General features: G+C 37.1%; 2 protein-coding genes and 1 long non-coding RNA gene across 5 annotated transcripts; 2 read left to right on the top strand and 1 right to left on the bottom strand.

The window, feature by feature from the left end:
* The first annotated feature begins 562 nt into the window (after positions 1–562).
* On the top strand, positions 563–61,624 carry LOC109051697 (signal peptide, CUB and EGF-like domain-containing protein 1). Of its 2 annotated transcripts, XM_042738916.1 has the most exons (23): positions 563–773; positions 2,342–2,464; positions 10,735–10,860; positions 21,050–21,184; positions 31,393–31,518; positions 32,616–32,732; positions 38,537–38,626; positions 43,047–43,163; positions 49,374–49,496; positions 50,911–51,027; positions 51,127–51,249; positions 51,334–51,453; positions 53,523–53,633; positions 55,828–55,944; positions 56,639–56,800; positions 56,911–57,114; positions 57,222–57,383; positions 57,992–58,159; positions 58,246–58,407; positions 58,487–58,684; positions 58,773–58,925; positions 59,038–59,117; positions 59,207–61,624. In XM_042738916.1, the coding sequence occupies exons 1-23, from the start codon at positions 686–688 to the stop codon at positions 59,357–59,359; spliced, it is 3,075 nt and encodes a 1,024-aa protein (XP_042594850.1). In that variant the 5' UTR covers positions 563–685; the 3' UTR covers positions 59,360–61,624. The 2 variants fall into 2 exon arrangements, with proteins under 2 accessions (XP_042594850.1, XP_042594842.1); XM_042738908.1 differs by lacking the exon at positions 38,537–38,626 and having other exon boundaries at positions 588–773.
* Positions 61,625–62,125: 501 nt separating this feature from the next.
* LOC109051685 (metallophosphoesterase domain-containing protein 1) lies at positions 62,126–96,337 on the top strand. Of its 2 annotated transcripts, XM_042738926.1 has the most exons (8): positions 62,126–62,622; positions 63,532–63,916; positions 64,817–64,998; positions 73,092–73,317; positions 84,712–84,741; positions 92,549–92,664; positions 93,842–93,955; positions 94,515–96,337. In XM_042738926.1, exons 2-8 carry the CDS (start codon positions 63,750–63,752, stop codon positions 94,631–94,633), a joined length of 954 nt encoding a protein of 317 aa, XP_042594860.1. In that variant the 5' UTR covers positions 62,126–62,622; positions 63,532–63,749; the 3' UTR covers positions 94,634–96,337. The 2 variants fall into 2 exon arrangements, with proteins under 2 accessions (XP_042594860.1, XP_042594867.1); XM_042738933.1 differs by lacking the exon at positions 84,712–84,741 and having other exon boundaries at positions 62,129–62,622.
* Positions 68,905–81,796, bottom strand: LOC122139766. The gene is made up of 4 exons (XR_006156520.1): positions 81,658–81,796; positions 81,366–81,487; positions 78,367–78,475; positions 68,905–69,007 (listed from the first exon to the last, which is right to left on the bottom strand). It is a non-coding gene; the product is annotated as an uncharacterized LOC122139766 (long non-coding RNA).
* Positions 96,338–121,896: the final 25,559 nt, after the last annotated feature.

Here is a 121,896-nt window from a genome sequence, read left to right as displayed (position 1 = left end):
TTCAGAAGCAAAGTTGGGAGAATCTTTCTTGTTGAACTAAAAACTATAACCTTTATCATGATTAGGTTAATCCAAACTGAGAAGTACTTTCAGTAGGCCTATTTTTAAATGTCAATTTAACATTTAATAGCAAATGGTTTCTGGGAAAATGATATAGATATCAGGAACAGAATTGATTCACTCAGTTTGACAGCAAGCTGTCAGTCACAGATGCGCAATTTAAACAATTTTACTCTTGTTAGGAATAGAACGCACCAAAGCAGAACTGTGAATTATTTGCAAAGTCTAAAATTTAGATTCAATCTAGATTTTATATAATGACACCATGTTTGTGTTGCCTTAGATTATTAATTTATCTCCTTTTTTAACCTTTTTTATTGCTTAATGATTATTGTACATTTTCATACTGATTCTATCTATCTATCTATCTATCTATCTATCTATCTATCTATCTATCTATCTATCTATCTATCTATCTATCTATCTATCTATCTATCTATCCAAGCTCTCCCTCTTTCTCTGGCCCCTTCCTTCCACCTCCCATCTCCTCCTCAAATGTGCGCAAACCAATCAGCAGGCGTCTCGAGGCTCGAGCTCTCCTGCTCTTTCTGCCAGCAGCAGCAGAAACGCTTCTTATCAAAGAAACGCACAACTGGAGAAGTCCATTCACTCACAGCCTCTAACCATGGGTCCTGCCTGCTTCTCCTGGGACGTCTGTTTGTTTCTCCTCCTTACAAACACTTTAGATGTCATGGGAAACGTTGGAGACGCAGGTAAGTGTTCCTCTGTCCTTTTCTGTATCTTTCACATCATTTATTTGGTGGAACCTTTAACACCTGAGATGCATGTTTTTTGCACATGATTTCATTGTAATTGCAATACATGATTATGTAGCCATTATTAAGCCTGACATTGCATTTATCTAGAATAATAATTTAGTCATACTTTATTTAAACATTTTCCCTCTCATTACTCGCATAAGTGGAAATGCATACAGATTAAGGTATATGCGTCTTGCCGTTGGCGCGCAGTTTTACGCGCGGTGTTTCTTAAGGAGAGCTTTTGCCGGGGTCTCTTCGGAATCCCATGGGGTCTATAGGGACATGAGCCGCCCTGATGGGGTCGGTTTGGGGGGCTTATCGACCCCTCGCTCCTCCACTACCATCAATACGCATTGTGTCTCTCCATAATGAATGCCTGGAAAGTCAATAATGAGACGAACAATAAAAACAGATTGTCTGTTCTTTTTAACCACGACACCACTGAAGAATTTATGGTAATTTATACTTTCATGTGTGTATTTTAGGTCGAATACATGCTTCTGAAAAAAAAAAAAAAAAAAACGGAGATGTGAATAGCCTAACTCATCTCCAAATGTTTTGACGATTGCGCACAGTCGACTTTTGGCTTTTTGTGTTTTGAAGCTTTTCAAATAGGCATTATATTATGAGATTAATTTATGAAATGCACAAACAGAACTCTGTTTTTTCTGTATCCATGTGTATTTATGGTTTGGATGTTGGATAAAAGCGCACCGTTGCGCAAAAGGAGCTCAGTTTGCGTGAAGTTTCAAGAAACACTCGATTTAGAAATTACAAATGACGAAAAGCCAAAGTTGAGGGTTGTGTGGCACTGGTGAGGCTAAACATCAATATCCAACCAAATCACCTCATTTACCTCCTCAAAAAGACACTTTTTTTTAGATGAGGTTTCCAGCTGTCTTCTCATTCATTCATTCATTCATTCACTTCTGTATTTGGAGCATGAGTGAGCATAATTTCTGCTTTTTAGGCCAATCAATATATCACTTTATTGGACACTCTATTGGTTTTTCTTGGCGGAAAAAGCTAAATGTCTTCATTCCAGATTGTTCCAGATTTGTTCATTTTGTTATTTTCTTTTCTGTTCAGCTTCACCAGAAAAAGCAATCTGCTCTCTGATCAGTGACAGAGAGTAACCTTTACCACACCACCGAGACACATAAAGACATTGATTTTTGTAAAACACAATGTTTATTTAATTCAGTTTGACTAGTTTTTCTTTGGGTAGATTAATGTGCACTGATGTGCTACACTTTCTGGAACTCATTCTTGCTCTTCTGTTTGAATGTGTTTGGTTTGTAAAATATATGGATGAACAAATATTTAAAAGATTATCTCATTTAAATAGAAAGGTTGTAATGTTTTTAGAAACTGACGTTTAGCTCATATCTTTCTAGCTGCCTGAAAATGTTATCTATTAAACCAAAAAAGTGGCACTTTCTGTGACACTATAATCTTTTCAGATCTGGGATGTGTAACAAGCATTTAGCTAAATCTTGTCCCATGTGATTACTCCACAGATGCTGATGAGTGCTCCGAATCCACAGATGACTGTCACATCGACGCTCTCTGCCAAAACACTCCAAAGTCCTTCAAGTGCATCTGCAAGACTGGTTACAATGGAGATGGCAAGCACTGCGAAGGTGAGGAAGACAGATCTCTCTCCCTCTGTTTCACTCATTCCGTCCCTGTCCGCCTGTCTCTCGCTGTTTCTCACACACACTCTTTGTCCGGTCATCCAGCTGTTCTCTAGCTCCTGCTGTGGGTCTTAATTAGTGAGGAGGAAGTGCAGTGTGAGGGTGAGAGGTGCTGGAAGGGCAAAACCTGCTCCAGCCTTTACACCTCGCTCTCCCGTTCTGCTTGAGAGCACAGCACAGCTGGAGCCAACACATACACACTCACTGAAACACTCATAGACAAATGATCATCACGTCACTTCTGTATGCACTCACGTAGATCTATTAAGCAGGTAATGGACATGCATACTCAGATAAATGTTGGAAGAAAGTTTTGAAAAGATCTCAACCTGTGCTCATATTTGCAAAGATGCTAATCTCAGAGATCTCGGTTACATTTCATTTATGTATGAGCATTGTCTCAAATGCTAAAACACCTTAATTGCTTAACTATATTGACTATAAATTAGAAAAGAAAAATCACAAATAAGATCTCCTTAAAGTAATTATTCACCCAAAAAGTACTAACATTTTTTTTCAAGTACAGATTGCCATTATATTACAAAAATTTACATTATATTACAAAAAAATATTTTTCTTTAAAAATTATTGGTTAATAAGTTAATATTTTTTCATTCAATTATAGATTGGCATGGTATTACAACATATACACACACACACACACACACACATATTTCTCAAAGGAAATAATAGATGGTATGTTACAAAAGTTCATGTACAGTATGCATTTGTGTCTTTTTCATTCAAAATAAAATATTGGCGTTCTATTAAAAATTATATAAATATGCATTTTTCTAAAGCAATATATGTTTTCATTTCAAAATATATTACCAGCATAACAATTTAAATGAAAGGTAATTCTATTTAAACTTTATTTTAAAATTATTATTATTATTATTATTGTTATAATTATTGTTATTTTCTATATTTTAAACTCTATTATACAATATATGTGACCATGGACCACAAAACCAGTCTTAAGTATCCATTTTTCAAAATTGAGATTTATAAGCTTTTTTGAATAAATAAGCTTTCCATTGATGTGGTTTGTTATGACAGGACAATATTTGGCTGAGATACAACTTTTTGAAAATCTGGAATTTGAAGGTGCAAAAAAATCTAAATATTGAGAAAATCATCTCTAAACTTGTCCAAATGAAGTTCTAAGCAATGCATATTATTAATCAGAAATAAACTTTGATATATTTACAGTAGGAAATTTGCAAAATATCTTCATGGAACATGATCTTTACTTAACATCCTAATGATCTTTGGCGTAAAAGAAAAATCGATCATTTTGACCAATGGCTATTGCTACAAATATACCCCAGCGACTGAAGACTGGTTTTGTGGTCCAGGGTCACATATTATACAATATAAATAATTAGATTTTATACTTTATTTCATAATTTAGTGCTCATGATTTCACAGTTTTGTTTCCTGGCTGAGCAGGTACATGGATAACAATGATTGATATTGCAAGAAAAATTGCATCAGTGGTGTAATTTTGCTGTTTCAAGAATATTTCATAACCCAAATCAGAATCCAAACCAGACCCAGGTTAAGTGAACCCAGGAAGAATTTCTATTCAAAGACGTGTTCTTGAATTCATCCAGTTGTCCAAACGTGCACACACTGAAACTTCTCTGACTTACAGCTGGTGCCATTGAGGGTTCGAGCTACATCATCGTAAATGAGTTTCAAAAATCCCTTTCAAAAATCCCTTTATAAATCTCAGTCAGGGGAAGATGTGCGTAAGTGCATCTCCACCCCGACTCCTCCCCGAAATCACCTTATATGGAGCTTACAATGCCTAGTTTTACTATGCATAACCTCATCTGGACATCATTTCCATGAATATTGCCATCCACGTGGCACCATATTTAACACCATTAAAGGTCCAAGAAATTTGAGATATGGGGTATAAATGCCATTTGTGCCATACACAATTTTTATTGCTAAAAATCATCCAGTATTCTTATGTTTTAGCATAAATATATCAAAATCCATAAAAACAAAACTGTTTACAATAGTTCTCAGATAAATATTTTAGAATAGAGTTTATCCAGTTCTTTTCCACTGTCCAAATAGTATTTCAATTGTTTTAACAATTCAAATCAAATTTAATTTATGCAGTTTTGCTGATAAGGTGAACTTTTTTTTAGCGTATATTTATTACAGTTTAAATAGAATTGTCTGACTCACTGACAAAGTAGCCTATTTTAAAAACAAAAAATGCAAATTACCATTTTCTTCAAGTTGTATTCTTCAAATACAGTGGCATTTTTTATAATGTTGTGGAGATGCCTTCACACGGCATCAACACTTCCGTGCAGCTGTGCTTGTACAGTAAGATATTATCACTGGACCTATTCAAACGGGTTCGACCGAATCCAGCAGTGTCCACCACAATATCAAAGTGCACATCATTGAGCATTGTTCTCACTAAAATATTTTCTCATAACATGAGATATGCAGTTTAGTTATATGAATTATTATGCACCTATAGCGCTCCTCGCTGTCATTAAAACAGCATACCACAGGAAAAGTGATCAAGCGCATCCACTAAACATGCCTCATATTCGTATAATTTTTAACTTCTGTGTAATGACTTTATGTAATTTTAGTGATTATCTCCATTAATGAGAGTGGAATAGTTCATGTAAATGCGTATATCGAAATGAAAACAGATTTTTAAATCGTTGTTTTCATCATTACTTTTCTTACTCCAGGAAAAAGAGTGCATACGCATGGTCTAGAATTTCCTTATGTTGCGTACATATTTACTCCAAGTTTATTTTTTATAAATCCCGATATGTGCATGTAAAATTGTGTACACATTTTCTATGCCCATTTTGTGCATATGCAACTTAATAAATGAGACCCCTGGTCTCTTCTAGATTGTTCGTTTTGCGTCACTCTCACCGTTTCAGCCACATGTGTGGAGCTTGTGTTTCAGGAAAAGCATGAAATGTGCTCTACCTATTATGACACTCGACACCCATCTCAATTGCATTAATGAATTAGGTGGATGTGAAACGGCATTGCACCAGACTACTCCTCAGTTAGCGCTTGATATTCCTGTCTGAGGCCAGACAGCGTGGGCTAGAACAACTTCTTTTTATTTCTCTAAGGAAACACAGGGAATGTTCTGGACTTTACAGAAGCTTTATCCTTCCACCTTTAAACCTCAGTCTATGGTTGCAGGGCAATGAGACTGTCAGTTACACTGAATCCAACCAGGCTTCTTTGCTCTTAGCATGTTAACTATGCATGCATGTATGTGTCTCCTTTGTTTTTGGCTCTTATACAGTCTGAGCGGACATTCCGTCTAAAGTGTAATGTGGTGTATTGTGGGAAGTGGTGGGGGGGGGTTGTTTTGTCTGAAGAAAAAGCCCATTAACACCCCCTATAACCACCCTTTAATTAAAGCCCTTTATGTTTGGCTTTGAAGAAAATTAAGAAAACACTTGCTGACACTCTAATGCAGTCATTTTGTCTGTCTATGCATCAATGCATTTGTAGCCAGTAACATGTTGGTTATGTTTGTTGTGAAGTGATTAGTTTCATATCTCTTTAATATCTAAGTTTCTTGTTTACAACAAAGAGGCTAAATGGAGACTTTTAGCTGAAATCTCTTAAATAGATGTTTCTCCTGCGAAAAGATGTGTTGCAGAAAAGCCTTCAACCTGTGCACATATTTACCAAGATGCCAATCCAGAGTAAATTTGTATTGCTCAGAGGTTGCTCTTTTAAATCTCAGGCAATCTCCACTATGTTTCATTTATGTATGATGCTTGTATCAGATGTTACTCCTTAAAAACCCTACAGATTATTCATTAGAAATGAAAAATCACAAATAAGATCTCATTAAAGGAATAGTTCACTCAAAAATGAAATTTGGGTGAAAACATCATCCTCAGGCCATCCAGGATATACAGTAGATGAGTTTGTTTCTTTGACAGTTTGAAATCAAAAACGGTTTAAAGGTGGAAGTGTTTCTTAGAAACACACACATTATTGCTGCACAAGATGTTAATTGATGGACTGGAGTCGTGTGGATTACTTGTGGATTATTGTGATGTTTTTATCAGCTGTTAGGACTCTCAGCACCTGCAAAGCATCCATTGGTGAGCAAGTGATGTAATGCAAAATTTCTCCAAATCTGTTCTGATGAAGAAACACATTCATCTACATCATAGATGACCTGAAGGTGTGTAAATTTTCAGGTGTTTTTCATATGAACTATTCCTTTGTCTTAGTTGTTTCTCCTTTACACTAGTGAGATTCATTGGAGATCAGATGGAGTCTCCTGATTGCCAATAAGATCAATCTTTAACATGGTTTTTAGTAATTATAAATAAACATTCCTTTTGATGGAGAGAGGTTTTTGAGGTGTTTTGAGGTTCATCTGCTTGTAATTGTGAGGTTGTAACTGTTACTTCCCTGTATTTTCATGAATGATGCCATGAATGTCAGCGATGAAAGATTTGGATTCTGATTGTTCCAGAAACAAAGCCAATAAAACAGGAACAGAAGAATTTGTATTTGCTCGTTTCCATCAGCGTAAAGTCAAGTGATATGTAAGCTGTGATTTGTAAACCTGCTTTACTTTATGTAGCTTATGTTTTTTTGAGGGCTGGTGGACATCATTTAAACTCACACGTTAAAATACATCTGATGGTATTTCATACATAAGATGCCTAATGCAATTAAAATGCTCTTACAGCAGAAGTGTGTCTTTTTCCAGTGTCAAAATACGTTTTGCTATCCAGCTTAATATTCAGAGACAACTATAAGTAAGCCATTTGTAGGTTGATAGTATGATAGATGTGAAAACTGTGGCTCTGTTGTGGTTTATTAACTTTGATATGTTTGTTTTGTCATCCCGACCAGCATGACACAGCAACATTGGCTCAAAAATAGGCATGAGTTGGGGGCGGGACTATCAGAAATTACACACATTACATGGTTTGGAGTCAAAAGGGAGAATTATATAACATGCAATGATGTAGTTGTGAAATAGTGCTTCCTTCCTGACCCTTTTGGGGTTTGATGATTATGCAAATTGATTAATTGATGAGATTCATCAGTGGGTGGAGCTCACAAGGGAATCCGCACAGATCACAAATCCACCATGATGCCAGGGTTTATTTGCTTTAACATGACTCAGCATTAGGTCAGTGAGTTTACCTGGGAGAGAATTGTCTCATCTGCCTCGTTCTTTTTCTCTTTCTTTCCATTCTTTTTTTATCTCTGTCTGTGAAAGAGGTCAGGTAATTGTCACAGCTGAAGAAGCGCCCTAGTCTGTGAGTCGGAGTGTGTGTGTAGTTGTGTGATTCAATGAGAAAATGATAGAAAAGGGGATGGGGGGTGATGAGGAGTAGACAGATAAATGGAATGAGAGATGGAGGTGTCGGCCCATTACTAGGCCATTGTCTGCCTGGTGTCTGCCGACTCGTCACGGAGCTGTCGATGCTCTGATTGGCTGTCTGAGTGTGCACACCCTTCATCCCTGACCCTCCCCTCACAGGACACTTCAGTCTCTTTGCTGCTTTATGTGCCACCATACACACACACACACACACACACACACACACACACACACACCTAAAAAGCTTAAAATAATTAATTGAAAACTTTTTGAAATGCTTTTTAAACAGCATTTTAAATTATTTTGTAAGTATTATTATACTCTACTATTTGGTCAGTAATATTTTTTTAAGAAATTAATACTTTTATTCAGCAAGGATTCATTAAATTATTAAATTCATTAAATTATTTAAAAAATGCTCTTCTTTTGAACTTTATGTTCATAAAATAATCCTGAAAGAAATTTATATCATAGTTGCCATAAAAATAGTAAGCAGCACAACTATTTTCAACATTGATAATAATAAGAGTATGAGTATGAATATGAGTTTCTTGAGCAGCAAATCAGCATATTAGAATGATTTCTGGTGAATCAAGGATCATGTGACACTGAAGACTGGAGTAACCATGCTGAAAATTCAGCTTTGCCTCACAGGAATAAATTAAATATAAAAAATGTATTAAAATAGAAAAAAATTGGAATAATTTCTCAATATTACATTTTTTACTATATTTTTGAGCAAGACTTCTTTCAAAAACATTAAATATATTAACAAACACAAGCTTTTGATTAGTAGTGTACGTGCACTTTTTAATGTATTAATTGAGAGACTACATGCAACATTTGTACTTTAAGAAAATACTTTGCATCGTAGGACCTTTGAAAATGAAGTAGTGATTAAAAATGATCAGTTACAGGACCTGAGAGATACACTTCCTCTTATGCAGTACATATGTAAAGTTAAACCTTAAATAAGTAGAGTTAAATCTAAATGTTGACAAAAGTAGATCTAGATGATCAACTCTCAAATGAATTGACTGAACGAGTGATTTCTGAATTAAGACCACCATTTTTTGTTTGTTTTTTTGTTTATAATGACGTGCATATTATGAAACTATGAAACGTGGTTCCAAACGCTAAGGGGGCACATGCTTCAGTTTATATAAGTTGTACGCTTTTTTACAGCTTTCTGCTTGCTCAACTGTACTAAACACCAGGAGTGGGAAACTTTACAGAGAAACAGATTAGCAAGGCGTCATCGTTTGTCTCTGTCCTATTCAGTCAAAAAGTTTTTTTGTAGGGCCCCCTCATTCTTTGCTTTCTGCATGGCACGTTTTTCAGCAGTTTGGAGTTGGACGTGTTATGTTGGACCATAGGGGTGTTGAGGTGTTGCCTCCTGTGGGCTCCATCCCTGCTGAGGTGCTTGCGGAGGTGCTTAATCTGCTTGATGGGATGTTGAGCTTAAACACTTCTCCTTCGATTAGAGATCTGCACACGTCGACAGTGGAAACCGCAGCAAGCATCAGCCCGAGCTGTCGGCTCGCTGTAGGCTCATATCAACAACAGCTCTGAGGCAGGAAGTATGTCAGCTGGAAGCTAACTGGCCGTTCGCCTCTTTAACAACCCCGTCCCCCTCACACCTTCGCTGGCACCTTGTTAGCCTTGCGAACGGCCGCAACACACACACAGACACCTAAAAACATTATCACCTTGAATCACACTTGTTGGATGTTTTGCCTTTATAATGCAACTGATGGATGCAGTCAATCACTCAACTGTGTGGATTATTCCATGAAAATGTTTGTATGAGACTCACTGTTATTTTAAAGTGGTCTTTATATATGGTGATATCTAAACTTTAACCTTTGAATCTGTCATGTTTCCATCTCATTTACCTTCAGGGGTCTCCCTCCATCCATCTCTGGTTTCTCTCGTTTTTCCCTTCCTTCCTGTAGTACTCTTCGGGAACATGTTCACTAGATAAAACGGTAGTGTAACATGAACTTTTTGTTTGCTCTGGAGTGTTTATGGATGTTTTTGTGATGAGATGGCTCTGCGTTTGTCTACTGTGATGGCCCTTTTCTTCACAATAAGCCAAAACAGACACTCTTTGATTGACATAAGAAACAAACAACGAATAAAATACTAGTGAAGTATTTATGCCTCCATAATTTTGGTGTATATCTGCATGTGTGTGTGATTTGTGTTTGTGGCATGAGTATGTGTTACTGTACACTCAATATTTTACTGTCTGGATAGATTTTCGGTTTTGAGTAGATGTTTTTGCGAAGAAAAGAAAAACAAAACATTCTTAAACGCAGTTCTCACTGTCCCCATAGCCGCAGTTGCACAATGTTGGTTGTGAGTGTTTTTTTTTGTGGGAAATAACATGGATATTTTTAGTTTGTTCCGTATGTCCTCAAGAGCACAAGCCAGGTTTATTAATCACACGCTCTGAGGTAGCGCAAAACACAAAGCAGATACCCGCGATCATCGTCTGGCAGAGAACAGACACTTGCTGTCTATCTGATTTCAGCGTTCTCAAGTGTATGTGAGTGAAAGAGAGAGAAATATTGTGTTTATTTTAGCGTCTCCATTTACGTGTGTCTGCTGTACAAACTCATAGCAGCAATGAAAGCTTGTTTCATAAGCCAGCTCTTCTTAAACCTCCTTATTTAACTTCTGCTTTGTATCAAAGGTAGATTTGACTTTGAAGCAGTCTTAACCTATGAAACTTCAGTGTGCATCAAAAAACAATCTCATATTGCCGGGTTTCAAATGTGTATTTGGGTATATTTGTCTGATCTGTAGGTTCATTTTGTGTGTGTGCTGTCTTTTTCAGATATGGATGAGTGTGAAAATGACTACAATGGAGGATGTGTTCATGACTGCATCAACATCCCTGGGAACTACAGGTGCACATGCTATGATGGATTCATGCTGGCAGATGACGGGCACAACTGTCTTGGTAAGATGCTAGAAAGAAATATACACACTCAGTTGCCTCTCCTGATAGACTTACAGATGAGCTTTCTTTGCCCGGCTAACGACCTCTGTAATGACCGCCTTCGCAAACATAAACAAATCTGCCTCAGTGATCTCCATGCAGCGCCGCGGAAAAGGCCAGCGGAGCCACATCTAGCGCCAGTATTCCTTCCCCGTTGTGACAGGAGCATGCCAACAGGAACCTCGCGATTATTTTCATCTCTTAAAAATATCACCCAAATGTCACCAGTGGCGCAATCGCGTCCAATTCCCAGAAATCGGCAGTCAGATCCAATGTTTATGTAAATGGTTAAAAATGGAAGTAGGGAAGAAAAGTTAATTAATAACTTGACATCTCGTATTTATTGAAATAGTTCAAAGATGAAATTCCATGACCCGGAGAGTTAGGGCCGGGTCTCATGGTTTTTCTGGATTGCTGTGGGGATTCAGGAATTCGTTAAAAAGTGAGAGTGTTTTTGTAGTAAGTCTGTCTGCGTTACCCCTTTAAGTGAGTGAAGATGTGACTTTAGTTGAAAGTGACTTATCAACCTGAAGTGCGGTGGCTTTATGGTGACATGGTGACTACATATTACAGTCCAAACAACAATGTCGCAAGAGGTAAAGAGAGAGAGGACAGCACTGATGTGTCTCTGAGCAGCTGGATGAAGAACTTGAGCCGCTCTCATCTCCTCTCTGCTCTCATAATCCAAAGCAAATATGTGTGGCGAGCTGAGTTTCAGGATGCTGAGGTCATAATTTTTCATTAGATGCTGTAATGATAATGGATCCCAGAGCAGGACACCAGGGCTCAGACCTTCAGAGACCTTTAGCACCTCCTCCGCCTTGCTACATCAACTTGCATGACTCCTTTAGATGGTTTTTCCCTAATTTGTGTCTCTTTCAAAACAACTGTGGTGGTACAGTGGTGACATCAGATAATAGTAATACCATGGTAATTAGATATCACAAAGAACTTAAACATGAAGTGAGAATTTGTAAGCATTGTACGATCTGATTGGTACAAAAACGTATGATTTAAAACGTCACCATAAAGGTCCACCCCTAGTTGGCAGTTTTGTATGTATTTGTGCAATCTTATTGGTATGAAAATGTTAGATTTGTAGGTAAACCATGACCCCACCCCTAGCTGGAGATTTCATAATGATTTGTGCGTTCCAACTGGTATAAAAAAGCATGATTTGTAGATAAAACGTCACAAGATGGTCCACCCCTAACCCTACACCTCGGGTCGGAGATTTCGTATGAATTTGTACAATCTACAATGAATTTGTACAATTTATATGATCTGACTGGCACAAAAACATACAATTAGTAGGCTAAACGTCACCATAAAGGTCCACCCCAATCCCAACCCTAATTGGCAATATCATATACATCTGTACGATCCGGCTGGTATGAAAATGTACAATTTGTAGGTAAAACGTCACCATGAATGTCCACCTCAATCCCACCCCAGTTGGTGATTTTGTATGAATTCGTACAATCTGACTAGTATGAAAATGTATGATTTGGAGCTAGAATGTCAGTGAAATGTCAAATGAAGGTCCTCCTGAAACTCCTTTAGGGGGATGAGAGTAGATATCATATGTAACATTTGAATGAGATTGTACAAATGTATAATATGCAACCAGTTTACTGAAATACTTATGAATTGTCATAAAACTGTTGGTCATTTTTTTCGCCACTAGAAGAACCAAACAACTGAGAAATTAAATGTTTGCACTCCCTCCGTCCTCCATTGTTAGACCAAATAAACAGTCCTTCCCCTAAATCACGCAGTTGGTTGAGACAATGTTGCGAACATTTGCACTTAATTTTATTGCAGTAGCGCTAATAAAGTCTGTCTTTGTTGGACAGTCCAATGCATTCATGTTATTCTGATAAAAATCACTTGTTGTAGCTATATGATTTCACAGGTAGAAACTTCTCACTATTGAACTATTGGCCGTAAAACAAGCAAGGTGTTCTTAAGTTATTTCTTTGAATACTATAGTACAACCATGGAACCATGACCATAAAACCAAGGTGTTACCATAATACAGTGCATAAAAACTGTATGCACCTCCTTACTTCTTTCCTTCAAAATCAGCCCTTCATTCTTGACTTTCTCTAACTTTTCTTTTTATCCTCCTCCTTAAAATCTCTCTCTCTTTCTCCCGTCCTGTCTTTGCACTCAACCTCTCTCTGTATTTTCTTGGTTATCTTGGCTGTGGGTCTCTTTGGAGTAACTCCAGGCTGTTTCCCTAGAGGCGATAGACTTGCCTTCTATTTGACATCTTTATTGTGGAATGTCTCAAATACAAGTCTAAATGATGGCTCTGGGAACTAAGACAAGGCCGTAGAGGGCCATCAGCAGTGCTGAGGGGGCTCTCCTGTTCGAACCTCCATCCCTCTGCTGCTCTTATTATGTCTTTCCCTCTGCTTCCAGTTTTGTGCGCATGACTCGCTACATTTCTCTTCATTTCTTTCCGTCTCGTCCTCTCTACTGGATTTAATCTGGTTCTGTCTGTCTTTGTCTCTGCCCTCTCCTCCACCTCTACCTAGAAATAGATTGACACAGAAAAAGTCAAACATTTAGAGAATTTTCTCTCCCTGTCCTATTCTTTGCCTTGCATGCTGTCTCTTTTTTGAGTCACTTTAATTTTCATTTGAGAGGTTCAATAAAGCATTTGTGGCATAAAGTTTATTACGACACAAAATGATTTCAATAAGTCTCTGTTTTAATAAAATGGCTAAAAAAATTGTCTCTCGGTAGAGCTTAATTCATATCGAACACGAAACATTCAATAAAACACTTGGTCAAAGAGTCACAGTCGTTTGGTCAAAGAGATGTTGTCATATGGTGCTTCGTCATGTTTCCTGTTACTCTCTCCTGTCTGCTTAATGCTGATGCTTCTCATTCACACATCATCTGTGTGTGTGTTTGTTTGCTCTTTCGAAACCTTTAATGTCATATGACGTGTTCTCATAGCACCCCTCATGTTTCTCATTGGCATCTGTGTGCATTATGGCAAGTTCAGATGGAAGTGAAACCACCAGAACTATCGACTTTCTCGAAAGGTTAAATGAATCATGTTTATGATGGCCTTTTCCTGTAATCTCTTTTTTGTGCTTTTGACATTCTCCTTCTATTTCATTTTCTCCCAGTATGCATTTCTTAACCTTTTCCGAGATAATTAATGACGACTTTTAACTTAATTTCTACATTTTTGATGGAAATGTGATAGGTTTAACAAAACTCACATGGATTTTGTGGGCGGTTGCCAAAGTCGAACAAGCATGTTAATAAGCATTATTAACATAAATTGTCTTCTATAAATCTTATCTATTTAAAATGAAATTGTTTGAAGGGCGAAGCATCATATTTTAGCAACTTGTATTCACTGTTCTTTATGTTCTCAGTTTTTCCAATAAAAGTAGTATTCAGCTCAGTTTTAAATCTATGTTTAAACCCATTTCACAGATACCCAACCCACCCAAGCAAGAGTAAAGCACATGGGATGAGGAATAGCAATAGTGATGCTTGCCTTAGTGCGGCTTGTGCCACTGATTATGTTCTGCATAAACACACATGCACACACTCACAGAGTGTGTTCAAACAAACCTACTGAGTGCTAACCAAACCGCGAGCTCTTTGAAACAGTATGGAAATCAGTGCTGTGGCTTTTTTGCCTGGCTGATCATGTGTAGGAAGTCGTTTCAGATCTCCACATGTTAACAAGTTAAAGCTTTAATTGATTTAAGATTGGCTAATGGGGAGCTGATTAAAGAGCAATTTACTGCAGCTCCTCTGTCTTTTTCATTTCCGTTCTTATTTGTTTTTTCTCTCCGTGTAGACAGCTGGACTCAATGTGTTGATCATTTGGCTCTTTTTTTTTATGAATGTCTGCGCTGCCACTGCTGTTTATTTATCTTTTGGCTGCTTTTCCCTTCTCGTTCCAACATCAGAATGGGAGGAGAAAACTGCAACAGGGGTGATGTTGTAACTGAGGTCACTTTAACGAGAGAATTTTCAGTACCATTCTGTTGTGTTTACTTCAGGGCATCTCGTCTCTTGTAGTATTATATTGTATTATGTTTTCTTCTCTTCTCTTCTCTTCTCTTCTACGTCTCTTCTTCTCTCTTCTCTTCTCTTCTCTTCTCTTCTCTTCTCTTCTCTTCTCTTCTCTTCTTGTCAAATTAATTTCACTTCTGTTTTGTTATATTCTGTTTGCTTGACTTTGCTTCACTTCTGTTCGCTTCTGTTGAGTTAATTTTTCTTCACTTCTGTTTTGTTTGTCACTTTGTTTCTGTTCACTTCACATGATTTTGCTCTGTTCTGTTTGTGTTGCTTTGCTTTGCTTCTGTTCTTCACTTCTCTTCTGTTCCGTTCATTTCACTTCTGTTTTGTTCTGTTCGCATCACTTCACTTTCATACACTTCTGTTGACTTCATTTCACTTCTGATTTATTCTGTTCTGTTTGTGTCACTTCACTTTGTTTCTGTTCTTCAGGGGGAAGTCGTGGGCTAGTGGTTAGAGAGTTTGACTCCTAACCCTAAGGTTGTGGGTTCGAGTCTCAGGCCGGCAAAACCACGACTGAGGTGCCCTTGAGAAAGGCACTGAACCCCCAACTGCTCCTCGGGCGCCGCAGCATAAATGGCTGCCCACTGCTCCGGGTGTGTGTTCACGGTGTGTGTGTGTTCACTGCTGTGTGAGTGCACTTTGGATGGGTTCAATGCAGAGCAGGAATTCTGAGTATGGGTCACCATACTTGGCTGTATGTCATGTCACTTCTTCATTTCAATTCTCTTTTCTTCTAGTCACTTCTTTTGAGGTCCTTCCACTTTGTTTTGTTCCCTTTACTTTGCTTCACTTCTGTTCTGTTCACTTTTGTTCTTTTCTATTTTCACATCAATTTTGTTCTGTTTGCTTCGTTTCACTACTGTTTACTTCACATTGCTTAATTTCTCTTCAGTTTCTGTTCACTTCTGTTTACATTTGTTGAGTTCTTTTCATTTCAATTCACTTCACTCCTGTCCAGTTCTTTTCGGTTCTGTTCACATGTCAATTCACATTTGTCTTATTTTTCCCCTCTTCATTTCAGTTCACTTCTGCTCTCTTTAGTTCTGTTCACTTCACTTTAGCCCATTTCACACAGCGCTTTGATCCCAGAAGATTGCCTTCTGTGTGAACACAAACACATCCCGGAATTGATCCTGGGATGGGGACCTAGTAACATTGCCTCCTTACTATCCATGCTGAAGCTGAGAATGTTAGCCAGCTTAGTGGAATGGTACGCGATGCGCTAGTGAATGAACATTACATGTCACATCCTGATCTCATGTGTCTTGAGACCTTTACGGGATGTGTGTAAATGCACGCACAGATTCCAGAAAATCACTAGCAGTGTAAATGAACCAAAATCAAATGGTCCAGGGACATATTATCAGTGTATTTTCCGGAATCTCTGTGTGAAAGGGGTCTTATTGTCCTCTGTAGCTTTGCTCTATTCACTTTACTTTTTTTTTGTCCCGTTTTGTGTAGTCCTGATTGCTGCTGAACATTATTGTTCTGTTTTGTTCCATTCAGTTTATTTCTCTTCAACTCACTTCTGTTCTGTTTAGTCCTTTCCTCTTACTTTGATTCTTGTGCTTTCTCTTTATTCTACACTGAATTTCTCTCTCAGTTTCCTCCTCCCTCATCTTCTTTCTCTCCCATTCTTTTTCTTCCTGTTGTGTCATGTCATCTTAGATCTCCTCCAAATTAAAGTTTACACAAGAGCAATCAAACAAAACAAAAGCATTCTAGTTTAAACTCGCAGACCGAGATGCCAGGGCTCTTGTTTAAATTTTGGCAGAGAGGGCCTTAATTGAGAGATGACAGCTGAAATGTTATTTTTTCCCCTCCTTTTAAAGCAAGAGAGTGCTGTCAAACTGATGATATCTGTTTCCATTCCCACATTAAACACAGTGCACAACACGCTCGCAGCTATAAAGTCACTCGAGACAGAGGCAGCCAGCATGTTTTCTCCAAACCCTCCTGTCAAATATTACTCTCGTCCGTGAACTGACAAATAAGAAGCAAGCCACCACGACTGGATCGTTACATGTGGCATTAAAGAGATAAAAGCTTGTGATCTGGGTGGCCTCATATTCTCAGGAGAAGAAATGCATTTCAGGGAGGAAAGAAGAGTAGTAAAAGGAAAGTGGAAAGAAGAGGTGGCAATCTACAATATAGCATAATGCCATGTCTTTTGGAAGGGTCAAAATATCAACCACAAAGTTTCATTAATTCTTTAAACACTTGTAAATAAAGATCACAAAGGATTTATAATGTGCTTGGGGATAAAATGTAATTAAGAAAAGCCTGTGTATTTAGGGTGTTACATGGCAACACTTTCCCAAAGGAATTTTTTTTTTTGCTCAGAGTTGGGGCTTTTATAACAGAGTTATTTGGTTATGTTTCATTTTAATTTTTTTGTCTTTTCTTTATTATTATTTGTATATCAGCTTTTTCCCACATATTTCTCCCAAAATATGCATTGAATTGACTAAAATTGACAGTAAAGACATATATAATGTTGCAAAAGATTTCTGTTTCTATTCCTCAAAAATCATGAAAATGAAAAAGATTTCCACAAAAATATTTGAGCTTTCTATGGCTTTTCAACTGTTTTCAACATTGATGATGATAATACATTTTTCTTGATCATCAAGTCAGCATTTTAGAATGTTTTCTTAAGTATAAGACTGAAGTAGTGGTTAAATTAAATGTTTAAATATATTACAATAGAAAACAGCTATTTTAAATAGTAATATTTCACACTATTACTGTTTTTACTGTACTTTTGATCAAATAAATGCAGCATTGATGAGATTAAAAATCTTACTGACTCTAAACTTTTGAATGGCAGTGTATGTTGTAATATTATAAAATTACTGTGCATTATATACTTTGAATTCCATGAATAGAAGAATTTGATGACAAATATTTCAATCTCTGACTTTGAGATTCTTTTCAAACTTTTATATTAAATCAATGTCTCACAGAAGCATTTTCACAAGTAATCACAGACTTTTAAACCCTACCGCATAGTACAAAAAGCTTTCGGTTCCTGGTGCAGACAGCGATCCCTCTGTGGACAAGGGCATAAAGACCCCCTCTCTCGATGGTTACAGTAGTTAATAGGACAGTAAAGGCCTTGCTGTCTTGGCTGTGTTAACGAGACGCCCCACAGATGCTAAAATAAGAGTTATGTCACCAGGCAAAGCCAGGAGCCACATAATAAACGACTGTGACCAAATTAAACTGTGGTTGTGTCTGCATGTTGTGGATGAGATTACGTGTATGTGTGTCCTGCATTCATACATGTGTTTCAGCTGATGCGCATTTTCATAATTTATTAGAAAAAAAAAAGAACGAATAGCATGTCCAGACTGTAGCAATGATGTTAGCTCAAATAAAGTATACAAACCAATGAAATCCACTCAGGACACAAAAGCCTCAGTTCATTAGACAGTTAGTCTCCTTTAGCTCAGTAGTCTTAACTTGTAAGCTACACGGGAGATGGTGAAGTCAGTGGGCCGAAGAGCATGCTTTTGTGCCACCGTGCACATGCGCTAACAGCTATAAAGGTCTTTATGCACACATATAAAGAGCTTGTAATACTTGCTGCCTCTCAACGCACTCCAAACAGACAGGGCTGTAAACACAAACACATTTCCACATTAGCTGTCACACACTGCCGTTATCAAAAGACATGTCAATGTGACACGGCGTGGAAACAGTCACTGTAGTCTCTATCTGCATATCAGTGAATTTAAACATATTTGTGAGTGCAGCGCTGATAATTCACCTATGACAGTGGAGGAAACTTGCATGTTGTTTCCACGCCTCATTTACAGAAGCTTTGATGCTCATTCAGCCTTCCAGTGTATAACATTCAGTGCGAGTTTTATAAGGAGCTTGTAAACAATAGAACATGAATACAAGATGTATGGAAACATACCTTCACAGGCTGACAGCACATACTCATACACACACACACACACACACACACACACACACACACACACAGACACACACACACACACACAAGATGTAGGGAAGTAAAGTTAAATGGATTCTCTAGTTATAGACATATAAGCTTAATTTGGGCTGTTTTGAAGTAATTCTGTAGAGAATCATAAGCCAGAGGAAAAAAAAAACTATATAAACTTCAACTTCATATAGTTGACTTCTCTGGTTAAGTCGTTGTCTTTCTGACGTAACGTCGGACTCCCAATCGAAGGGTTGTGAGTTCGAGTCTCAGGCCGGCAGGAATTGTAGGTGGGGGGAGTGAATGTACAGCGCTCTCTCCACCTTCAATACCATGACTGAGGTGCCCTTGAGCAAGGCACCAAACCCCCAACTGCTCCCCGGGCGCCGCAGCATAAAATGGCTGCCCACTGCTCCGGGTGTGTGTTCACAGTGTGTGTGTGTGTTCACTGCTCTGTGTGTGTGCACTTCGGATGGGTTAAATGCAGAGCACAAATTCTGAGTATGGGTCACCATACTTGGCTGAATGTCACGTCACTTTTTACTTTGTTGATTATAAAAATAAAAAAAAACAAATTGCCATGTATCTATTCATAAATGTCACACAATTATTCTCTCTATTCTTTCTAAATGTAAATTTCACAGAAGCTTTTACATTGTGTTTTTTTTTTCTACAATGCATTTTATAAGAATATGCAGAAAATGTCTTTGTTCTTCAGTTTTTGTTCAGTCGTATCATTCCCCCTCTTAAAGTATGATTTAGGGCATGCATCTTTTATGAAATTGGCATTATTAAAGTCTGTGTGACCACATGGAAGCTCAATAGTTTAAAAATCATAGTTATAGGTATTTTTATTTAAGCATTTTTGGTACAAATAATGTTGTGTTGCGATATTTACTAATAATTGTAATTTTATGAGAATTTACTTATGTTGTCTATTCAAATCATGTATATAAATTAAATGTTTTTTTGTTTAGTTTTTTTTGGTTTTGCTTGTTTTTTGTTCGGGTTTCTTTTACCTTGTTTTTGTTTTGTTTCATTTGGTTTTGTTTGATTTTATTTTTTTTTTTTTTTTTTTTTTGGGTTTTGTTATTTTATTAGTTTTTTTTTTGTGTGTGTGTGTTTGGTTTGGTTTCATTTGGTCTGTTTTTATTATTATTATTTGTTTTCTTTGTTTGGGGCTTTGTTGTTTGTTTGGTGTATTTTTTTTTTTTTTTTTTATTTTTTTTTTGCTTTGCTTTTTGTTTTGTTTTAACAAAATTCTAGAGTTATATGACCAGCATTTGCATCTTGTCTATTCAAATTACAGCTAAGTGAATTCCAGACGTGTTCCCCTTTAGTGGTTTTCAAGTATAAATGGTGAATACAGACCTGTAACCTCTAGCCTGATGTGGGGAAATATGTTATATTGAACATTCTGCAGTAACATTTTCAAATAAAATAATAAAAAATAAATTTTCAGGCACAAATAGCCTTTGAGAAAGATATGCCACAATAGTGGCATGACAGAAGAGTGGTTACTCTGAGACATAATAGCACCCCGAGAGAGAGTTATGGGCTGCAGACTCCACAGAGGCAGGTTGCTGTGTTAAGGCTGCATAAAAGTCACTCATGTGTGTTACTGGTCTTCAGTGTCATGCTGTTACTTAAACCAAAATGCCATTTTTAGAGCTGTCAAAGACACAGCAATGGGCAAATACACATACAGCTTGGACACTAGGTTTATTTATAAGATACTCCAAACAGCTTTAAAAAGTTTATGCTGTGTTTTTAACAAGTTAGCCAAAACTACTGAAGGTTTGGATGATTGATATTGTTTTAATTTTCTTATTTTAGTTGAAATATTTTTTTTTTTTACCCGGACGTCTGCTTACTGGTTTATTAGTCTGGTAGATGTGTTTGAAAACTGGAACATCAAACTACTTATTTAATCAACATTCTTCAGTAGCCTCAGATTGTCTGAGTTATCAAGGAAAATCAGCTCCGGATAAACAAACACTGTTGCAAATACCTGAGCTGAGCCGGCTTTGGTTACGCAGAGAGATGAAGCTTGATGGTTTTGCCCAGATCCTTGTGCTTGAATGGCTGTGTTTGTGTGCTTTGTAATGACCATGTGTGTTTGCGTCTCTCTAGATGTGGATGAATGTCTGGATAACAACGGCGGCTGTCAGCAGATCTGCGTGAACAACATGGGCAGTTATGAGTGCCAGTGCAAAGATGGGTTCTTTCTGAGTGACAACCAGCACACCTGTATCCACCGATCGGATGGTGAGTCTCTTTTGCAGTGAAATCTCATTGGTCTAAAAGCCCTCTCAGTTACTGTATGTGATTTAAATTTGTGTCATAATTATTGAATGTAACTTTTCAAGGTATGAACTAAATATAATTTGTTAGGGAATAAAGAAACTTTAAAAAATACTTAAAACTTTATATATTAGTTTAGTTTCTGATTATTATATTATATTATATTATATTATATTATTTATATTATATTATATTATATTATATTATATTATATTATATTATATTATTATATTATATTATATTATATTATAATTATTTGTATTAAAATAATTTTAAAATAATTTGAATTATTTAAAACATTATTAATTAAAATTAAGTTATTATAAAAAAATTAATTCTAAATGGTTTTTAAGATGCAATTAAGGTTAGAATGTCTACAAATATAGAACTCCATAATATTATATAAACTTTTTCAAGGTGTATTGTAGATGTATCCTATCATCATGCATTTAAAGATGTGTATTTACATTTTTTAATTGTTATTATAATAAATATTATTTTTTGGACGGTTTGAGACATCTTTATGGAACGTGATGTCCAATTCTTGTGGCACAAATCTAATTCCATGCTGAACATCAGAGTTCAGCAGCAACTCACTTCTGTACTTGTCTTGAACCCTGGACAGAGCTGAAGTTCAGAGGTCGAAGTTGAAAGCATCAACGCGCAGGCGGCCAGTGGGCATGTCTTTGTGTGTGCATGGTGCATTCGGTTCAAAAGCTTGGTAAAGTCAGTTGTGACGTGTGACTTCATGACGTGTGTGTGCGCAGATCATGCGACCCTCTTGTGCTTTCTCATTCCGCCTGTCAGATTTAACTAATGATGCTTCTCCACGTTGAGGCGGATGCATTCCCACACACTAAGCAAATCTAAACGATTCATACACATAGGCATGAATGAGAGTGGGTTGCTTCGTAATCGCATCTTTGATGTCTCTCGCAATCTTGTGTGGAATGTGTAGAGGAGTGTACAACCCCCTCTTTTTCAACCCCTCCTACTTTTTAAGGTTGTGTTCAGAGTTTTATATATATGTATGTGTGTGTGAGAGAGAGAGAGAGAGTGAGAGAATGAGAGAATATTGGACAGGGAGGAGAATGGCTGAGCCAGACAGGAGCTGGACAGAAAAATATAGAATATAAAAAGTTGGATACAGAAACAGAAATGCTCCATATTTGCTTTTTGGGAAGCCCATAACTCTTTTGGTAATTCTCTGCTCCTGCATGTAGTATTTTTACTTCAAAAGCAAAACTTTGGAAAATACTGTAGTAGTGTGTGTGTGTGTGTGTGTGTGTGTGTGTGTGTGTGTGTGTGTGTGTGTGTGTGTGTGTGTGTGTGTGTGTGTGTGTGTTTTTATGTGAGTGTGTGGTATATTTGTGTACTTGTCTGTAAACAAGCTAAAGGGTTGTTTTGTGGATGGCTAACTGATGTGCTGTGGCAGTCTTGGATGGCTCTTCACGCTACACACGCACACTACTCTATATATCCACTGTAAACAGAAGAGGAATCAGAAACTCTCCCCTGGAAAGACTGGGTATCTTTTTCATTTACTAATTTCATGAGGAATACAAGAACGTGTAAAAAAAAAAAAAAAAAAAAAAAAGATTAAATATAATATAAAATAAAATAAAAAAAGAGCCAGTGATTATCATTGAAATTCTTGTCTTTTTTAGTACTTTTTACTCAGGATTTCATTTTATTTTTTCATTTTATTTATTATTTTCATTTTATTTAGTTATTTTTAGTACTATTTAAATTAAACTAGTTGACATACACGTCTTTAAATAATTTACATAAGACAATAATCCTTCAATAATAAACATTTGAGGTACTTGTACATAATCACAAAAGACTGTAAAAAAGTAAAGGTGTAAAGTCAGCCAATCAGATTAGAGTTTATCAGATCACGAAAATATGCAGACAGTATCCAGGTTTCCACCTACATATTGTTAGGCAAATTTTGGGAAATCATAGAAAAAAAATATTATTATTATTCAGAGTCATATTATTATTATTATTATTATTAATTGTGTAATTTGTTTATAATTTATATAATTTAAAATCAATATAAAATGATACAAATTATTATTTAAATTGCATAATAGAAATTGTTGAATTCTATAATAATTTGAAATTGAGTTTATAAATAGGATAGAAAAATCAGCTTCCATCCATCGTTTGCAGTTTTGTTTGATGCTGTTAGTGGTGCAGAAATGACACACTGCACCTTTAAGTCTGTGTACAGTTTTCCTCATCTGCCTTGGTCTCACAGTCAGACATACTGATTACAAACAGGCAAGCTTTCACACGTTTAATCTCACCCTAAATGAACCTCTCACCTTCCTTCATCACCCTCACTCATCAATAGTGTGTGTTGGGGAATCTGTGTGTGTGAGCGTGTGCATGTTTCTTGTTTACAGTTCGTCTGTCACCAGTATGGCCCATTGGCTCGTGTCTAAGACTTATGTATACGTGTGTGAGAGAGATGTGTGGTGTTGTGTGTTTACAATTCTTCACTCACCAGTGCGTCCTAGTGGCCTGAGTCTAGCGCAGTGTTATATGAGTGTGTGTGTGTGTGTGTGTGTGTGACATTGGCGCCGTCTGTCTGCTGTGGAAAACTAGAGCTCTATAAGAGGCCATGTTCTTTTGACTAAGGCTTCTGTCAGTCCTGTTGACCTGTGTGTGGGTCACTGTTTTACTGTTTGTCCACTTCTGCAACACCTCATACAGTTCTTGAAAGAATGTGGTTTACAGCAGTTGTCATACTCTATTTATGAATATGCATAAAGGAATAAGCATATGCATTCTGTCTGTCTGTCTGAATAGATAGATGGATAGACAAGGCTGAGTGACAAATAGACAGATGGATAGACAGGCGGATGGAAAGATAGACAGTTTCTCTATCTATCTATCTATCTATCTATCTATCTATCTATCTATCTATCTTATCTATCTATCTATCTATCTATCTGTCTGTCTGTCTGTCTGTCTGTCTGTCTGTCTGAATAGATAGATGGATAGACAAGACTGAGTGATAAATAGACAGATGGATAGACAGGCGGATGGAAAGATAGACAGTTTCTCTATCTATCTATCTATCTATCTATCTATCTATCTATCTATCTATCTATCTATCTGTCTGTCTGTCTGTCTGTCTGTCTGTCTGTCTGTCTGTCTGTCTGTCTGTGGATAGATGGATAAACAGGTTGAGTGATAAATAGACAGGCGGATAGACAGGCGGATGGAAAGATAGACAGTTTCTCTATCTATCTATCTATCTATCTATCTATCTATCTATCTGTCTGTCTGTCTGTCTGTCTGAATAGATAGTCAAGTCCGTACCGTTTCTCGTCTATCTCCGTCCGTCCGTCCGTCCGTCCGTCCGTCCGTCTATCTATCTATCTATCCGTCTGTCTGTCTGTTTGAATAGATAGATGGTTAAACAGGCAGAGTGATAAATAGACAGATGGATAGACAGGTGGATGGAAAGATAGACAGATTCTCTGTCTGTCTATCCATCTGTCTATCCATCCCTCAATCTGTCAATCTCTCTGTCTCTCCATCCCACAATTTGTACACCTATCTGGATAAACAGACTGAGGGATGGGTAGATTAATGGGGTATATTAATGTGTATAGAGATGTATAGGGATTTATAGGTATTTATAGATATATAAACGGATAAGACGAACCGAGGGATGAATAGACAGACGTATAGATTGAGGGATAGACAAGACGGGTGGATAGATTTATGAACGATAGATACACAGACGGTCTATCCATTTCAATCTATTCATCCATCAATCTTTCAATCCATCCATCTGTGTATCGCAGTGTGAGTTGAAATAGTAAAGCATATGAGTATATGAGTGTATGTATGTATATGTATATATATATATATATATATTCTGATCATAGTGCTGTTGCGTGTTCTGCTGGCCTGAGCAGTCCAGTTTGAAAATGAAGCCCTGGGTCCTAATGGGATTTTAAATATGGCACAAGATGTCACCACATGTTGTGAAAATAATAACCTTGTAAATTCTTCTCAACCGCTAAAATCCTGGCACTCTTGGTGGGTTGTAAATTAGGACTTAACTTTTTTTGTGCCCTGCCAACAGCACCTCGGCTTCTTCAGACTCGGAATGGCAGAAGTAACCATTAGGTTTGGCAGTGTAGTGTAAATGAATCAGAACCTTACCTAAATATTTAAAGCAGTATTTCACCTAAAAATGAAAATCCTGGCATTATTTACTCCGCCTCATGTTATTCCAAACCTGTATGCTATTATTTTTCCTGTGAAACAAGAGGAGAATTTTTGAAATTGACCTGAACATAGTGACCACATCTGTCAAGCAAGCTCCCAAATGACAAAAAAGCAATTTTAAAATAACACACGTGTCTGTCTAAATGATGTTCCTACCAATTCTGTGTGCCGTGACGGACTTTAGGTCTATCTACCTGTCTCTCATTTTCTCTCTGCTGGGAGAAAATCATTAATGTGTTGGCTCACCCCAGCGCCACCCCTACTGTTCAGACTCTGGCGGAGAAATGCAGGCTGATGATTTATGAGCATGTGAGAGGAATACGACCCAAACACACACACCACAGTCCTTTTCACACCTTCCGTACACTCTGATAGAGACACATTATCACATGTGCACATGAGCATTAGTTTATTGTAAGATCTTTCTTAAAGCAGACATTCCTCCTCTTATCCTACATCAAACTGGAAGCCGTCTCATATAGATGAGCATTGGAAGGTGCTGGAGTTAAAAAAAACACATGCAAGCTGCAAACCTGTGCAAATACAATATATTTCAGATGTTTGCGGTCAGTAAAATGTATGTTTTTTTTATTATCTTTTTTTCAGTAAGAATGCATTAAATTGATCAAAAGTGACCGTAAAAAACATTTTATAATGTTACAAAAGAATAACATTTTAAGCAAATGCTGTTCTTTTGAACTTTCTCTTCATCAAAGAATCCTAAAAATAGAAATGTTTTACAGTTTTTCAACATAAAATAACGTGTTATATTAAAATAGAAAACAGTTATTTTAAATTGTAATTATTTTTCACAAAATTGCTGTATTTTGAATCAAATAATCGTGGTGAGCCATATGGAGAACATTTAAAACACTTTAAAATCTGTCACCTCTATAACAAAAAATCGCTCTTTTCCTTGTATTCTCTCACTTTCTTATTCTCAGTCCTGAGGAGGATAATATCAGAAAAGGTAGAATGAAGAGTGGGAGGAAACACTAGGATAAACATTAAAAGGCAAATGTTTATTTGGAGTGTGTGATGAGAGGAAGTGGGCAAAACTAAGCCACTGTTGACACACAGACACAGACACACACACACACAGTGTTCAGTAATAATTACAGATTCTATGTTGTTTTCATTGAAATAACTGCATAAAACTGTAATGATCTCTGGTAGAAAGCCACTGCATGTGTGTGTGCATGTAAGTGTCTCAAACCTTTTCACTATTACACTGTGACCCGCTCTTGTCCTGAGTCGCCAGCAAACATCCTGCTCTGATGGTGGAATCCTGCAGGGTCACGGCAGAGGTCAAAGGGCACGAGCATAGTTGTGCTTGTAGTCCTAGTGATGCGTTTTTTTTTTACATGAAAATGCTTAATGATTTAGGACTCTAAAAGTAAAGTGTTTTGTGTGGTGTGTTGAGAAAACTATTTCAGTCCTCTCATGGTCAAAACTTGTTCTGGGCCAGTTTTAGGGTGGAAGAACTTTGATTGAACTGTACCAAACACATACACTCACTTACAAACACATGCACATATACTCTGAGGTGCTGACAGCGAGTGGGCACTGAAGGTCTTCCGCTGGTTATAAATACTGCGATTAAATATTAGCTTTTGAGGTGAAGTAACCTTCATAAGCTTCTGCGTTTCCTCTTTTGGTCTGTTTTTATAGTTTTCTCTCTGTCTTTTCCCCTAACAGTTTTTTTTTCAGAGCAATGTAGTTTGACTGTTGCAGGTGGAGTCATGTTGGTAGGCGGGATGGACTGGCTATAAGGAGCATCGGAACTTTTCCCTTGACTTGAGGGCCAGCTGTTGAAACCTGTTTAAATATACAAAGCAAATATACTTAGATTTAAAGGGGAAAAAAATTTCTTAGGCTGGTTCATTTAAAGGGACTTTTCACCCCAAAGGAAGAATTCTGTCAGAATTTTTGTCTTTAAAAAGAGTGCAAAAGTACCATAAAAGTAGCATAAAAATGTCCATTGTGATATACTCTGTATTATAAAGTCACATGATAGCTTTGTGTATAGACTCAAATTTAAGTCTAACCTAACCTATACATACTGTAGTTAGTTACTGTAGTGTGGAATTATCTGCTATGGGTTGCAATTGCAGATACAGATCATAGGCTGTATTTTTAGCTTCAGTCCATCGCTGTTTGGTAGAGGTGTTCAGGATTAGAGGTGTTCTGATCCAGGTCCAGCTGAGGTGTTTTTTTTTTCTTTTTCAGATTCTCTCTCTCCCATTTTTGCTATCTGACTCTTTCCTCACTGAAGAAAACAGCTGCACTGTGTCAGGATAGAGATTTAAAGTGTGTGTGTTAGTGTATGAACACACTAAAGTCACCAGGTCTTTGTAAATCTTCATGTTCAGGAAAAGACATAAGTAGAGAGAGAACAGAATCAAACATAGACCCCACAGTGCTGTCTCTTTCTCCAGTCACTGTGACATCATTAAGGGTCACCAGGAAACGTTCCAGAAAAAGGGCCACTTTAATGTTAACCGTAATTAATAAGCTTGTGTGTGTGTGTGTGGTAGAGAGAGAGAGAGAGAGAACTTGTGACGAGCTGTTAAGAAAGCTTGTGTTTGAAGAAGAGATTGGGGAAGGTTTTTGGAAAAGGCTGTTTTCAGTTGAAGGACATCAATGCTTGCTGGTGAAAAAAGAGCCTCATTGAAATTCATGGCTTAGTACCTATAGCATTGTGCATTTGAGGGAGAGATTGAAAGTCTGATAGATTTCAATTAAAATGGCATTTACAAGAGATAGGAAAAACGGGGGCCTGTGGATATGTTTGTGCATTTTAAAAGTTTGTTTGTTTCTTAAAATGACAGAAAAGATTTATCTCTTCAAACTTGATCACACGTGCTTTTACTATTACTGTGGAAAATGGTTCACTTCCTGTTAGCCAAGGGGGTCATATCATAATTTTTATAATAAGTAATATTAGTCACAGTTGTTTTGTCCAAAACAGTCATAATTTAGTTTTTATTGAACCTTTTAACCCTTTCTCTGATCTTTAGAATTTAATGGATTCTTTAGAATTAAACATGCTACTGTGCCTTTAAGATAAAAAATTCATTTTTTTAAATGAATAAGAGTGCTTTTCTGCTCCAGTTTACTTCAAAATGTGCCAAACAAACCATTTAGATAGATTGAAATGATCTGTAAGATAAAAAAAATAAAAAATTCAGATGTTTCAGAAGAAACTGCAGAGCTGTAGGTGCTACACACAGCCAGAAACAGCACAAAGTATAGCAGAGTTTCACTTTGTACTTTGTCAGAAAGTTTTTAACTCTTATTTCAAACAGCTAACAATTTTACACATCAGAAGCACTCTAGATCGTGTTTTAAACAACTGGGCTCCTCCTAAATATTCCTGTGTTAACCTCACCTGCTAAAACAAAAGTTTTCCACCCTTATAAAGAGTTGTTGGATGTGGAGGCCATCTTCAGAGGTCTTTTATTTCAAATTTATCCACATTACGCTGACTTTCAGAGTTACAAAGACAGATTCCATCCTATTCTCTCCATCTATGGACATCTGAGACTGTTTTGTTGGGCCAGAAGTAAAGCCGGGTTAAGCTGCACTGTAATTGGTGTATAAATTATTATACATTAGACTTTAAAAGGTGGCTTCCCTTTTGACATCGCATTTGGGGCTTTTAGAGCACTTATTTTAAGTGGTGGGTTTATGGGTAACAGAGCGCATGGGCACACAGAGTGTATGCTGATATTAAACACAGGCACATGCACGTATGTGCATGAGCCTGCTGTTTTTTTCTCTCACACCCACTTAAGATTTCCCATAATTGCAATTTTTTTCTCACATTTTCTTAAGTGCTGCTGTGGATATACACAGATGGAGGAATGACGAATGAGTTATGGTGAAAGGGGTCAAAATTTAGTTTTCCTTCCTGTCTATGTTCTTGTGACAGCCGTGTGGCATGTTTAAAACTTTAGCCGGGGCGAAGGTCTCATTTCATCTCAAACACTTCCAGTTAAAACACCACATATGCGGCCTAATGAAGTCACATAGTAGTATTAGTCTGCCAGTCACAGACCTAGAGTAATGGTTCATAGTACAAATGCTTCATAGTAGCACACATTCACACTCTCTTACTGTTGGGTGAGAAATGTGGCAGATCTTTTTGTCATTTAAAGGTCTGACAACCTCTCCAGAGTCCATGTTAATTGGGCACATCAAGGTGTCTTCCAGGACGCCGACAGAAAAGCAGCCCACTTTAGGCTCTGTCCTGAGAGCACTTAGCGCTTCTGAAGAGGCTACAGAGGGGGCAGAGATGCAAGAACCCGCCATGTTTCCACGGAGACTTGCTTTTGTTTACACACACATTCTTTTCTCATTGTTTGGCCTGAAGATGACGAGGATGTCCATTAGAGAAGCTCAACAGTTCCTCTTTGTCATCCCTTGTCTGTGTCTTTTATTCAAGGCTTTTATGTTATCGCTTTGTTTAGGAAACTAGGAGGATTCGCTAAGGACGGTGAGATGCTATGGAAGATAACAGCACTATACTCTACATACAAGATCAGACAAAAGGGAAAATGCAAATTGAAATTACTGACATTTTCTGAATTGAAAATGGTCAATTTATACAACATCATGTCACATATATATATTTATATATACATACATGCATATATATTGTCATATATACTGATAATATATGTCATATAGTACACATATATATTATATATACAAAATATACTGGTTGTATTTCAGTGCAATTGCAATTTGAGTTTACAAATCAGAGTCTCAAGCTTGAAAGTGGAAAAAAGTGAAAACTTTTGAACAAAAATAATTTAATGACAAGATTAGTTCATGCTGCAAAAATCTATTTATGAGAGTAATGACTTACATTTTGGTCTATTTTTCACAAAAACAGTCATAAGGGTCAATTTTCCAAAATTGAGATTTATACTTCATCTGTAAGCTGAATAAATAAGCTTTCCGTTGATGTATGGTTTGTTATGATTGGACAATATTTGGCCGAGATACAAGTATTTGAAAATCTGGAATCTGAGGGTGCAGGAAAATCTAAATATTGAGAAAATCGCCTTTAAAGTTGTCCAAATGAAGTTCTTAGGAATGCATATTACTAATTAATAATTAAGTTTTAATATTTTTACAGTAGGAAATTTACAAAATATCTTCATGGAACATGATCTTTACTTAATATCCTAATGATTTTTGGCATAAAAGAAAAATCAATAGTTTTGACCCATTCAATGTATTTTTGGCTATTGCTACAAATATACCCCAGCGACTTAAGATTGGTTTTCTGCCCCAGGGTCACATATAGTAAACACATATGTCAGAAGATTTGGAATATAGTGCATCACATGATACTTATGATGCTTTTATGGTCTTATTTAAAGCTTTAAAGCTCTAGTTTAATAATTAATATAATTAGAAAAATTGTAATTGTTTGGAAAAAAATCAACCAGTATGTTCTTCATAATTTCTCTTTTTGTCTTTTCTGGAAGAAATTAAGTCATACGAGTTTGGAACGATATGAGGGTGAGTAAGTGATGACAGAATTTTCATTCGTGGGTGAATTATTCCTGTGGGTGAAACAGGAGGAGCGATGTTGCAATTTCAGAAGAAAATGGGGAAAAATGAAAGGGGAAAAAGAAAATGTTATGTTTGCTGAGCATGTTGTCCGTGGAGAGAGTCTTTGTGTGTGCTTCCACAGGTCAGCCGGTGTCAGTGTTGTTCTATGTGTGAAAAAAGGTCCTGTGGCAGAAACATTAAACTAATTTACACCACTCATAAAAATCACACGCTCATCTCCAGGAGCCTGTCAGAGGAGTGTTTGTAATGGGAAGATCACACGACTGTAACTCAGGTTTCTCTCTCTCTCTCTCTCTGTGTGTTTTTCACTGTCTTTCTTTCGGCAGATGGGATGAACTGTATGAATAAGAACCATGGCTGTGCCCATATCTGCAGAGAGACTCCCAAAGGCGGTGTGGCGTGTGAGTGCCGCCCAGGTTTTGAGCTAGCCGAAAATCAGCATGACTGCAAATGTATGTATCAACTTTCTGAAATTACTGAACTTACAAATTTCATTCTGTTCCCTCTCTCATAATCCTAAAATTGTCATAAATAAATTATGTAATCCCTGGCCAGAATATATATTATTTAAAATAAAAAATATATATTAAAATGATAGACAGACAGACAGACAGATAGATAGATAGATAGATAGATAGATAGATAGATAGATTTTATTATAATTAATTAGGATTTATTTTATAATATAATATAAATTTAATTTATTAATTTAATAAATGTGGATCTCAACAAGGCAACCTCTTTATTGAACCTCATGACATGACTGACATGACTGGATGTGTACATCATTTTTAACATATCTGTCAGAAATGCTATTTATGTCTTCAGGTGTAAAACCTTTAATGAAAGGAAAGAAATACTTGATGTACACTTAAAATGACTACATAATTACAATTGATGTACCTACAAATTATAATGTCATCATGTAAGTATTGATCTCATCCAAGTTAAAGACACTTGTTTAGATTCTTTTCAAGTGGTATGAAAAATCCCTTAGTTTTTCCTTTCGGCCACAAGTTGGCTTCTCAATATGCATTTCAAAGGAAAACGGCTGGTTGGCATCAAAGCTAAACAACAGGTTTACAGATTGATTTTAGTCTGTCCTCTAATACTGATCTCTCCTTAAACAAACCACCTCAGCCGCCAATCTGTCAAGGACGTATTAGTTATAATGCTGTGCCTCTGGCCTGAACATCTGGGGAACTTTCATCTACAATTCGTCATTCTTCTATTTTTAATACTAGTGGGAAAACCGTGGACTAAAGTCCTTAAAACTCCTGTTCATCCAAGTATTGCACAATGTATTGGATGTGAAATATCTGGTCAGTCTCTTTGTCCAGCCAAAGCCCTTTGACATCAGCCAAAGATATTGGACACATTTTGTCTTGCTTTGATAAGTTTATTTTGCTATCCTAAACATACAAGATTATATTTTTATATAGTATTTTTCTCCATCTGTTAATGAATAAATATGTGCCTTGATTAAAAGGGTGTCCATGGCGGTACACTATTCTTTTTAGCCCTCTTCACAGTTCTTGTGTGTTGCCAGTGACATGTAACTATGGAAACGGTGGTTGCCAACACACATGCGATGACACCGACGTGGGGCCCGTGTGTGGATGTCATCAGAAATATGCCCTGCATTCGGACAGCAAGACCTGCATTGGTAAGTCGCTCTCTCTCATACACACACACTGCGTTTAGCTCTTCTTCATGGAAACCTTGGCCTCGTCGTGTTTACACAATGAGCCAAGGGAGAGAGTGAGGTGAGTGAGCTTTACCAGGGTTATAAGTGCAAGGCTGTTTCTGACAGATTGGGCAGAAAGTTTGTTGAAGGAGTTTCTGTAGGCCGGCTGAATGGTCCGTATCACCGTTTCAGCACTGAGGGTCCCGGTACACTGCGGTGAAGAGAGTGCATTGGGTTCTGGCATGGCTAACCCCAAAGATTGTAGCGTCTTTCAGTCATGAAGCAAAATGACTTTTTGTCTCCTGTGGAAAATGGAAGGAGATTTGAACGTCTCTTTCCATAGAGTGAAAATGAATGGAGGCTGTTGAGCTACAAAAATAATAGAAAAACACTATAAATATTGTCTCAAATCTCATTTTTGTTCACAAATAAAGATGGTGTGGGTCTAATGTGCACAAAGGCAAATGATATTTGCATAAAACAAATGTTATAGTGATTTTTTGTAGGAATGCATGATAAATTGGATATATTGCTTATTATATTTAATTGTTCATGCTCATTTCTGCCTGTTTTACATTTAGATTGCCTAAAACTCAAAATTAAATAAAAAACATGAATAGTTTAATAACACTATTAAATATAATCTTTATCTCAGAATGACTTTTCATTTTTTTTTTGTACTTTAGATTATAATGTTGTAATGGCTAAATTTAAAAAAAACTAAATTGGCTTATCAGTATTAGACAGAATTGTAATATCAGAGCATCTGTACCTTTTTTGTAGTTTCTCAGCCCGTCTTCATTCAGTTTTATTAGATGTCCAGTGGAGCTACTGGATTTATCAAAAACACTAAAAATCCAATAAAATACTCTCTAATCTTATTTGCATACATTCAAATATGACGCAACAGGTTTGTCATTAGTAACAATCACAAGAAGAGAAGATTCAGAGATTGAACTCATGTTTCATATATTATCTACAAATCCCAACCCATGTGGCATTCATGAAAGTATCAAATCTGGATGGCAACGCTTGCTTTAGCAGTTAGCGGCTAATTCAATGATGGAAAAGGCCATTAGTTTTGACACTCAGGTAGCGACACAGCTAATTTGGTCATTCATCTTCTCGTCTGGCTTTCATGCTCTTATTGTCTCACACACATAGCTCCATGTGACTATTAGAGCAGAAAATTAGACTTCTGGTGTATCTTTGCTCTAGTAAAAACTACGTAAGGATGGGTTGGGTGAAAGAGATGTGTGTACTTGTGTCAGTTTGGGAAGATGTGCTTGATGATGGAAATTTCATCGCTGAACTCTCAGTGTGCAAAACACATTCATCATCCTGATAATGGTGGAAAAGCCAACCAGTCAGTCCATGAAGTTCTGCCATATTTGCAAGAAGGGAAAACTTAATACGCCATGTGGGTATGGCTGCATCCAGGGGCAATACTTCAGAAATGAAGAGGAAAAGTTTTTTTTTTTTCTCTCTCGGTTCTCTCTTTCTTTAGAAATTCGGCAAGACAAATGACCCACTGCAGGTAAGTTTAATTTTTATGATTGTTTTCTTAGGGTGAACCTCGTGTCCTCTGCCATGTTTGACCGGCTTTTATGACTTCTTGTGCCAACGTGTGTGCATGAGCTCAAAAGAGCATCTTTTATGTCATTTGGCTCTCACAAGTCTTTGCTGTCTCCTCAATGAACTTGCTGAGACTGAAGGCCAACTACCACATCAATAGCTGATGAAAGTTTCTTCCTGTTACAAGGCTACATACACTCCAAGTTTAACATTTAGATCAGTCAATATCATAGTTTTATGTGTGTTTTATGTGTGTAAACATAAAACCTTCCAGACAGTGTGTGTGCACATGAGCTGGGACTAAAAAATTGTAATGAGGAGATCGAGACTTACAGTAGTAGTTAGCAGGTGGGTTTAGTGGGCTCAAATGGGATTGTGAGCAAGTGAAGGGTCATCAGTCAACAGAAGCACACAGGAAACACATTTACACTCTGTTATATAATTTTTACCTCACCGCAATGTGACCAATCAGATCCTCATGCTTAGTCCAAGATACTCCAGGATCTTAGTAACATTAGAGGTGTGTTAAAAGGAGCATTTTGTTTATGTTGTCCTAGTATGTCAGTCGTCTTGAACTTAGTGGTATGGATGCAAATGCCTTATTTATAATCAGGCATGATTGATTTTTTCACAAACTAAATTGTCCAGTAGCAGGATGGTTACAGAGATAACATAAATACTATTTGGCTGGTCATGTCATCTCAAAATGGTTAAACAGCTTTTATTATGCTACTGTTTTGTCTTAATCTCATGTGGTTGTACAGAAATTCAAATAATTTTTCTAATGATTTTGTTGTGCAAAACATTTTAATGAAAGGAATAATGTGCACCGTTAAAGGGATAGTTGGTCTCAATGGTCGCAATTTTCTGTCATTGCAAACCTGTATGATTTTCTTTGTTCTATGAAATAATAAAAGAACGTAAATAGGGTCAACTGCTGTTTTGGACCCATTAAAGGAACGTATTAATAGCTAAATGATACATATTAATACCATTTACAAGGGTATTGCCTCCGTGACAGCTTTTGTACCTTTTTTTCTGAGAGTGTGTGGAAAAAAATACACTGTAATTTTCTCAATATTTCTTCTTTAGCTTCCTGAAGAAAGTAAGTCAGTTATACAGGTTTGGAACAACATGAAGGTGAGAAAATGACAGAAAATTGATTTTTGAGTGAACTATGGCTTTAAATAGCATAATTTAAATGAATTTGAATGTTATTTTTTTATGGTTGTATACACACACATTTCCATTGGCCACGGGATCATAAGCACACAATTGTGTTTTGTTGTACCTGCTGATTGCCGTACACTGGATTGGTTTGTCTCTCTCTGGCAGGTTAGAGCCCGGAGCAAATTCTCTCCCATCAAACTCAATCAATTCTTCCTTTCCAGCCTCCATGGAGTGACACCAAACGGCTGCAGGGACCAGAAGAGGAGTGTAGAGACTGCTCCCAACCCATCCCTGTCTCCCCTCTCCTCCTTTCTTCCTCCTCCTCTACCTCTCTCTGTCTCTCTGGACCCTTGCTGTGGTCTGTGTGTTTAGCTGTGCTGTGTGGGTCTGGTCTTTCCCTGTGTTTAGCGCTCCTTTAGGATCCTCCTTTCGCTCCCGTGTGTGCCGTGTCTCATGGGCTCCCTGCTCTTCCTCCTGCCTCTCTGGTGAAAGTTACTGATTGCCTGTCTTGTCTGCAATTTAAAGGGTGATTCTGACTGGAATAAAGAGGTTTATAAGCAAATCTACTAACGAATGCAAGAAAGAAAGGGTAAAACGGGTTAAACACAACTCTCAATTGCAGCCTGATCAACGGTAGCGCCCCCACCAATCAGAAAACAACATCCCTTCTGACCAGCCAATCTGTACACCAGTCCCGCCCCCCGACCTGATCCTCTGAAATCAGCCAGCCAATGGCATCTCCTCATCCTTGACCCCTCCCACAACAAGCATGAACCAACCCCATCTGCAACCTTGAATAAAAAGTGTCACTAAACAATGCAAAACTGGCCTCTACTCCACTTTAATCTGTCACTCTTTTTTCATTTAGAGCGTCCCTCACTCCTCCTCATGCCAATTGCATGTTTTCCTTCTCCCTGCATTCTTGCTTTCTTCTTATTGGCTCACTTTCTGTCCTCTCACACTAACGCATGAGTTGTCATTCGCCTGCATGGTTTTTGTCTCTGTGAATTTCTTTCTATTCCATTGTTTTCCCTTCTTTATTGGTAAAAAAAACACATTAATAGTAACTCCTCTGTACTTTTTTTTGGTTACTGTAGTCACGTTAGAGGTAGTGGATAATTGATAATTTTGTCTTTTGCTTATCTATTTAATTTTTCTGTGATATCGCACTCACTCCAACCTCTGATTGGTGGAGTCCTCTAAATGTGGCCAGTCAGAGACAAGTCTGTATACACTCAAATCATGAACACACAAATAGTACAGACCAATTTCTGAAGACATGCGCACCCAATGTTATTCTAGTGTCCTCCAGTCTGTGACTGAAGACGGGAGGACAAGCAGATTTTCAATGCCTGTTCTTAAAGGAAGGGTTCACCTAAAGCTATTTACTCTTCCTCATGTTGTTCCAAACCTGTATGACTAACTTTCTTCTGTCAAAACCAAAAGATGGTTGAGTAATGAGAGTAAATAGGACAAATGCTGTCAAGCGCCAAAAACAACAAAAAAGCACGATAAAACTAGTCATCGGTCTCAATTTTGACCTTGTACGTTTAAATATGGCATATGAGGACATGTTGCGGCAAACTTGTGCCATTTTGAATTTATGCAAATAAGATGATTTTCAGCAAATAAAGACTTAACATTTGGTCTGTTCCTCACATAAAGTTATCATATGTCATCAAAAATTTTGAAGTCATATATTCAAATATTCCACATCAGGACATATTGATTATTTTTGACATTAAACTTGGCATGATGCATCTTGATGTACCATATTTGAATCTATGCAAACAAAAATAAGATGATTTTCAGCAAAACAAAGACATGAATTTTGGTGTTATTCTCAAACAGCTTATATATCTTCAGAAGCCTACAAATATTGTCCGACGGGATACGTTTAAGGTGCTTTTTTTAATGTAATTTTTAGAGCTTGACCGCCTCTGTCCCCTTTCATTTAACAGAAAAGTGCAGTGTTTACATTCTGTTTATAGTATCTGCTTATAGTATTTACTATTGGGTTCTACCAAAGATTGAAAGTCAGACTGGTTTGGAACATAGAAATAATGAAAGAACTGTCATATTGGGGTGAACTGTCCCTTTAAGGCAGACGTCCACATCCTGATTGGCCCTTCTTGCCTCCACCCATGCAGGATTGGCTCCCTTACCCCACCCCAGAACCCCACCCCGTTACACTCTAACACCAATTCTGTGCTTGTATCTGCATGCTCGGAAGCCATTACCGTCGGCACGCGGCCATTCCTTACACTCGGAAAGCGGTTTTCTGCATCGACTCGACTGTCAAAGCCAGTTGTAATATGTGTTCCATAGACAAACAGGCAACCAGCGCTGCCCCAGACTCTGTCATTCATCCACCTCTCAGCATGCCCCACCTTCCTCTCATGGAACCCACCATGAGACCTCCATCCTTCTCATGTCATCCTCCTTTCAGCTCCTCCTCTGTCACTGAGTGTCTACAGTGTCCTTTCTGTGTCCTGTTTTGTCATCATCTCATGATCATGCAGTTTGTCTTTTGACTTGTATCCATCCTGCCCCTTCTTTTTCTGTATCTCCGTCTCTCTCTCTCCCACCTCCACTGCTCGTCCTCTCTGTTGCTGAGGTAAACAAGTGGCCGTTTGATATGGAAGACGAACTACAACGGAAACAGCGTCTCAATCTCAGCCCCTCCCGTCCAAATCCTGTCCCCCTTTTTGTTAAGCTCCTCCCACATTCCCATGTTCGTTTTCCCCCTCATTTTGGGAGATCTTGATGTTCTTTTATTTAGCTCTTATTTGTTCATGTGATTAACACTCTAACAGGGTTATTTGTGCTTCTTCATGGCTTTATACCTCTTGGCTTTGGTTTGGGCTCAAACGCCAAGATGGTCAGGCAGCCCGTGTCCCGGCGTCTACGTCCACGTCAGCGGGGGCGTGTCGCCAGAGGCGGGTCGGCCTGTAGCAGGGCTGTCTGTGCGGGCAATGGACATTGGGCTTCTCATTAACCTACTCCTCCCTGTTTGTCCCCTGTCACTTGTGTTTTAGAGAATGATGAGGCTGCAATTGAGAGCTCTGAATTCAATACCACGTCAGTAGCTGATGTGGACAAGCGGGTGAAACGTCGTCTACTTATGGGTAACTCTTTTCTTCCTCTTTCTATGTGTTGCCATGGCGCTTGTGCTTCTACCCCCTCGTTTCTTTCTGTCCTTTAGTTTGTTTGAGTTGCTTTGCTTTCCTTCCCCCTTCCCCCGAGGTCACTCGTTCAATATTTCTGTCTGACCCTACTACAAATTAGAGAAATGTCCCTTCAAACATGACACGGTTCCTTTTGCACTCTCCTCAAACTGTCTTCAACGCCGTCGCCTCTTCTCTTTGATAAAACAACACAACAACTAACAACTGACTGCTTCGATCCACTCCCATTTCCAAAGACGGCAACAAAATCAACACTGGATTGCTCTACACTGGATAGTAAACAATCCTCGCTTGTCCAGTTGAACATTTCACTGTATGACATTAGTTAACATTAGTTGCAATTGGACAGTTTTAGACAGTGATTAGTTGAACTGGATGAACATTTGTGGGCTGAATACTGAACAAATAATGGCAGGATCATTTTATGGAAGAAGAATGACATGAGGGTTGGTTCAGACCGTTCCACATCATAGGATGCTGTGGGCTGTGGTGAACCTCAGCGGAAGATGCCTGACTTCATTTTTTACGCTCTGTTAATAGTATGTGTTCTTAAAAATTAAACATTGGCATTTATCATCTGACCGCATATCCTCTGTCATCTGCGCTCCATAAACTTAGTGTCTGAAAATTTGCTCACCATTAGAAATGTTTCTATTCTCCATGCTCTCCCTATTTTAAAGTCAACATGAAATGCAAAACCCATTTTACTTTCAAAATGATCGTTTTTTAATTGAAACTAGCTTCAATTACAAAAATGTACGATTTGATTTTATCAATTGGGCATTGATTGGTCATGAAAAATGGTTGCTAAATACCAAAATGGACCAATAAATGGTGATTTTTTTTGTCATTTATATGAAGAAAAAAAATTGTAATACAGACTGACTGCCAACGGAAAAATAATTCTTACCTGTGTAATGGTTTATTTCATAACCCCTTGACAGAAAAAGAAAGTAGAGCCAAAGCAAGTTATGCTATTGGATGCTTTTTTCTAACAGTTACACTGTGCATTGATGAACTGTTCACATTAAGATCAAGAACGTATTAAGAAAGTAAATAGGTCAACTTTGGTTTCATGTTGACTGTAATGTGTCTTTAACAGAGGAATGATTGTTTCCAGGGTGCCAACAGAAATGCAGAATAAAGTTTGAGTTTCCAGTCCATCTGCTACAGTTAGTTCTCCTAAGAGAGAGAAGATAACTCACACAGACTCAAACCTCAGAAATATATCAGCCATTTAGCCATTTGTCCTTGAATTCATGAACCAAGGCCAAGATGTTGTCAGCCAGACAACAGATCTGCCTTTGTATGGCAGAAAAACTGTTTGTAAAGTATTTGGGAGGACAGACACTTTTTTGAACTATGAGGTAGTAGAGGACTCATTTGAATTATTTTATTATTATTATTAGTATTATTATTATTATGTGACTAAAGAATATAACTATTGATTCATCATATAAGTGGCACGTTTTTATTAAGATGTAATAATAAGTTATGTTTGTTAAAAAAAAAAAAATACATATTTGAATTACTTCTGTCAGGTTAAAAAAAGGTTTAACCAAATTGCAATTTTAGGTACACCCAGGAACCTGACTACGCAGAAATGTCTGTCTTTCACCCTTCACCTATCACCATCCTACTTTCTTTGATAATTTCTGGAATAGTGTCTTTGGTTTATGACATTACTTTCTCCTCCCTGTAGAACTGTAGCTACATTGAAGAAAGACAAAAGGTTAACCCTCCTTTGCTTCTCCCCCATTTTAGTTTGAGTTTGATGTCTCCCTTGAGCTGATATTTAATTATTTTCTTCCCTATAATGTGTTTGTTTCTTTTCAAAATCCTATTAGGCCTAGGAATGTTTTATGGATGGGCTGGAGCTTTTTAAATTCTAAATTATTTTCTTGTCATTATATATATATATATATATATATATATATATATATATATATATATATATATATATATATATATATATATATGTGTATATATATATATATATATATATATATATATATATATATATATATATTATTAATTATAATATAATGATATTTTTAAATATATATAATTATATTATAATATATTTTAAATCAACTTTATATACATATAGATCATATATAGATCATGCCATGAACTGTTTGGAGAGGCTGTGAAGACTTTTGAGAACTTGTCGACAAGTCACATGTGATGTCACCACCGTCTAACTCACTGACCTCATTATTTCACCAGTCTAAGATCATGTTCCAAGTTTCATGATACACAAATGGGCCCATTATGACAGATTCACACGAATGGCTTGACATTGCATGTGAGTGTTTGTGCAAGTGTGTGTGTTCTATCACACAGGAGAATGCTAGATTTGACACTCGCCGTTCCTGCTTCATCCTGCCCTCCTGTCACAGCTGGGGCCAACAGCACCAGGATGTGACCGATCCTGACAAATTAAACTGGAAAATCGGTGTCCGAAAGAAAGCTCCTATTGTACACAGGCATGATGGGAAACCCAGAGACTGGAGAGGAGGAGAACAAGAAGAGAAAGTGAGACCCCGAACACAAAGAGGTGTTTTTAAAAGGTGGTCACTTAGCAGCAGGGGGGAATTGAAGGAATTTGATCTAAATAAACTGCCATGTGTCTGGCACATGTGGAAAGGGGCTGATTCTGATGCGTTGCCGTTGACCTCCAGAGCATGATCCAAATAAATGTCACACACCTCTGGGCAGCTGTCTCTCGGCACCGACCGTTGAAGATGGTGTGCAGCCCGGATTTATCACCTCATCTGAAAGTTGTTGTATGCAGTGAAGCCCTCAATCTGTGGTTTCCTCCACCTCCCCAAGAAGGGCTGCTTTTGAGCAGTGGGACGTTCAGTCTCTCTTCAATTCTCTCCAGTCGTCTGTGAGCTTCTAGTTTTATCTGGCCATTCGCCAACAGGAGCCGATGAACACGAACATGATGGCTGCCGAATCTTCATCTTTTGTCTTGGAGAGATATATAAACATACAAATCTATCAGTCAGAAGACCACTCCCATTTATAGTTAGCCACACCCCCTTTTGAGAATATTTGGTGCAGACATTAACAGCTAACTGAATCAAACTTTGTTTGCATGTCCCATGTACATGTCCCTGGGCAAAAGATGGTCCAGCTGTTCTTGGAGCAGTTGAATTGCCCATAGCATTAGACTCTAATAACAGGGTCTTTTGACATGCTTAATAAATCATTAACAGAAAGCTCCTTCACCCACTCCAACATCTTGCAGAAAAAAAGTCCTGTTTTGGTTGGAGATCTTCTACGCCTTGACTCTTTTGTATCCTCAACCAAATTCCCTGTGGGTCTTTGTCTTGGACTGTGTGGTCAACAAAATCAAACATGATGGCTTATAGCAAAGATCCCAAATGGACATGTTCACTCCCAACTTGATTGTAAATCTGACCATGAAAATCAGACTTCGTAGGAGTTAACCTTGCGATGTGCTGACCAGGTGTGATTATGGGCATATAATCTGGTCCAATCAGAACATATCTGATGTTTAATATAGATTAATGTTTTGACCAGTGAGATTTCACAGTGGGTGGAGCTACTGGCAAATCTCAAACAAAATGTGGCTGTTTTTTGCATAAAATGATTATGTTTCATATGAACATGATTGTGTGATGACATCACATGTAAGACAAGTTAGCAGCTAGAACCCTGAGTATTCTAAGTTGCATATTGTTTCATATGTTATATTTCATATATAAAGTTTTAATGGGTAAAACAGTTTCATATGCATCCAAATGCAAGTAAAACAATGTTTTTGTTTTGTTTTGTTTTCCAATTTAACTGCTTATTTTGACTTTCTCTCCACAGTCATTCATGTGACAAGACTAACCATCTCACCCTCTGGTTCAACTCTCCACATTCAGAAACACTGTCCTTTTTCTGATTTCCCTTTCGTTCACTTTAACCTCAGGAAAAAGCACAACTCTCTCCTTTTGTTTGTTTTTTATTTCACATTTTGATTGACAAAGCTGCCAAGGAAGTCTTTATCATTGGCTTTAGGAGGGTTGAAGGATGGTCCTGATTTTATGCAGTATGTTTTATGTCTGTCACGAACCTTGTCATCTTCTAGGTTAAGTGCTGTATTAGTTTTGTTTTTCCTAATAAACTACCAGCTGCACCCATTGGGATTCATTTTTTACTTGCACCCTTCCAAAAAAAATAGTTGCGGTCAAGCCTAAATCTCGAAACAACTGCACATCCTCACTTAGTTCTTAGTTAACTGTGTCTAATGCTGTCAACAACTGTTGAAAAATGCTTTCTAATTGTGCTTACTCTCCCTTACTTCCTCTGTCTGTCCCATGCTGTGTGTTTGTTTACCCAGAGACCTGTGCAGTGAACAACGGCGGTTGCGATCGCACCTGCAAGGACACGGCCACCGGGGTGCGCTGCAGTTGTCCAGTGGGCTTCACCCTTCAACCCGATGGCAAGACCTGCAAAGGTCAGTGTAGATGTGTGGTGTTTGTGTGACTTGTGTTTAAAGTTGCAAGGAGCATGTCCTGATTTCCTCCCTCCGTGTGCTTTAGAATGTCAGGGAACAATTTGAGATTTCCTGTATTTAGACTGCAAGGCTCGGATTAAATTGGAGACGCGTTATTAAATGAATTCTTTCGCTCAAAATGGTCAGGTATTGGCAGATGTGTGGGGGTGTGTGATCCCAAGCCAAGACCAACTTGCCTTATGTCCATTTGTCCTGTCGTGTGGAATGGGTCGGTGATGACCGTGTTGTTGTTGCTTTGGCTGCGAAGCATTTCTTCTTCCGAAATTCCAGCATTGACGTCAATGACCAGGGGTTTCAAAGTAAAACTACTGTGGAGCGATCTTGGCACAGGGTGATGGTGGGTTCTCTCTAAACAAACACACTCAAGAACTCACTGACCATATGATGATCCAAGAGACCAGCACACTTCAAAATGAACCGCTTCCTGTTCTACCTAAATTGGTAATGGTGAACAAGTATCTCTGTAAGGGCACCTGTGGGTCGCTTCAGGAGAATGTGTCTGAAATTGGCTGCTTTTTCTATTCATTTTCCTGAGTGGTTGCTGTAGTGATGAGGCATGGTCATGTGACTGTTTCTTCAAGAAGGAAGAGAATGTAGCACGAATGTGCATAAAACAGCCCCGTCTGCACCATACAGCAAGACGCCTCTGCAAACCAGCCACTGTTTGATTAGTGAGGCTGTCATACAAAACCACACACATATAAACACACAAACATAGCACCATCCTGAAGTTAGAAGGACTTTATAGACCTTTCTTTTCTGTGCTGATGTATTTCCTGTTGAAACAGGAAGTTTGGGCGAAATCCTTTTTTTTTTTTTTTTATAATCAAGAGGCTTTCGTTTGCATCATGGCCAATAGAATGATTTGCTACTGAAAAACAAAATTGCAAATGCAAGTTTGCAATTGCAAGATGAGTCATCAATATTTACTGTACAGTAGAAATACTGTAAATTTATCTAGAAAAATAAATGTAAAGAAGTAAAGCTGGTTTAGAATGGTGTCCCAATGTGGACAAGCTGTTAAGTGGCTGAAAGCTTTTTAAAGACCAGCCAACCATTTAAGGCTGGTTTAAATTCTTTTTAGCAGCATTGAAAGTTTAATTTTGTTGACTTTTTATGAGTTTGGCAGCTTTAAAGCTCATAGAAATGAACTTAAATTCAATTTTACAAGATCTTTAAAATTTTACCACTTTTTTATCTTGTGCTTTTTTGTGAGTTTTAATATGATGGCATTGAGGGGGGTGTATTGTGTTAGCATGAGGTGTTTTGTGTATCTCTGTGTTTGTACTGTAAGATGGATGTTGGTCTGGTTCGGCTGTGACCCGCCCTAATAATTAGACCCGCCTGAGGGTCTGCCTTAATAAATCCAGCACAAGGCCTTAGATCTGTTCACTGACACACCATTTATCACACACTCACACACACACACACACACACACACACACACACACTCATGCACTCACACACATACTTTCAGGTCAGTTATCACAGGTGTGCTGTGCCAGTGACCGCTTATTACTGCCTGTTAGTGAACTCTGTAAAATAGCATGTAATCAAGCTCTGTAGTAAAAGAACAAGGGTGCAAAAACAGGGCCGAGCATCCACCTAAAGATGTTACATTGTACTCTAAATGTGAATGTTAAATCTGACACTCTAGACCAGGGGTCCTCAACTCTGGACCTTGAGATCCACTTCCCTGAAGAGTTTAGCTCCAACCCTCATCACACACACCTGAACAAGCTTCAGGTAGGTGTGTTTAATCCAGGTTAGAGCTAATCTCTGTAGGAAAGTGGATCTTGAGGTCCAGAGTGTAAGTAGACAGTGTTTCTCAAGCTTCCTTTTGATTGTCCATATCAACATATTAGTTGATGCTCTGATGCCTCTGACTTAAAGCTGAATAGCTTGAGGTAGGACACGCCCCTAACAGGCTTAGAGTTTAATAATGATTGCCCAATTTTATTTATTTATTTATTTATTTTTTAATCTAGAGTGAATCAAGCTGTGTTTATTGCCTAAATATATTTATGCAGGAATATACAATCATGTATTACATAATAATAATAATAATAATAATAATACAATTTTAAAATATAAAATAATGTTTTTATTTATTTAAATTGAATTCTTTAAAATATTGACTTTTTTATAATAAATTTTGAATAATTATTTGGGTTGGGTTAGATTTTAGTTTGTGGAGGCTGGGATAGATGAAAGCACAGTAATGATAGGTGTTCATCCTTCGTATGTAATTGGGATGTTAATGTTGCACATAACAGAAAAGACACAAGTGCCACTTATGTCATAACCCAGGTGACTCTGCACTTATGCCAACATTAACCACAGACTAAATAGAAAAGTGCATCTCGTACTGATCACACTGCTATAATGTGTGTGTGGGTGCGTGTAAATGTCTAAGAATGATCTTTCCTTATTTTTCCACTGTCGTCTTCACTTTATTTTTCTCACACTTTCTTTCCCTTCCTCACTGAGTGGTCCCGCAGGGAGCTGCCCCATCTTGTCTCTGTAACATAATCATTTCAATATAAACTATTTAGGGCATGTTTAAATGCCTGAATTTGATAAAAGGCCCTTCGTCTGCGATGACAGACAGGAGAACCCGGCCAGCGCGCTGACAGACGCAAACTTGACAATCGCATGCGGGAAGATATCGAGCGAGAGGGAGAGGAAGGGAGGATAGAGAGAGTGATTGAAATGACTGCGAACAGTTTCCAGATGTTTGATTAGTAGGTGTGTGTGTAAAGTGTCATGGGGGGAAATGAATTATGGGAACGAACAGTTTATCTTGTGTGCATTTGCTCATATCCCTGTGTGTGTGTGTGTTTCTTCGGTCCGGCTGATGGTACCCCAGGCACGTCTCCACTGGCCTGCATATTTGCATGTTTGGGGCTGAAATGGTTTGAAAGGAGAGTTTAGCATTTGTCAACCATGCTGGTTACTGCTGTTCTGCTGCTAGTGTAGCTGACTAGCAATAACCATGCTGGTCTGTATGAATCTATCATTGCCAATTATCAGTCTCATTTAATTACTCTATTTCACCCTTTAGAATAATGTGCACTGATTTGTGCGCAATTAAACAAATTGAGTTAAATTAAATATATTAGTTTATGAATGGCATTGTATATTATTATTAATTGTAAAATAATAATGCTAATAATAATAATAAAATATAAATAAGTCTAATAATAATTAATATAGTAATAACAATAATTATAAAAACTCTTCTTCTTATAATTATTATTCCATATTTGTTATACATATTCATAAAGACAAAATGATTAATAATAATAATAATAATAATTTGTGAGTATCAAAATATGTATATGTATAATAATTGACATAGTATTGATAATAACAATAATAATTATTTATTATGAACTACTGCTACCACAGTACCACTACTAATTATTATTAATATTTTAAAACATAAATTAATAAATTAACAATTTAATAATTTATTTAATTTTATATAAATATATATAAAAAAGTTTTTTGAAAATATATCAAATATGTTTTTTGCTATAATTACTTAATTTTAAATTGTTCAGGTAAGTAGAATTTAAATCTTAAAGGTATTCATTTTTTTGAGGAACTTATTAACTAAGATACAGCAAAACTTTATATTCTGCTTTGTTTTTCTGAATTTAGGTTTACTTTTGAATTGTTTAATTGAATTGTAAAATATATATATTTTTAATTTAATTTATTATTATTTATTTGATTTATTTTTTGCTATTTTTCTGTATTGTCTGTATGGCTTTTGCAAAGATGTTGGTCTGTTGTTATGATCTGTGATTGTCTGATCTCCACCTGCCTAAGTGGGTGATTCTTGATAAATATGCAGTGTTGTTCTGACCAGATCTTATGCTGTTAGGGTCTTTTCAGAAAGCTCACCTGTCCTCACAATTACCAGTCAGCACTGTGTAAAGTCTAGAGCTGGTAAGGGCTACAGCAGGCCTGTTTTCTCCATCAGTTCTCCAGTTCTCTCTCTAATCGGGACAGTGAGCTTTGGCACAGAGGATCCATTTGTATTAATACATGCCGAGCCCAGTAATCTGCACAATAGCAGCCAGTCGGCATCACCTCGGATGACACCGAGATGCCTCGACGGACCCCTGCGCGCTCCGAAGAGTTTTAGTGTCGGGGCCGAAATCATGCTGGTTTTTCCTGGCGGCTCTGGACATGCAGCGCCTGTGTTATTTCATGGCAAAATCCCTTTATGAACAAAGCAAATAAAACAGGCCATTTAAATCTCCAAAAAATACACTGGCGCGTTCAACGGTGCATTTCTCAGAGATTAGCTAGCCTGAGGTGAGCAGCCTGAAAACGATCTGCAAAAATGCTCCTTTTGTTGAAACCTCTGTCCCAACTTATTTGTAGAGGTTCATGTTTCCACAAATGTATTAATTTTAATTGCTTTTTTCTCTAAATATTTGGTAAGGCTACACACATCCCTGAGTACAGCCGTTCGCTCTGGAGCTCATGTATCTTATTATTTTTTATCGCTCCCCCCCCCCCCCCCCCCCCCCCCCCCCCCCCATCCCCCCCCCACCCCCCCTACACACATCCCTGAGTACAGCCGTTCGCTCTGGAGCTCATGGGGTCAGGTTAGCTTAGCACTTTTTTTTAAAAGATGTTTCTGACTGCTGTGTGTGTTTACTCTCCTCGTTTCCAATCGAAAATCGATGTAGATGAATCCTCTCAGCCTCTCACCGTCCCTGCAGTTGTTTATCATTTACAGATGTGAAAAATGTCCAATGTTTGCTTAAACTCAAAGCTTATTTAGTCCCATTAAACTTCATTATGTGGAATATCATTAGCCCCCTGCCTGTGCTAAGGAGCCATTGGGATAAAGTGCATGTTTGTGTGTGAGTGTTTTAGGGAAGTGTGAATGCTAAATCACTGTTAAATATTCCATTATGTCATTTGTGCTAAAAGGTTTTTACTCTGTTAATGAATCAGCATGATGTCATACTAGTGATCAAGCTCCTAGACAACATCTTTTCAATGCAGAGATTCTGATGATTTATTAATATAATGGGCATTGTCAACTATGACTGTAGAGTGTCTTAACCTGAACAGGTAGACAGAAAATAGACTAATAAATTCCTGGTTAATATTTGATTCTATTCTATTCAAGCTGTGTGTGTTGCCTAAAGGTTTTTACACAAAAATATATTCAACCATATATCATGTGTAATGTCCATGTATTTCCATGTCTGTGCTCTCCAGCAATTTTATAATGGAAATGTAAAGCAAATGACTAAACTTTAAATATTTAACTAACAGGTAGACATTTATTTATATTTATATCAGACATTTATTAGATATTTATATCAGTATCAGCTTTATCTATTGATCAAAAATACAGAAACACTAATAGAAACAGTAATATTGTGAAATATTATTATGCAATTCAAAATAATTGTTCTAATTTAAATATAAAAATAATTATTTATTTCTGTGATTTCAAAGCTGAATTTTTAGTATCATTACTCCATGCTTCATTCTCATGATCCTTCAGAAATCATTCTAATATTCTGATCTGTTATTTAAGAAACATTTTATTATTATTATTAATATCAATGCATATCATGTTTTCAGTGTCAATTAAATGCATGCCTGCTGAAAGTGTTAATTTATTTAAAAGAATGTTTTTCATTTAAACGTGATTATTTAATATTAAAATATGAATCGGAATAAAATGAAGCCATTGATTTGTGTAAATTGGTGCATGTTACCTGCCTCGTGTAATGGTGCCGCCCCATGTTCAGATAGCATGTGTATCTGTGTTCTTAAGCTTAGTGGAAACTTTCTGTCCCACCTCAGTTCAGTTAATATTAGTGCAAACCTGAGCCAACGTGTGTTTGCTACAGCTACTGAAATAACTGCAGAGGAAACCCCAAAATCCACACACACACAGTTTCCTACACACTTGTTGACGGGATTATCTTTTATTGGGTTTGTGGATGGCATGCCAGGGTTGGCTGATATATTTAAGATGACGTTGTGAAGCTGTGTATGTGGCTGTCTGTTTAGTATAACCATTTATGAGAATACTTGTACTGGTTTTACACCCCCGCATCAGTGTTTTTCACCATCATTATCATTATCTCTCCCTCTTCTCTGCAGACATCGATGAATGTTTGGAGAATAACGGAGGATGTGATCATTTCTGCCGGAACACGGTGGGCAGTTTTGAGTGCAGCTGTCAGAAAGGACACAAACTCCTGACTAACGAACGCACCTGTCAAGGTAAGTCACCTTTCACACTACATATAGTTTCTGCTTTCTGGGTGGATTTACAAATGAATGTTTTAGATGTGCATGGGTCTTTTACTATTACAGTACACTTTAAGATTTGCCTAAAAATAAAGGGAATAAAAATTCTGCCATATGGCTTGCTTTCTTCTATGGAACAAAAAGGGAGATATTTAGCAAAATGTTCAGGCAGCTCTTATATTTATACAACTTCAAGGTCAGTATCAATCAAAAGTATCAGAATGGACCTAAATGTTGTTTTTTATTGAGTATAAATCTTCCTCTCCACTGTAGTTTTCTTCTGTTGAAGAAAAAAAGGAGATGCTTAGCTAAATGTTCAGGCTGCTCTTGTACATACAACAATGTAAAGCTTTAAAACTAACAATAAAAGGATTAAAGTAACATACATAACTGAAAATTATATTATATATTTATGTTTTATTCATAAATTAAGGTAGGTTTTAAAAATCTTCCTCTCTGCTGTAGCTCTCAAATTGCAATCATACTTGCACTACAACAGCTTGACATTTTTCTTAATAACAACTGTCTATGAATCTTTCTGAATATCTGTCTGTTTATCGCACAAAGCCATCCTACAGCTTAAAAAGATTTGGAAAATAGTGCAAGTATTTTTTTGAAGCTTGACGCTCATTGTTTACCGCCTGCTGTTTTGTATGGAAAAGAGCAGCATTAACATTCTGCAAAACATTTTCATTTGAAGGATTTAAATTTTGGGTGGACTAATGTTTAAAACCAATGATGCCTATATGGGGTGACTTGTGGACAGAGAAGCTGTCTTCACACACTGTCCCAAACCTCCTCATCAAAAGCACCTCATGGACTGGCTGTTGTTTGGTTGGGATGCTTTTGTGTCGTATGAGGTGTGTGTGTTTAGTTGAGTTTACTGGAGGTGAATGGTGGCAGATTCCTGAAAGCATGTTGGAGCACGAGTGGGAGTACAAGCAGAAATTATTTTATTAAGCTAAACCAAAACACCACACCACCCTATTCCTGACTATCAATGTGTGGGGTGTGTAAGTGTGTTTTTATTGAGGGGTGTGTTGGTGACGCGCTATGTTTTGGCTGTACCAGCTCTGCTAAGATGATCTATCCAATGGTAATTTTGTCATTCTTATCTTTTTTTGTGTATTATCCCTCGCTTTATTTTTATAGCTACACTTTTATTTTTTAATTATTTATTTGCATTTTTATTGTCTTGATGACAGACGATCTGTCAGGGGGAAAATAGTGTCCAGTCTGGTGTGGGTGTAACAGTAAAGTTAACTTTTTTTAAACATTTTGACAGCAGTGATGCCAGGGAGTTGTGGACAGTTGCCAGGCTGTTGTAATTATGACACACAGCTGAATTGCTTTAATGGAATTGTGTGCTTTGTTTTGTCTTCTGCAGATATTGACGAGTGCTCCTTTGAGAGGACATGTGACCACATCTGCATCAACTACCCGGGAAGCTTTGAGTGTGTGTGTCACAAAGGTCACAGTCTCTATGGCCTCACACACTGCGGCGGTGAGTTCAAAATCTCGGAACCAGCCAATGGTTCTCACTCTTTTTTTTAAATATAAAAAGTCACATTCTGATGGACGAACTGACATCTGTGTGTGACAGATATTGACGAGTGCAGCATTAATAACGGGAGCTGTGAATACGGCTGTGTGAACACACTGGGCAGTTACGAGTGTGTGTGTCCTCCTGGACAAAAGCTCCACTGGAACAAGAAAGACTGTTTTGGTAAGTCCTCCCTTCATTCCTCGTCATGAAATATCCCATAATGTTTGCTGTTTCCATGGTAACCGTACCTCAATTCTCCCTCAGAGGCAGTAAAATGCCTCCCGAATGGAAAGCCAGCACCTCGCGCTCAGCTCAGCTGCACCAAGACAGGTGGAGGGGAGGTGTGCTCGCTGTCCTGTCCGTCAAACGCCCTTTTCCTGGCAGGTTAGTACCTCACTTTTTGGGATTTCTGTGGAACTTTGTTGGACAGCATGTGATTCTGTGTTGTTTTCGGATACGTTAAGTGCAGTTTGATTTGTTAAACTTGAAAAATGCACATTCTATATTATAAATGTCATACATCTAAAAGGAAATCATTTAAGCAGATTAAGCACATCATTTATGGTTACTGGCGCAAACAGTCATTGCCCTCTGATGCCCTCTAGTGTTTCAAACCTTATATCACATGTGCCATAGGGTAAATCTTGGTTTCAGCCATGGATGCATATTTATGAGAATGCATATGTATGAGAATTAAGCTTGCTACAACTCACAGTCCTTCTAAAGACGTTAAATTGTCATAACTATAGATGTTAGATGACCAAACAAACCATAAAAGAAAAAAAATGTGGCTTGATCAGAAGACTGAGAATGTGATTTTTGACATTCTGTGAGAAAGTGACTAGAAAGGAATGTTGCAACAGTGTTTCATAAGTAAATCTATCATCTCTGTGGACTGATTTGGTAAAGGAATTAAGGTGTTTAGGTGCCCAAAACTGGTCTGCAAGGACCATCGGCTTAGAGGAATGTGCATAAACATATTAACACCCAGAAGTAACTTTCCTTCCTGATTCAATAAACTGTGGTTCATCCACACAGCTCTTACACAAGGGCCACATTCTCACCCACTAAAATCTAAAAAACATGTACATGAGTCTAGTTTGCATTTCAAAAATGCAAAATATCCAGATATCCTTAAAGTAAATTAGTTTCAGAAAAATGTTTTCTTACTTGTTTAAAGCATAAATCTACTAGAATACAGTGAACTAAAACAAGAAAAAAAGAAAAGAAAAAAACTATTTTGCCAATGGAAAAAATTAATTGAATTTAAATTATGTTCTAATAAGTTTTTAAGGAATTTTGACCCTTTTTAGTAGAAAACAAGAAAGAATTGTGTGCATTATAACAGCTAACTTAGAAATCTGTTATGCACTACAGAAAAATAAGTATTCAAAATAGCTTCTTTAAAATAAATTTAAATGTAAAAAAAATGTATATATAATAAATAAAAAAAATAATTTACAGAGAATGTAATCTGTACGTGGCAGTCGAAGGTTGCGGGTTTGAGTTTTAGGTCTGGCAGGAATTGTCAGTGGGGGGAGTGAATGACCACGATTGAGGTGAGACCCTTGAGCAAGACACCGAGCCCCCAACTGCTTTCCGGGTGCCACAGCAATATGGCTTGCCCACTGCTCCGGGTGTGTGTTCACAGTGTGTGTGTGTTCACTACTGTGTCTGTGTGCACTTGGATGGGTTAAATGCAGAGCACATATTCCGAGTTCCGGGTTATCATACTTGGCCACACTTCACATTCACATAATTTAAGTCCTAACCCCATTGGTAAATTGTGTTTTTCTTGCTATAGGCATAAAATTACTAAAAATAAAATTATATGTATAATTATATGATTTAAATTTATGTTGAAAACAATAAAAAAAAGTTGCCAATGCTGTACCTGTATACAGAAAGTAGTGTGCATTATAAAAGCTAATATGCACTATAAAATCTATTATGCAGCACAAAAATAATTATGCACTTATCGTAAGTGCATCTTAATAGTAAGTACGAGAATTCATAAAATGAATAAAATCACATTTTCATCTGTAATTAAGATCCATGTGAATCTGGTTATATGAGAATTTATCTTTGTGAGTGTGTGTGTGTGTTTATGACTTTTGGATTCTCTGTACGTGTGTGTGTTAATGGTCTCCTCGGGTTCACACAGTGAGCACTAAAGCTGTATAAAACCTCTTTTAATCCTGTTCAACCGGGGTCTGTAGCCTCACGCCAACAGAAATATTCAGCCTGCCATTGGACGATTTGTGGTAAGGCCGAAGTTAGGCCAATGACTCTCCAGACAGCTTCCCAGTACTCTGTCATCCTGACAGCCAAACCTCTCCACTCACACACACACATACATCCTACACACACACTACAAAACATTACTCAGGTGCATGCAGCACCTGGATCTGGAACATCTGTTTAAACGCTTTCTCTGTGTGTGTGTGATTTAGACTCTGAGAACAGTTACACTCTGAGCTGCGGTGTACCTGTCCAGGCAGGTAAAGTTCCAGTGAAGAGGAACATTACTACTTCCGGCAGTAGCTCCATGCAAACCTGCACAGGTACATCTTACATCTGTCTACATCCTGTACTGAACAGTCAAGTATGCACTACAGACAGTAGTCTAGCATGCATTACAAAGCTAGCATGCACTATAAAGTATAGTATGCACTGCAAAATATAGTGCACTACATCACTCGATTCACATAGGCTCTCATAAGACCAAACACTTGCTTTTCCATTCCATTCCTTCCATTCCTTTTTCTCTTCTATTTCCTTTTCTTTCTCTTATTTAGTTTACAATTTCAGTTCTTCCCAATTCTTGTTTCATTGTCCTTTCCTTTTTACCTTGTTTCTTTCCTTTCTGTTTTTGTTCCCTTTCCTCGTTTTCTTCTTCTACTGCTTCTTGTTTCCTATATTTTCTATTCCTTTCCCTTTTATCGTTTCTTTAAACTCTGTCTTCTTTTTTTGTTTCCTTTCCAAATGTTTCTGTTTTCTTTACTTGCTTTTATTTTTTTATTTTTTTCTTGTATTGTTTTCCTTTTCTTTTCCAGTTTCAGTTTTTTCCTTTATTTTTCTTCCCCTTTCTTAAATTTTTCTTTTGATCCTTTTCTGTTTCAGTACATCCATCTCCTTTTTCTTCTATTTCATTTTTTCCTCTTCACTATTTTCTTGTTACCTTTTCCTATTTCTTTTCTTTTCCTTTGTTTCCTTTCCTCTCCCCTTTTCTCATTTCTTTTTTTACTTTTTTCTTTCCTTTCCTTTCTCCTCTACTTTTTCCAGTTTCTTCTCCTTTTCTTTATCTCTTCTCCCATTTTATGTACCCTTTCTTTAATCTTTTCTTTTTCCTATTTCCTTTTCTTTCTTGTCTTGTCCTGTCCTGTTTCTCTTTCTTTCCTTTCTTTTTCTTTATCTCTTTTCTAGTTTCCTATTCTCATTCCTTTATCACTTTTCCTTTCCTTCCTTCTTTTCCGTTTCTTTTCTTTTTTTCTTCTTTTTCTATTTTCCAATGTCCTTGACTTTTTCCCTTTTCCTTTCTCCTCAGCTTTTTCCTGTTTCCTTTCCTTTTCTTTATCTCTTCTCCCATTTCCTATTCCCTTTCCTTTATCTCTTCTTTTTCCTAATCCCTTTCCTTTCCTTTCCTGTCCTGTTTCCTTTTCATTTCCTTTTTCTAATAGGCTCAGGTGTATCTCTTTTCTTTTTCTTTTCTCCTTTTTTCTGTTTGCTTTCCATTATCTCCTCTCATTTTCTTGTTTCCTTTCCGTTCCCTTCATTTCCATGCACCATAAGTCTAGTATGTCTTACATCTCAGACTCTCGGTTCACTAAGGGTGCAGACATTCAGATGCCCTTGCCTTTGTCCCAGAATGCCTCTCTGGCTTTTTTGCCTCTCCAGCAGAGATCAGACAGGACAACTGTAAACGACTCATGTAGCATGACCTGTTCGACTCCATTACATTGCATGACAGACACTGGATCACTAAAAAAGGGCTCAGAGAATTAGTACAGGTCCCATCATTCAACCCTGCTGAGGTCAGAAACACGCTACTATTATCCCCAGTACTCTCTCTTTCCCAGCTCTCAGAATTCAACATTCCCCATGTGGTTCGTTGTGTAGATTTTGGACAGCAAAGCAAGACTCAGACAGACAGACAGCCTGCTTAGAAATGCTCTCGCACACACACACACACACACACACACACACACATCGCTTCTTGTTTTGGACGGCATACATAGGAACGCTGTGAACCTGAGTAAATGACTCTGTGCTGGCTGCACATCTACATGCTGACAGATTTGAAATACACAGACGAGATTCTACCACAGCGGCACCTGAGGGCCTCTACACAGGGCCCGGAGAGAATCAGTAAACAGACAGTTCGCGCTCGATTCACACATTCTGAAGTAAGAAAAAAAAAACATTGCTGAAAGGTTCATTACCAAACTTCTACTGCCAGTTCCAAAACTGCCACACGCTCGATATGGTTCTAGAAGACCAGCTGAAGTCCTCAACCACGGTGTGTTCTCACTTCAACTCCTGGCCCTTCGTCTCCCGTCATTCTCTCACTGACTTTGGACTTATTGTGCTAAACTAAATACTCACATTTTTAATACTTTGGAATGGCTCAGCCCACAGGACAGATTTAGTGTGTTTGAATGTTGGATTTCTAAAAGGTCTTATATTTTGTTGTTTTCCATGATTATTATCCAAACCATGCAAGTGAAAGTGAGACTTTGCCGATTTCCTGTCCATCAGAGACGCTGGCCCAGCCTGTGAAGCAGAAAGCACGCTTTAGGATCAAAGACGCCAAGTGCCACCTGAGACCCCGCAATAAAGAGAAACACAGGGAAATGGGAAAACAGGGCCTTCAGGGTGAGAAATAACACACCAACACTGCACATTCAAAAGTATGTTTTCATAAAATGATGAAATGTGTATAGTCTAACTCATTTCTTTTACCTTTTCTCTTCTTCTTTGTCCTGTTTCCTTTCCTTTCCTTTCTCTTGTTTAATTTCTTATTTTCCCTTTCATTTAATTTCCTTTTAACTTTTCCTTTTCTTTTATCATTTTACTTTTACTTTTTTTCTGATTCCTGTTTTTTTCTCCATTTTCCTGCTTCTTCTTCTCTTCTCCTTTAATCTTTTTTGTTTTCTTGTTTTTATTTACTGTTTCCTGTTTTCTTCCTTTTTTCACTACTTATTTTTCTTGTTCTCTTTACATTTTCTGCCTTCCCCGGTTTCTTTTCCTATTTCCTCTTTTTCTCCTTTCCTTTTTTCTTTTTGCATTCCCCTTCATGTTTTCTTCCAATTATTTTCTCTTCTCCTTTTCACTTTTTCTTTTTCTCTACTTTTTTCCATTTCCATTTTCTGTTCCCTATCATTTTTTTCACCCTTTCCATTTTCTTTCTTATTTCCTTTTTCTCGTTTATTTAATCTTTTTACCCATTTCCATTTCTTTTCTGTATCCGTTCTTTCTTCTTATTGTTTCCTGTTTCACTTACTTTTTCTCTTCTCCTTTCCTTATTACATTCATTTTTCTTTCCCATTTATCTTTCCTTTTCTTTCAGGAGCTGGTCAGTTGCCCTGCACAGACGACTGTGAGGTGACATTTGTGAATCTGAAGTGTGACTCTTCCAAAAAGCGCCGTCGTGGTCGCAAGTCTCCATCCAAAGAAGTCTCCCACATCACAGCGGAGTTTGAGATGGAAATGAAAGAAGAGGAAGCCTCAGGTAACATTGCCTTAATGCGTGTACATTAGTTCTCTCTGTGTTCACAGTGTCATGCCATCTGTGACTTTAGAATACAAATGTGATTGTTTTCATATTTATATATGTGTCAGAATCATGTAATGTGGACTGTGTGCGTGAGAAGACCAAACAGAGGATGCAGAATGCCATGCGCCAACTAAGGAAGTCCATCAGTAAGCAGCAGTTCTACATTCAGTTCTCTGGCACGGCGTACGAGGTGGCCCAGCGTGGCGTGCGCCAGACAGAGGGAGATGAGACCTGCAGTATAGGACAGGTCCTCACCGACGGGAAGTGTGGTGAGCATTCTGGGAAACGCTTTTGTTTTCTGATCTGGTGTATTGAAGACAGTTTCATAAGTCTGTGTGTGTCTGGGTGCGTTTCTGTGTGTTCATGTGTCTCCCAGTCAGCTGCGGTGTGGGAACGTTCTACAGCGGAGAACAGGAACAGTGTGTGATATGTCCGCCAGGAACCTATCAGGACAGAGAGGGCCAGCTGTCCTGCGAGCCCTGCCCCAGCACCGAGGGACAGGGCATCGCAGGGGCCAAGAATGTCTCCGAGTGTGGAGGTGTGTGTGGATACAATCAATGAATAGCTTTGTGATGGTAATGCAACACCTATTGATTATTGGAACTGATTGATGCAAGACCATCCCCTTTTTTTAAATGAATCAATACATTTTGAAATTCTGGGTCAATATTGCCCGAAAATCCCAGAATTGCCCATTATCATGCAAATGAAGGACTGAGCAAAGTCTGGATCAATTGGTAGAAGCTCAATTTGACCATTAGAGCAGCTCAAGCGCAACCACACCTCAATACTTACCCATTTTTAAGCGATTCTCGTGCGTGTTGCAGTGCACACAATGCTCATAATACTTCAATACTTAAGTTTAGCTGACTGTTGATTGAGGCCTCTTTGCTTTTAGCTCTCCCTTGTGGAATGAAAAATAAATCATGATACATAACTGATGAACGTTGAGACACTTTTCTGTTTATAGTTATTTAGTTAAATGTTCATGTTGCGCATTTCTCTGCAGTGGTAGTGTAATATAACACAATATGTTTTACTTAACCACAGATTTGAACAACCCCAAACTTTGTAACCATATTGTGTAAGTTCCATTTTTAGTTATTAAATGTTGAAAATGTTACTTAATTCATTCTCTGGTTGTAGGCCAGTGTCCTGCTGGTCAGTTCTCTGCTGATGGTTTCCGTCCGTGTCAGCCTTGCCCACTGGGCACCTTCCAGCCTGAGCCGGGCCGTGTGTTGTGTTTCCCTTGTGGAGGAGGACTCATGACTAAACACACGGGCAGCACATCCTTTAGAGACTGTGAAGCCAAAGGTATGCTGGGAAACACTGCAACTCCTGGATAGCACTTTTTCTTATGTGCTTATATAATTTGCATTCTCTCTTCCCCTTATTTCCAGTTCACTGTGCTCTCGGGCATTATTATAATGCCACCACACACCGGTGCATCCGTTGTCCGGCTGGTACCTACCAGTCTGAGTCAGGACAGAACTACTGCATCACCTGCCCTGGAAACACCACTACAGATTTTGACGGCGCTAACAATGTATCTCACTGCAAAAGTAAGTGCAATTCTTGCAAATCCACTCACAGATCACATAATAAGCAGTGAATTCAAGGGTCTGTCTGTTTTATGTGTAGATCAGTTATGTGGTGGTGAGCTGGGAGATTTCATGGGCTACATTGAATCTCCCAACTATCCTGGCGACTATCCGTCTAATGTGAACTGCGTCTGGAGTATTAACCCTCCGAACAAGAGGCGCATCCTTATTGTTGTACCAGAGATCTTCCTCCCTATTGAGGATGAGTGTGGGGATGTTCTTGTCATGAGGAAAAGTGGTATGGTATACCTGTTGTTTTGGATGCTGGTTAATTATTGCAAGCAAGAAACCAAGTTATTAAGCTCCTCCCCTCTTTTTTTTTCTAGCCCAGCCCACTTCCATTACAACTTATGAGACATGCCAAACTTATGAGCGACCAATCGCCTTCACCTCCCGTTCACGCAAGCTGTGGATCCAGTTCAAATCTAATGAGGGAAACAGTGGAAAGGGATTTCAGGTTCCATATGTCACTTACGATGGTAAGATAAAGTCTGAATACAACCATATACATTTAGGCACCCACATTCACATACAAATCACATACACATACAAATTGAATTGTTGTTGAAAGCAATGTGTTTGTCATTACAGAAGACTACCAGCAACTCATAGAGGACATTGTTCGAGACGGTCGACTTTATGCCTCAGAAAACCACCAGGAGATATTAAAAGTGAGCATATATATTTTCACTACAGCAAGTAACTGTAGTCAAACGTGACTTCATCTACCACTTTTAATTGTCTCTTTCTGTGTTTTCAGGATAAGAACCTGATTAAAGCTCTGTTTGATGTGCTGGCTCACCCTCATAACTACTTTAAATACACCGTGCAGGAATCAAAGGAGATGTTCCCACGATCCTTTATCAAACTGCTACGTTCCAAAGTGTCCAGGTTTCTACGGCCGTATAAATAGAAACCCCGAACATTGCTTCCACGACCCCGGCTCTATCCCCCTCTTTTCTCCACTAGCTCCCAGAAGGCCTCACTACTGCAAGAAGATAAAGACGTTTGGCCTTCATCCTGTCTGAGATTTGTCCATTTGTCCCTTTTTGTCTTTGTTTGTTTGCTAATATTTATGTGCTTGATTTTGCAAAAGCCCTCTTTGGATGTTTGATGTCTACAGTATATATTTGTATATGGATGTATGTATATATATGTGTGTGTGTGTGTGTGTGCGCGTACAAAAAAATTATGTGCAAACTTATGGCATATTAGGACACATACAGATGCACACAGATATATATTCTTGTTTTGAAAAGGTTATTTTCATGCCCCTAATGTGCACAAGGGGTTTTAATATCCTAGTGCACTTAAAGTTTTCTTTTCAAACTGTATGAAAAAAGGAATGGCTTTCCACAACTTAAAAGACCAAGGCAGACAAATGAAAGAAAGAAAAAAAAACTAGATACAAGGCAAAGACTACCTGTCCGTATGAGAGTTAGTGTTACGTGTACGTTGTTTAACTAGTATTTGGAGCTTCAATTGCACTTGAATTTTATATTGTAGAGAGAATAAGGAATCTAAGTTACTTTTTTCTTAATGTTTTTGTTGTGTAGATATGTTTTACTTTGGGTGTAGAAACATGAAATGTCCAAACTTCCCCTCTACAGGATACAGAAAGATATTCTCACCTATCCCTCTCCTGTAAACACAAACAGATTTCAAAATAATCATCTCATAATAAGGTTTTTTGCAGTTTAATATAAAACAAGTGTTGAAGTACCATAATGTTCACTGGGTTTGCTTATAATGTTGCTTACAGTATATCATGTTTTTTAATTTCACATGTTGCAGTTGGTTTGTCATTAATCTGGTTGTTATCGTGCATGGGACATTTGGAGAAATTGTAAATATGGTGATTTTTGGCAAGTCAGATTTTTATTTGAGCTGGTTGTGTCATAAACTCATGGAAATGGACTAGTTTTGATTCAGAACAACAACAAAAAAATCCATTTGGATAAGAGTCTTATGGTCTATTACATAGTTCTAACACATATATTGCACAACATATCACCTTTGTGCTGGGCACAAAGAGACATATTTTGCTCTTCTTGTTGAACTGTGGATGAAAGTCAGAGGCTGTTTGTTAAACAGATGACATAACTGAAGTATGTGAATGTTAACTGGCTAAAAAAAAAAAAAATAAGAGATCAGGTAATTTCCCCTCACAAATCAGCAGAATGCGCTTTTAGGAAGACAAAAAAAAAGATAGTGTGAGTGTCTGTATGTAGTTCGGGTACAGTTTATTTAATATTATTGGCCCATTTTGTTTAAACTGATTTAGTGATCTTTTTTGCAAGTCTATGGACTGTATAGTAGTGCGAAAAAAGTAAAAAAAAAAACAAAAACAACTAAACTAAATGTGCCATAAAGTCACAGAAAGTCATTTGACAGTATTCTGCATACTTTTGCATATATTCCAGTTTGAGAGGGACTGAGGGACGGACTGATCATTCTAAAGCTGCTTTGGTATATAAGCACTTAATCATGCTTGTATTTCTAACATCCACATATGGACAAGGAAACACATTCACTCTTGCATTTAACATAAATAAACGTACCTTCATGCATTACCTAATTACACACAAATGCATTACCTAATCCGTATTAATTATGCGAGCACATAAATTTATGATTTGTGACATAACCACAAAATATCGTTGATCTCTGTGTGTGTGTCTGTTAATCACGTTAATCATAGTCTCATCTGATTACTAAAACAAAGACATGTGACTGCTTGAGGAACTGTTACCATTACAAAAGCAGACGACAAATGTTTGAGATGTAAAATCAACTAATACACACACCTGGATGGCTTCACACACAGATATAAGTAGCTACTTTTACCTTCAGATGGACTGAGTGACTCAAGACTGCTGCTGGTATGATTTGTAAGCTTTATGAATACAGATGTGTAAATTATGTACAAATGTTAATTTTTAATTAGTTAATATTTGCAGTAGAAGGAGACAATATGCTGGGCAAGGTGACAGTCTAACATGTGCAGGACTGTTCTGGAAGGCTAGTGATAGTTTGGAAGGCTTTGATAGTATGCTTCCCATCATCATAAATGACCTCTTTACAAAAGAACTAACAAAATCAACCCAATGAAGGTGTGTAGAAGAGAATGGGAATTATTGTTAAGACCTCACTTTATTAATAAATCATTCAAATCTCATGCTGTGTGTGTGTGTATGTGTGTTGTGCTGACCCTTTGGGTTTCATTTAAAACATTTGTTGCTTTTTATTATATTAGTTAAATTGGTTAAAACTAAATTGAGGTTAAGAAAATTAGAGAAAATGACCCTAATGTAACCCAACCTCATTATGAATGATTTGTCGCCCTCTTGTGGTCATGTTAATATATCCCAAACTATTATGCTGCTGTCTCCCCACAAAGGGGCAGTGTGCAACAAGATTTCGCAAGCAAATTCTTATTGATTAGTTTTTGTGTGCTTTTGCAGAATATTTGATCTCATTTATAAACTAAAAAGGTTGATATTCGTATTTTCATACCTACCAGACAGGTCAAGATTGATATGCGTTTAGTATAAATTCGAGCGAATTAACAAATCCTACTACGGGAAAGGCTTGTCTCATGAATATTAATTACGTACGTGACGTTATCCAGTAGACGCCTAACTGATTGGTTGAAAGAAAGACGTTGATTCTGATTTCGCGGTGGAACGTTTGCGTTTGAGTGCTTCAGCCGGCGTTTAAGAAGGTGTAACGTATACAACGATATAAACCGTCCAAACGTATTTTGAAATGTGTACAAAAGTAGCAAACAGCATGGTAACATTGATTTGGTGAAATTAATATCGATTATTATCGAATATAATATTATAATACGTCGCGAACGGTGCAAATTTTTTGAATAATTTTTCTGTGAACAGCAAAACCGGTTCTTTTAACAACAGCGATGAAGTTACCGTTACATGACGAAAAGCTCTTGGCCATAGTAGGATTCGCAAGAGGAGGAGAGAAAGATCCAGAGCAGCGCGAGGTGGGAGTGTCTCGGACCGAGAGACACACATACCGGGGCACCACGAGACTTCAGTTCAAACAAACCAGCGGGAGCCGCTGCGTTTTCACGCTCTTACCGTTTATCTATCAGGCGTCTTTACCAGCGCGTCTCAGAAAACGTATCGGCGTCAGACGCTTGAGTTTGAATAGGTAAGTTAAGTATATTTCTAGTATGTAAATCAGCACTGCATACTTTTGAATATGCATGAATATATAAATAAGGGTGTGTTTTTATAAACGATGCTCTTCTGTTTGGAAAGCGGATACGGTTACCATAGATACATTCCATTCCAGAACGCTTGTTAAACAGGCGTGATTCATTTTTGGCATTGATATTCTGTGTTGGTTTTATTTCTTGTTATCTAATGGCTTACAATGTTTATCTGGCAGAGGACACATTGTGGTATTCATTTTTGTACATGATGCCATGAGAGTGATGTTTTTGACATGTCGCATTTAGTAGTATTCTGTAGTTACTTAAAGTACAATGCAAAATATTTTGTTGATATGTTATATATATTAGTATGATAATCGTTCAGTCCCATGGTATATGTTTAGTGTGGTACCAACACAGTGGTTTATTGTAAGAGTAAATTATGATATTTTTGTTTAGTTTTCATTTGATCATCTTGTACCACGTAGTTTTACTTAGTTTGCTTAGTCATCATCTATCTTTATGAATTGTTATTCCTTTCATTCTACATATCTCACAGTTTTTTTTTTAGGTGTTTCTAAATGGTTTGAGCGCTCGTGTATTTCTCAAGAAATTTTTGCTCCCCTTTCTTTCAGAGGGCTTTTGTGTCCTCATTTTTTCCCAGACAATTGTCTCTGTTGTGTCGCATCTTTTTTTCTGCCGTCTTGAAAGTGCAGGGAACTCTATTGTTAGAAATGGAAATTGTGGCAGAATGGTTACCATGGCTGTAAGATCTCAGCCGCTAACACACAGTAGAGTGGGACATACCGCCATCAACCGCACGTCTGATTGTGGGTTTTGATAATATGCCGCTGTCACCACTCACATCTCCCTTTATCTTGTATCTCATGCCTTTTTTTCCTCAGGTGTATTGTGGCCACTGGTGTATTGTGATTGAGGGGAAGCATGCAGGCACACTATTCCAACAGCGGAGCTGTACGGTGGGCCAACCACTGAATATGGTTCTGGACCGTCCCAAAGACTTGCACAAGAGCATCTGAGCCCATCTGAAGTGGAAATCCTTTAACTGAGCACCACAGACAAGTGCACGTGAGAGAGAGAAAGTGATAGTGCGTGTTTTGCCATGGCTTTCACACTTTCCGAAATCATGGCAGCCCGACGACAGCAGCAGCAGTCTCAGAGAGGAGGAAGAGGAGTTGTAGAGGTGGACGAATACAGCTCCAACCCGACTCAAGCCTTCACCTTCTACAACATCAACCAGGGTCGCTTCCAGCCGCCACATGTCCATATGTAAGAAACTCACATTTGGTATGGGTCACTATGGTCGACTAGTTGTCCAAAAAGTGTCTTTTTTTTTTTTTTTTTAGATTTTAAGCAGCAGCACTTTAGTTTGCCTTCTGGCGGCATGCTTTGCTTTATCTGTCAGTTAGCATGTCAAACCTCTCTCATGGGGATGTTCAACACCTTTAAAGCACTATTGCTACAGCCATGGACATAGTGCATAAAAAATTATGCTGTTTTTTTAAGCATCTTGCGCCATGAGCGTTGCATTTTTAAAATACCGAAAGCTCCCTATGAAATCACCCAATTGAGTTCAGGTGAGCTAAAGATTTTTAATAATTGTGGGCTTCTTGAAGAGAGAATTTTTTTTTTTTTTTTTACTTATGACTATAGCTGAATAATGCCACTGTTGTGTTTTGTAGAGCGGCTTTACAACATAATTTAAATTTGTCTCATATTTGAAGAAATATGCATCGTTTCTTTTGTATTTTGTAAAGTGCTGTATAAATAAAAGTGACCTGACTTGACCAATCGTTCAGGGAACTAACTAGCTAATTGCTTTAGAAAATTTGTGGTTTTGCACATGCTGTTGTCCATGAGTGGATTTTTTCCACCTAATTGGCCATGTTTCATTGTTTCTCTTATTTATTTTTATTCATGCTAATTTACAAAGGAAAACAGGTCACAACTATATATTTGCAAATGTGTATGAATGTCTGCGTGTGTGTTGTCGGTAGAGTCTGTGTGGTCGACCCAGTAGGAGATGCTCTAAAGTGGGCCATTCTTATTCAAAACTCTGCTTTGTCCCTCAGAGACCCGTTTCTGCAAATACAACTGTGAAGCCGCAAGAGAATGATATATAACCTTATGTATTACCACACCTCTCTCTCCCCCTCTGTCTTTCCACAGGGTAGATCCGTTACCCCACGACAGCCCCAAGCCCCCGGGGTACACGCGGTTTGTCTGTATCTCCGACACACACTCGCGCACTGACACTATTCAGATGCCGTACGGTGACGTCTTACTGCATGCTGGAGACTTCACAGAGCTCGGCCTGCCCAGCGAAGTCAAGAAGTTCAACGACTGGCTTGGTGAGATTTTTTTTCTCTTCTTTTAGAAACCTTTTGTCAGCGACTTAAATTAAAATCAGATCAAAATTTTTACCCAATACTTTTATAGGATCTCTGACTAAATCTGCATACTCTTTAAAGCATTTTCTGCACTGATTTTGTGGCTTTAAATATGATAAAATATATTAAATAGAGCTGAGAGCGCTGCAGTCTTATTCTTAGCAAAAAGGCATTTTCTGATTAAATAATAAATGAACATGCAAGATATGTGGGATGTGTGTAGATCTGTGAATAATCTGCAGAAGCCTAGTTGATGTACTATGAAAACAAAGTACCAGTCCAAAAAGACTATTTATTGAAACTCAGATGGAAAACAGCTCATTCTAAACATTAATAGCTTTGTGATGTCAGCTACAGTAGATATATTTGCATGTCAACAAAATGGAAATTGAGTTCATAAACTCAAAAGCTTTTTTATTTAATATAGATTGTTATTTTCATATCCCTATAGACAATAAAGCACAGAGAACTTTAAACATGGATGATATCAGAAATCCTGAAAATATATATTTTTGAATAAACAGCCTTTGATAAAATACTTTTGAATGCAAAACCTCTAAAGTCCTTTTATCACAAGGAGAATATGTTTATGGAGGTTTAAGATGTTTATCTTATAGACCATCAGAAGCATGTAGAGGTTATTGTCATGATACTTTTTTTATTCATAACTGCTCTGTACACGTGTCCAAAAAGATGGGAATGGCTCCGTAATAAAGAGAATCAGAAGGATGACTGGTGTTGTTTCAGGAGAGAGAATAGAAAGCAGGAGATCTGGATGGATGGATGGAGGTTAGTCAGCGGGGTGCAGGAGACACCAGTAAGATTATGACTCCCGCTCGTGTTTCTCATCTTCTTTCCCGCTATTGATTCTGCGCTGTCCTGCCTCTCTCTTTCTTTCTGTCACGCCGTCCCTGTGCCAAAAAGGAAATTCTCATGTTTGTTCTCGCGTTTTGTCTCTGTATAAATATTTATAACGTGGTTCTTTTTCTCGTCTCTGTATCTTTGCACCTGTGTATCTGAGAGAACTCGCAGTGCACATGCTTCCTTTCTTTATCCAGCAACAATCCTCAGAGATATGATTTACTTTTTACCTCACAATACTTTAAAGTGTGTGCAAATACACACTCAGGCACACACAGTCTCACATGGACTTCCTCAGATGGTGATGCTCTTAACTCTAACCTAGTCTCATGGCCTTTTTCCTTATCAGTTATATATATTTTTTCCTTTTTGTTTCAACACTCTGATGTTTCTGCGAAATCTGTTTCCTCTCTTTTTGTCTGGGCTCTTCGAGACTGCTTGAATTGTCAGCTTTAATATTTCAGCCAGTTTGGGAACTTTAATAATGGAGCATCACCTTAGACCTCAGAGTTGGCATGGTGAATGACGATGCACTGTATAAAAGCAACTCAGAAGAGGTCTGGCAGTGCATGAATTTGTTTATTAATTTATTTATTTTTATAGTGGATAATTTGAATCTAAACTCTAGTTATCAGGTATAACAGAAATTTGCGTAATAGCTCATTAATCTTGTGTTATAGTTGTTACTATATTGTGTGTTTCAGCACATCTGGAACGCTATAATAAAATGGTGCTCATGGTGTGAGATACTGGAAATAAACAGTAAGATGTGTCACAGCAATCAAAGATGTCTGTCTTGTGTGTGTTTACATACACAAAAACATTGCAAAATGGATTGCTGTGGACTAGACTGATAGAGTTATGATCACTGATATGGAAACACATAATTAGTTGTCTTCTAAAGCCACTTTTTGTAATGTCTATGTAATAATTTACTAATCTGCCATAATAATGTGGTTCCTTTATCTTCATTTATAGGCTTTCCGCAGTAAAAAATCATATATATGATCAATTAGATTTATTAATTGACACTACTGTTCAAAAGTTTGGTCGGTAAGGCTTTTGACCATTTGACCACCCTTGTGAACTGTAGATGTCCATTCTGAACTGTTATTGCCCATTTAGTACCTTTTTAAATAATGTACTTTTAAATTTTTTTACTCTTTGTGAAAAGAGCTTTTTTGTCTTTTGATTGGTGACAAAAATGCAAATTTTTCACTCATGTGAGAAATGATAACAGCACTGTCTCATTTGCCGGTTTGTCTGCCCAACCAATTAATTTGAATTAGAATGAAGAAACCTTTAGGAAGTACAGATGTTCATGAATTAACAGTGCTAATATATGAATGTGTAGCAGAAGTGTCGGAGCGCAGTTAAAGCTGTGTGGTTTTAAGCAAATCTGTATCTTCGCAGGTCTCCGTGTATGTTTATCAGTCTTGAATCATTTGCCTGCTGAACGACTGTACTAGCGGGAGAAACCGTGTTGGTATCTTCCCTTTGTATACTTCGGGCTTACACCGACTTGGAGAGCATGCTTCAGGATCATTTCTTGGCTCTTTCAAGAACTGTGCAAAAGGATATATCTGACATGAATTCCCAGTAATCACAAGTGATACTACAACCTTTCTGGAGATCATAGACGTGGCTGAAATCTGCTGCACTGGCTGGGTGTTTTGCTGAAGAATACAATAAATAGTATTTTTTTTTTTTTAAGTTATGTCAGTGCAGACTGTCAGTGCAAATCTGAGATGAAGTTTGCTTGTTTGAGCTCTTGAAAGTTTTTCCCTGTTGTTTTCTGTACGTTTAAGACAATTTGCGTGTAGCCAAGGCTGAATATTTGAGTATGAATTTGTCCTTGAATTGTTTCTCATAAACTTTTTCTAAGTCATTATGTGCAGACCAGGGTTAGAGAAGCAGGTTGAAATGGATAATAGCCTATACTTCTCTTTCTCTCAGGTCAGGAAGGTTCGGCAGTTTCCCCATCTTGTTCTGTCCTGTCCACATTATGAATAATAGATTAGCCCAATGGTGATGTGACAGCTGTGTGGGCTGTGCGAGATGTGTGTGGGGTGGAAGAATCTTGGGAGAAAAGTTTACACCTTTCTAACTCCTTTTCTTTTTTCCTCTCTCTCCTCTCAACTTTGGAGTTTTCCCTCCATTCTCCCTTCTCTGGTCTGTATCTGGAGAGAAAACCATCATGAAACTTTAATGTGCTCTCTCTTTTTCTCCCTTCAAGCTCAACAGCCCTTTTTTTCACCCTGCCATGGGTTTACTCAGCTGAAGGTTTAGCTATGGATTATAAACGAGGAAGCTTGACACTCCTCACATTAAATCTTTGTGTAGTTTTGTGGTTGAATAATTTGTGTCTGTGGATCTTTGTGTGTATGGCATATTGTTTGTTTAGTACTGTAACATCTTAGCTTTTTCATAAATGCTTTTCTTGCAAATTAAAGAAGATTGGTGCAGATTTTACATGGAATATTCATTTAAAAAGTAATAGAATTGCTAGCCCAAAAATTAGGTTTCTGTCATTATTTAACTGTATGCTTTTATTTTTCAATGGAAAACAAAAGGAGAAATTTTGAAAAATGTATTTCTCTTTTCCATTAAATGACGATTCATAGTGACTATGACCGGTCAGGATTTAAAATTGAAATAAAAGCACAACAAATGCAACCAATATAACTCATGCTTCAGATATTTTGTAGTATGATTAAGAGTAGACTGACATTTTCTAATGTAAAAACAAGAATAGAGAAATGAAAAAAAAATGAGTACATAATGAAAAATTTCACCATCATTTCAGTTCTCTATCTGTTGTTTTGTACAGCTATATCTAGACATGCAGTTTTATGTAGAGATTCAGTCTATGTTCTCACCTTGTGCCCTGCCACCTGTGTGTGAGTTTGTGTTTCTTATCCATGGGTGGATGCTGTGTGTGTGTTCCTCTCATAATACTGTGTTTACATTTCACATGGGCACATGAAGAAACACAAAGAACACCTACACTGTTTGTGTGTTTGTGCACGTTGGCAGAAAGATTCTTCTCTCCACTTCTTCAAAGCGTCACTGTTTTCTGTTGAGCTGGGATTATGCACTGAAAAAAGATCTGAAAAGAGGGAAGAGGGCGAACCGAAGGGTTGAAACAAGTGAGAAGTATGTATCAAATAAATCAAATGTCACAAATATGCATTAAAGGGGTCATATCATGCAAAATCAAATCTTCCTTGATCTTTTAAAATAAAAGCATTTGATGCTCTGTCCAAAAAAAAAAAAAAAAAAAAAAAAACAATTTGTTAACTTCAGATAGATAAACACATGGCCACCCACATTTGAACTTTACACTTGGATCAACTCGGATTGATTTATGAATCTGTTGCAGTGTAATCCAGTATTGGATGCTGCAAATTATTTTAGACTAGACCAACAACCCACAGCTCACACATCATAGCATTGCTTCCATTTTACATGCGAAGAGGGCATTTATATAGACATCTTAAAAGCAAAGTTCTGTTTAAAAAATATGCATAATATTACTTCTTTAATAGGATCGAATAGGTAATTTGTAACCCAAATACAAAGGGGAATTCTTAACAATTTGTTCTTAAAATAAAAAAAAACTGTTATGATGAACAAAATAAACATTTAATCAGTCGGCACCATTATCTACACTTGATGTATGTATCGGAAGTTTCAGTTAAAAAAAAAATCAAGAAAAAAAATAAGATAAGATCTCAAAATATGAATATTGAATGCTAAATGCTGAACGCTGTGAAACAGAGAGAAAGGCAGGAATATTCAGATTTTCTTTTTGATGTATTGTGGTGACAAATTATTTATCTGTCTGCTAATGCAACATGACAGTTTTAAACTGAAAATGAAATTTTTGCCTAAACATGACAAAATCTTTCAATATCTTTCAGTGTCCATTTATATTTCACAATACGCCATGATTCAATTTTATTTGAGGCATATGTGTTAAATCTACAGTTATGTTGTTGGCTGATATTTTCTCAGTCAGCCAACTTACAAGAAAGTGCACATATCAAGTAGGTGGCAAACGTCTCACAGAATGTCTGCAGCATCACATGCACAGCGTGAGACAGCGCGGTAATCCTCTTGAATGAGCTCTGAATTTTGGAGGTTGGAGGATTTGCTCCATCAAAGTCCAAAGACCACCCACCAGAACAGAAATGACAATAGCACTCAAATCTGGACACTTCCTCTGGGCTTATGCACCTCTAAATCCCTGACTCTAATGGTCCACACACAACACATGCACACAAATATGTCAATGGTGCAGCTCACAAGACATGTTTAAGGGTGAGACGTTTTGTATGACAAGTGCTTGTGTGTGTGTCTGAGTTGTTGAACATGCTATTTTCGCTGCACGTATGTATCTGTGTGAACACGCACGGGCCTGCATTCATCTGCTTTAATTGCGTTCTTTTTGAAGTGAATGGAACAGAAGCTGTCTGTTAGATTCACAGTGAAATTTAAGCTACTGCTGCCTTGAAAGTGCTTTTGAAATCAAAGACAAAGGGCCCAAGAAGATAGAAACTAATAACAACAAGCAGCACACACTCGTCCATGTGTCTGAAATAGACGTTTTGGGCTGAAATCAGCATGCTTTTTTCTTTCCCGTTTCCCGCTCCTTCCCATCACAAAAGCTTTGGGCTCGTCTTTTCCGTGCTCCCTCTTGCTGGCATTTTGTATTTGTGTGATTGATTGCTTCCAAAGACTTTTTTTTTTTTGCTTTGTGTTTTTAAGAGAATGACTCCATTGTAAAATGGTGATTCTCTCTGTAATTCTGCCTTTGAAGGAGTCTGGCCGTTTGTGGAATCTATATGAGAGAGAAAGGGAATGCGAGAAGGAAAGAAAAGAAAGGCAATGAGTACACGGAGATGAACATATGCACCGGGAGATTTTCACACTTTTGCAGTGCCTACACATGTATGTGAAACCGATGTTGCACAACATAAACACAATATGGAATAGTTATCTTTTTTTGGATGCGAGGATGCACGTTAGCAAATGACTTTATGTGGTGAGAATATAAATGAGCAGAAGGAGAACTGGTGGGTCGTGATCTCAAAAAACAGGATTGTGGATGGCAGGGGGGAAAATGCTAAATTAAAACATTACAAAGCAACTAAACATATAATTGTGCATAATTAGGATAGTTAAATAAACAGGCTTATTGACTTTTAAAATCCCATCCCTGTATCTTGACAGGCTGTGCATCTAATTGAGCACTATGGCATTTTCCCACTACTGTATTTTTTATTTTATTTTATTTTATTTTTTATTTTATTTTATTTTTTAAAGCGTTTATTTCATTTGCATGCTAAATCAGTTTGAATACAAAGACCAGTTAAGAACCATTGTAGTAAATGACAATGTATAGTTGACAGGGTGATCGAGACCCTGAAGTGAAGCAGAGGGATCTGATGTGACTCTGAAAGGATTTATTTTGTGATGAACAGCTAACTGTACATTGTTCCACTTTTTACATGGATATTTACATAATGAATATCTATTATATGAGCAGAAACAGACATAGCGATTACAAGAAATGTGAAGAAATCTGTTGCCTGGTACAACAAAATCAGACTGGAGTATTCCATAGAGGCGTGCAATATAGAGGGTGTATTGACAGCTGTCTGAGAAATTGATGTTGAATTATGGATTTTACATGCATTAGATTTAGAAGATATGAACTCTCTTAAATCTGCTTGGAAATCAAATCATGTCATGGTAAAGAAAACAATTGAGCTGGAAGGTAGTTCTTTATTACGTGTATTACAAAAGTGTTGAGCAACCATAAAAGATATCAGAGCTTTGCCTCTGGAAGGATGCTTTAAATCTCCAAAACTCCTGTGCTGATCCTTGTGAAGCATCTGCCACACACACACACAAAACTCTCAAATTTTGCCCACGTCTTACTTTTACGATCAGCTCTCAGTGATGGTAAAATTGTGCCTATGGCCGCAGATTTTTTAGAGGTGCTATGGAGTATTGTGTGTGTGTTAAGTGTCAGGCAAATTGCTGTTAAGTCACACGTTTTGAACATAAGCATGTGTGAGAGACTGTGTGTGTGTGTGCGCGCTCTGTCATTTTTATTTTATTTTTTTTGTAGGTCCTCAAAACCAGCACCCCCCACATCCTTCCCGCCCACAATTTAATTGCTGCTTTTCAGGGACGCGCTTGGCTGCGTATTTGTCAAAACACAGGCTGACTGAACTCTCCGTCACACCTCAAGCCTTACACTTTCTGACGTGTCTCATCTCTTTTATGACACTTTTCAAATAAAGGGAACATTTCCAGATGTTTGGCGTAATTTCGCCTCGGATCGGCAGGGCTGCGGGGAGAGCGATTTGGAGAGAGGAGATTTGTGGGGACAGACTGTCTTTGTGTTTGTCAGGCGTGGACAGGTTCGCTCCCCGGTGCGGTGAAAATTTTATAGAACCGTGAAAAATGTAGACGGAGACGGAATGGGGAATAATAATATTTGTGCTTTTATTGATGTCAGAATTATGAAGTGCTACATTAATTTCCATTGTTCCAGAGAAAAGCCGAAAACAAGTTTTTTTATAAGAGTTCTGCATCATTTTCTGATTTATTGCAAGCTGAAAAACATAAAAATACCCATATCTACCAACTTAATACCTCAAGGAGAATGGTGTAGCCCACCTTATTGGCAGGCCCACTCGGCATCTGTGCCTCCAGAAAGCAGCGCAGATTTCCACACAGTATTCGTCCGCCTGCCACTCACAGCACTACACATTCCCCTTCCATGTGTTCATTTATTAAATATTTTGGTTAATTCAATTATGATTTCAGCTACCAATAAAATAACAGAGTCTCTAAGCTCTGTTTAACACTTTTGCATGTTTGAACCATATAAGGAATTATAAAGTCATGGTGATAGCTATAGCGATATTGATTTTCTAGTTATTCTTAGGTCAGATCAGATAGAAATAGCTTTTTTGAGTGCATTGTCTATCAAATGATTCATAAAAGTCCTTGTAACCACAAATGAATTGGAAAGAATTTACTAGTAAAAAGTGTTGGGAGACCTGCATTTACTTAACATGGCAACATTGCATGAATTAATGATGAATAAAAAAATAAATAATGATACTCATTTAAAGAAGGCACTTCATCATGATGGCTCTTTTCTCTTTCCTCAGGCACTCTGCCATACGAGATAAAAATTGTTATAGCCGGGAATCATGAGCTGACGTTCGATCAGGAGTTTATGGCGGACCTGATAAAGCAGGATTTCTACTACTTTCCTTCGGCCTCCAAACTCAAGCCGGAGAACTATGAGAACGTTCAGTCCCTGCTCACCAACTGCATCTACCTGCAGGACTCTGATGTTACCGTCAGGGGCTTCCGCATCTACGGCTCACCGTGGTAAGTCTCTCTATCGCAAGCGCGCACTTTCTCAAGTCTTCCTGTCACTGTGTTTGTCACCATATGTTGTTGTGTTGTCCCTTCCCCCTCAAGTCTTCCTCATTTTTTGCTCCTTCTTCCCTCATTCTGTCTATCTCTCTTGTTAACACTTCTTTTGCCAACCTTACATGTCCTGCAATTTACCTCTGTGCCAGTGTGTGAGAATAAGTAGGTGTGTTTGTGTGACTTTTAGGTGCTGTGTTTTTTGTTTAGTAGGTGATGTATTGTAACTGCATGCCAGGTAATAGTTTTTTTTAAATGAATTTGTCCTGCACAACAGTGTGTGTGGATGTATTTTCTAAACTTGTAGGAGCAAAAATGTCCTTACGAGAATAGTAAAACACAATGAAACGACATGGAGGTGTCGCTAAAACGAAAAACAAATTCGTAAAGGGGCTAAATGATGTTTTCTTTTATAACTAAAAGGTGTCTCTAGTAATTATAGGTTTAATATGTTTATATTAAAACCAATAAATGTGAAAGATAATTAATCAGAAATAGATATTTCAATAATAATTATAAAGAATAATTATTATTGTTAGAATAAAATAAAGAATTTATTTTTATTATAGTTTATAAGTTTCAATAATTACTGTTTAATACTACTGCTCCTCCTACTACTACTATTATTATTATTATTTACAATATTATATGTTTATTAATATTATTATATATTTATTAATACGTTGGGCATTTTGAATAAATAAATTAATAGTATTTATTTTATTTTATGTATGTATGTTTTTTTTTAGGTAGGGCAGTATTTCAAATGATGATGATGATGATTATTATTTTTATTATTATTATGATCAAATTTATAACTATTTTATAATTTATTTTCTAAACAATTATTATTAAATAAATAGTATTTATTTTTATTTATTGAAAAAAAGTTTTCATTTAGGAGTTAGGGCTTGGTTTGGTAGTGAACAACCAACAATAGAAGTGCATGCTATTTTAATTTTTATAGCTATGTGTGAGGGGTGTAAAGTGTGTGTGTGTGTGTGTGTGTGTGTGTGTGTGTGTGTGTGTGTGTGTGTGTGTGTGTGTGTGGCCCATCTAAGGTGTGTTCATTGACAGGCGGCTTCTGCAAATATCACAGTAAGCCCTTATAACATCAGAGTTGATAAATAAGCATTTATTTGTGTGTGTGTGGCTTGTCAAGTTGATGGTGTTTACAACAGTCATGAACTTGTGAGCTAGATTAAAACCATCTAGTACTAATCCACTCCGATATGTCCTGACAGAAATCCTCATCTTGTGCCAGCATGCTTGTGTGTATGCGTGTTTACACCATGCAGACCTAATAAAACCACTGAGATCTGGTAATAGCGTTCCACCATAGGGGAAGACAGACAGAAAGTGTGTCTGCGAGCTTCTGTCTGTCTTTTATCATCATCTCCCTCTGTGTCTGTCCATCTTTATCGGCTTCTTCATCTACTGCTCTGTTCCTAAAGCTGTCTATTGAGACTGTATTTTAAGATACATTAAGTGTGAATGTTGTTCCAAATGGTAGGCAACTTATTTGGTACCTTGTTTTAGCCAGATTCTTATCAGTGCATGTATCCTTTACAGAGAAAACAATCCCAGAATGATCCCAGGATGAATTGGGGAAAAATGTATTCCAAATCAATCACTTATGAGGTTTCATTTCATTTAAGACGTGCCTTAGAAGGCGGCTGCCTAGTCAGAAGTTAGAAGGCAGTAGGTTTTTGAGCTGAGTTTATGTTGTCCATCCAACTACTCAGAAGTTTAGTGGAGACCACAGCAACATCAATTCACTTCTCTTTATCTCTCTCTTATCAAGTTCTTTTTTGCCTTTCACTTTATCTGCATTGTCAGAATTTTTTTTTACATTTGAACCTTCAGGAGTACAAAAGCTAGTCACTTGTACAGGACACCTTTTGTGCCTTATCTACCACTAAAGGGTGCATATTGGTATTAATATACATCCTTTAGCGGTATATCAAATGTTTACATTTTCACAGTACTGCCTCAGTTATAATCTTTTGTACCCCTAAATGTACAATATTTGTACTTTTTTTTCTAACAGTGCAAGTACATTTTTACATTTTGTCAGTGAGAGCAGTTCAAACACAGTTTAGTCATTTTTGACACATTCTTGTGTTCAAGAACACCTTCAGCACAGCTGAATGAAACAAAATGTAGAGGTCTTGAGTAGAAGCATCAGGACCATTTGTACCTGCTCTGATTTATTAAGCAAAGTGGAAATTGTGGTTATTGATTTTCTTTTTTAAATAATTTGGCCTGCACAACAGTGTGTGTTGGTGTAATTTCTAAACTTGTAGGAGCAAAAAAGAATAGTAAAATGCAATGAAATTACATGGAGATAATGCTAAAAAAGAGAGATTTGTCTTAAGAGATTTGTTATAGGATTTGTCTCTTGTATTTGTAATTTGTTCATATTAAAATGACATAGTACATAATAAATGTAAAAGACCAAGTAACAGTAATTAATAATTGTTATAAATAAAAAATTTAAATAGCAGTAATTGTTATAGTAATTTTATTTATTTTATTTTTATTTTATTAAAAAAATGAGTTTTTGGCTCACATTTAACAAAAACCCACCAATTCACTATCTCAACAAAATTTGGATTATTTATTTGAAAAGTATATAATTAATTAGATTAATTTTTTTATTTGGGTGGTGTGTTTAATTTTAATGTTTATGTACTCACTACTTGGTAGGGGCTCCTTTTGCTTTAATTACTGCCTCAGTTCGGCGTGGCCCAGGTTTCTTTGACAGTGGCCTTCAGCTCATCTGCATTGTTTGGTCTCTTGTTTCTCATTTTCCTCTTGACAATACCCCATGGATTCTCTATGGGCTTCAGGTCTGGTGAGTTTGCTGGCCAGTCAAGCGCACCAACACCATGGTCATTTAACCAACTTTTGGTGCTTTTGGCAGTGTGGGCAGGTGCCAAATCCTGCTGGAAAATGAAATCAGCGTCTTCAAAAAGCTGGTCAGTAGAAGGAAGCATGAAGTGCTCCAAGATTTCTTGGTAAACAGGTGCAGTGACTTTGGTTTTCAAAAAAACACTATGGACCAACACCAGCAGATGACATTGCACCCCAAATCATCACAGACTGTGGAAACTTAACACTCGACTTCAAGCAACTTGGGCTATGAGCTTCTCCAACCTTCCTCCAGACTCTAGGACATTGGTTTCCAAATAAAATACAAAACTTGCTCTCATCTTAAAAGAGGACTTTGGACCACTGGGCAACAGTCCAGTTCTTCTTCTCCTTAGCCCAGGTAAGACGCCTCAGGAGTGGCTTAACAAGAGGAATACAACCACTGTAGCCAAATTCATTGACACGTCTGTGTGTGGTGGCTCTTGATGCCTTGACCCCAGCCTCAGTCCATTCCTTGTGAAGTTCACTCAAGTTCTTGAATCAATTTTGCTTGACAATAATCAGGCTGCGGTTCTCTCGGTTGGTTGTGCATCTTTTTCTTCCACACTTTTTCCTTCCACTCAACTTTCTGTTAACATGCTTGGATACAGCACTCTATGAACAGCCAGCTTCTTTGGCAATGAATGTTGGTGGCTTTCCCTCCTTGTGAAGGGTGTCAATGATTGTCTTCTGGACAACTGTCAGATCAGCAGTCTTCCCCATGATTGTGTAGCCTAGTGAACCAAACTGAGAGATCATTTTAAAGGCTCAGGAAACCTTTGCAGGTGTTTTGAGTTGATTAGCTGATTGGCATGTCATCATATTCTAATTTGTTGAGAATATAGTTTCAGGAAATTTTTGTATTATTATTTTGTGAATTTGTTTTTTTTTTTTTTTTTTGATTCAAAATCATCACAATTAAAAGAACCAATGACTTAAACTACTTTAGTCTGTGTGCACTGAATTTATTTAATACACGAGTTTCACAATTTGAGTTGAATTACTGAAATAAATGAACTTTTCCATGACATTCTAATTTATTGAAATGCACCCGTATATATTTATTTATTTATTTATTTATTTATTTTATTGGGAAAAGTTTATTATAGAGGTAGGGAAATATTAATATCATTATTATTATTATCATCATCATCATTTTAGTTGTAGTCATTTTATTTATAATAAATAAATGAATTAATTTATTAATTACTTATTTTTTTATTTGGCTTTTAAAAGTGAGGTTTAAAAACAACAAACAAAAAACTGCTAATAGACTATCTTGCCATACACTTGTATAAAAAAAACAACAACAGCTAAGCAGTTTAAAAAAAAGGTGTTGTTTTTCATTTGATCATGTCTTATCTCATCTAGTATACAAAGTGACCAGGAGAGCCATTCGTTGGTTTTTAAAAAAATATATAAATAACTTGAAACATGACACTATCACAGCGCTCATTGCGCAAGATGATAAAAAACAGCATGAGTCTTGATGGCCAATGACATCCATCTGCATGTATGCGGCTGTAGCTGCCATGCATTAAATCCTCTAAGAGGGTTGTACTGTGCAGATCAAATGCTAAATTAAATACCTCTACTACAATAGAAATGAAATAATAATAGTCTAGTCGACCTCTTTGATCAACTATCCGGTTGTTGGACCCCTCCCTACTTGTAATATGCGTGCTTTCACGCACACAACTAAATGAGATCTTGGCACGTTGCATTATTTCCTAAATCCTGACTATTTGTCATGTGGTGATTCTGGAATGAAAAGAACTGTATGGGGGAAACATGTGGCTTGTTTTTCTGTTCTGCTGACGCTAATGCAAGTTTACAAGTCATTTGTCATCCGCAGATCTGCAAATGCAGAGACACGTGGTGCATTTGTGTCTATTTGTGTGTGTGTGTGTTTGTGTGAGCTGGTGTGGGTGGATAAGGTATTAAGGATGGCTGTCCCTTTCAGAGAGCGTGAAGCAAAAAACAATGTGTAGGACCCACAGCACATATCGCTCTGAGCTAAACACACTCACATGCACACATAGCCTAAACTTTCCCACATCTCCTGAGTATGCGCTCATATGGACAGTTACTCACAGACACGGTGACAAGTCACGATGATGCTTGGTGAACACAAACACATCCTGTGTGCCCTGCAGGGGGTTACCGTCAGTGGAAAGCTGCTAGCTGAATGTTTATGCACCAGCTGTAAAAGAGCAGGTAGAAGGTAATTGAGAAAAGTGCATTTAAACTCAGGAGATGAAAATGAAGTTGCAATGAAATCAAAAGTCTTTTGGTGGTAAATAAGATTGTGGTGGATTGGAAAATTCCAAAAAAAAGTGTCATTTTTGGACTTTTTGCTCTATTATTTGGGTAGTTGACCTGACGTCAGGCAGTGTCCTGCAGTGAGGCATGCTGTACTATTTTGAAAAACATTTATTGTTGATGATTTTTTTATTATTCATATTCATTTAGAAATGTGCATTTATTCATTTAGCAGACATTTTTATCAAAGTGATTCATCTTCAGGAGGCAAGAGCATGAGAAGTTATAGCAATACAATGTTTCAAACATCGTCCAGAATAGTGCAAGCTAGAACAAGGAGGGAATGGAATGTAATTTGTACTGTAAAATTAATTTGTAATACTGCAGAAATTCCCACAGGGGGAAAAAAACTGTAAATGAGCTTGCTTTAAGATTGTGAGTGTAAAACTTACTTATTTTTCTCCTTAGAAAAAAGACCTTAGTAATGTCATTTCTCCTCTAGAGTTCAAACTGATATCTAAACCATGTCAAAAAACCTGTGTACAATACTGATTTTGGCACAAATATATATATATATATATATATATATATATATATATATATATATATATATATATATATATATATATAAAAACCTGGTTGCCAACATATATGTGTGTAGGTTTACATGTTATTGTAAACATGTTTCAGTCTTTAGAAATTTTGTTATTGCGTTTATGGATTACAAAAATTTTTAAAGTAGTTTTAGTATTTGGATTATATATATATATATATATATATATATATATATATATATATATATATTGTAATATAATGTGAATTTTGTAGTATGTAAACTGTTTATAGTTTTATTTTATTTTTTATTTTTTTTATAAAAGATAGCAAAGATTTCAGGATGACATCATCATGTGGAGTTATTTTAGTCATACTGCTCACCCCGTATGTGTGTATGTATGTGGGATTTAAGCATTTTTAATTATGTTGTTTAAAATCAGTGACCGCTATTAAAACGTGTGTCCTGAGAAAGATGCAGAGAGGAGGAGAAGAGAACGAAAAGAGGAGGGGATAAAGCGTAAAGAAAGCAGACTTTTTTCCCTAGTAAAAGTGAGATGAAAATAGAAGAAATGTTCGCTATCCATTGACTCCACGAGGAATAATTAATGCCAGAGATGCAAAAGACTCCGTAATTAGATTTTTTAATTATTGAGGATTTGCTTCTCCTCTGTAGTGCCCAATTAAAGAAGCTCATCAAAACAAAAAGAAAGTAAAGTGAAAGACAGAGAGGATGTGTGTTTTCTCCTCGTCTTTTCTGGTGTACCTGTCTCCCTTGTGTTTGATGACTCCTCTTCACTGATGAAGGGGACACGGCACGAGATGCTAATGAACGGCCCTTCATTTGGATGAAGCAAATGATTAAAAAGGAATAGAGGAGGAACTGAGCCTAATGATGGAGAGGTAGAGGCCAGTGTGGTGGTGGATGTATATAAAACAGCTCGTTTAACTGCTTGACCTTGTCGGCGCAGCTGTGTGAATTAATTAAAGTGGCGGCTGATGTGGAGAGTGATTTGAAAAAAGAGGAGAGATTAGTACAGTATCAGTCGTGTCTCCCCATGGGGAAAAGAGCTCACTGCTTCGGCTATGTAGGGCTGGCCACAGGAGGACCTCCTCAATTAACATCTGAGATGCCTGAGGGAGAGGGGGGTGTTGGATCGGCCTAGTCCTGTCATGTAGACCCCTCATGCTCACACACTTGAATTAGCCGCTATAAACACAGAGAAGTAATTCAACCATGTCTCTTTCCAGCTGGTTGGTAAGATCTTGTTTTTGTTTTGTTTTTTTACATGCTTTTTCACGTGATTCATGTCTTGGGCTTCAACTACCAGGCATGCATTATAGGCTTTTATGAGACTGTTTAGTAGCAAGATAGTAAAGTATAAGAATAGGAAAAAGGTTAGAAGAGACAAATAGTCTTATTTTATTTTCATGACAAAAATGCAAATGTAAGTGTATCTGTAAACTTTCATATATTACTATTTTTTAAACCCAGTTTGTTGTCCAGTTATCCGTTATTCAATTGAATTAATTAAAATGGGCACTTTAGTCCTGTTTTTTAATTAATTAATTAATTAATTTTAAACCACCATTTTTTGCTTATTAAAAAAAAATAGACCATTTTATTGTTACGCAGAACAGTCTGAACAGATTGTTGTCGTTGTCCAAATTTTAAAGAATTTAAATTAACACTATGGTCCAGTTTTGTTTTGTTTTTCTTTTGTATTTATCAATTAATTCATTTAAAAAATTTTTTTTAACTATATAGGCCTAAAATAAAATTATATAATATACTGTAATAACTTTATATTTTGTTATATCAATAATATATTGATACAGTATATGGATCACAGATAAACATAGTTACATGTTTTGATCCATATTTTAAATATCTAGTGGAATTTTTAGCACTGTGCCATTCGTTCCTCAAAACCTTTTTAATATCTAACTCTGATAACTGCAAATTATATGCATAATCACTGGCTATACTTTGAAACATCAGCAACAAACTGTTTTTTGCAAATAATTAAATAAACGTTGAGCATTGGTCCAAGGGTTATCCTCTAATGCTTTACTCCGTAGAGTTAAATGCATTAGGGAATGTTGACATGAATTGGGGGGATTTGAGGTTTGGTCATTATTGTGATGATTTTAGTTTTTGGGTGTTTTCAGTCTGATTTCTATGTGTCAGTCATTCTGCTGGCAACACGATAGAAACAAGAAACGTTTTTTATTTAAAGCGACTGACTGTGGGGCTTCATGTCTTGGTTAGATGTTACCTGTAAATTGGTCTCCAAGGCAAAACTCCTCGCTCATACTGTGCTTGTGTCTTCGCACATATGTGAGTGTGCGCAGCTTTGGGGACTTTCTTTACATTCTCATAAACGCTGAATTTGTTTACCTGCAAAACAGACAAGATAATTCAGTTTATCTCTGTCCTTCTACATAACATCACCCACTTTATCAGTCGTGTTCTGCATCCAACTGTGACATGAATTGAAAAAAAAAATGATCAAGAGAATAAATTATACACCTTATTAAGCAAAAGATGGACCATACAATGGTTCATACCCATCCTGCATTCATCTTGTCCTCCCTCTCTTGTGTCTTTTTCCGGCTGCTGCCTCTTCAGTGCTGGTTGTGGCGTGTGGTCGGGTGTCAGAATTAGCTGCCCCACAGCGATGGCTAATCAACACACTTTCACAGTTCCTGAGGAGGAGGATATGTAACCCTCTCCCTCCCTTTTCCTCTTTTTCTCTCCTTCCCTCACAACTCCTTTCTTTTCCGCGCTCCTCTTTTCTTCTCCGTCTCCCTCCTCCTGGAGAACTTGGAAATAATTTGAGTCTCCTGGGTTTTTACACATTCTAATTTCCAACTAAATGGGACATCTGTTTGAGAAAAGGATGATTTGCCACGGTTGCTACGGCAACTATAACTCTGTGGGAAAGAGAGGGAAGAGGGAGGAAAAAATGTCCAGCAGTTACACAGGCGGAATTAGCCGCTGATTTTTAGCAGCATCGTCACAATCCCAGACAAGCACTTCTGCGCTTCATCTGCTACGCTACCTCACTTTCTACATGTTAACTCTCTCTCCTGATCATTACACCACTCTTGCTCTCTATTCTGAACTGGATATTTATTTTCTTCGCACAGCTGTGGAGGAATGAAATGTGGTACCATGTTGGCAAAACTTGTGTGGCTAGTATTTTTGCCACCAATTAGAGCTGGAGACATTTTATTCCCTTACACTGATGCAAATTCACACAAATATGATTATCTGGGGTATAAGGGTTCCTACAAAACCATTCATTTTTTTAAGATCCTCATTTAAAAACTTAATGCATTGCTGTTGTATGAGAAAAAATCTAAATCTTTGGTAAAAGTAATGGTATTGTTCAGTGTCAGAAATGTTTTTTTCTTTTAGCTTTTTTTCTACAAAACAGTTTTTTGTCCATTTGTGTTTATCGAATAAATTATATGAATTAATAAATTAAAATGGTCACTATGTATTGGCCAGTGTCCGTTTTATTTTTAACCTTTTATTTATTTATTTATTTAGACTTTTAATAAGGGCATTTTTCTTCAATAAACACATCTATTTATTAATTCATATAAATTAAAAAATTCAAGTTATATGCTATACTATACTACACTTTAGATATGCCTAAAATACAGTATTTTAATATATTATAATTTTAGATATTGTTATGTCCATAATATATTATGTATATGGATTAAATATAATTACATTTTTTATCCACATTCTAAATATCTAGGGCAATTTGTGTTGCTGAATTTGTATGATTTTTGTTAAATACATTTTTATAAATAACATTTAAAATGCCTTGCATTTGTACTGAAACAATATAAATGGCTCCTCATGACACTAAGATGTCACTGAAAGTTTCAGGCAAGCTGAGACACAAAAATCGAGTTGAAATTGTATCAAACTGCGTCTCTCAGCTGAACCGAAAGGCCGTGCTGGTAAGCCAACACAAAGCACATTAACACAGCAGGAGTAAGTTTCTATGACCTGACCGGTTAACCTTGTGTGTGTGTGTTTGTGTCTTCATTACCCAGAAGGCAATAGCTTTGCGTTGCTCCAAGCCACTCCATAAGACAGTCTCATCTCTAACACACATGGTCATTGATACACGTTCACACTCATTTACAAACACACACACATATACACACACACTGGTGCTGCTGTCCTGCACCTGCTCCTCACAGTTCAGACTAGAGGGGCCTGGCGACAGCTCATCTTTCTCTCACAAACACACACACACACCTCAGTATTTTCCTTATTAACTTCATTCCACCTTTTTTAAACTCTCTCCATTTCTGTCCTGTTCTCTTCTCTCTGTCCACTCCAGCACCATATACAAACTGCTAACACACAACCTAACATATTGCCAACGCAATTATAACGTATGACATGAGTGTTATGTGAAATGAGTGTTTGAGGGCTTCCAGAGGGAGCTCATTAGCGCTGCATGTGCGGTGTCTGTTTGAGTCGCACATATCTCTCAGCACTCCTAAAATCCTCCCGGAAGAAGGGCGAGAGACAAAGCCAAGGGACCTGATGGAAGAAACAGAAGTAATCATTCAGTGAAGTATCTCCAGACACCATGTGCTTTGTAGTTTAAAGTCACACTCCGCAAATAATCTGAATTGTTTTTTTTTTTTTTTTTTTTTTGCTCTAGGATACTGCACATATCTTTAGTTTTATTAAAAGATTCAATAAAAATATTTGTAATGCTTTTAAAAAGGTTATAGTGTGTAATAATGATTTTTAAAAGAATATTCCGGGTTATTATATTATATTATAATGTCTGTTTTCTCTTTTCTGTTTCTGTTCTCTCTTTTCTGTTTTCTGTATGAGCCTTTGTTTTTGTGTTTAAGAGAAAAATTGCTATTGAAAGAACTTTATGAAAACTTAAAACTTATCTCTTATTCTTCTTTGCTCTTCTTCCAATCGATTTATATTCGTAATCTCTTCTACTCCTCATTTTTATGTCTCTCATTCCTATTCTGCTCTTCTTCATCGTTGTGAAGGGCCATGGATTCTTTCAGGAAGTTTGAGACCTCTTGCTTGTCTTTTATGGTATTAATGAGAAGTTTAATTTAGTATTGCTCACGACTGTTGAGCATCTCCGTCTCTTCTGCGGACACACATATCCCTACATGCAGTAGCAATACGAGAACTTCTCTACAGATGTTGTCCATTGAGGCTTTTTTTTTTTTTTTGCAGTAAGCATTTATTAAGCTTGATTTTTCAAAAGGAATGCTGAATGTAGCTTTGCAGACGCAGAGGTCTTTATTCATGCAACCATGGACATTTAAGAACTGCTTTTAAGAATGCATGGATTGACTTTAAAGGGCTTTTTCTTTGTGCATTCTGTCATTATTTATTCACCCCAGTGTATTTCACAAACTGTATGAGTTTCTTTCTTCCGTGGGAGACAAAGGGAATTTGCACATATATTTAAATTTGGCACATACGTGTCAGATTTGACGTGAGTAATTTCAAACTCCATTGGTTCTCGTTGTGTGTCTCGTAGCCAATTGCACCACGCCAAATCTGAATATGCTAATGTGCTAATGAGATTCTCCTTTTATATTCAGCATACTATACGGGTTTGGAATGACACGAGGGTAAGTAAATAAAGGCAGAATTTTCGTTTTTGCACGAGCCGTTCCTTTAAAGCCCAGCATCAGCTATCAAACACTTCTGTGTGTCCCTGCTCTTGGCTCGTTATGTTAATCAGTGCTGTGAATGTTCCTGTTGATGAGTGTGAGTCCACACAGCTGTTCTGAAGTCTGCTGTGTGCCCAGGCCAGTACGTGTGTGTGTGTGTGCGTGTATATAAGTTTGAGAGACGTGTCAGGCTGTGTGGGCAGATGTCTCATTGCACAGATGGATTTGTTACTGCTGGTTTTCGGACTGTCCAGATCAGATTCGGTGGAGCAGAAACATTCACCTAGGGTCCAAATTCATTATCCACCCCTCAATTTATACTTAAGACTATCATGTGGTTAACACCATAGACTGTATAAAAACAGTGTCCGTGATGTCACCAGTAGATTTCCGAAGAGCATTTTTGAAGCTCAAAGTGGGCGGAGCAGGCCGTCGCCATCTTGAAGCGTGTTACTGTGGGTCACTCCCGGATAATCAAAAATTTGCAAAGAGGTGGGAGCTGGTTGCTGAAACCATGCCCACCTAGCTCGACAGCGGTGACAGCAGCAATAAAACCACCTGTCACTCAAGTGGCCACACCCTTAATTATGCAGAACTTTAAGGCTTAATATAATTTAAATGGATGTGTTATAAAAAAAAATCACCCCCCTCACAGTCGTCATGAAGGGCAAAATTAGCTATATAGAACAAAATAATTTTTGAACCAGGCTGTAAACATTTTTTTTTCTGCTGTAAAGTTGGGCATTTTAACATGGGGGAGTCTATGGGACTGACTCCCTTTTGGAGCCAGCCTCTAGCGGCCAGTCGAAGAATTGCAGTTTTAGTCACTTCTGTGTTGGTTTCACGAGAGACCGGCAGGTTGCCACTCGGTTAACACATATGCTCCGACACTTTGAGCTATGATGCTCATTCATGTCAGTTTGAATTTCCAGTCCAGTTTTTCTTATTTCGTGCTCTTTCTCTACTTTCAATAATATTATTATAATTCTATCATTTATTATTATTAAGTTCTTTAAAATCTTTAACGTCGGCATGACATTTAAAATTGACTGTTTATTTTCTAATGCAAGTGAACTGTCTTATTTTAAATAATTTATTCATGCATTTATTATTATTTTTTTTATGCCAATCAACAACTGATCTACATTTTTTTTATGTGTGGGATTATATTTCTTTTTTTTTTTTCTCTATGATAAAATAAAAACAAACTAATCTGTAATACATTTTTTTTTCTTTTTATCAACAGCCTACCTTCATTGTTTTTCTTATAATATGTTATATTTTTTTTATAATAATCTTTAATACATTTTTTTTTCTTTTTATCATATATATATATATATATATATGAAAAACAATAAAGGTATATATATATAATTTACTTATTTATTTATTTAGCAAATTCTGCATTATTAATTACTAAACATGCTCCAGTGTGTTGTGTGTAACAGTTAGTGCATATGTTTTTGTGAACTTGTGTATGTGTTGTGGCTAGTAGTCTTGGTTTCACTTTTACATGCTGAGTGTTGCATAAGTCATGCTGGGGACCAAATGTCCCCTATTTACCACGTTTTAACCCAGAGACAGTGTGGGGGATAAGTTGTGCAAAGCATGTGCAGCTATGTCTGACAGAAACATTAACAGACCCACACACTCCTATCGGCTCAAGCCTGGTCTAATCCCTTTATTGTCAGAGACTGATATACTCTGCCTTCCAGGGTTTCTCTTTCTCTCTTTCTCTGGTTTCGTGCAGTGTGTCTCTCCTGCTGTGCTGCTCGGACTGGAGCCCTGTGTGAATGGACTGCTTGCTTCTCTCAGATTAAACATCAAAGTCCAGCCGGCCCTGCAGTTCAGCACAATATGACGCAGCACACTGTGCTAAATATACAACACGGCCTGAAAATAAAGCTACACCATGCTAAATATGCAACACTGCCTGAATATACATTTATAAAACAGCACACAGCAATATATATACAACACTGGCTTAAAACTTAAGAATGGATCACGATGATCAACTAGTAATTTAGTTGATAGTTGATTAGTGAGGTTAGCTAGTTTCAAATATTTCCTTGTGTTTTTTGTTTAATATGTGTACGTGTCGACAGTTTGCTGTGCTTTAAAGGGGACATAACACAAACAGTTTCTAGCAATCTCATGTTAAAGGTCCCCTGAAGTGCCTTGAAACACACAGCATTATTCTATGTGGTGACGTAATTTCAACTGAAACAGGAAGAGAGGGCGGGACATATCGAGCAGCACCGCCCCTTTTTAAAATAGCATGTATTATTTATATCTGCTTGGGCCAGAGTTGTGAGCTCGGTAAAGCCACATTTAACAGCCACAGTCTAATAGATTACCCCTAGATTCAAAGGTAAAACAAAATAGTGGTCATAATCATGCTGAGGCTGTGTAGTTGTAAAAGTTTTTTATATATTGCGACTAGCGCATATGATCTGCTCCGTGCAATCGCGTCTCTGGACCGGAGCCAAAGTCTGGATCATACTGTGTGCTCTGCCACAGTTCGCGAGAAACAACAAGAAACCAGACCTCATTTGCCCCAATTGAAAGCATTTTTATACTGTCTGAATCATTTCCTATTACCTACATTGTGCGCTATGAGCCATTCACTGTACAGGGATACTACAACAAGTGAGTGATCTCAGCCGTCGCTTCAACATCTATCTATAGTGCAGGGGCGAGTGCTTCGGATTCTAGACAGCATTTGATTGGTCAGAAGATTTGATGAGAAGATGAAGTATGATGTGATGTCAAAAAAATAATTGAGCCGTTTTGGCGGAAGTGAGGAACTGCAAGCTTTGAATGCTTATACCTTCTAAATGCAATTTTGTCACTGTTTTGGAGCGCACTGCCTTATAGATAACCTTAAGACTAACATATTGATACTAACACCCAAAAAACTTTAATTTAGATTCCATAGGTTCTTTAATCATGAGTACCTACAGTGTAGAGTAGTATTGCATCCTTAATATCTCCAAAGAGTCTTTAGATTTATCAGATTTATAAAATAAATATACAGCTTTACGTGAGCACGTGCACAACTCCATTTGCTGCATCCACTGTTCACGTGACGCTGGGTTCTTTGGGAAGCCGAACAAGGTTATCTTTCCCTCACAACCAAAAAAAAAAAAAAACACTTCTTTGAAGACATTCTTCTTGAGCAAGTCCTGTGCAGTGCTGCCGATGACTTCCGTAACCCGAATAAAGCATGTTGATGGGTGGGATTGCTGTCGCTCTGGTTGCTGTGTGCGCACGCTCTTCCAGGAGAAGTGCCCATACAAGGAATTCCGTCCTTTCTGACGTCATGAAGGGCCGTACTCAATCATACATGGCCGAACATACATGGCCGAAAAAAACTTTCAGAAACTTATATGAACCCTGAAGGACTCTTTTTGCAACTCGTTTTTTTTTTTAACTTTGGCCATGTTTAGCATGAGATTTAAAATTCACTGTTTATTTTCAAATGTTTGTGACTTGTCTTACTTTCAACAGTTCATACATTCATATATATTATATAATTTTATTGACTTATTTAATTTTGATTTTCCATGATACAATCATTTGAATTACTTATTTTATTTTGTCTTATTTTATTAAACAACTGACTTACATTTAATTTATATTTATTTTTTTCATTCTCTATGATAAAATAAAATAAATTAAACACATTAACTGGTAATAATTTTAGTATTTTATTTTAATATTAATTTTATTTTACTTAACAACCAAAGGATAAAATCAAGTCCCAACCTACATAGTTTTTTGTGTGAATTTATATTTCTTTGTTTTTTATTCTCTATGATATAGTAATTTGAGTTATTACCAATTAATGTGTTTTTGTTTTGATTTTATTTACTTTTACTTGTTTAACAAGCAATTTCATTCAGAAATGTTTTCATTTCATGAAAAGTTTTATTATAGTTCATTCATAGTACAAGTGTGTAAGTGAGCGCTTGTGTGATGTTGACAGCACTTCTTATGTGCTGGTAAATCTCAGTGGATTGTTGTGACCCGCAAGCTATTAATTGAAACAGGCTCTCTTAATGAGGTTATGTGTGTGTGCACAGTAAAGAGGCTGTCTGATATTGCCTCTTAACTCTTCAGAGATGTAACGGCTTATCCCTGTAGATTCCCAACCTCTTCTTCTCCATGCACACATCTGGGTCAGTGTCAGAAACGTCACATTACTAATTATTCACTTACATACCTGCATCTGTGCCATGCACATACAATCTCTTTAATATGCGCACACACAGAATAATGCGTACACCTCCTCTGTAATTAGGGTCAAGATACCACCAACATCTGTAATTACAGCAGCCAGGTGAGGATGTTGAACAAAAGCTCTCTTCATTTGCAGATAGCTTGTGTGTGTTTGTGTGTATATGTGTTGGTATGCATTGCTTTGCTCTAAAATATAGTGAGCTACTTATGAAGGCAGCATTTTAAGGCATAGTGAAAACTGTTTCACAGAGTGGGCATCTTAAAGGGATACTTCACCCAAAAGTGAAAATTCTGTCATCATTTACTCACCTTCATGTTGTCTTTCTTCTGTGGATCATAAAATATGTTTTGAAGAATGTTGGTAACCAAACAGTTGCTAGTCCCCAGTGACTTCCACAGTATTTTTTCCATACTATGGAAGTCACTGGGGACCATCTATATATATATATATATATATATATATATATATATATATATATATATATATAATATAATATATATATATATATATATATATATATATATATATATATATATATATATATATATTTAGGAAGTCTGGAAAAGTCGTTGAAAAATTCAAATTAGTAAGAATGTGTGAGAACACAGTAGAGCATTTCAAATCCATGACAGTCAGGATGAAGGGAGCTGCTTTGTAGGCTGCAGGGAGGTTTTGAAATGGAGCATGTGTGCATGCTCTTAATGTAAACAGGTCTGTTAGCACAAACTTTACTGATATGTGAATGACACTTTTAATATTTCTTCTCCATTTTCTCCATTTATTTCTCCCCAATTTTCATAAATTTTATCTTTCCACTCAAAGTTCACCAGCTTACCAGCAGCAAGAATTGAATTAGATTTCCCATTTCTGTGAATCATTAATGCATTCTTTTGAGATTTTCTAATAAGGCCCATCTTTTCTTCCTTTAAAATCCTTGAAGTTAACCAATGGGATGAAATATTGAAGCACAGTCGCCCCACAGCCTTTTCCCCACCAGCCATTCGTTTAAAGATTTATGGCAAAATTACACCGATATCATTTGGCCAAGAGAGGTTTTGCACTCGCACACACTCACTGATTCGACCCAAACCCTACTTCACCCCAAGACTGTTTTAAAGCCAGTGGTGACAAACAGACATCCGATTAGGTTTGTTTTTTATTAGCGGTTCCTAATAAAACAAGATGAATAATTTAATTGGCAACACCCTAGCAATACACTAGCAACCACTCTGAACACCTTAGCGTTGTGGTGATGAGTTTTGTGTGGGCAATTACCCTTTACATTTGCTTCAGAAATTGGAAAATGTCGTTTGCAAAGTATTTCTTCTGCTTTTGCGCTGATGTGGCATCATGGGAGTAAAGGCATGACAGCAAACAGCTGTCTTTGCTTTCTATTCACCTTGACAAATGAAAAAACATCTGAACTGATAAATACACAGATGGTTTAGTACATCAAGTATACTAGTCGTTCCTTGTCCCATTTGAAGGAATTGCACGTTCGTCTGATCTTTTGGCTTGATAAAATCTCCATTAAACTAAATCAGAATTTCTGAATTACATAATTGCTTGTATTTTAAAGACATTTTAATGCTGTTTTTCTCCCTCTCTCATTTTTTTTTCTGTTTATTAACCTCTCTCTGCTCAGTTAGAAAAATCTGTTTGGGACACCAATAATGAGTCCTTTCTCGATCTAGTGTAATTGAGACGTCCGTGTAAAAATGAAAATGAATATTTAAATAGCACCATCAATATGCAAAGGCCATTTTAAATGTTTTAAGATTTGAGATGTGAATTAATCAGACTGCGTCCGTGGGCCTTCGGATGTTTGATCATAAATGTTTAGACTCTGATGATAGAAGTGATTTGAATATTAATCAGATGAAATCAAATGAAAATAGCAATGTCCTTTCCCACGAGCCCCTTCTTTCCTCTTTTCCTCTTGACCTTCTAGAGATGATGGAACCCATGGTCGATCTGGATCACTCCTCAAAGGCTCTGTGTGTGTGTGTGTGTGTGTGTGTGTGTGTGTGTGTGTGTGTGTGTGTGTGTGTGTGTGTGTGTGTGTGTGTGTGTTTGCAGTGTGGGACACTGATGCATCAGCCAGCTATAAAAGTAAACGTTTCAAGTGACTACTCTCTATAAATTACAAAATCCACGTAGAGGCAAGGGAACCTTCATGTGTGAACTGACACACACACACACACACACACACACACACACACACACTAAGAGTCTTTCAACATACTCGCACACATTAATGTGCAAATCCGCCACAGGAGAGGAAGATGGATCTGGGGACAGATTGTTAGTGACATGTTAATTTCTATACCGTCACTCAAGCTTGGTGCATCTGCAATCAAAGTGATGGGGCATAGGCAAAAACATCAACCCCCCTCTCTATCCTTACATACTGTCTGTCTCTACCTGTTTCTTTCTCTTTCTTCTTGTTTTTCTGTTCCTCCCCCATTTCTCTTTTTTCTATCCATCTTCCATATACTGTATAAATTTAATAAAAAATTTAATAAAATGTAACGGTTACACTTTAAAATCAGGGAACACATTCACTATTAAGTAAGAGTTTTCCCTCAATAAATCCTATTTTGCTGCTTATTGATTGTAGGTAAGGTAATTGTTATAGAAGTTATGTTTAGGTATTGGGTTGGGTTAAGGGATCTAGAATATGGTCATGCATTAATATGTGCTTTATAAGTACTAATAAACTTCCAATATGCAAGTAATTTGCATGCTAATAAGCAACTAGTTAATAGTGAATAGTGTTCCCTGATCTAAAGTGTTACCATTTTAACAATATAAAATATATTTATATATATAAAATCATTCTACAATATTTATTTGAAAATATATTTATATATATAAAATCATTCTACAATATTTATTTGAATGAATTTATTATTTTATATTAAAATTTGTAATATTTTAAGATGTTCATACTAATTAATAACTCTGCCAATCGATTCCATTTGCTGTGGGCTGAACAAATGGTAATTCTTCTATGTGTTGCGCCTACTTACCAGCCTTTGCGCACAGTTTGGACTACTGGTCAAACGTTACATCACCTAATTAATATTCATGAACCAAGCTTTTCAAATCATCCCTACTCTCCTCCTTTTTTAGAGTGTGATGGTAGAGAGATGACAGTGGGCGAAAGAAAAAGATTGGGATTCAATCTGAGCTGGCCTGAAACCTGTGACTTTTTCACTCCTGTTTAAATTCTTTTTTTCACTTACATTTAGCAAAAGATGTGAGGAAGATGCCAGATCAAAGTGATTGCTATTTGTGATTTGGGTTTTTTTCTGTTATTTTATCATCATAGACCCAAGATCTTTCACAGATCCTCCATATACAGATCCTAATGGAAATGTCATCTTGTTTCATCAGCTGTAGAGCAGTCTGGGTAAAAGATCAGTGAAGCACAGGGGAAGATATTGGCAGTAATGTTCACGGTCACATCAGTAGGCCTTAACTGTTTTTTTTTTTCTTCTTCTTTATGTATATTTTCAGGCAGCCATGGTACTACGGCTGGGGTTTTAATCTACCACGAGGACAAGCACTGCTGGACAAGTGGAATCAGATCCCAGATTCCACGGATATTCTTCTCACACACTGCCCTCCTCTGGGTAAGACCTACATCACACACAAATGCACACACACAAAGCATGCAGTAATGGTTATTCCCCATGATGTTGTCTTCATCCTCGCACACGCACACTCTTTTGCTCTGAGGCTTTGGCAGATGGAGTTGCTACAGCAGGCTGCTAAAGCATGCAACACTGAGACGGTGTTCGCAGTGCAGCAAATCCCTTCGCACATAATAAAACCTTCACACACACAGTCATATGTACTGAGAACGGAAGTTTGTGCATAAAGACAGCTGCAGTTTAAAACACTAAGCTTTTGGGCTTTGAGATTTGACAATGTGTAATTCTCATGGTAAAGACTTGTCTCACTATACATTTGTGCAAATGTGGGTGTTTATCATAGTGTTGCAAATTAGCCCCAAATGACATCTCTGAATATTCACAGCAAGTCTGTGCATTATGTATGTGTAGACATCAGACTACAGTTGTAAAATCAAGTCTGTAATGATCATTTTAGAGTCAGTTCATTCATATATAAGAGTAAGTCTCTTCTCAAATTAATTTTCATTTTAGTATGAAAACAATTAAAAACAGTGCAGATGGATGTAAGAATCATTTTGGAGTCAGTTCATTCATATATTAAATTGATGTCTTGTTCTATATATATTGTTGGTTTGGGTTTGGAGATCTGGTTTTGGTTTTGGATCTGGACATAATGATGATGTTGGTTTTGGTTTTGTATGTGTTTTTGTTTTTGTGCAATTAACTGTGAAACGAAAATCAAAATTCAAGATGTGAATTATTAATCCTACTATGGCTAAGGCTTAGCTCATGAATATTTATTAGTTCACGCATAAGTTGCTTGGTAACCTTCCTAGAGCGTCCAGTCATATCATCTAGTTAAAATTCAGTGCAAGATGTCAAGATGTTGTGTTATGGTGACTTTGTAAAAAAAAAAAAAAAAAAAAAAAAAATCCATTACTTCTTTCTTAAAATTGCCAACCCATCAGTAAGAATATGAAACACTAAGTGGAATCAGAACTACAGTTTTTAAATTCATTATGATTCTCATTCCTAACTTGGTACATCTGGCATTTGTTCAGCTTGTAACTCCAAAAGCGTAAATTAACCAAATTGTCTGTTCTAACATCATATATTTCTGGCTTTTTCTTTGCCTCTTGATGTTCATATTAATCATTATACTACCTTTTTGTAGGTTTTTTGGACTGGGTGCCCAGGAAGATGCAGCGTGTTGGCTGTATGGAGCTGTTGAATACTGTCCAGAGGAGAGTTCAGCCCAAACTACATGTATTTGGACACATTCATGAAGGTAATCACATGAGATGATAAGAGTCACAACTGTCTATACATCACATGCATGAAATCCACACAGCCCTGTGATCTCAAACATATTTGTTCATGTTGCCACGTCAATCTGCCTGTTTTGGGGTTAGCAGGGCAGAGTCTGTCCCATGCTGCTTTGCCTTCTGACAGCTCCATAGCAAAAACTAGATCACATTCATATTCACAGTAAATTTAGCACACACACTCAGAATGCTTTTAATAAAGGATTCTCATCTTAGTCTGCAATACGATTGCATTTTACATGCATGTAAGCTTGTTTTGTGCTTTGTATGTCTGTGTTTGACTCATGGCACAGACATGTGCATTTTTTGCTTTGTATTTGTGTGTTTAATTGCAGCTGTTTGCTAGCTGTTATGTGTCGTTTTTGCTGTTTGCAATTTACTTGGTTTCAAACTATTCCTTTAATATCATTTTGTATCAGTGTTCACCTTTAAATGTGTGTTAACATATTTTCACAAAAACAACACATGCATGACATTCTTCAACTTAACGAATCGGAATATCTTTGTGTTTGTGCGAGCTAGGTTACGGTATGATGGCGGATGGAACCACCACGTTCATTAATGCCTCAGCGTGCACAGTGAACTTCCAGCCTATGAACCTGCCCATCGTTTTCGACTTGCCCAATCCCAGGAGCTCATGATTGAACTGGGACCTGCCCCCCCCACCCCCTTCTTTCAATCAGGGTCCCATTTTGAGCGTTTACGGATGCTGCGTAGTGTATATAGAGTGGACGAGAGACACTAATTTGGATATTCCCTAGGATATTTCCATCCATTCTTGTGACGTATGCCACGCTCAGACACAAGATAGTGGTGTTTTGTCTCCCTGACGTGGATGTTTGAACTGTTTTCTGAATTTGACTCTTGCGTTGCACTTGAATCGGCGTGACAATCGCGTGTACTTAAAGTCATGGAAGCCAATCAGTGCTTGAGATGATGGGAAGCCAAGCTTTCTTCTCATTGGCTGGCACTTATTTAAGGAACTTTGTAACCTTGTAGCCTCAATGGACATCTGACTTGGAAAAACTTTTTTCTTTTTCTCTGGATCCACTCTTGAAAGTTACAGGATGTGCCCAGAGGAAACACTGCGCTATGGTGCAAACAAGTTTGTTCAGGGTCTTTACCATTTCTATCTTCCTCTCTCTCTCTTTTTCTTGAGTCTCAGTCTCTCATCCTACTTTTTCCTATCTGCTCTGTTGTTATATGTTGCTCTTTTGAACTTGGGGCCATGTTGGGTTTCACTGGGAGTTAAAACAGCCCTAAACAGGAATGTAACATTTAAAATATTGATGGTGAAAAAGAAACAAAAAAGTGTCTGAATATTTTCAAGTGTTCTCCACATTTTCATGCCTTCTTTGTTGTTCGATTTACTGTAAACATGTAAACTGTGAGTGTGTTTCAAGCAAACGGTCCCTTACTAAAGCAGTGTGGACTTTTACAGTAGTTTGAAGTGTTTGTTTAAAGTCAAATATTTAAAAGTTCTTCTAAAGCGCTAACATTAACGTCCCTCCTCCGAATATCAAAGAGTCGTCATGCACGCAAAGTGCGCTTTTGCATAACAAGAATATGTTTCACTTTGATCCACATGCTCCCCACTATAATTTATTAACATTCCTCCTGGCGATAATTTATTCCCATGTGTTTTACAGCTCTTCAGCATTTACTGTGTGTGGCATTAGGCCTAATATGACGGTTCTGTTAGATATGCAGAGGGTTTTCATCTCCTTCATATAAATGGATGAATAAAAATGAACAAATCGAACGAATTATAGCTCTGTGTGCGTGTGATGGTGTGTGCGTGCGTCTGTGGGCTCCTGTGTGGACGAACGCAATCAATTGCTACTCTTTCATAGCCTGAGGAAAAGAATGAATCAGAGCACTGAGAGATCGAAGAGATAAAAAGAAAATTATTGGAAACGGCAACTAGGAAGGATGAGTTGATGTCTGGGAGACGGATTTCTGTCTCATCTTTATTTATTTATTTTTTAAAGGGTTTTTCTTGCTGTTTGTACACTTGTTTGCATTCGGTCAGAAGTGCTTCACACTCTCTTGTGGCTCTCCTCTTCTTTTTTTTTCTTTCTCCATTTATTCTTGCCCGTATGAGGCCTATTCTTTCAAGACGTCGTCGTCAGGTTTACTGCTGTGCTTCAGTTATTTTTTTCCCAGCATGCTGTTCTGAATTTCCAAACAGATTCTGTGCGTTGTTAATTCATTGTGTTGTGAAACTTCAGTGATAAAAATACAATTTGGGAGATTCTTTTGTTTTTCGTCACTTAATTTTATGCCTCCTAAAGAGTTATGGTGTTGAATAAATTCTAGCAGAGATGAATTCTCTGTGAAAACTGCTTCTTTTTGTTCTGGAAAAGATCATTTAAAGAGTAAATGTCTACACACTAATATTAATGCTTCAAAATTGTATTAAACAATCTTCAATGTGAAATAAACCCATAGATAAAAAATCAACATATATATATATATCTATATATATATATATATATATATAATATATATATATATATACATATATATATATATATATATATACATATATATATATATATATATATATGTATATATATACATATATATATATATATATATATATATACATATATATATATATTGTTTTATATATTCTGAGAATATTAGAACACTGATATTATTATTTTTTAATTTTGACCATATGCTCTTTTTTTTTCAGCGTTTTTGGTAATTATTAGTAAGCTGATCATTTTTATTGTCAGGGCCAATAACTTATAAATGGCTAATAATGAAATTCTGTAATATTTAGTATTTATATATTTTTAAATTAAAACACTTATTGTTGTCCTTAAATTTATTTTACTGTGGTGTATAAAACAGGGGGGGGATATTCTAGAGCTGAAAACATTGCTGTTTTCTGTGTTCAGTTTAGAGCATTAGAATAATACTTGTTTCATTTTTCTGGATTGTGTCCTTCATCTGTACCTAACAAGTTGGATGTGCACACTTTTTTCTGGAGTTTCTCCAAAGATCATTCACACAAACAAAATTCAAACACATCACTATCACCAAGATATAACCAATTTCTCCATCAATCTCTCGTTGTGTCTCTTAAATTAAAACTTATCCCCATCCCTGGGGTATATCCTTATTCTTCTTCAATCTCCCTTTCGTTTCTGTTATTTTTTTTTTCCCCTATTTGCATTCGACATGAGTCGATTTCACATTATTACACTCACTTTTTAGTCCTAGTCAAAGGACTCTGACTTTCATATAAATTATCTGCACGTGCCTAAAACTTAATTTATGTAGGTAAAAATTGTCCTCACTCTTGTATCACTTCGGCCTTCCTTCTTCCACACCTCTGCACATCCTAATGAAATCCCTCATTCAAGTAATAACATGAGTAATCCTTCGGGATGGAAGATAATTTATTCCAGGCTGGCTTTTACTATGCCATTAAAGACTGTGTTCTCTATTATCCTTCCCATCTCTAGCCACTTTTTACCTACATGTTCCCTATTACTCTCCTTACGTGCCCACCTCCATTTTCTTAGATCTCATTGCATCCTCTTTAGTACACACCATCAACATCTGTCTCTCTGTTGACTTGTGTGCTTTACACAACAATGTCCTCTACTGTCTGTCTCTCTCCCTGTGTCCCTTATAAACTCGCAAATACATCTTCGACATGTTCTTGTCAGCTGTTTCAGGCTCTTAAAGCTGAACAAAAGCCTGGTGTAGTGCATTTTAGCGCTGTTAAACATCCCGGGGCGTGCCGTCTGGCTCGCGCTGAAACTACTTTACGGGTGGAACAAATGCGTATGCAACTGCCGCTGGAAAAAACTAAACACAAAACAATTAGCCGGAACAATGCATGCTGATTACTGTCATATGCTGCTTATTTATGAACAATGTTTGTTGTGACAAAGGTGTTTAATTTTTAGCGTCTTTGAATTGCTCGTATCCTGAAGCAGAAGTTGGTTGACTTATTCTATAAAGAAACCTTTTAAAATTTGGAAACTGAAAGCTGTTATTTGCTACGGTGTCATCCTTAATGACTACAAAATGTCCTCCGGGGGACCTGAATAGATTTCACTACTTATTACAGTTAAGTAAATGCAGGAGAATATACTGCTTTAATGGGGCTTTTATATACTTTTTATTGCATATGGTCCATGTCCACTTTTGGGCTGCTGTGCTATAGTCTATATCAAATAATCTTAAAATATTAATAAATTAAAAAATATATTTTATCACATTCGCACAGCAGGACTATTTAAAAGAACTTGTGATGGCAAAAAGGTGAAAAACATATTGCTTCAAACAAATGCAGTCTTTCCCTTGAAGTAAGACTGTAGGAAACTATCCGTTGTGTAATGAATATTTATATGTGTATATTCAATATTTAGATCCAGCACTACACTGGCTCATAAATGTAATGCAATATGAAGTATGCGGCACCTTTCTAAAGTGATGGATTCCCTTAGTTCCATTACACTTGAAACACACTCTTTCCAAAATTTGAGAGATGAAACTCTGCTGCTTTGATCTCAGCTGGATTGGGTTAAACATGAAAAAAAATCTCTGTACAGGCTTCTTATATGTTTAACTATATAAATCTGACCATAATTTTAAGCTTCATTGAGCTTCATGATTTTTTTTTTCTTTTGAAAGGAATGAATAATAATAAAATTTATTCAGCAAGGATGCATTAAATTGATCAAAAGTACCAGTGAAGGCATTTATAATATTACAAAAGATTTCTATTGAACAAACATGCAGTATTCATCAAAGAATCCTTGAAAAAAAATTATCACCATTTATGCAATATATTAAGCAGCAGAAATGTTTTCAACTTTTAATAATGAGAAATTGTTCTTGAGCACCAAATCAGCATATTAGAACTTAACCATCACGGGAAAATAACATGTTAAATTTATTTTAAATTGTAATATTATTTCACAACATTGTTGTTTTTAGTGTATTTTAGATCAAATAAAAGCAGACCCCAATCTTTGAACATTTTTAACTATAACCTACATGAAAAACTATAAGTCATGATGTTTATTATTTTCAAGGTCAAGATGCATTGTCCTAGCTGGCTTCATTAACATATGAAACATCATCACCACAAATGCCTTAGGGGGCATTGATACGGACGAAGAACAATAGCAGCGATCTTATTGCATGCAGAATACAAATGGCCTCTCTTGGAATAAATAAGTCTTATTTTTCTTTTGTAATTTACAACAATGTTAAGTCATTTGGTTTATAATGCAGAAAATTGCAGCATAAATAGTCTAAGAAATGTTAAGATGCCAAATTTAGCTTGGGTTGCCAGGTTTAGCCTCTCCCTCCCACTTTTAGCATGGCTTAAGGCGTCAAGGACTTACTCCGTGGGGAGTCACGCAAAACCAGCACACCCCCTCACTCTTTTGTTCTGCGATGGTTCTTTCTCCATGCCAAAAATGACGAAAGCTCCCAGTTCTGTCATCAGGAAAGTGTCGGAAAAGAGCCTCGGGGTGGGAGGTCCCTGCTGAGTTCTAACCCAATCTGGTGCCCGCCTATCTTTTCTTACCCCAATACAGGGCATTTGCACTATTATCAACAGACAAGATACATCATTATACTAATGCTGTTTTGATGATGTCCAAAGTGTCCTGTACCGAAGCCATCTCTTCACCTCTTGATGTTGGATTTTACCTGTATTAAGGCCTCTGTTTGAGTCTGTGGCATTATATATATTTAGGATTACATTCTCTTTATTATATTAGGTGGGAAAAATCACACAAAGCAGAAAATTATGAGTGCTTAAATTTTCCTTTGATCACACTGAGTTTTTACTGATCTGAAGCAAAAAAACAAAAAAAAACACTAAAAAAACTTTGTTGTAGAAAAAAAATTCACTTAGAAATTGCTAATTGTTTTTTATTTAATAAATAATTACAAAAATATGGCATGTAACATTAAATGACAAATTTTGAATACTGAAATAGTATTTCCTTGTTAAAGGTGTGGTTTATAAATTTGACAGCTAGCGGTTAAAATGGGTACTGCTGTCCAAATTCAAAATATTGGAGAGAGTTGATTCTCTCGCCCCCCTCCTCCTCAGACTCAATGCTCAAGCGGGTTGCCAGATTAGGACACACAAGAGAAGCAAGTGCTACTGACAATGAAAGGTAACAAGCCTTACACTGTAAGTCGCTTAGTTGATTTATATGTGTTATAATATGTCTCTGGTCATGGAGATTTTTAGATGAATGTCAAGGCTTTTTAGGTCAGGTAGAATCTGTCATGACCCAGTTCGTTTGCTGGCTTCCATGACTACAATATGCAGTGTTTTCCACCAACTGGCAACCAAAAAACTACTGGGTAAACTGGCAGTGGGCGGAATCACACAGACCAAAACAAAAACAGACATTCCGACACAGAACACACATTTCAAGAATAACTGGCTGTAGCATTGTTTTCCATAGAAACAAGTATAAGAACTTAACATGTTTCCTAAATGTCTGCAAACATATTATGGTGTTTATGTTTTAGCACAGTCAAAAAATTACATATAACATATTTAAACATACTTCAAAAATCTTTTTTTTTTTACAACTTCAAACAGTCATTTTTTACAGTCAAGCAAGAACAAAGTGATCTAGAAAATCGGTAAAAGTCAGTCATGATTCATTCCTCTTCAAATGTTGTTTCCACTGACACGCTGTCTCTTATAATGCTTTTGAGAGATTTGACAATGGATGTAAAGTGGCAGTTATTTGGGTTTCTCTCCAAGGTCTCATAGTCTAGGATGAAAAGAATGAATATGTCTGGTCTATTCGAACAAAATTAATCTGAAATATGAAGCACTACATAATCCTTTTACAGGTGCAGTGGGCTCCTTGAACTACTAAGTAACAATATGAATCTGTGCCCTGGACTGCTGGTTAGAGAGTAACCGATGACATCATGCCTGTAGGATGAGGTCATAGTAATGATGATGATTTAGTATGACATTATCCAACACTGATTTTACAATTCATGAATACCTTGAACTTGAACAGTCTAGCATTCATTACTTACTTTCTAAAACATTATCCGTCTCTCTAAAGTGCAGGTAAATGGACTGAATCACAAAATAACACATAGCTCTTCACCTAAGGTTTATGATTTCTAATCATAAAGTAGAAGATCTGATCCTATCAACTGATCTACTCATTCAATTAAGACACAAACCTATCAGACAAGCTTTGAACAGAGCTAATTGTTCTCTTTATCACGGCCGTAACCACCATAGACACTGAGTGAAAAAAAAAATCAGATATGACCATATTGTGCCCCCCCGATATCTAATATTCTCGATGTTGCAATATATTACATGCCACTTTGTTAGTTGTTAAGATGAAAAAAAAATTGTAAAAGTTACATTTACAGGCTTGTCTGACAAAACAGTCTAACAGCACTCAATAATATTATTGAGATGGCAATCAAATCAAAGAAGGCAGGCTTAATAAAAAGGCTGTTCACAGAAACCAAGTGTGATGCTTCAGTTTTAGCGGTGAAAGACTACAAGCTAAAGCTAAACATTTAATATTTCACAACTGTTTTACAACAGAAATGTTAGAAGACCAGTTCATTGTATCTAGTGATGTAAACTACTCAACTTTTTTGTCAAATTTTGCTGTTTTAATTTGAAAATCTAGGCTATCATTTATGTGATTCATATAATTCATAATGGGAAAAAAAACATTAGCAGGGTCGTATATTCAGCATAAGATTAAGAGTGAATGCATATTTTAAAATAAAAATATTGAAAACATCAATAAAAATATAATCTTTTTTTTTCTGTTTTTCTTTCTTCCCTGAAATTCCTTAAATCCTTTATGTATTAGGTGTCATTCTTTAAATAAAAGCAACCACTAGTAAATGGCCAGAAACAATGAGAAAAAACCTAGAATAAAAATGCTACTTAATTTAAAAAAAATATATGTATATTTTTTTTTGTTGCATTTAAACTCTGCTTGGAGATTTAATGGGCATGATGCATATGGTGATTGTCAATAAGCCATAAAAACATGTTTTTGAAGTCATTCATCCCAATGGCATCAAATCTGTCTGCAGTTTTATGTCATGATCATGATGTAATAAATCTGTGGAGAGACAGAGAATCTAACTAGCAGTGAATGTATGGCTATAGAGTCGTTTGCATATTCACATACTGAGAAGTGCTACTACAGGCGCACTGATGACAGAATATGAAGGAAAGCAGAAAGATCTTGGACATGTCAAGCCATCTGTTCTGAGATTCTGAAATGAGATATTGATGTAACAGGTTTGATACGCGCTCAGGGAAAAACCTATTGTATCGAATCCGAATGAGTCTATTTGACATTTACACTTTATCATCATACTTCTTCTGTTGCTCTTCTAAACATGTACATGCATGTATTTTTTTAGATGCAATATATTCCAGCCGTGCCATTGGATTGGCTAATGCTATTGTGTAGATGTTGGCGCTGGTGCCAGGTTTGAATTCCAGCAGGTGCTGTGCATTGGTTTCCTTGGTGACAAACTTCAAACTGTCTTACAAGTCTTGTTCAGATTCTCTGTCCGTGAAGTGGAAAGCAGTGAAGATGGTCTGCCAAAATCCATCACATTCTCCAACATATAATCCATCATGAGATTAGCATGCAGAGAGATTGACAAAATGCATGACTCTAAACACGTTCTGGTTGGTTTGATTTGTGTGTGTGTGTGTGCGTGTGCGTGTGCGTGTGCGTGCCCATTCTGTGTTTTGGTCTGGTCTTCAGTTTGGTTCTCCTCCACTTTGAATAAGAGCACTGATCTCCCACCATCACCAGATACACAGCTTCCAGTTGCACAGATGAACATTAATATGAATATCTGCATGGAAGATGCATTTCTTTGCATGTTTTTTTTTTTTTTTATAAATCTGCATATCAAAGATTTCTCCAGCTCTTTGTCAAGAATGTTACACTGAATTCCATGGTGATTTTAAAAGGTTCATAAGTCCTGATTTAAAAGTTGAAGGAAATATTCATTTTAGATATGAGAACTATCTATCTTTCTATCTGTAGGTCTGTCTGTCAAATGATCGTTCATTCAGACTATCAATTGTTTATGTGTTCTGTCTATCTTTAGATTGTTCATTTCTTCATTCATTCTGTCTATCGATCGTTTGTTTTTTTCTATTTATTGATTGTTCATTCATTTATTCATTATTAATTATTAACAACCAATAACATTAACAGCATGTCAGATAAGACCTGAGTCTAATTTTTGGATCATGACTCCTTGTTGTAGTATTTTTATTGACTGAAAGCTTAAAAGGGCTTTTTTAATGAATTGCTCCAAGGTTTCATGTTTGTTAGGCAGTAGAGTAATGCAGAGTAATGCCTACAGTGATTCCTCTGAATGTATTATCTCTGAATATCTCACATATTGCATTTAAAATATAACCAATATTTACTTTGCGTATTGCTGTAATTGGTTTGTTTACAAAGCGAGAGCAGCACATTTAAGGATGCACTTCTAAAGGGGAGTTCTGTTTGTGTTTGGCTTTTGAATACAACAGATGATATAAAAACTAGTACTGCTGCCCACTTTACATTTAATTACCTTGCTTCACTATTCCAATCTGGAAAACAACAAAACAAGTGCTGTGAACATAGAGAACTTTTTGGCTGGCTTCGTTTTAATAGGGTTTTTAGAGAATACAAATTAAAACGATGTCCTGCTGCTAGCAGGCAGCCTCCAAAGAATATAATTAGCTGGAACATCTAGAAATCAAAATTATTCAGTGTTTCTGTTCTTTTGTTTGCTCTAATGAGATACGAAAAACATGTAAGCTATATTTGTGCAGCGAATAATTTCTCCAATGACTCATGAAGCAAGAAATGGGATGCTTTTCAGGATGTGTGTGTGCTCTCCAGAGAGCCTTGCACATTATAGAGGCAAAATGAGTGCCCTGAATGTTGATATTAAGCTATTCACACCTGCATAGCTCTGCAGAAATATAGTATTGGGAGGTTTAGCCACCTCTGAATCCCAGTGCACAAGATCCCCTTCTCTCCTGATCCTGCAGTTAACCTTATGTATATATCGACTATTGTGTACTTTCATCCAAACTGCTTCTGAATGGCTGTTGCATTTTATGCAGTATGAACTCTTTGTTGTTGGATTTTGGACATTTACTGCAATTTATGCTTCAAAGGAAAAAATCAGTAATACTTTAGTATAGAGACCAATTATCACTATTAACTAGTTGCTTATTAGCATGCCTATTATTAACATATTGGCTGTTTATTAGCACTTATAAAGCATTTATTCCACATGACCATATTCTACATCCCTAATCCTACCCAAAGCCTAAACTTAACAACTACCTTACTAAATATTAATAAGCAACAAATTAGGAGTTTATTGAAGTCGTAGTTAATGGTTTGTAAATAGCTAGAATTGGACCTTAAAATAAAGTGTAACCCAAAAAATTTGTACAAGACAAAATAAATTTTTGAAGATAGTTTAAACAAGATATTTAATCTTAAAGGAATGGTTCACCCAAAATCAGAACAATGGTCCTCATTGACTTCCATAGTATTTTTTTCTATGATGGAAGTCAAATTTCTTCCACTTTGGAAATGAATGGGAACCATCAACTGTTGGAAAGTCATACTGGTTAGGAACAACTTTAGGGTGAGTAAATAATGACTGAGTTTTTGGGTGAACTACCCGTTAGTTAGATGAAGAAAAAAAAAACATGCTGATTCACCAGCTTACTTTTATTCTGAAAAAGTCACAACTGGTAGTTTATGTCAGTTTGGTTATTGCTGGTAAGCTGATAAACGAGCAAAGCTAAGCTATTCATAAAATCTGGTCAACCAGCACATCTTTGCTGTTTTACTGGCTTGGCCATTACCAAACCAACATAAAGCACATCACATCTGACTTCATATTGACAGTTGCAATGTTTAATCTCATATTGTGGCTTTATTTTTCAGAATTGCTCTCAAAATGATTTTATATTTCATAATGTGACCTTTTATATGTGACATTGTGACTTTATTTTGAACATCACGCTAGTATATGCTGGTCTTGGAGAAGGAAATTATATCAGACACACAGTATTCAATATTTTATGGAGAAAAAAACAATGCCAGAAAGAGGCTGTCGCCTACTAAATGTCCTTAAGACCACCTGAAATCTCTGTTTGGCTCGGATGACCCCAGTGTCTGTATCTATATGATGAATAAGCACAGCACTCTGTCTTTAACTCATAACTGTGCAGATCTCTCATGCACCACTGTTAGGAACGGCTTGTAAATTTTACACACACACAGAGGCAGGAGTATCAGGAATCAGAGCACGTCCCGGCGCCCTGCGCTCTTCTCCTCAGTGTTTGCATGCGGCTCTGTCTGACTCCAGACCTGCTGCCGAGGTTCATTACTATCTGCTGTAACACCAAACCGCTGTTTGATCTGCGGCTCACTGGCTTTATTATTAAGAAAAGACACATCCCCCCATCCCCCTTCGTTCCTTTACAGATCATAAAGACAGAAGGAGCGCCTACCCGACTGTCTCTGAGAAAGCGGTGCATGCGTTTTAAAACATTTTTGATTATTTCATAAAAGCGAAGGAACATCAGACCATTGAATAAATATTTGAGGTGCTGTGGAGAAAGGGGTTGTGGATTTCCATAAGGATTTGTGCTTTTGAGACAGATTAAAGATTAGGAGAAAGACTCTGAGTCGACATACTGCAGACAACAGAAACAGATGTCGTAGATTTATCATTTTATCTTTTTAGATGCTTTAGTTTTCAGTGAAATGGCTTCTAGTCATGTTTTGCAGCAACTTTGACCTCTAAATGTCACTCATTTAGAAGAAGATGGAAAGTTTAATGTTTTGGTTGTTTTTTCTTGTTTATGTGGCACAGTAATTTAATAAGATCTCTCATATCCCCTCATCAAATCTCTCATCAGATACTCATTGTACCCACCTCAAAAAAAGGTACTTTATTTCTCACAATTTAGCTTTTCTCCTCACAATTACAACTTTTATCTATTTACAATGTGACTATTAATTGTGCCTAACACTTTAATTGTGACTTTATATCTCACAGTTCTGTCCTTCTCTCTTATAATTGCAACTTTATTTCTCATAATTCCACTTTTTTTCTCACATTTGCAACTTTACAGTATGTCTTATAATTGCAACTTTCTAGCAATGTGACTTTATTATTTTAAACTGTTTCACAATTACCTTTTTTATTTTTCACTCTGTATTCAAATCTATAACTCTCATCCAAACAAGGTAAATTTAAGTTTAATTTAAGTTTTTAAATGTAAGTTTTTTTTTTTCTCTCTTTTGTTTGCCACAGAAAATTTGTAAGGTCTCTTATCTACTCTAATATGATCTCTCATAAGATATGCATTGTATCCATCTCAGATTAAAATAAATAAATAAATAATTAATTTACTTAACTAGTAACTAGTTATTTTTCACAATAACATTTTTTCATGATTATGGCATTTACTGTATAAAATACATTGTGACTTTTTCTGTTAATTGCAATCTCATAATGTCCTTATCTTATAATTGCAACTTTATTTTCAAATAATTGTGACTTTCTATCTAGTGAATTGATTTTATTTATAGACCTTAGTCAGTCAGTAAAGTGTGTTCGATGGATTGTACTGTTGTTTAACACACACAAACTTCACTAACAGCTGCACTAACATGTTATGTGGTGAATTTATTTGGTGACCTTAACCTCAGAAGTAAGGTGCATTCACACGGACAGCAATTAAATTGTGAGAGGTTGCCAGTTTACTGTTCTGTTGGGTGCCTGTAAATGTTCTTAATCAACTGCAGCATCCGGTTATATCAGGCGACTCCAACTCTGATTGATAATGAATGACTTTCGGTTGCTTTCTTGCAAATCGCTGGCCAATTACATCAGAAACATTCCCCATACTATTCAGAAAGGTGCATTAGTGAGCAAAGGGTCAACTGTCCGCTGGTGGTTCATGGGAAAAAAGTTTTTTGACTAGATTATGTGTTTTTCACATAAATTAAAACCATCAGAGGGCAGCGGTGACTTCATAAACCACATAACAAATTCACCCGCAGACGTCTCAGTTTAGCAAGCGTGAATTCATATTTGAGCTTCTAATCAGCATTTACCTCCTCTAATTCTCCTATATTAATTTCTCCTTTGATAATGCACTGATGTGTACGTGTGTATACAGGCAAGCGCACATATGGACAGTGTGTGTGTATATGAGTGTATGTTTGTGTTGCGCTGCAGCCCACCTGGGATTTCACATCAGGGTTGGAGAGTAAGCACGCTGCAGTAAAGGCAATGACCCAATTAACAACAAAGTCACATCACCGGGTGGCCAAACAAGCTGCTTCAGCAAGGAACAAAAGGAGGAGGAGAGACGTCCCACTTCCATTTGAGGGGGATAAAACAACGTCCGTGCGCGTTTCCATGGTGAACACCCCCACACGCCACGCGTTTCGCATGTGCTACCTTTGCAGGCATTAGTCATAATTAACAAGGCTACTCGGGAGATTATTTTCTGGGCAAACATTTTAATTAAAATTGTTCCCTCTGTTCCGCGCATGCCATCTCTTCACTTAGTGCCAATTTCCACCCCTCTGTCCTCTAAAAGCAGGGACCACAGTGAGGGGGGGCCCCAGATGGTGGCTAACGGCAGGAACGGAGTGATCGAGTAGGGTAAAAAAAAAAAAAAAAAGGATGTGAATAAACAGTGTGTTTGTTCTAATGAGAATCTCTCGTGGCCCACACGATCAACTCAATTGCCCTCGGACAACTCTGAGTTCCCTGAAGCGATCTCACCCCTCCTCTTTACAATGTTTGTAGAGTTTGAGTGAACACCTGAAGACATTGCATTTGGACTTTACGGTATCCTGTAGTTGAGGAAAGGGAAATCCAAATAAAGTAAAGAATTGCATTCAAGAAGATAAATCCTTTAAATAATAGTAATTTAAATATAATTCTTATTTTCCATTTATTTATTCAGCAGATGCTTTTATCCATACAAATTAGGAACATCACAAGCTATTTGTCAAAAGAGCCAACAATATTCTTAGCACCCAAAGCCGAGTTTAAAGTGTAAGATAGATTAGTACACATATACTAGTCACATTTCTTTTTAAAATATGATTTTTCTAAAATGTTTTCTGAGCACTTTCAGGAAAAGGGAACAGTTTCTGTTACTGTTTTTGCGGTTCTTATACCTTGTGTTTTTCTGTTTAAGAGTGCTTAAACAGAAATGTTTTCTAGAATTGCACATACTGTATTTCTGGTCAAAACGTGATAGTCAAAGAGGAAAAATTTAATTAATCCATTGGGAGTTGATTGGGATCGGGGCTGAAAAATAGAACTAGGGCAAAATAGAACATTTAGTTTTAAAAAATCTGATTAGAATAATATGCACCAAATACCCATTCATAATAAGACCAAGAATGTCAATTAAAAAGTAAATAGGGTCGGTTTTGATTACATGATGACTGCAAGATTCAAAGAGAGATGATGATGGCTTAAATGTATAAATGTAGTTTGCTATAATCCAACAAGCCATAAGCCAGTCTTTTTGCGACAGTCTGCTTTTTTGAGAAGCAATGAATGTGCTGAATCTCGTTTTAAACTCCTAAGACACCATTTTTTATGACTGAAGTCTTTATGAAGAAACTCACTCAGTCAGTTATTTTGTGTGTGTGTGTGTGTCTGGGTGAAGACATTATCTACCTTCCCGTCTTGGAGACTTTCCTCTCTGTTAGTCATGTTCAGGTTCATCTCGATGCATTATATCACCCATCACTCAAGCAGAAGCTCTCCCTTCTTTTGCTCTTATCGCTGACATATCTTTTTATTTCAGTGCTGCCATTCACAAGCAGAACCTCCCACTGCCTCAAATTTAGTTCGGTCTAATGATTTAGTCAGTTCAGGTCAGAATACTTACCGAAGACCTACTGCAAAGATAACATAATTAAGCAGAAAATTAGTCACATGTAGCAAGGAGAAAACGATGCTAAACAGACAAAAAAGTAATCATGTCTACTTTTAAATGCTCTTCCCATACCTTTTGTTGTTTGTCAAAGACTGTGTGTCCAATAAAACTATGGTGTTTTGCCACAAATAAATCTGTCACTTTGTAATATGGCTAATAATACTAATGCAATATTTGGCCTAGTGTTAGTTTCATGTTCAACTAGAAAAACACACTTCTTTTAAGCCTTTTCAATTAATATATATATTAAAATGTATATAAAACAATGCATACATATTTTTGTGCATGTGCAAGTTATAAATATATTAAAATGTATATAAAATAAATAATATATATGTATATTGTACAGAACAATTCATGTTAATTTTGCATATTATTAGGCCTATTTTTCAGCAAGTCATAATTGAAGTTTTGAAGTCCACAGGAAAGAACAACCAGTAAATCATTCAAAATTTCTCCTTTCTTAAGGATTTAGGAACAAAATGAGGGTGAGTAAATGATGACAGAATTGTAATTTTGGTGTAAACCACCCCATATGCAACTTGTTTATTACCACTGGCATAGACTATAATGTAATCACAAGCACTATTATAGCTTTAACATATTTTTCCATAGCTACTCTTACACACAGTAGTGTTTTGCAGTAAACTAAATATCTGAGCTAAAGTAGTTCAAAATATGAGTGGCACTATATCATTTTTACAAGTCGGGTAGGGTGTGAAGCAGGCTGCCCGGGTTTACTGTATGTGTGCTAAATGCACACTAATGAGGGACCTGGCTGAGCGAAAGCTGAAAGCAATTAGACGCTGTAGAAATGAACCTGTCACTGCGTATGCCCGTGAGTCTCATCAAAATCCTGATGAGGAAATTTGACTGCCAGGCACAAAGTTTGGGGGGAAAAGTCCTTGATAGAAAGGAGGAATATTCTGTCACTTCCCATTTTCTGTTATAATCACCCTGGTGCCTGATCTCTGATTGGTCGCAATCAAGTTGTGATGGCGTCCTAATACCTGGACCTGCAGAACAGAAGTATAAGAGCTGTTGGATTCTTAGCCTATAATCCTCATATTTCTCACTCTGTTTCTTTCTCTTTCTCCCATCTACCTCTGAAACCTGCTCCTGCTCTTGCTCTCTTCAAAAAGTGATTCCCTATTCTCCTCAGCAGCTCGAGCTGAAAGACATGTCCATGTTTGTTCTAGGTGAAGAGGCAGAGAGCCCCGGTCACTGCCTTTAGGTTAACTCCAATCTGCAAAGTTAAAAAGCCACATGGGCAGGAGCTCGTGAAACTGCCTCGGGCCAGCTGAGCTTCTGCAACCTTACCCTGCCTTTCATCTCACAGCTATACACTGCAGTGGATGTGCACGCCTTTATCTTACTGCTTCGAGTCTGTTGCCCAAAGCACCAGGAACGAGCAGGATAACCACGGACATGAGTATAACTATATCACAAAAATACTTACTAGGGTGGAGAGATGGATGCAGGGAAGATAAACAGGTGCTAAACTAAATATTATTTGAAAGAGTCGCTAATATATGTTTTCTAGTGATCGTAATTAATCTAAAAAACAATCTAACAGAGAACAAACTAACTATATATATAGACAAAGATGATATTTTAAAAGATCCAGACTAAGCTCAACCCTACTGTTCTGAACATTAGAAGATTAGAGTATCTATATAAAAAAATATTTATTTTGCACCATTACCATTTTTACATAATGACTGCATTATCACTCGGTTTCACCTCTATGCAGACATTACCTGAGGTAGAAGATCTCTTTTATCGACTTGTCTGTATTTTGTTTTCACTACGCCTTTTTGAATACAAACCTGTTTTACATAATTCCTGTAGTACAAGCCTTATGATGCAAAGGACTTCTAAAAATGGTGATCTATTTATATATTAACAGAGCTATATATTTTGACACACATATTGACACCCAGTTATATTGTGTGAAAGAATAATTAAGCAAGGTATTATGTCCAACATGTTCCTTCTAAAACAAAATAGCTGGCTTTTATATTGTCATTTTACTTTTAGCCAAAATAAATCGTTAAAATGATCATATAATATTAACATAAATTCATCAATATAATATTTAATGTAATATATTTATTTACTTATAATATTAACGAAAATAAATATTGTTGTGTGTGTATCAGTCTTATTTTAGAACCATAAAGATATACTATTATAGTTTCTGTTAATATTAAGTTCTTATTAAATCAGTTTTTATTTCCATTTTCAGTTTAATTTAAAGTAATTTTGTTTTTGTGTTTTTTTTTTTATTCTTATTCATTTTTATTTAATACATCAAATTAAACTAAAATAAAACGAATGGCTTGGCATTCAAAAATGTTGAAAATTAGCTGAAATAAGATGCTTTTTATATTTTAGCTTATTTCCATTAATGTTTTTTTTTTTCAAGTAATGTCTCTCTCTCTCTCTCTCTCTCTCTCTCTCTCTCTCTCTCTCTCTCTCTCTCTCTCCCTCCCTCCCTCCCCTTTATGCTTTTTCTATGGAATTTTTTTTTTGGTATTAACGTGTTTTTTAAAGTCAAAGTCTCTCTCTCTCACTCTCTCTCTCTCTCTCTCTCTCTCTCTATTTATATATATATATATATATATATATATATATATATATATATATATATATATATATATATATATATAATATTAATTTGTGTTAAAAAGGATTACAATAAACAACAATAATACAATAAACTTTCTGCAGACACCATAACACCCCCATGTGGCCCCCCGGAGGTCACAGAAAAAGAGTTTTAAAAACCTCAACTAGTGAACTTTTCTAAAACAAGTAAATAAAGCGATTCTAACATAATTTATCTGTTCATTCTTAGTGAATTCCTCTAGATAATGACTGTGCAATGGTACTTTACAGCTTCAGTGGTGTGCATTAGCTCGAAACCTGCAGTTGGACTGCACAACCTGGCAGCTTTTTAGCAGAGGGAAAGGAGTCAGTCATAATGCCTCGTGCAAATGGATCATCCCTCATGTCCTGGCACAAGAACGGCAGCCATACACGGAAAGAGGAACAGCTACTATATATACCCCACTGACTCCTGGGTAATCACATCCTGCTGTCGCCCAAAGAACTTCTGCTTTAATTGAACTCTTATTAGGTCCGCTGCCAAATCAGGCTCTGAAACAAGAGTCTCCTCCCAGATGTACTTTCAGCTGGCACTAGCCGCTCAAACTCCTGGTTAGTGGCTCAGAGGAGACAAAATGAGGGCTCGTTCGTTCACAGATTGTGCGATCGAATGACTGCATTATCACTCGGTTTCACCTCTACGCAGACATTGCCTGAGGAAGAAGATCTCTTTTATCGACTTGTCTGTGTTTTGTTTTCACTAAGCCTTTTTGAATACAAACTTTTGTAATTAGTATCAAAACAGCATATATCCGACAAGCAGAACAATTAAAACTACATTAAGTTAGCTTTACGATTCAGTCTGGGGTGAGGAAACGTGAGACTGCAGCTGGTTTACAAAGTTAGATGAAAAAGATCAAATGAAGCGGAATTTCTTTACAATATATATAAATAAGTTCACAAGGCTTAAACTTCCTGAATTAGGAGCTAATTAGAAGTGTGTTAAAATCACAAAGGAGAAAGGAGCGGATATCTTGAACAATTAATGAGCTGAAAGATAGAGATCTCATCTCATTTCTATTTCATCTATCTTATTTTATCCCCTCGTCGTTCCCATTGCGTGTTCCCTTTAGCTTTCTCTCTCTCGCTTGTTCTCTCTCATCAGAGCCAGCTTTCCATTAAGTGGTCGTCCACTGACTGGCTTCATTTTGAGCCTGGCATCCGGCCATGCTTACAGCATGTGTGTGTGTGTGTGTGTGTGTGTGTGTGCGTGTGAATGGCCAGAGGACCACCAGACCTCAAAACATTTTCATGAGTGTTATTGCCAGTGTCACCATGTGCCAATTAGACGTCCATAATTAAACAGGAACTAGGGTACAGGGCATCTGTGACAAAATGTGTGTATTTGCAGCCTGCACCACCTCTAACAGATCATCACTTTCTTTTTCCTTGTCTGTTTTTTCTAACATCCACCAGGGCTATTTTTTTTTCTCTACAAGCATCTAAGACACAAGACAAAAGGCTTGTTGTTTTATCTGTAAACACTGAGATCCACAATGCAACAGAAAGCTGAAGAGACATGGCATGACCTCTACTGTCACAATGAATTATACAAGTGATAATGGTCGGTCTTATGATATGTTATGTCATATGTTATGTTATGTTGTTATGTTACAGTAGATTAATGACATTATTTCATGCACATTGCCACCTTTAACTCTTATCAGGATTTATACTACCATAACCCTGTCTTTTGAGCAGTATCTTACACTTGAAACCTGACTAGGGTATGAAAAGTTTGAAACATAAACATTGGTAAATTACATTAAAGTCAGGATACTGGTAAAAGTCAATATTAAACTGCATTCACAAGTTCTACTTCTACTATGCAACTAATTTCCTGAGGGGAAAAAAGATTTAGTAAAAATAATAAAGGTGGGAATTGATATCACTATTGACTTGATTGGATGGTGAAAAGTGGTCTTTATATGAAGAGGAGGGGATAAAAATTAAGAGGATTTGGTGATGAAAGGAAAGTCATTCCAGAAGCATTATAAATGAAAAATTGTTCCCAATAAGAAAGTAAACAGTCAACTTCATGTTAACTTTTAACAGTTTGCAGTGTTAAAAGCCCAGAAGAGCCAGAGGAGGGAAATCAAGAGAATAAGAAAGAGAGTAGAACGACTATAGTGGGTGTCTGACACACAGTATGGATATCATACAACTATATTGTGCTGTGTTGATGTCTCTGAGGTGGAGGACTGCAGTTCTAATAGGATATTGATAACTGATGCAAGTATGAAGGAGGAAGCAACTGTGACAAAGTGCTTCATCACTTGAGTGTGTGTATGTGTTTAAGCACACCAGTCTGTTCTAAGCATCACACCGCTTCTTCTAACAATAATCACCACATATACTGCAAAGATCAGTTATTTTTCTGATTCTTTTGGATGTTTGGTAGATGACAAGGGTAACTTTGTGCATATGGAATTTAGGGATCAAAAATTTGTATAATATTATATTTAATTTTATTGTAATACTGGAATTATATATTTAGTCTGTTTTATTGCTCATACTGCAAATGTGATGGTGGTGAAGAGGAGGGAGGTGTTATGGAGACACAAAATCTGAAGAAGAGGGAGGAGACTGTTTGGAAAGAAATGTAAAAAGAACAAAGAAAGAGAATGAACAAGGGGTTCAAAGAGGGATTGGGCGAAAAGAGTGCAAAATGGATAAACAGAGAAACAGAACGAGTGGAAGGTGGTGAAAGGGAGAATGAAAGAGGGTGTCTCTGTAGGTCTAATTTGCCTTCTCTGATTTAATTTAGTAAATTCCTCGATTCCATTATGCGGAAAACAAACAACCTTCTTAATATCGGGAACATGAACAAAGCAAAAAAATTAGGAATGCATTATTTTAAACCTACGCTTCCTGGCTCGCTCTGACTGATACAAATTAATACATTTATCCCTTGAACAAAAATAACCAAGACACAAAAATGGCATTTGATAATCAAGTCACGCTCTTTTATTCCAAAATTAATTCACAATTTGCTGGAAATGATTTTCCCAATTGTGCAACTGAACCTTTTCCATAGCGCTTAAATTGTTCAAAGTAAAAACCTTAAAAACCTACACTAATATGTAATTATTTTTTTCAATACTGAATGTTTTTGAATTTGATATTGATCTTAAAACTTTCCTTATTTTCCCCATTAAAATGTTTTACATATATAAAAATAAATAGTACTTTTGAAAAAATGTAGCCTAAAAAAACACTTTTATTTTTCAAGGAGAAAGTTGCCTCATGGGGGCTGACATGTTGAGATCACTTATCTCAATAACGACTTTATTATTGGACACTTTCACTCACTGAATAAATTAGTCATGGCTGACTGCAAATGGCACTTTTCTTGAATATCATTTGACATTTGCCTGATGCTTCATCCACGTCACAAGATGTCTGTATGTAAGATGACTGAGTGCACCATGTGACTTTTTGAAAGCATGTCTTGTTGTGTGTATTGTACGGTCCTGGAGCTGAAAAAGTAGAAAGGAAGTCAAGGTAACTCCAAAAGCAGCCTCCCATGGGAATTCACATTGGAGGGTCGCTCCGGGGACAGGACTTTCAACCTCAAAAACACACACTGCACAGTAAGCAACGCATGCCACACGCACACAGACACCTATTTCAGTCATGCATAATCAAAGCACAGTCTCCCATGAAGTGCCCTACATCCTGAAAATGCTCTAATCCACCACACAAAGTCCCTTAAGAGTCGGTCCGAGTGGGCCCTATAATAGAGTGCATAGTTTTTCATTAACACATATCCTCTGTGTGTGTGTGTGTGTGTGTGTGTGTGTGTGTGTGTGTGTGTGTGTGTGTGTGTGTGTGCGGCTAATGGAGCCCGGGCTGGGCTCTTAACACTAGCGCATTCACAGAGGACTTTGGCAGATGGCAGATCTGGCACTGACTGAAGCCTCTCTCCCATTCAGTGATGCACCAGGACTGACAAGACAATGCATTAACACTCATTTTACTCTAGTACGCTGCTGCTCTTCTGGGTTTGCTCAGGACCCAGATCTGATCCAGATCGGATTAAGTGGCGAGTAAAAGCGGGTCCAAATTTGTTACAAAAGTAAACAAAATTAACACATTTAAATGTTTTAGTGTTGCACAAACCATGTTTATTCTTGTTGCAAGTGAAACTATATTTTGGGTGATGTTTTATTTATCTTGTGTAGTTTTGATCATTTTATTTAAGAATGCAGACATCACATAACCTATCCATATTGCCATTTGAATGGCATTTTAAATTTTTACAGTTTTATCAGTTGCATTCCCTGGGAGTCAAACCAATGAAGTGAAGTGAAGTGACGTGTGAACCCAAAGTATGGTGGCCCATTCTCGGAATTTGTACTCTGCATTTAACCCATCCGAGTGCACACACACATTAGTGAACACACAGACACCATGAACATACACCTGGAGCAGTGGGCAGCTGCGTGCTGCGTGGCCGGGGAGCAGCTGTGGGTTCGTTGTCTTGCTCAAGAGTCTCACCTCAGTCGTGGTATTGAGGGTGGAAGAGATCGCTGGTTATTCATTCCCCCCACCTGCAATTCCTGCCTGACCTGAGATTTGAACCCACAACCTTCAGGTTACAAGTCCGACTTGCTAACCATTAGGCTTTAGTGTTGCTAGCACCATGCTCTACTGTTTTAGCTACAGAATTACATTACAATTACATTTGCAAACTACTAGAGAGTTGTATGACTTTGATCGCAACAACAGAAGATTTACATTTACGCATTTGACATACATTTTTATCATTTGAAGCATTATATGGCAACCAAACCCATGACTTTTGCGTTGTTAGCACCATGCTCTTTACTGTCTGAGTTACATTAATACTTTGTGCCGAACTGTTACATGTTGGTCATACAGGCTAATCTCTCGCACAATGAAGGAGAATAACTGGAAGTAGACTTTAATCACAAACTCAGAGACACATGCCAAACACAGTTATCAGTGATGAGAACTGAGGAAGAGAGAAGAGGGAAATAAGGATTAACTTACAAAGGAACTGATGAGTTAATTAATATGACAACAATGTTGAAATAAGACAACTCAAGAAAAACTAGGTCAAACAGGGTAGACAGAAAACAACATACACATACCCAAACTACTGCAGAGTTGCACAACCTTTGACTTTAACAACAAAAGATTTACATTTATGCATTGGGGTTAAATTTGTTAGAATTTTTATTATTTCATGCATTCCTTGGGAATTGAACCCATGACGTTGGTATTGTTAGCACCATGCTCTCTACTGTTTGAGCTACAGGAATACTACTATAGAGTGCCAAACTACTATAGAGTTGCACAATCTATGACCTCACCAACATAAGATTTACATTTATGCATTAGCCATAAATTTGTATCCGTTCATGCATGCACAGGGGATTGAACCCATGACCATGGTGTTGCTAGCAGGCTAATGGGAAGCATTTTCAACTTGTATTTATATTGCTGTCTTAAAAATGCATGCCTTTATTGAATTGCACAAACCATGCTTATTCTTGATGCTATACCGTTTGAGATACAGGTATACTTTGTGCTGAACTACTGTAAAGTTAACAACCTTCAACAACAAAAGATTTACATTTATGCATTTGGCATTATTTTTCATGCATTCACAGGGAATCAAACCTATGACCTTGGTGTTGCTAACAGGCTAATGGGAAGCATTTTATACTCCTATTTATATTGTACTCTTAACTATGCATGCTTATATTGTGAGTTGCTTTTTATTAATTTTATTTAGCATTGTTTTTCCCTGCTATCTGCAGCCCAGAACAGATTTTATGGTCGCGATTCACCGGTTGAGATTCACTGTTCTGCAGTCAAAGTGCCTTAGACAGCCTCTCTTCCTCTACCATAAACTCTCATGCTCCCTCTCTTTTTCTTCCACCATCTCCCCATTTGACTATTAGTGTATGTGTTCTTTTCTCATCTATAGCAATGACTTGCATGTTAAATAATTGATCAGTGGAGAAGTGCACCCAGCTCTCAATCTCTTCATAGAGTGCCCGACAGCATGAGAGAGAGCTATAAAAATCAAAGAAATAATAATAAAGGCTGAAACAAGACGCCAATGGCATGTCATTCCCCAAAGCGCAAAGCGACTCCAGTAAGACGCATCAAAATGTCAGGAGCGCAGCAGCTGTTAATGTTAGTTAGGAGGATATAGGCTTGTAAAGTAAACTTTCCCCAACTTCCCTCATACAAGGGAGGAGGGCTGATATTATGGAGGATATCAGTATGGAGAGGCAGACTAAAGCGAGCAGTCAAACTGTCAGATGGAGGCGGCCAGACGGAACAAAGACGAACGGAAAGACAATTATGACCGTACAGCAGAGGTTTGGCGGAATCACACAAACACACACTTGACGTGACACTAATGCATGTCGCATAAACACATGCTCTGTGCTCACACTAAAATTTTGCCTAGTGCAGTTGAATAAAGGAAATTATTGCACACCTGAACCTGCATAATTGGAAATATTTCTACTCTGTCTTTCGAACCTTAGGGGGGCCAAATACCATGTTCTGCAATACGTTTAGCCCAGTTAGAATTTATTGGAAGGAAAAGTCACCCTCGGAAAGGAAAACGTGTTTATGTGCTTGTGTGTGTGTTCAACATAAGTGGACTTATAACCAGTCCAGATTGTTCTTAAATGAACAATCTTCGTTCCATCTGCCACGTTTTGCTTAAGATCAATTCTGTGGAAGTCAATGCTCAATTAAGATCAAGGGAAAAAAAAAAGAATTGTTTATCTTGTAGGACCAATTCAAGTAGAGGACAAATTAATAGTCAGTCAGCTGGCCTGTAGTTAAAGTGGTTGTTTGCTGTAGGCTATAAATAATATGGAAATGTTTGCAATAATATTTTTTAATATAAAAAAGCTGAGTATATGTTCAGAAAAGACTTCAGAAAATTTTATTAAATCTCAACCTTTCAAAGAAATTCCAACCTTTCAAAGTAATTACAACCAAGGTATGCAGAATACCATCTCTGAACGCACAACACGTCGAACCCTGAAGCAGATGGGCTACAGCAGCAGAAGACCACACCGGGTACGGTTTGTGTAATGTTATATCTGGATGCGGAGGATGTAATTCGCACAGGCTCACCAAAATTGGACAATAGAAGATTGGAAAAACGTTGCCTGGTCTGATGAGTCACGATTTCTGCTGCGACATTCAGATGGTAGGGTCAGAATTTGGCGTAAAGAACATGAAAGCATGGATCCATCCTGCCTTGTCTCAACGGTTCAGGCTGCTGGTGGTGGTGTAATGGTGTGGGGGATATTTTCTTGGCACACTTTGGGCAGTACCAATTGAGCATCGTTTAAATGCCACAGCCTACCTGAGTATTGTTGCTAACCATGTCCATCCCTTTATGACTACAGTGTGCCCATCTTCTGATGGCTACTTCCAGCAGGATAATGCACCATGTCACAAAGCTCAAATCATCTCAGACTGGTTTCTTGAACATGACAATGAGTTCACTTTACTCAAATGGCCTCCACAGTCCAATTGATTTCAATCCAATAGAGCAGCTTTGGGATATGGTGGAATGGAAGATTCGCATCATGGATGTGCAGCCGACAAATCTGCAGCAACTGCATGATGCTATCATGTCAATATGGACCAAAATCTCTGAGGAATGTTTCCAACACCTTGTTGAATCTATGCCACGAAGAATTAAGGCATTTCTGAAGGCAAAAGGTGGCCCAACCCGGTACTAGTAAGGTGTACCTAATAAAGTGGCCAGTGAGTGTATGTATGTGTATATATATCTTATATATAAGAGTAACGACAACATTGAATAAAGACAATAATTAAACTATAATGTCAACACAGATTTTTCACTTTCTATTATCTCACTGCAATGAGATAATGCTAACAGATGTGTGATTTACTATCAATTCAATTCAAGTTTATTTGTATAGCGCTTTTCAGTGGTGACTGTCAGTTTATGTACATATGGCAGAAATGTATGGAAAAATCAATTAAAGATGTAATCAAACAGATGATGAACACTATTAACAGCAATTATTAAATGATGATGTAATAAAGTATATTATGATTTGTTTTTTCAGTATTTTTTTTCTAGGTTTTCATCCACTTAGGTCCTCTGAGGGGTTGGCATCATCTCTTCTCAGGTGTTCTGGATCCAGACTGAAGCTTGTGTAAATCCTAGTTACAAAACAGAGAAACAAATAGAGACATCATTAGCATAGCTGCTGTCCCAACCAAGTAAAATTAATTTGTTTAACCCAAGCTAAAGAATAATAATGCACATTTGATCAGTTTGAACTGCAGTCCAGATTATGAGATGCATTATTTGAATGCTTGGCCAAATCACTATCAGACATGAGTGAGTGGGTGGGTGGTGTTTATTTGCCCAGGGTTTTAGTTGCTCAGTCAGGTTTCTAGCTGAACCATCAGTTGTGATTGAGGATTATGTATATGTTCTATATTTCTACTATAATAATATTGGTTTAAACTTATATAATTAAGCAGCAACTATGTCAACAACAGATATTATAAGGGTACTATTGAGTTTTATCATGATGTTTGCATACGTATATAATTCAGGGCCCTGTCTGATTGTTCTCATTTTAATTTTGAGTTTGAGAAGCCCGGTGTGTGCCTTTGTGTGTGTTTCCAAATCTTGGAATGTATGGAGCAATTACGCATGTATGTGTGGGTGTGCTAGTAGCCCCATTTCAATACAGAGATTAAAAAGGACAGGTTTGAGTCAGAATGAGGCAGTAGGAAGCCAGAACCTAATGTTATATAATAGAAAAAAAATTAAATGGACATTAATCAACACAAAATAAGGCCACTTTGGAGGTGTGTGTGTGTGCGTGCGTGCGTGCGTGCGTCCGTGCGTGCGTGCGTGCGTGTGTGTGTGTGTGTGTTGAAGTTGGTGATGGTTTCTGGGAACAGGAATAGGAAGATTTAATAATTCACATCATTGTTGAACTATTGATTCTGATTGGCTGACACACATTCCAGAGGTGTCAAGTAATATAAGCAGCTTGTACTGCTTTTTTTTTAATACGCTTAATTATGGTGTAAGTTTGAACTGATAGTTTAATTCAGATGAAGTCATTATTAACCCTGAGTTCACCAAACAACATAATCTATTTATATTTTTTCATCATTACACATTTAAAAAACAGTTTATTATATTTGTAATTTTTTCAATAATAGCTGGAATTTTTTTAGCTATGTAACTCCCTGACAGCTTTGAACTTCATTAACACCTTAGCTAAAAATGCTAACTGAGATAGATAATGTGGTGATATTTTTATATCAGCAGAATTCACAGAGTAACAATGTTCAAAATATCACAAAAAAATGTCTGCAAGCTTGCAAGATACAGCAAGTGATGGTTCCATCACAAGCCCCAGGCCATCGGACCATCCTTACTGTAGAGGCAGTGCAGTTTTTATGACCAGGACTCAATAGAACAATATTGCAGCAACCAGCTTTCTGACATTGATAACTCAACTAGCGTTTGATGACTGAAGAAAGAGATGGGGAGAGAGCAGTAGTGGGCAGCCAGGGGCGCTTGCACAGACTGACACAGCAAACAGAATATCACATCTGTTTACATCTCTCTCTCTCTCTCCCTCTCTCTCTTTGACTTCCTTAGTTGCACTTTTAGTTGCAGAACTTGTCAAAGTCTGTAAATCCTCTCCTTCAGGAAATAAAAAAAGAATAAGATTTACAATTTTAACCCTGAAAGCCCAGGGCTGTCAATGCCTGTGAGTTCTTCATACAACCAGTGTGTTTTCCAGAGTTACATACAGATGCAGAAAGACATACTGACAGTTATACAGACACGTGCAGATTCTGTCGGGAAAAAAGTCCTGGATCCCACACATTCTCAGTTATTCCGCATGGCCCCAACGGGAGAACCAGAAAAACTGAGTGGAAGTACAAAGGAATCTCAATGCAGTGTAAAACTGAGTAGGGCACGTTAGAAAGTGTATTAGGTTCAGAAATGTGACTCTGTATGATTTGTCTGCATTTGTCAGCAGGTGATTTATTTTTATTTTATATTTAATTTTATTTTTCACTTTTTAAAGTAATAAATAATTGATACATAAATGTAAAAAAAAAAAATAATAATTTAATCAACCTTTCAAGAACTCCCACACTACAAGTTAGTCTTTTTTTATCTTT

This window comes from Cyprinus carpio, chromosome A4 (assembly GCF_018340385.1).
Source record: "Cyprinus carpio isolate SPL01 chromosome A4, ASM1834038v1, whole genome shotgun sequence".
Taxonomy (NCBI): domain Eukaryota; kingdom Metazoa; phylum Chordata; class Actinopteri; order Cypriniformes; family Cyprinidae; genus Cyprinus; species Cyprinus carpio.
The sequence above is the reverse complement of the archived record's forward strand: the minus strand, read 5'-3'. Positions and strand labels throughout refer to the sequence as shown.

What these genes read in the sequence shown, in the direction of transcription:
- LOC109051697 (XM_042738916.1), top strand. Translation starts at nt 686, where the DNA reads ATGGGTCCTGCCTGCTTCTCCTGGGACGTCTGTTTGTTTCTCCTCCTT. An exon ending in TGGCCTCACACACTGCGGCG is followed by an intron (nt 51,028 to 51,126) that starts GTGAGTTCAAAA and finishes TGTGTGTGACAG; the next exon opens with ATATTGACGAGTGCAGCATT. An exon ending in CTCCATGCAAACCTGCACAG is followed by an intron (nt 53,634 to 55,827) that starts GTACATCTTACA and finishes CCTGTCCATCAG; the next exon opens with AGACGCTGGCCCAGCCTGTG.
- LOC109051685 (XM_042738926.1), top strand. Translation starts at nt 63,750, where the DNA reads ATGGCTTTCACACTTTCCGAAATCATGGCAGCCCGACGACAGCAGCAG. An exon ending in CGCATCTACGGCTCACCGTG is followed by an intron (nt 73,318 to 84,711) that starts GTAAGTCTCTCT and finishes TTTTATATTCAG; the next exon opens with CATACTATACGGGTTTGGAA. An exon ending in GGGTTTGGAATGACACGAGG is followed by an intron (nt 84,742 to 92,548) that starts GTAAGTAAATAA and finishes GTATATTTTCAG; the next exon opens with GCAGCCATGGTACTACGGCT.